Raw genomic sequence first — 144,179 nt, 5'->3', positions numbered from 1 at the left:
CTACGAAAGATCGATATATAGAATTTATTATCCATGATATAAAATTGTAAAAATAAAAAGTAAAAATTTTTTTAGGAGGTTAAATTAAATATTATGAGTTATATTTTACTATATATCAATATTACTATTTCATTTGTTTTAATATTGTTTTTATGAGTTAGTCACATTGATTTGAAATTGATAATTATTTGTCTTTAGTATGCTTCTCTTTTGTAGATTATTATTTATACATTGATAAAATCCATAATTTGGTTGATTTTAGGTTATTACGCTTTATACGTGGTATTTGAATATATAATTTTTTTTAAAAAAAATTTTTCAATTCATTTTTTTCTATATATTATGTTCATTACAATTTATTATATAACATAAAATCAACTGCTTGAATTTTAATTTGGGAAACAATTTTGAAAGTAAGCCCAGATAAATAACAAAATGATTCAAATTATTTTTTAGAAAATAATTTTTTTAAAAATTTTTATAATATAATTGATATTACATGCAAAACACACGTACATCATACTAGTTGAAATAAAAAGCTTGTAAATATCTTCTTTCCCCGGCCCCAAATTGGGTCAGATCATTATCTCAAGTCACTCTTATCTGTACAGAGGAAGTAAGAGTTATATACTTGGAAAAACAATCAACAAATGAGGATCGATTAAATAAGATATAATATATAGATATAATTTTGAAACAAAAAACATGACATAACTGAAACATATCTTTCTTTCAACTTATTTTATAAACGAATAGAAACATATACACACCGAAAATCTTCTAACATCTTCATGACTACTTATATCAGTTCTCTAGAACTAACCCTCGTAAAGATAAGGACAAAACATCAGTTCACCCACCGACTAAAAACATGAAATTCAGAAAAAAAGTTTCTCACCATATCATAACAGAACAAGGAATATTATTACACCACCGCAGCATGGTCAGAATGGAATTCGAGATTTCCTTCCGCTTGGATTTTGAATCATACTAGTGCTTCATTAACATATGTTTGTCTTAACATTTCAGATTGCATATTTTTCAAAATATTCACCCATTAGATCGATTTAACTCATATGTTTCGAATTTTAAATAGTAAGCACAGGTATCGATGAATGCTAAATATTTTTGCTACTTCTAATCTATTTGGGACGTGGACATAATCGCCTAGTATTCTGCTATCAGCTGTTTCTTGTACGCAAATTTACTGAATTTTAAGTGTCTTCCCATGAATTTCGTATGGGTATTTCTAGTTAGTGAAAATTTCAGAGTTACAGTCTAATTATTGACTCTCATAAACATTCATAATCTTCCATGATTTGGTTCTTACAAGACCATATATTAATATTCCATTATTTGATTGTTTATTAGGCTGATGGAGGTGAGCGGTTCACAATTATGACTCAAAATTATTGTTTAATACATGTTCATATCGCCCACCATAATTTTTATCTTGTGAAAATATGGTTAAACACATTTGTTGATACTCAAGTTTAAAAACAATGCATAGCTTCATCACTACTAGCATAAAAACAGGCAATATTTTGTTAGTTATTATTTCACTGTTAATGATATTTATCCAGATGAATCGGGTATGAGATACGTGGACAATCCACCGGATAGTGAGGATAATGTTGTGTTAGGAAATTTGAGCAAGGATACTGGCTTCAACTGTAACCTGCAAACAAGTAAAGGAACTCGTGAATGAGCGCCAGAGGAGTGTCCAGCGTATCCACTCCGATGCTTAAGTCAGCAGGTGAAGCAGGCCGGCAAAGTAGCTGTATACGTGAGAATATATGTGTATGCTTGAAGATACAAAATTCCAGAATCTGTAAATGAAAGTAATATCCGCTACTTATAGAAGGAAAACTCATGATTACCTTGTTTTCAGTGCCTACCTGCTAAGTATGGCAATTCGGCTGCCCATACTTTTACTTCTGATGACTTCTAAAACACGCCAAACCCATACTATTCTGACAAATTAGATGGCCCATACCGATACACTTGAGTGTGGTGTGCTTATCAAGGTAGCCCGGTAGAAGTTCCCAGGAGCTTGCATCAGAGCCCGGGCTCCTGGTAGCCCGGAGAGAAAATGTCTCGTGCACTCACCTACCTGGATGCTGAAGAAATCCTCCTGCACATATACTCTGATTTGGGTTATCCATTTAGTATCCCAGGTCATCCATGACCCGGACTCTTATGGGGGATATCACCACCTATCTCTTAAATAGTCGGGCTAGAGTCTTACTCGCTGTCCCGATCAGTCACGCTTGAGCTTTAAAAGAGAAAGGTAATACACCCAATTATGAAAGCATCGGGGGCTTCAAATATCCCAGAGGTGAGATGAAGTGCTGGGAGCTTCAATTTCCCGGGCTGTAGATAAGATGGCGGGGCCTCATGTCTCCCGGACTTTAAATAAGATGCCGATGCCTCATGTCTCCCGGACTTTAAATATTTTGTTGTTAAGTATTCTCTGGCAGTCATGATGATGTCATGATGACGCATGCTCTAGAATTCTAACGGTCTGAATCGCTTCGTATTCCGGGATAATAATGAGCTTGACGCCTCGATATCCGTGCACGTCCTTTCACATGCATGCACAATTTTCTAGATGCATCTTGACCGTCCGATCTGCCTTTAGATCAACAGTTGATATCATACCCACTTAGCCTATATAAAACCAAACACCCCCTTCATTTGTCACTTTTTGCAAATTTGAATTTCAAAATTTCTCTCCTCTCTCCTCAGCGCAGCGCTTCCCCAACTTCGGCGATCTTCAACCACCTCAACCTCTCCGCTTGCACAACCACCACCTATTCTCCTAAACTCGTAAGTTTCTTTTTTCTCTATAATGTCAGATTCAACTTCTACTTCTGGGGTGAATGCGCGAGGCTCATCTGGCCATGAGTCCACCGCGCTGCGCTCCAATTCATCTCTTTCTCCTCCCCCCGTCGTCTTCATGTCCATACTTCCAAAAAACCGAAAGCCCACCAGTCAAAACCCTCTTTCTCGAAACCTTCATCTTCTGGCCTTCTCGAGCTCTGAAAAAGAGCAAGGGTAAAGGTAAAGCCCTAGCTTCCTCCCTCTGATCCGAGACCACTGAAACTCCCTGGTTCACTTCAATGAGCAGCACCTTGCGCTCGGGAGTGGACGAAGAGCTTAGGACTCTCGGCTCCATTCCTTTTTTTCCTATCATAATCCCTGGCCCTTCTGACAGGGCAGACAACCCTCCTCTCGGCTACACTACTTTCTTATGGGACCAAGTTAGAAATGGTCTCCCGTTCCCCATCCCCCCTTTCTACATCGAGGTCGCCAAGTTCTTTGGTGTACCTATTAACCAACTCCACCCCAATTCCTTCCGCATTATGGCCTCGACCCACATTCTTTTCAAAATGAACAATCTCCTCATCAACCCCCTCGTCCTTCACTATTTCTTTGTTAGCAGACTTGGAGATAATCCCTTCTCCCTATCTGCCCGCTTAAATGCTCGGTCCCTTGATGATATCCCTTCTTCCCAGAAGGGGTGGAAAGGCCGATACTTTTTCATTCAACTCCTGGGTTCCCTTCCTTGCTTGACCGGGTTTCTCTCTTCCCTTCCCCTACAACCAACCCTTCCCAAGGCTTATAAATTTGAGGACCCTTTCCTGATAAGCCAAACTCTAGTAGAGTACCGCAAATACTCCTCCTCCACCCTTATATCAAATGAAAACTTAGTTGCCTATGGGTTGAGTGCCCTGGTTGAAGATCCAACTGATCGAGTGATAGATGAAGTTGCTGGCTCGGGCGCTCAACCCGGTATCTCTCTCCTCTTAAATTCCTCCTTTATTTCTTGTCTTATTAATTTTAATTTGCACACTAACTTTTAATAACTTTGTTTCTCCTTATGCAGATAAGATGCAGGAGGAATTCCTCAGAAAATGGGAGGCTGAGAGGGTAGCCAAAGAGAAGAAACTGGCAGCTCAGAAGGCGGCTGCTGAAAAGAAAAAATAGGCCGAGGAGGAGGAGGCCCGGCTGAAGGAATCATCCCGGGTAAATACTGAACCAGAACGGGAGGCACCTCGGGAGGATTCCTCAGACTCCGAAGACCAGGTTCCTATCCTCTAGAGGAAGCGAAAAGCTATTACAAGCCATGAGCTGAACCTGGATGAGAGTAACCGGGAAGGAGATCAGGGATCCTCCCGAGCTAGTCAATCGACCACCCCTCCCCTCCAACAGCCCAGCCAAGAGCCCTCCCAAGGGCCCCTTGCTTCTGCCCAGCCCCCCCGGGACAACATCTTTTTGGAGGGAGCCACTCCAACTGGGCTCAAAGTTTTCAAGCAAATCCTTATCACTGATGAGGAGGCGCACCTGAGGAGATCCCGGGCCACACCCAAACTCTTTGAAGGCTCCAACAAGATCCTTGCAGTAAGTTTTTTTTTTTTGTTCTTTCTCTCCTTTTTACTAAATTCTTTTGCACAATGCATTCAACTGATGATCTCGACCTTCGAGGAGGTGGCTGCGGCAGCTACCACCAAGAATAATCAAGCTCGGGCCCTGCAAGAAGTTCATGAGCAGCTTCAAGGAGAGCTGTCTCGAGTTACATCTGCCCATGATGAAGAAGTGGCCGGTCTGCACGCTGCTTTGGAATCAGCTCAAGCAGACCTGGAAAAGGCTCGAGATACTATCAATGAAGGCCTTATCCATGAAGAGGCTATGAAAGGGACAATATCTGTCTTGGAATTGAGGAGTAATTCTCTATCCGAGCAAGTAGAGCTTCAGCAAGTCCAGGCAGAAAGAGCCAAGAGTTCCCTGGCTGTGGCTGAACAAAATAAGGAGCAACTGCAGGCCTCCCTCCTCCTCTCTCCTGAATTCAAGGCAGCCGTAGAATATCCGGCTTATCCCCTTTTCAAGACCTGTTTTGACAAATGCCGGGAACAATTTGAAGAGGTCGGGCTCTTGCCTAAGGATAGGAAAAATTTCCCGGACTTCGAACGAGCCATCACATCCCTTCCCAAGGATGGAGAAGAGGAAAAGGAGGGCCCTAAAGAGGAAGAGCAGCCAGGGTCCGAGCACATAGATTTAGAGTAGGATTGTACTCTTTTCTCTTTTTTACTTCTTTTTCTTTTGTAACTCATGCCTTCGGGCTTTTTAATGAAATTTCATCCGTTCCATGTTTTTTTCTTTTAATAATTCATAAATGCCTGACATCTATAAACCTTTAGGAACTATTTGTAAAATAATGAATCATGAAAATCTCTAAGTATCGTAAATTATACGGGCACTCAATGAGTAACCGGGATGCTGAACCTTGAACTTGAATGAAAATCTTCGTACTTAACAAACACTCCCAGTGTAGACCCTTTAAGTCAGAGTACAGAACCCGGATTTTTTGAATAACCTGAGTGTGAAACCCTGGGCCGGGGATCATGTCCCGGGAGTTGAGCATGGTCGAGTTGTGGTGTCCCGAGCCAGGGTGTAGTGCCCTGGGCTTATTAAATAATCAAGGTACGGAGCATTGGGCCGGGGATCATGTCTCGGAACTTGGGAATGGTCGAGGTGTGGTACCCCGAGCCAGGGTGTAGTGCCATGGGCTTATTAAATAACGAAGGCATGGAGCCTTGGGCCAGGGATCATGTCCCGAGACTTGGGAAGGGTCGAGGTGTGGTGCCCCGAGCCAGAGTATAGTGACCTGGGCTTATTAAATAACCAAGATACGGAGCTTTGGGCCGTGGATCATGTCCCGGGACTTGGGAATGGTCGAGGTGTGGTGCCTCGAGCCAGGGTGTTGTGCTCTGGGCTTATTAAATAACCAAGGTACGGAGCCTTGGACTGGGTATCATGTCCCGGGACTTGGGATTTGTCGAGTTGTGGTGCCCCGAGCCAGTGTGTAGTGCCCTTAGCTTATTAATTATCCGGGGTTTTGTACCTCCCGAGTTTAGATATCACTTTTATGCACTTTTCTTGAGAAGAACAAAATCTTCATTATATCTTCAAATAATTACATCTTTCAAGCAAAATATTTCTTTAAATGGAATACATTCCAAAGTCTTTTGAGAAAGCGTCCTTGGGCATATTCTAAATAATAAGCTCCCGAGCTAACCTTCCGGGTTATTTTAAAAGGCCATTCTCAGCGAGCTTCCAACTTTCCCACATCTCCAGCTGGGTTAACTTCCTTCATGACCAAATCTCCTACTTGAAAGTCTCGGATTCGGACTCTCTTGTTATACGATTTCATAACCCGGCCTCGGTAAGCTTCCATTCGAATTAGAGCTTGCTCTCTCTTTTCTTCCAACAAATCCAATTCCATTGCCCGGCTTTGATCATTATCATCTGGGTAAGATTATACTCGGACAGAAGTTTGTCTGATTTCGACTGGAAGAACTGCTTCAGACTCATACACCAGATTAAAAGGGTTCTCTTGAGTAGGTGCCCGAGGAGTAGTTCTATATGCCTAGAGAACACTGAGCAATTCTTCTACCCAATCTTTTCCTTTGCCTTATAGCCTGGTTTTCAAGGCTTGCACAATAATTCTGTTGACCACCTATGTTTGACCATTGGCTTGAGGATAAGCAACAGAAGTGAAAGACTGGGTAATCTTCACTTCCCGACACCAAGCGGTGATCTCCTATCCATGAAACCGCCTCCCATTGTCTGAGATTAGTCTCCTTGGGACTCCAAACCGGCACACGATATTCTTCCTCAGGAATTTCAAAACCTCTTGCTCGGTAATTCTTGCCAGGGGCTCGACTTCCGCCCATTTAGAAAACTAATCAATAGCCACTAGCAGAAATTTCTTTTGAGCTCGGGCAATCAGAAAGGGACCCACAATATTCATGTCACACTGATCAAAGGGGCAGGATGCCCAGATAGGCTTCATGGGAGTGGCCGGGCTGTGCTGAAAATTTGAGTGATGTTGACAACCTTCACAAGCCCGAACCACTCGGGTAGAGTCCTGGCTGATAGTTGGCCACCAGAATCCAGCAAGCATTGCTTTACGAGCCAATGATACTCCTCCAAGATGTTCACCGCAACACCCTTCATGAATTTCCCGGAGGACGTAATCCATCTCCCCCGTAGATAAGCACTTGAGTAGAGGTCCCTGAAATGATCTCCTGTACAAGATATTATTTAAGAGAACAAACCTATGAGCTTGTCTCTTGATTTTTTGAGATTGATCTTTATCTTCAGGCAATTCATTGTGTGCAATGAATCTTATCAGGGGTGTCATCCATGAATCCTCTAGTTCCAATAGCGTTTCTTCTTCAATGGAGAGGATTAGCCGGGAAACATGCAATACTTCCCGGGTACTGACCTCTGATAAAGAGGCGGTCATTTTCTCCAAAGCATCTGCTTCCTCATTCTCTTCCCGGAGTATTTGATCAATACTCCAATCCACAAAAATTTATGCTTGTGTTTTTATGAGCTTGAGATATATAAGCATCCTGTCATCCTTAGCCTCATAAACACCCTTTATCTGTTGAGTAATCAATTGTGAATCAGAATACAAAATGATCCGGGAAGCTCCAACTTCCTGGGCAACTCGGATACCGGCAAGAACAGCCTCATACGCTGCATCATTGTTAGTTACCCGAGAGTCAATTCTTAGTGCTAGTTTAATCTTCTCTCCCGGGGGAGCTATGATCACCACTCCTACCCCACATCCTGAAAGGCTAGACGTCCCATCCACAAATACTCTCCAGACCTCCTCTCCATCAGGCTGAACCATCTTTGATAAGAAATCTGACAAGGCCCGTGCTTTGATGGCAACTCGGGGTCTATACTCAATAGCATACTCACCCAACTCCACTGTCTACTTGATCATCCGCCCGGATACTTCTGAATGAGTCATAATCCTCCCAAGAGGAATATTAGTGAGCACAATGATTTGATGCGACAGAAAATAAGGTCGCAGTTTCCGGGAAGTCATATCGAGAGTGAGAGCTATCTTCTCCACTTCACTGTACTGGAGCTCAGGGCCCCTAAGAGCATGGCTGACATAATAGACAGGCCTCTGATCAGAGCCTTCTTCTTTTATCAGGACGTAGCTGACTGCATACTCTGTAGTGGATAGATAAACAAATAATTTCTCCCCGGGCTCTGGCTTCACTAAGACAGGCAGCTCTGCTAGATGGTTCTTCAGATCCTGAAAGGCTTTTCCACATTTCTTATCCCATCCAAACTTCTGGGCCTTCCTTAGAACCTGAAAAAATGGATAACTCCGAGGCACTGATCGGGATATGAACCGGGAAAGAGAAGAAATTCTCCCGGTCAGTTTCTTAACTTCTCGGACAGACTGAGGAGATGGCATGTCCAATACAGACTTGAATTTTTCTTGATTCACCTCGATCCCCCAGTCTGTCACTACAAAACCCAAAATTTACCACTCTTCACGCCAAAGATACATTTAGTCGGGTTAAGCTTAATTCCATAATGCATGAGAGTGGAAAAAGTCTCCTCCAAGTCAGAGATAAAATCAGCAACTTCCTTGGACTTGCCCAAGATATCATCCACATATACCTCTACATTTCTGCCCAACTGCTTCTCGAACACTCTGTTCATGAGACGCTGATAAGTGGCCCATGCATTCTTTAACAAGAAAGGCATGACAACATAACAGAATGTGCCTCCCGAGGTGATGAAGCTGGCCTTGTCTTGATCCTTCTTGGCTAGGGGAATTTGATGACATCCCTGGTAAGCATCCATGAAACTAAGCAGTTCACACCCAGAGGTGGAATCCACCAACTGGTCAATTCTAGGTAGTGGATAATGGTCCTTGGGGCAAGCTTTATTGAGATCTCGGAAGTCCACACACATCCTCCACTTCCCGGTGGATTTTGGCACCAACACCACATTCGAGAGCCAGGTAGGAAATTGTATTTCCCGAATGTGGCCGGCCTTCAGCAAATCTTTAATTTGTATATCAATCACTTTGTTCTTTTCAGAGCCAAAGTGTCTTTTCTTTTGCTTCACAGGTCGAGATCCCGAGAGGATGTTCAAGTGATGCTCCGCTATCAGGGGTGAGATCCCTGACAACTCCTGTTGGGACCAAACAAAAATATTAAGATTAGTTTTTAAACATTTTATCAAACTAACCCAGGTGGATAAGTCGAGGTCTCGGGCCACCCAGGTTTCCTTGCCTGGTCCAATCTCTACCACCTCCTGCTATTCTTCCACCACAAATTGCACTTCACCCTCCTCTACCATCCTCCCACCTCCCTCATCAGTTCTCATCGCATTCCCCTCCCTCCTAGCCTTCTTCTGATCCACCCGGACTACTTCCACATAACACTTTCGGGAAGAAGGTTGATCACCCCGGACTACACCCACCCGGCTCCCCACGTGAAACTTAATCTTCTTGTGGTAGGTGGATGCTACGATCCTTAGCTCATTCATGGTAGGCCGCCCCAGAATGATGTTATACGATGATGGGGCATCCACCACAGTGAAAGTGGTTATCATGGTTTTCTTAAGCTCCCGGGTGCCTAGAGTCAAAGGCAGGACAATCTCCCCTTCTGGATAAAACACATGTCCCGCAAATCCAAAAATCGCAGTCTCCATAGTCTCCAATTGATATCCCTGCAAATCCATTTGTAACAGGGCGCCCTTAAAAATGACGTTGACAAAACTACCCGAATCAACAAAAACTCTTAGAATATCATAGTTGGCCACCCGGGTTTGGATCACCAGGGCGTCATTGTGAGGCAAATTCACACCTTTAAATCCTCGGGGCCAAAACTGATGATCTCTTCACCCCTCCTTACTCCCTCCACCTCCATACACTCCCTCCTGCTCTTTGACTTCCTCGCTTGATTGGAATCTCCGTCAGTAGAGCCTCCTGATATCATTTTTATTACCCCCATGACAGGGGGTGAGTCTTTTTTCTCTCGGGTTCCAGATCTCTTCTTCTAGTCGGATAACCTCTTGGGGAATTTCTTAAATCTTCCCCGGCACTGAGTCCTGGCTGCCGAGCAGTCCAAGGTGGAAATCTCGGCTTTTTATTGGATTGATTATGCCCCTGAATAGAGGATGGGACATAATATCTTTTCAGTGTCTTGCAATCTTCAGTGTTGTGATTACACACCTTGTGGAGGGTACAAAATCCCCTCTTCTCAGGCCGGATAAGCTGATGATCCGGAGGCAAATCCCTGCTGCACTCTTGGACCTTCCTGTCCCGGATAATCCTTAAGGGTACATGCTGAGAAAAATGCCCCTGGTTATTCATCCTCTGTCCTTTCTCCTCGGGCTTAGATACCCGGTCTCCTCGCTCTCTTCTTACTGCCTCTCTCTTCTGCTTTTGTGCTTCCTCTATGTTAATTTACTTCTCTGCCCGGGACAACAAATCCTCGAAGTCCCCAGGCACCTTCTTTGTGATTGAACGAAAAAACTCACCCTCCCTCAATCCCTAGTTGAACGCAGTTGTCTTGGTCTCGGTGGCACAAGTGGGGACATCCAGAGCAACTCTGTCAAACTTTCTAATATAAGCCCTTAGACTCTCTTCTGGGCTCTGTTTAACTTCAAAAAGACTAAACACAGTCATTTTGTACTTTTTGCTGCTACTGAAATGGTGTAAAAACACATTGTGGAAGTCCTCAACAGAATGGAGACTCTGAGGGGCCAGTCTCTCAAACCACCTCTGTGCCGAGTCAACCAGAGTAGTTAAAAATACTTTTCACTTGATTCTGTCAGTATAGCATTGCAACATCACCATATTCTCGAACCTGGCCAGGTGTTCCTCGGGGTCTGCTTTGCCATCATAATCTTTAACTTTGGCAGACTTCAAATTACCGGGAAGAGGTTCTCAGACTATAGCTCAGAAAACGGGCATCCCTTAATAACTACCCGGGAACGACTCCTACCCTCCATTTGTCCCTCCAACATCCTCATCTTCTGCCTCAACTCTTGCAACTCCTCTACCACAGTCAGGGACCTGGACCCAGCACTCGACTCTCTCTCTCTTCCATTCTTGCTTCTTCCTTGCCTACCTCCTGATCTCTCTCCTGCTCTCCTCCCAACTGTGTAGCATGGTGAGAAGGCTCCCTCCGGGCCATAACCTTTTCCACTGCCTCAGACACAATTCGAGCCAAATGCTCAGGAGATAATGTAATGACAGGGGGAGGTCCTAGGGGAGGGACACCACCTTGTCCTGAAGTAAGTGCACCATCTCCAGGAGCTCGGGAAATATCCTGATTAGTTCTTCTAGTAGGATCCATATCAACGTCTTAGACTCAAATTCCCACAGACGGCGCCAATGATGTTTATCCGGGTAAATCGGGTATGAGATACGTCACCAGATAGTGAGGATAATGTTGTGTTAGGAAATTTGAGCAAGGATACTGTCTTCAACTGTAACCTGCAAACAAGTAAAGGAACTCGTGAATGGGCGCCGGATGAGTGTCACTCTGATGCTTAAGTCAGCAGGTGAAGTAGGCCAGCAAAGTAGCTATATACGTGAGAATATATGTGTATGCTTGAAGATACAAAATTCCAGAATCTGTAAATGAAAGTAATACCTGCTATTTATAGGAGGAAAACTCATGATTACCTTGTTTTCAGTGCCTACCTGCTAAGTATGGCAAGTCGGCTGCCCATACTATTACTTCTGATGACTTCTAAAACACGCCAAACCCATACTATTCTGATAGATTAGATAGCCCATACCGATACACTTGATGTGGTGTACTTCTCGAGGTAGCCCGGGTAGAATTTCCCGGGAGCTTGCATCAGAGCCCGAGCTCTTGGTTGCCCAGAGAGAAAATGTCCCGTACTCTCACCTACCCGGCTGCTGAAGAAATCCTCATGCACATATACTCTGATTTGGGCTATCCATTTAGTATCTCAGGTCATCCATGACCCGGACTCTTATGGGGGTATCAGTTAAGATCTAAATTAAACAATATCTTCTTGAATTCTTCGCAACCATACATCATGACATGCTGATGAAGTAGCAGCTGCATATTCTACTTTGGAGGATGATAATATTTTTGTTACTTGTTTCTTTGAACATGATGAGATGAGAGCTGAACCAAGAATAAATACATAACCATATGTTCTCTTTCTATCTTCCGAACACCCAGACCAATCACTATCTGTAAACACAAGCTTCTTTGACACGATGAGATGACAGCTGAACCAAGACTAAAGACATAACCATATGTTCTCTTTCTATCTTCCGAACACTCAGCTCAATCACTATCTGTAAATACAAGAAATTTAATTAAAATCTGAATCGTGATCATACCATAGCCCAAAATCAAGTTTTCCTATGATATAGAGCATCACTTTTTTTGCATCTCCAAGATGATATTTTGAAGGAGAGTGCATAAACCTAGACACCCAACTGAAAATTCTATATCAGTCCTTGTATGAGTCAAACAAATCAAACCTCCAACCAAACTTCTAAAATACTTTGATTTTAATTCTCTAGTACCATAATCAAGTTGTAGCTTTTCAATCTAAATTCATGGGGTGGCTGCAAATTTACAATTAATCGTGTTGAATCTTATAAGAAGATCGGTAGCATATTTTCTTTGTGAAACAAATATCCATCCTCATTAAAGTAATGCCCCAAACCTGAAATTTCAAATTTCTTTTTCATGGAAACTCTAAATTCATTGACAAGAGCATAAGATAACCACAAAGAAATCATATCATCAACATAAATACATATGATCAAAATATCATTCTTAACTTGCTTCTTCAAGTATATCATTCGCTCACTCTTGCTTCTTTCAAAGCTAGCGTCAATAAAGTATGAATCGATTTTGTAATACTATGCACGTGGCGCCTATTTCAACCGATAAAGAACTTTTTGGATCTTGTACACCATGTCTTCTTTACCGTGAATAATAAAACCTTCAAGTTCGGTGACATAAACATCTTCTTGCAACTCCCCATTCAAAAATGCAAACTTGACATCAAATTGGTAAATAAAAAAACTTGAATAGGCAGCAAATGCAAGTAAAATTCTCATTCTTTCCATGCGTGTGACCGGAGAAAATATGTCTTCATAATCAATTCTTTGTTGTTGGGCATACCCTTTCACAACGAGACGAGCCTTATGTTTATTAATGGTACCATCTGAATGATACTTTGTTCTAAACAACCATTTGAATCCGATGGCATTTTTTCCTTCAGGTAAGTCCATCAATTCCCACGTTTCGAATTTAGCTCTTCTTCCATTACAACACGTCATTTTTATTTGCCTACAACTTCCTCAAACTTAACATGATCAACAACAAATAAAGCTTTAGTTGGGTTATAAATTTCCCTCATTAATCGAAATTTTCATCGATGCATTTCATCTGAAGATGAGCTGCTACAGTTTATAGGATTTGAAGTGGTTGAATTTGAAGGAGTTGGGCTTGAGGAATTATGCTTTTGGAGCTTCAATTAATGATGGAATATCAATGCGAACACCTCCAGATTTTTCTTGCCATTTCCAGTTCGCATTTTCATCAAATATGACATTCATGCTAATAATCAGTTTGCCATTGACAGTTTCATGTTGGGGAAAACCCATAAACCGCAGAATCCATCATGATAAATCATCAAGAATTTGACTGAAATCTTAAGCGGAAGCGTATCTGAAGCCATAATCCTGAATTGTTTAGAACTTGTCTTGATCTTCCAGATCTACGCGCTCTTTCTTTGAGAGAATCCTTTAGTTTCTCTTCAGAACTATTTTCTTAATGGGGGAGAGAATAGTGAAAGTGACAACGCGAGATCTGGGGACCATGACCCATATTTATAGATAATGTTTATCAATATCTTCTGATATTTCTGTTTTAGCCCATCATAAAAACAGAAATTACACTTATGTCTCTACACATTAAAGGCCCAAAACCCATTATATACATTAAAGCCCAATAACCCGAAACATTAATTGATCACTTTATTTTGGGCTTAACTTAATAGACAACCCACAACACATAATTATTCACATATAAGCCCATATAAATAATTGATCCAACAATCTCCCACTTGGGCTATATGTGCAACTTTATAATTATGTTTGTTAAAATAACCTTATGAGCTCAAAATTGTTGTCATTCCGAAATGTATCTATAACCAATCCGGTCCATCAATCACATCAACATAGGATCAAAGCAGTCTTCGCTACACTCAAGGTAACTAGACCCATCAATGGTCACATATGCCAACACAACTGAATGACATGGATCATGAAGTGGATGTGTAGCATGGAAATTTCATGCAATGTGACCGTAACATGCCTATTTTCAACTGGTCCTCCCTTTAACCTTATTGAGATCAAAATTTAAATAATAATCAGAGTGTGACTTAACTTGAAATTTATTTCTGCAGAAAATAAATTTACATAACTGTAACTGAAAATGTCTACAACTGAAAAGCATTTAAAACAACAAACTCCCACTAAAACTGGATTTCCTCAATTGACATAACACCCATACTAGCAGTATGCTCATGAAACTGTTTGGGTGGTAGTCCCTTAGTAAGCGGATCCGCAACCATGGAGTTTGTACCAATGTGCTCAATAGACAACTTTCCACTCTGAATTCTTTCTTTAACAACCAGAAACTTGATGTCAATGTGTTTTGACTTCGTCGAGCTCCTGTTGTTATTGGAATACATAACTGCTGATTTATTGTCACAATGTAATCTTAGTGGCCTTTCAATGCCATCAACAATGCGCAGTCCCGTGACAAAATTTTGCAGCCATATTCCATGATTGGATGCCTCATAACACGCTACAAATTCAGCTGCCATGGTGGAAGAGGCTATAAGTGACTGTTTAGCACTCTTTCAGGAAATGGCACCTCCAGCAAGGAGATAGATGTAGCCCGACGTATATTTCATACTATCTTGGCATCCAGCAAAATCGGAGTCAGTATACCCAATGAACTCAAGCTGATCCAACCTCCGATATATGAGCATGTAATCTTTTGTTCTCTGTAGGTACCGTAAAACTCTTTTGACTGCTTTCCAATGTTCCACTCCTGGACTACTTAAATATCGTCCCAACATTCCTGTCACGTACGCAATATCTGGACGTGTACAAACCTGAGCATACATCAGACTCCCCACTGCAGATGCATAGGGAACCTTCTGCATTTCTTTTTCCTCAAAATCATTCTTTGGGCATTGTTTGAGACTAAATTTGTCTCCCTTAGCCACAGGGGTATCCGTTGGTTTACAATCTTGCATCCCGTATCGCTTGAGAACTTTCTCGATATAGCCTTTCTGAGATAATCCAAGAATACCCCGAGAACAATCCCGATGTATCTGAATACCCAGTACAAAAGATGCATCACCAAGATCCTTCATCTCAAAATTCTTAGCTAGGAATCTCTTGGTTTCATGCAACAACTCTATATCGTTGCTAGCGAGCAGAATGTCATCAATATATAAAACCAGAAAAATATGCTTACTCCCACTGAACTTATGGTACACACAATCATCGACCAAATTCATCTCAAAACCATACGAGATGATCACTTGATGAAATTTGAAATACCATTGTCGAGATGCTTGCTTGAGCCCATAGATGGATTTCTATAATTTGCAAACCATATTATTTGTGTCTTTGGACACAAAATTTTCTGGCTGCACCATATAAATCGTTTCATCAATGTCACCATTTAGAAACGCAATCCTTACATCCATCTGATGAAGCTCAAGATCGAAATGCGCCACCAAAGCCATTATAATCCTTAAAGAGTCTTTCGAAGAAACCGGAGAGAAAGTCTCTTTATAATCAATGCCTTCTTTCTGTGTAAAGCCTTTAGCGACAAGATGAGCCTTATATCTTTCCACATTGCCTTTCGAATCCCTCTTGGTTTTAAATATCCATTTGCAACTAATGGGCTTCGTACCTTTAGGCAATGGGACAAGATCCCATACGTCATTGTCCTTCATGGACTTTATCTCCTCATTCATGGCATCATTCCACTTTTGAGAGTTAGAACTTTCCATGGATTGACGGAAGTTAATAGGATCATCCTCCATCAATCCAATGTCTGCCTCATGTTTTTGAAGAAATACAATGTAATCATCTGGCATTGCATTTCTCCGCTCTCTAGTGGATCTCCTTAATGGCATAGGTTCTGAAGGTGCTTGAGTTTTTTCATCTGGAATGAGAGGATCTCTAATATTGTCTTCCTGTATTGTGTCTTGGTCAAAGTGAGGAATATGATCCTGACCAATGTCCAAGACACCTGTGGGAATATTTACATATCCCTCTTCAAAGACAATATCCCTTACTTTATCTCCCCCCGCAAACTCAACATCCTCAAAGAACCTGGCATTTCCTGACTCAAAAATCGACTTATTCGTGGGATCATAAAACTTGTACCCCCTGGATCTTTCAGAGTATCCAATAAAATAACAACTAACCGTCCTTGAGTCCAGTTTCTTTTCATTAAGCTTGTAAGGCCTTGCCTCAGCTGGACATCCCCAAACGTGCAGATGCTTAAGACTGGGCTTTTTACCCATCCAAAGTTCATAAGGGATTTTGGTCGCTGTCCTTAGTTGGAACCCTGTTAAGGATATATGCTGCGGTCTTTAGTGCTTCTCCCCAGAGTGATTCTGGTAAGGTAGAATGACTGATCATACTCCTCACCATGTCCTTAAGCGTTCTGTTTCGTCTTTCAACAACACCATTCATAGTGGGCGAACCCGGCATAGTGTACTGTGGGACGATACCGCATTCCTCCAGGAATCTAGCAAAAGGTCCTGGACGTTGTTCACCTGAACCGTCATATCTACCATAGTATTCACCACCACGGTCAGATCTAACGCTTTTAATCTTTAAGCCAAGTTGATTTTCAACTTCAGCTTTATAGTTTTTGAACAGATCCAATGACTGTGTCTTTTCATGAATGAGATAAATGAAGCCATATCTTGAAAAATCGTCTGTAAACGTTATAAAATACTGTTGACCATTCCAAGAAGCCGAAGGGAATGGCCCACAAATATCAGTATGTATAAGTTCTAAGACGCCTGAACACCTGTTGGCTTCAAATCTCCTTTTGTTGGTTTGTTTTCCCTTTATACAATTAACACAATTATTAAAATCTGTGTAATCTAAAGGTTCGAGAATTTCGTTTGACACGAGTCTCCTTATTCTCTTTTCAGAGATATGACCCAATCTTTTGTGCCATAACGCAGCTGAATTCTCACTTGTTAATTTTCTTTTAGTGCCTCTACTTGTTTGCAGGGATTCATTAAATGAAGCAATATCATCCAAAGAATAGAGATTATCGTATCCTGATAAAGAACCAGAACCAACCAATTTTGAATCGAGAAACAAACTGAATATTCTATTTCCAAAAGAACAAGAATAACCAAATTTGTCCAATGCAGAAATGGAAATCAAATTCCGTCTAAAAGACGGCACAACAAATGTTTCATAAAGATCCAAATATATTCCAGTCTTTAACAATAATCTAAATTTTCCTATTGCCTCAACTTCAACTTTGTTGCCGTCACCAACATAGATGAATCTTTCAGCATCACTTGGTTTTCGGCAATCCAGGAAACCCTGCATAGACACACTGATGTGAGTTGTTGCACCAGAATCTATCCACCACGTGTGTCTAGGCACTGAAGTTAAATTAACCTCAGAACAAACCATATTCAGAAGCATACATTTCTCAGCACGCCAAGCGTGATAATTACTGCACTGCTTCTTCATATGCCAATCACTGCCACAGAAAAAACAACCAGAACTTTGAGAATCACTAGGATTCTTCTGTTGTTTCTTCGGAGGCTGTGTATCCGCAGCTTCCTTATACTTTCGTTTCTTTCCTTTATCCTTCGAGGTAGAGGCATAATGAGCACTTTCTGTCTTGTCTTGCTTCAACCTTTCATCTTCCTGGACACAGTGCGAGATGAGCTCATTCAGAGACCAAGTCTCTTTCTGACAGTTATAGCTCACCTTGAACTGGTTAAACTGAGGAGGAAGAGATATCAAAACCAGATGCACTAGCAAGTCCTCAAAGAGGTCAAGCTTTAGTGCTTTCAACCTTGAAGCAAGATGAGACATTTCCATAATGTACTCCCTGATATTGCCCTCACCTCTGTACCTCATTGAAATTAGGCTTGCCAAAAGTGTACCAATTTCAGACTTTTCACTTTTAGCAAACCTCTTTTCGAGGTCTTGAAGGAAAGCCTTAGCCGTAGCAATGTCGTTAGACATTGTGCCCCTGAATGTTTCTGGAATGGCCCTCTTCATGATCATCATACACATGCGATTCGATCTCTCCCACCTTTCAAACTCCCTCTTTTCATCAGAGGTACTCTTATCCGTAACGGCAGAAGGAGAGTCAACCCTTATCGCAAGGTCCAAATCCATGACTCCGAGAACTATCAATAAATTCTCTTGCCATGATTTAAAATTAGAGCCATTTAACATAGGAATAGAATTTATGTTGGAGTGAATATTTGTAGGAGTCAAATCTGAACAGAGAACAAAAAACCAAATATACATACTCAACCAAATATCCAAATAAAATAATCAATAAATTCAAATAATGTAAACCCCACTAACAGAATATCGAGCACTCCATTAATGTTTCATCTTTGGACAAAAGATTAACTTGTAAGTGGTATCCTGGCGCAGCAGTCAAACACTGATAGTAACTATCATGTCAAATAACAACCTTCCTCTGGGCCGATTTATTATTCACATGAAACCGAACAACTATCACATGTTTACCACCACAAGTGCATATGTAATTATATTAAATATTAACCTTCCTTTGGGCCGATCAGTATTCATATAAATCACATATACCCAAAATCCTTTTGTATTTCAAAATAAAATTAATTTCAATAAAAGAGGTCACTTTGGCGACATTTTATTTCAATTAATCAATTTTTAAAATACATATAACCTTATCATTATTTGAATTAATGAAAATTTAACCTTAACCGAATAAATCTGAACTGAAAAAAAAAAAATTTCGGAAATTCCGTACGGTTCGGGTCGACCCGGGTCCGAATGACCCGACCCGAATCCGTACTTTTTTTTTAAAAAAAAAATTAATCCGAATTTTTTCGATTTTCCTCTAAAATATTTTGTTGAACAAAAACCGGAAGGAAAATCGAAATCTTATACCAAATCTTTAAAATTTTACAACTAAATCTTTTTACCAAAACTGAAACTTTAAAAGATTTGGTTTTCAACCAAAATATTTTCCGGATCTGAAACCATATAAAAAATTTTCAGATCTAAACCAAAATAATTTTCAGATCTGAAACCGTATCAAAAATTTTTAGATCTAAACAAAAATAATTTTCAGATCTGAAAACATATCAATATATTTTCCAGATCTGAAGCCATATCAAAAAAATTTTAAACAAAATTTTATTTTTCAGATCTGGATCCAAAAAGTATCCAAAAACTTTAAACAAATCTCAATGATTCAAACATGAATGGCTCTGATACCACTTGTTGGGAAAAACCCATAAACCGCAGAATCCATCATGATAAATCATCAAGAATTTGACTGAAATCTTAAGCGGAAGCGTACCTGAAGCCATAATCCTGAATTGTTTAGAACGTGTCTTGATCTTCCAGATCTACGCGCTCTTTCTTTGAGAGAATCCTTTAGTTTCTCTTCAGAAATATTTTCTTAATGGGGGAGAGAATAGTAAAAGTGACAACGCGAGATCTGGGGACTATGACCCATATTTATAGATAATGTTTATCAATATCTTCTGATATTTCTGTTTTAGCCCATCATAAAAACAGAAATTACACTTATGTCTCTACACATTAAAGGCCCACAACCCATTAGATACATTAAAGCCCAATAAACCGAAACATTAATTGATCACTTTATTTTGGGCTTAACTTAATAGACAACCCACAACACATAATTATTCACATATAAGCCCATATAAATAATTGATCCAACATTTCATACATCCTATATGCTTTAGATTGCGTACAATAACCAACAAAAATTCATTTTTTTTTACTTATCATCAAGTTTGCTACGATTATGCGAATCAACCAAAGAAAATGAATACAAGCAAATATATTTTATAAATAACTTACAGAAGGTTTCTTACCACTCCAAGCTTCATATGATGTATGATTTAAAATAGCCTTGGTTAGTGATAAATTTAGCAAATAAATTGATATAGCAACTACTTCGGCCCAATATTTATTTGGAATTTCTTTTGTTTAAACGCTTCAAATGATTCTGACGTGAATTTCAGAAAGTAAACCCAACTCATGTGACTGTGATCATCAGCGAATAATATATATATTTCCTCCAAATGACCTAGTTTACATAGGACCACACAGATCACCATGAACAAGCTCCAAACAATTAGTTGCCCTTCTAGATTTTCCAATAAGAAATGATTTCTTGCATTACATCACATACACTCACCCTTAACAAAAACCTAAAGATTAGATTTTAGGCAGCCCGAGAACCATTTCTTTCGGACTCAACAATTTTAAACCTTTAACATTCAAATGCCCATAACGCAAGTGCCACAATCTCGACTCGCTGCTTTCATGGACATCAAAGACATGATTTTCAACACTAGAAACTTCAAGCGGAAACATTTTATTTGGCATCATTTTGACAAAAAAATAACTTGATTAGATTCTTTTTTTCCAGTCACACACGAGCCATTGTAAAAAAGGATAGAATATTCATTATCCATGACAAAGTACTAAATAAAGTAGACAAAAACCTACGTCAATGAGATTTGAACTCAATATTTCTTCTTAAAGTGAGAATCTTGGGGTCTTCCTCCTCATTTCCACGAGGCATTGGCATCCTTGGCAACAATACATCTATTACGAAACTCAGTCTAGTATTTTAAAATTTTTGAAAATTTTAGTCATTTTTGAAGTGAATAGTTTATTCCTATTTAATCTATATTCTATCTAAGTAGAAATATTAGAATTTTGTATTTCTAGACTAATTTAAATTGATGAAATGATAAAATTTATTCCTAGAATAAATTTTATTCTTGGGATTTATTCCACATATTTTAATTTAGGAACATATCTCTAAGATATAACATCTTAGTTAAAAATAGAGTTTTATTCCTAATAAACTCTTGGTTTTACTTGTTTGTAGGATTTGTGTATCTATGGAAAGATGCTGAGGAAAGAGGAAAAGATCTATCTAGAGTGAACATTGAGAGAGAAGTTGGCTGACCAAGATTTTCTAAGAAAAATTAACTACGTTGCTGTGGAGGATTTGCTGAACTTACACAAGTTCACTATTGGAGATTTCCGTGTGAAGGCTTTGTATGGTTGATTCACATACTTTCCGTGTTGTGGATTGGTGCTGCCAATACTCGAAGAACAACACTGATGCAGAGAGTTGATCGAAGAGTGGTTTCGTTTGTTTTGAGCAATACGTGTTTTGTTTCATGCAATCAGTATTTACTTTGAGTTTTTTATGCATATTTTAAATCCTTGGAGTGTCAAGGAATTTAGTTTTGTTATTATCACTAGTATTATTTTGTGTAAATGATTGACATATTTTTCTAGTGAAATTTTTGCCATGAGGTATTCATAAGTATTCGTACTTGTGCGTAAATTAAATCTATTTTTTTATTAAAGTTATATGTGTGTGTTAATAAATAATTTCCGCTGCGTGTTGTGTGCTGGTGTTGACAACACCCGAGCACAACGCTAACTACTGATACACACAATATATTTATTTCCTGTACGTCTATGATCCACACCCCTTTCAAGTGGTCTCAGAGCCAACGCTTGATACACAAAGTAACTGATTCTGGTCTTATGATTGTTTTTAAAGGAATTATACTAATAGCCTGATGGATCCATTGAATTCTAGTGCTGCCTTTAGACCACCGGTTTTGGATGGATCGAATTATGCGTTTTGTAAGGTTAAGATGATGATGTTCATAAAATCCATCGATGAAAGAGCTTGGCAACGGGTTCTAGATAGTTGGTCATCCCCCTAGAAATGTTGATGCTGATGGTGAGAGCCGAGTCAAGCCTGAGAATGCTTGGACAAATGATGAAGTTCAGACCTCGAACTTAAACTCTAAGGCACTCAATGCCATCTTTACGTCAGTTAATGTCAACATGTTGAGCCTCATCACAAACTGCATATCTGCTAAAGAAGCATGGGACATTCTCCAAAAGCACTGTGAAGGATCTGAAAGTGTGTGCAGAACCAAACTGAGAATGCTAACCTCAAAATTTGAGAGCCTGATGATGGAAGATAATGAGAAAATTGTTGAGTATGATCGAAGACTTCGAGATATTTCTAATGAAGCTTTAGCCTTTGTGACCCCATGTCTAATGAAAGGCTTGTCAGTAAGGTGCTAAGATCTCTTCCTGAGCGCTTTAACATTAAGATTTGTGCCATTGACGATTTCAAAGGCCCCTCTACTCTAAATCTAGAAGAATTGATGAGCTCTCTCAAAACCTTTGAGATGAACCTGGATATTCAGAAGCGAGATAAAGGAAAATATGTTGCATTACAAGCCACTGATGACTCTGTCAATAATCTCATTCAAGAGGCGAATGAATCTGATTCGGTTATGAGTCAATCTCTTTAATTACCAAGAAGTTCGGTGATTACTTGAAGAGAATGAGAGACAAGAAGAAAAGTGTGTCAACACCCAAACCCTCTTTTGTCCCTTTTGAGAGGAATAAGGTGTCAACCCGTACTCAAGAGAATTTTAAGCCAAGGATGAAGTGATGGCTCGTCCAGAAACTAAAAGATTGGACTCTGTACAATGTAGGGAGGGTTCTGGATATGGGCATTATGCAAATGAGTGTGTTAATCGACTTCGCAGAAATAAAAGCATGGAAGTTTCTTTGACTGATGAAGATTCTGATGAAGAACTTGAATCCAGTAAAGGAGAGATGAGTTTACCTCTCTGTCTCCCATTTTGAAGAGTACACGCCAACTGCAAGTCAATCCACTTGGTGTTGCCACCGGTGTTGCAACACCATTTCAAAACACTATGTCTGAATGCTAAGTCTTTTGAAAACCTCGAACTTGACGATCTCCAGGAATCTGAGCAAGAAGAGCTTACTGTAGAGGCTGTCCAGATGATGTATGAAGAACTTTATGATGACTGGCTCAAAAGAAATGAGACAAATTCCGTACTCTCAAAATAAAACACTGAATTGAAAAGTAGTTTGTCTCGTCTTGAAATCTTGTTGAGTAGGAAAGACCTCGAACTATGCAAAGTCAAGGATGATCTTGAAAAAGCAACAAAAACTCTTGCTAAATTCAACTCAAGTCCATCAAAACTTGACTCAATGCTAACTATGGGAAAGGATGGCAGAATTGGCCTTGGATATATTGAAAGTGTATATGAACATGGTGAATCGTCCAACTCTGAATCAAAATCTATAGTGTTCATAAAGGGAAGTGAAGACTGTACTGTCCCCTTAACAGTGAACCCTTCTATGGAAACTCTATCAATCTCAAAGCTGGCCTCTGAACAAAAGCCGAAACAAATCAGTTCTTCTTTCTCACCTTCAAAAGTTCACTCCCCAGTGAAGAAGTCACAATTCAAGAAGCCAGTGTCAACCTCAAAACCAAAGCAAAGTAAGCGACAATTTTGTCTGTCACTATTGCCATAAGCCTGGATTTGAAGATCCACATCACATGGACCATGTCTACAAGCTGAAGAAGGCTTTATATGAACTGAAAAAGGCTCCATGAGCATGGTATGGTAGGTTGGATGATTATTTGACCAACTTGGATTTTAAACGAGGTGCGGTTGATAAAACATTTTTTATTAAAAAATTGAAGTACGATATTTTGATTTGCCAAGTCTATGTAGATGACATTATCTTCGGTGCTTCATCACAAAAAGCTTGTTGATAACTTTGTTGAATGCATGTCATCACAATTTGAAATGAGCATGTTATGAGAGTTGAATTTCTTCCTTGGATTGCAAGTTAAACAATTGCATGATGGTATATTTCTGTGTCAATCCAAGTATGCTAAGAATATAGTTAAAAAGTTCTCAAATGATAGTTCCAAGCATATGAAAACTCTCATGGGGTCAAGTAAAAAATTGTCTAAAGATGATGTTGCCGACGATGCTGACAACACCATGTATCGCAGAATCATCGGTAGTATTTTGTACTTAACTGCTACATGCCCCGATATTATGTTCAATGTCTGTATGCTAGGTACTAAGCTAGTCCAAAATTATCACACTTAAAAGCTGTGAAACTGACTGGGCCAGAGACCTAGATGATAGGAATAGCACATCAGGTGGATGTTTTTACCTAAGGAATAACCTTGTGTCGTGGCACAGTAAGAAGCAGAATTGTGTGTCCTTGTCCACAACCGAGTCTGAGTATGTAGTTGCTGCTAGTTGTTGCTCACAACTTGTTTGGATGAATATAAGAATCATGTTCAACACTCTCGGACAAAACACATACACATAAGACATCACTTTATTCAAGATTTGGTTGAAAAATGTATTATTCAACTGGAATTTGTTAGGACTGAAAACCAGCTGGCTGACATATTCACGAAATCATTGGACTTTGAGAGATTTTCCAATCTTCGGAAATCTCTCAGCATGTGCGTACAATGATCACACACACATGTTGTCACTGGTGTTGCCAACACCGGTGACAACACCTTTCATGTATGACCATTTTTAGGATACTGGGCATATTGCATAATCATAATTATCCTATTTTGATTGTGCTATATGTATAATGATGGTAATTCTCTCAGTGTGCACCCTGATTGAGTGCAAACTTTCAATCAAGGTGTGTAAGTGTTTTATTCTCAATCCCAGCCATCAAAGAATTGATGATTTATCAAGAATCTCTTGAACATGTCCAATACGAAAATGGTGAACTGAGGAACTTGGGATTTTTGGAGGAAAACAGAAAAGAAGGAAAAAGTAAAAATTTTTAGATTAGAAGAAAATGGAAAAATCTACCTCGAGGAGTCCTTTGAAGACCGTTCTTCTAATGTGGGAGTTACTACTTCTAAGTCTAAATAGATATGGAAAAAGCTACCTAGAGGAGTCCCTTAAAGACCATTCTTCTAGTGTGGGAGCTACCATGTCTAAACCAAATTTTTTATGGGAGGATTAACTCATAACCAATGGTGTTTCACTATGGTTTTGCCAACACGAAGTTCCAACACAACACAATTTTTACATTGCCCGACATTTCGATATTTTATCATATCTGAGGCATATTCAGGACATGCATGTTGATTCTTGTTTTCGTGAATTCATCATGAACAGTGACATATCAGTATCTAGCCTATAACAGCTGATGAAAACTTGATTACCCAAACTCTGAATTTGAGTGACTAATTGTGTCAGTGGGTTATAATCGATGTGGGTTTTACTGTGATACTTTTTTGGAACCGTCATTACTAGAGTTTGAATCAATATTACCGTTATATGAGAATGCAAAAAGCAAAACTGCAAATCTAGCCTACAAGTTATTACCGTTACTATGCGGATTTTGTTTTAACATAAAGATTGTATCATTTTTTTTTCTTACCGTTAGAGTAAGAGTATATATACAAGTTACCGTTGAATCCTTGTTAATTACTCTTGCTAATCTTCACTGATTACTCTCAATCGTTCATTGCCCTAATTTTTTTCCTTGCGTAAATCTTGAATTATCTCTTAACATCCTCTCACTCATTACAGATGGCCGACAATCAATTCGACCCGTTGGATATTCGAAGCGAAATATCGGCCAGTTATGGTGTTCCGCCCTCTGAGGCAACACCACCAGCAACACCACCTGCAGAGTCTCCTACCGATAATCCATTTCAGATGGTGGCTGCTGCTCCAGAGGCCATCCCATTGGAAGAGATTGCTCCTAGAGAACTGGGAAATCCCGTCGATATCGATAATCCTCCGGATTACGAGGCTTATCGGAGGGCATTTCCCCCTCAACCTATGCGACGACGCTCAAAACGACAAGCCGAGTATGACCCAGACTTTGCCCCTACCAAAAATCCACGCATTGACGCCTTTATTGTCGACCCCAAATTCTTGTCTGGGGATGATTCTGATGATGGAGACTTCGGGTTGGTCAAAAGACCACGTGCCTCGGGTGATGCAAAGAAAATTGCCACTACTACCTCTGCATCATCTCCTCCTAACTTGTCTGAGTCACAGGAAGCCTCGGGTGAGCCCACTTTCTCTTCTGACGATGAACAATCATTGGCCAAATTTCTCAGTCGGCTAAAAGAGGCAGAGGCAACGAACCAAAACCCAGCCGATGATAAAGAATCTGATTCTGAGCCTAATGAAGAAATGACTCAAGAATTTGAGGATAATCGGTCTGTTTCTGTCCCAAGTCCCTCATCCACCTCGGACTTTGAGAATGAAGAAGATATTAATGACGCATCCTGTGGGGCCCTTAGCTCCTAATCGTTATTACAATGCAATCTGATTAGGGTTAACTAATTACAGCGGAAAACGAGTTTAAATTTTCTTTACAATGAGCCCAAATCATTTTATTTGAATACTAAAAATAGTATTTAATCTCACGTCATAAACATGCACACACGAAATCAAAATCAATCATATACAAACAATTCATATCCTCGGGACATGCCCCGGTATATAGATACATATACATATATACTGGGAACAAGACAAAAACATAAAACCTCAGCCCAAGATGTGGCTCTCTCCAGAAGTACCCTCTCCGGTCTCCTGATGTCCTGGAGTACCTGCCATTGTCCACACACAAAGACAACAACAGCCCCCCTTGGGGGTGAGCAAAGCTCCGTATGGAACAACCAATCATATATACCACAGATATCTAAACAATGATATATGGTATGCAATGCATGTATGTCGTGGAGGTATCAGGTCAAATGCCCATCCACTGAGCACATGTCAGAATCAATCGAATCGCTATCAAATCAATGCTCGATCTGGCACACCGGCCAATATGGGATACTCGTATGATAGCGTCGGCAAAGCGCCATCAAATCCCAAATCTCATATCCAATCATATGGGGCCACAATTGTCTATGATTTACGGGTCATATAATACCGACATAGCGATTGTGTTCACAAACCCGGGAATCCAATCCAATCATATCAGGGTATCCAAGGATCATAGCTCAACGTGCATGTCATGTATCGATGTATGCATAAAATGATGTGTGTTAACAAAACATTTATTTTATACATCGATATCTCAATCTCAATGTCATGTATGCCACGTCAATAAACAAATAAGGCATATAGACACATAATCTCATTCCAATCAATCAAATCAATCCGACATATATCATATAATACAGATACCTGTCGTATGTTACCCGGTCGCAACATACCTCAATTCTTCGTTTCCAGTTGATGTAGCTTGAAGATATTGATATTACACTTTATCTACATCAATAACATACTCATTCTAATCAATAACATACTCCAAAATCATTAATATGAGTTTCAAATATCATTTGAAACTTCAAAAATTCATATCAAATTATAATCATATCATAATTCAATTCCGGCTTCGAATATGAGTTTCTTGTCGGTTATTCTACTACATATAAGAAATTCAACTTCAAATACATGTTATTCCAGCACTTTGATATTTAGAGCTGCTGGAACTAGAAGACAATTACCTCAGTCAGAAGCCCTCGACGCGACGATCACAAATATATAATTTGTTTCGCGTTTAGACAGCGTCTCGAAGTCGATTCAGACGAAAGAAATCGAGTTTCCCTTCTTTTCTCTCGAAGCCACGGTAAGGAAATGAAGAAAGAGTAAAGCAGAAGTCTCGTTCTTATCAGCACCGTTCTCGCGCTCGGGCGGTAGAATTCTCGCGCCCTAGCGCGAGACTTTCTGCCCCCGACTTTTACTTGTACCGCGCTCGGGCGGTCACAAACTGCCGCTCGGGCGCGGAATGTTCTGTCCGAGAACATTATTTACATCGAGCTCGGGCGGTCACAAACCACCGCTCGGGCGCGAAGTGTTCTGCCCGCATACTCATTTTACATATCCTGGCGCTCGGGCGGTCATTTTCTACTGCCTGGGCACCACACGTTCTGTACAAATATTTGATGTTCGTACTTATTGGCGTCCGACCTCTCCCCTCGAGCTCTTACAACGTCAATTCATATTCAATACTCATTTCTCAATTCCATTGTCAGGATATACATCAAATACATAATCACATGACAATTTCATACATTATCGATAATCACATAAGATTTACGATAATACGATACACGGTCCTTACACATCCACTGGTGCTGACACTAGATCAGCCGATGAAGATGTTGCAGTTAAAGATGATGTTGGCATCAGTGTTGCCAACACCACAGACGATACCATTGATGAGGACTATGACCTTGATTCTGCCTTCTCAAATGCATTCTATTCTGAGGATGCTGTGGGCCGATGGGATCTTTATGGCCATCGAGAATTTGTGGAGGAGAGGAACGTGGACGTCGAGGCATATGAAAGACACAACTTAATCTCGTTCCTCCGAAATCAATGGAACAGATGGACTAGCATCAAATAAATGCGGATATGATTCTCGCATTTTGCTTTCCAATTCCCACGTCGACTCTTTAACACCATGCCGTGTCCATTGCACTTGAACTAGAGGAATCGATTTATTTCTCAGTATCTTTTCCTTTCGGTCCATAATGCGAACAGTTTGTTCAACATGGGAAAGAAGGATCAAGTTCCACCTCATCAGGTGCAAGTACATGTGATGGATCCGGTTCATATTTCCTCAGCATAGAAACATGAAACACATCGTGAATAGCAGATAGAGCTGGTGGCAATGCCAATCGATACGCAAGATCACCAACTCGATCCAGAATTTCGTATGGACCAACATAACGAGGAGATAATTTCCCTCACATGCCAAATCGAACAGTGCCTCTAAAGGGAGATATTTTCAGAAACACTCTGTCACCTTTCTGGAATTCCAAGGGTCGCCTTCGTTTGTTCGCATAACTCGTTTGACGATCCTGAGCAGCTTTCATCCGCTGCCGAATTAACTGAATCTTATCGTTCATTTCCTGTATCATTTCATGTCCAGTCAATTGTCTCTCACCAATCTCATCCCAGAATAACGGTGATCTACATCGTCTCCCATATAGAGCTTCAAACGGTGCCATACCGATACTCGTCTGAAAGCTATTATTATAAGAAAATTCGACTAATGGTAAGGCATCTTGCCATCCCATTCTGAAGTCCATCACAATTGCACGCAACATATCCTCTAAAGTTTGAATCGTACGCTCGGTCTGGCCATCAGTTTGAGGATGATAAGCAGTACTTATAGCCAAACGCGTACCCATCGCTTCCTGAAAACTACCCCAGAATTTAGAAGCAAATCTGGGATCACGATCAGATACAATCGAGACTGGCACACCATGCAGTCTCACAACATTCTCAATGTATAAACGGGCCATTTTCTTATAAGGATAAGTCCGTTCATACGGAATAAAATGCGCAGATTTGGAAAGCCGATCAATAATAACCCAAATAGCATCACAGTCTTTGGGCGAGCGAGGTAACTGAGTCACAAAATCCATAGCAATATGTTCCCAATTCCATTTCGGGATTTCAAGACTATGAAGTAATCCTCCAGGTTTCATTCTCTCGGCTTTTACTTGCTGGCAGACAAGACATTTCGAAATAAACTCAGCAATGTCCTTCTTCATACGTTTCCACCAGAATTAAGGTCTCAATGTCAAATACATCTTTCGACCTCCAGGGTGAATACTGTATTTGCTACAATGTGCTTCACGAAGAAGGGAATATTTCAAATCAGAATCATCAGGAACTACCAGCCGACCATTAAGTCGTAAAGAACTATCAGAAGAAATTTGAAATCCAGACTGATGTCCAGCAGATACAAGTTCTTTCGACTTTTGGATCTGAGCATCGCTTCGTTGGGCCTTTCTTATTTTCGATATCAAGTTCGGCTCAATTTGCAATGCTGAGACAGTGACAGAATTCCAATTCGAGTGAAAAGTCCAACTAGAAGTACATATATCTTCATGTATCTTGGCGATACAAACAGAAGCTAGAACAGAATCGTAAACTTTACGGCTCAGGGCATCCGCAGTAACATTCACCGATCCAGGGTGATATTGAATCTCACAATCAAAATCCTTCAGGAGATCCATCCACTTGCTGTTGCCTCATATTCAAATCAGATTGAGAAAAGAGATATTTCAGACTCTTATGGTCCGAATATATAACAAACTTTTCTCCGTACAAATAATGGCGCCAAATCTTCAAAGCAAACACAATGGCAGCCAATTCGAGATCATGAACATGATAACGTGTTTCATGAGATTTCAATTGACGAGACGCATAAGCAACCACTTTGCCATGTTGCATCAGAACACAGCCCAAACCTTTACCAGACGCATCTGTACACACCACAAATCCTCCGGTACCTGAGGGAATAGTAAGCACAGGTGCTGTGGTCAATCTCGTCTTCAATTCAAGAAAACTAGCTTCACATTCATCTGACCAAATGAATCGCTGATTCTTCTGTGTCAGTTGAGTAATAGGTTTAGCTATTTTCGAAAATCCCTCAATAAAACGTCGATAATATCCCGCTAAACCCATGAAGCTACGGATCTCAGGAACATTCGTAGGTCTCGGCCAATTCAATACAGTTTCGACCTTAGCAGGATCAACAGATATGCCATGTCTCGAAATGACGTGGCCCAGAAAGACCACTTTGTCCATCCAGAACTCGCATTTGGACAATTTAGCATATAATGACTAGTACGAAGAGTTTGAAGTACCAGTCTCAGATGTTCAGCATGCTCCTTTTTCGATTTCGAATACACAAGAATATCATCAATAAAGACAATAACGAATCGGTCTAGATAATCTTGGAAGACCCGATTCATTAAATCCATAAAAATAGCAGGAGCATTCGTAAGACCAAAAGGCATAACCAGAAATTCATAATGGCCATACCTCGTACGAAAAGCAGTTTTGGGCACATCTTCAGTCTCGAACTCGTACTTGATGATACCCAGAACGAAGATCAATCTTCGAGTATACAGAAGTACCCTGAAGCTGATCAAATAAATCATCAATACGAGGAAGTGGGTACTTGTTTTTCACAGTAGCCCGATTCAGTTGCCTATAATCGATACACATTCGCATAGTACCATCTTTCTTCCGAACAAATAAAACTGGACACTCGGTCGAATATATCCCTTATCGAGAAGATCCTGTAATTGTTCTTTCGATTCTTTCAATTCCAGAGGTGCCATACGATAGGGAGCTTTAGAAATAGGCGCAGTCCCCGGCACAAGATCAATACTAAACTCAACTTCTCGATGAGGAGGAAAATCAGGAATCTCATCGGGAAATACATCCGGGAATTCTTTCGCAACAGGAATCTCATATAAAGAAGACTCCTTCTTTGAAATATCAATAGCGTAGATAAGATAACCCTCATCTCCGCTAATCAACAATCGGGACATTTCCAAGGAAGATACCAATGGAATTTTGGCTTGAGAACCCTTGCCATAAAAATTCCACTTGGGTCCATCAATCGGTCGAAATCGAACCACTACATGACAACAATCAACAGTAGCTCAATTTGTCATCAAGATATCCATGCCAACAATACAATCAAAGTCGTGCATTGGGAGGACAATCAAATTCAGAAATACCACATTATCCTCATATATCAATACACAATTATGCACAACTTTCTCAGACAAAATAATCTTCCCTGCTGGCGTGGCTATCGATAAAGTATCATACAACGGGGTACAATCAATATCGTGAGATGCAACAAATGCATGAGATATGAATGAATGAGATGCTCCTATATCAAATAAAACACGTGCAGGATAATCGCAAAGCGTGCAAATAGCTGCAATCACGCCTCCAGGAGCTTCTCTCGCCTGATCCTCAGTCATGGCGTACACTCTCACTTGGGGAGGAACTTGGGCACTCTGACCACCCGGTCCTCGATATCGTGGGACACTCGACTGCTGAAAAGATGGAACAGGAACAGCAGGTCTCGTCATACCAGGGCCACCTCTAAATCCTGGATGGGGTTGAGCAGAAGTCGTACCCCTATTCGGACATACTCGAGAGAAATGGCCTTCCTGACCACATTGATAACAAGTACCAAACATACCTCGACACTGCTCGATAGTATGTTTACCCCCACAATGGCTACAATAGGGTGCAATCACAGGACTCCCTCTCTGTGATCCACTAGAGCTCGAAGAAGACGAAGAAACAGAGCCAGCCTTCTTGAACTTCTTACCCCTCGGTCGCAAAGTAGGCTGTTGAGCTGACACCGGAGGTGGAGGAGTATACTGTGGACCTCCTCTCCTAAGTCCAGCCTCGGCTGCCTTAGCTCGTTCCACTGCCTCTACGTAGCTGGTAGGCAATCCAGAAACAACATATGTATACAAAGCAGGATGTAATCCATTTACAAACCTGTTATATTTTGCCCTCGCATTCCCAGCTACGTGAGGTGCATACTTCAGTAAAGTAGAAAACTTCGAAGCATACTCTGCAACAGTCATCGTTCCCTGCTGCAGATTATTGAATTCATTCTCCTGAGCAGTATAATAGGATGGAGGGGAATACTGCTCCAAAAACTGGGCCTTGAAGACATCCCAAGTGACTTCAATCCCGGCCTCTTTCAATCCAATCTCAGCGGCTTCCCACCAAGATTTAGCTCGGTCTTTCAGCTGATACAAAGCAAGTTTCAGTCTCCGAGCCTTGGAATACTCAAAAATATTAAACAAGTACTCGATATCCTTCAGCCAGGCCTCAGCTCTTTCAGCACTCTCAGTGCCAAAGAACCTCGGTGGTTTTAGATCCTGGAATCCAGCCATCACTACATCCATGGACAATCCTTCAAATTGCCCAACAATCCTCTCAGTACTGCTACTCGCAGTCTCATTTGTGGGATCCATCTACAAATCAAAAGATGAATATCACAAATCAATATCAATCTCATAATCTCATCATCTCATATCATCAATCTCATCAGATATTTACTCGAATCAAATCAAGTAGGAGCAAGTAATACAAATAATTCAAACACGAGCGCACAATTCATTTGTGCCTATTCAAGTGTACACAAAACTCAATCGAGCATTCCCAGCTATGCTCTGATACCATATAGTGTGGGGCCCTTAGCTCCTAATCGTTATTACAATGCAATCTGATTAGGATTAACTAATTACAGCGGAAAACAAGTTTAAATTTTCTTTACAATGAGCCCAAATCATTTTATTTGAATACTAAAAATAGTATTTAATCTCACGTCATAAACATGCACACACGAAATCAAAATCAATCATATACAAACAATTCATATCCTCGGGACATGCCCCGGTATATAGATACATATACATATATACTGGGAACAAGACAAAAACATAAAACATCAGCCCAAGCTGTGGCTCCCTCCAGAAGTACCCTCTCCGGTCTCCTGATGTCCTGGAGTACCTGCCATTATCCACACACAAAGACAACAACAGCCCCCCTTGGGGGTGATCAAAGCTCCGTATGGAACAACCAATCATATATACCACAGATATCTAAACAATGATATATGGTATGCAATGCATGTATGTCGTAGAGGTATCAGGTCAAATGCCCATCCATTGAGCACATGTCAGAATCAATCGAATCTCTATCAAATCAATGCTCGATCTGGCACACCGGCCAATATGGGATACTCATATGATAGCGTCGGCAAAGCGCCATCAAATCCCAAATCTCATATCCAATCATATGGGGCCACAATTGTCTATGCTTTACGGGTCATATAATACCGACATAGCGATTGTGTTCACAAACCCGGGAATCCAATCCAATCATATCAGGGTATCCAAGGATCATAGCTCAACGTGCATATCATGTATCGATGTATGCATAAAATGATGTGTGTTAACAAAACATTTATTTTATACATCGATATCTCAATCTCAATGTCATGTATGCCACGTCAATAAACAAATAAGGCATATAGACACATAATCTCACTCCAATCAATCAAATCAATCCGACATATATCATATAATACAGATACCTGTCGTATGTTACCCGGTCGCAACATACCTCAATTCTTCGTTTCCAGTTGATGTAGCTTGAAGATATTGATATTACACTTTATCTACATCAATAACATACTCATTTCAATCAATAACATACTCCAAAATCATTAATATGAGTTTCAAATATCATTTGAAACTTCAAAAATTCATATCAAATCATAATCATATCATAATTCAATTCCGACTTCGAATATGAGTTTCTTGTCGGTTATTCTACTACATATAAGAAATTCAACTTCAAATACATGCTATTCCAGCACTTTGATATTTAGAGCTGTTGAAAATAGAAGAAAATTACCTCAGTCAGAAGCCCTCGACGCGACGATCACAAATATATAATTTGTTTCGCGTTTAGACAGCGTCTCGAAGTCGATTCAGACGAAAGAAATCGAGTTTCCCTTCTTTTCTCTCGAAGCCACGGTAAGGAAATGAAGAAAGAGTAAAGCAGAAGTCTCGTTCTTATCACCACCGTTCTCGCGCTCGGGCGGTAGAATTCTCGCGCTAGAGCGCGAGATATTCTGCCCCCGACTTTTACTTGTACCGCGCTCGGGCGGTCACAAACTACCGCTCGGGCGCGGCATGTTCTGTCCGAGAACATTATTTACATCGAGCTCGGGCGGTCACAAACTACCGCTCGGGCGCGAAGTGTTCTGCCCGCATACTCATTTTACATATCCTGGCGCTCGGGCGGTCATTTTCTACCGCCCGGGCGCCACACGTTCTGTACAAATATTTGATGTTCGTACTTATTGGCGTCCGACCTCTCCCCTCGAGCTCTTACAACGTCAATTCATATTCAATACTCATTTCTCAATTCCATTGTCAGGATATACATCAAATACATAATCACATGACAATTTCATACATTATCGATAATCACATAAGATTTACGATAATACGATACACGGTCCTTACACATCCACTGGTGCTGACACTAGATCAGCCGATGAAGATGTTGCAGTTAAAGATGATGTTGGCATCAGTGTTGCCAACACCACAGACGATACCATTGATGAGGACTATGACCTTGATTCTGCCTTCTCAAATGCATTCTATTCTGAGGATGCTTGTGGGCCGATGGGATCTTTATGGCCATCGAGAATTTGTGGAGGAGAGGAACGTGGACGTCGAGGCATATGAAAGACACAACTTAATCTCGTTCCTCCGAAATCGAAGATTGCTCGCTACTGTGACCTCGGTTCTTCCCTATCCAAAGATACCAGTGCAAGAATTTTATAGCAATCTCACTGCTGCAGTCGGTGATGCAAATTCAGTGCGCTTTGGCTGAGTATTTACCTGCTATTATCAACGAACACTACGGGACATCGAGTGTTATTGAGGACACCCCCTGACATTGATGAAGTCACCACCGTACTGACTGGGGGTGTCATCACTAAGTTCCATGTCCGCCCATATCGCTTGGCTGCTGCAAATTTGACATCTTTCTATTCGGTTCTCCAAAAGACGGCAATCCGAAATTGGACTCCTTCCTCCAATACCACGGTGGTCACTAGGCCGGCCTTTGTTTTGTTCGATATTGGTACAGGTTGGACCTTTGACTTTGGCAAACTGGCGTTTCAGACAGTCCTTCAATTTGCTGAAGGAGGGCTAGAGTCTACTTGTAATGCCCGAGATTTGCATTCTATTAATCTGAGATTATCGATTTTGAAATGATATGATTATAGACGGATCACTCTGAGACCAGATTGGGCAAAGCATAGGACTTATTCAAATTTTGGGATAAAACTATTGGCGCCCGAGCGGTGGAAAATGACCGCCTGAGCGCCAATGTTCAACAAAGATAGTTCATGGACAGAGAGTCTGGCGCCTGAGCGGTAGTTTTTAACCGCCCGAGCGCCAGTGTTCATCAAAGATAGGTTTCGGGCAGAAGGTATGGCACCCGAGCGGTAGTCTATGACCGCCCGAGCGCCAATGTGCCATAAACAAAGTGCTTGGACAGAAAATGCCACGCCCGAGCGGTAGTTTAGCACCGCCCGAGCGCCACCTAGCCTTAGCATGCACGACAGATATATATATATATAACAAGTGATTACTTCATAATTGAGTGGCAAGAAGATCGAGAATCCTTCAGAAAAATCCTTATGCCTTTGCATCTCCCAGAATTCCGAGTTTTGCAAAATTCAGCCGTTAAATTTTCAATCCGACTTCAGCACCGTGTTTCTATCGATGAGAGCTTCAACTGGACGTAAGTTTTGTTATGTTTTGAGATGATTTAAAATTATGATATTGGGGGAATTGTGATTTGACTGAGATTACGTGTTCTGAATATACTGATCATTATATAATTGAAGTCAGATCGAAGAACAGACTGTTTATGTAATTGTTATGATTTTCTGAAATGATATGACTGAGATTGTACAGATTTGAAATTATGATCTGTTATTGCTGGGATTATCTCGTGATATTATATCTGTGATATTGAAATTAACGGGATTATCGAGAGTGGATTATTATGTCGTCGAAACATCAGTAGATTGGTATTGATCAGATTCAGTATTGATTATGATTGTATCGTTCAGTCGTGACATTGATCAGAGTATGTTTTGAGTTGAGTACCGATCAAACAGGTCTTGATTTGAGTTATACATTGATACAGTGTATTGATATTGTTATTGCCAGATTGAGATTGACAGGCAGCGAGTTCGAGACATCGACATAGTCAGAGCGACAGAACGAAAGGTATAAATCAATGTTGATCCGGGATTGCACAACTCGAGTTAGATTTGACTTGAGTTTCCCAAAATCACATATTGAATGATTATTGCATTGATATTTTCAATTCTTGATATTGATATGCTTAGGCTAGTGATCTATAGCAAAGCATGAGTTAGATTTGGGCAGATCCGCCTAGTCTTTGGCAAAACCTCCACGTCACTGGACTTTTGGATATATATTGATATACTGAGGAGAAGACCGACTCCTATTACAGATCTTCGTTATAGACAGCCAAAGTCTGGGACTAAGAACGTACCACCATCTAGCTGGGGTAAAGTAGATGGGAGAATGTTGCGTTCTTATTCAGATCGGGATCCCTAGATTAAAAATGAGTTGAGTCTGAGATGATGAGTCTAGAGTTTGATTTACAGTTTTATATCGATTCATGTTTCTGATTGTGATACATGTTATGAATATATGTTTTATGCTTTTATATTGGTGTATATGAAATGCATGTATACATGATTTATACTGGGAATGGAATTCTCACCGGAGTTATCCGGCTGTTCTCTAGTTTTGTATGTGTGCATGACAACAGGTGGGACAGGATCGGGATCAGGAAGAAGATGAGAGATTTTAGTTAGCGTGGAGATCCGGGCCCAGAAGCAGTATAGGATTCAGCACTTGATGTATAGATGTTGAACCTAGTTGAGATAGAAACTTGTAGTACATGATTTGTACTTTTATACTGACATGTATATTAAATAGATTCATTACGTTTATGCATTTATATTTTAAAAGAAAAAAATTTAGTCCCATTTTTCTTAATTCTTATATTTGACATTAATAATGATTAAGACATGAATTAGCGTCAGGTCCCCACAGCAAGTGGTATCAGAGCGATAGATCCTTTAGACTGAGATAGAAGCTAGTGAGCGGGGTAGAATGAATTTTCTTTCCTTGCATGTGATTGCTAGCATGATTTATTGATTGTTGATACATATTACTTGATTTATCTGATTTGATATAGTAATATGCATTATTGAGGTTGAATCAGAACCGATTCTTGATCAGCTGTAAGATGATCAGAGGAAGACTGAAACTTGAAACAGGTTGTGGTATCTGGTTACTAACCCTTGTGATAATCAAATTAGCTCCTCGAAGAATCTCAGAACAGGGAAGTATGTTGATTGATCATATGAATGTGTCGGAAAATTCGATGGAAATACAGTTGAGGAGCTTTCAGTCATTCCAACCGCCGATTTTGAAGGGTACTGAGACGACTGATGATTGTGAGGGCTGGTTAGACGATATTGAAATGCTGTTTGATTCGTTGGATTACACGGATGAACGTAAAGTGAAACTGATTGGGCACCAGCTACAAGGGGTTGCAAAGAGTTGGTGGATCGCAACCAAAGAAGCCTTGGAACAGCATGGTACGATGATTACGTGGAAAATCTTCAAAGCTGAATTCTATCGAAGGTTTTTCCCAGTTTCATACCGAGAGGACAAGAAGGCAGAATTTGAAAATTTGAAACATGGTCAGTTAAACATTGAAGAGTATGTTACTAAATTCTCTACCCTGCTACTGTTTTGCTCCTCATGTGGCTGGAAATAATGAAATTGTAGCTGATCGGTTTACTACTGGGTTGAATCCTGAGATAGGCACATTATAAATGTGGAACGACCCCGAAATTTGGCTGAAGCTTTGAGCAAAGCTAAGGAAGCTGAAGCAAGTTTGATCCAACTATGAGGAAAGTCGTAGGTTGCTCCACTACAGAAAAAGGAATCCCCTCTTGGATTTGATAGAGGCAGTACTAGTGGTGGAAGGAAAGATCAATTGAAAGCTCGAAAGAAGCAGTTTAAGAAGTTAGGGAGCGGTTCATCTAGCTCCAGTAGTTCTAGCAAGAGTTATACCGGAGTGTATTGCAGAACTTGTGGTGGGAGACATTCCACAGAGCAATGCAGAGGTGTGTTGGGTAGTTGCAACATCTGCTGACAGTCAAGACATTTTGCTAGAGTATGTCCACAAAGAGGTTCCCGAAGATTCCAGGGAGCAGAAGCATCTGGTGGTAGTGACAGAGGAACAGATCCAGGATGCACTTGACGATAAAGTGGCAGAGCTACTACAGACCGATCCTGGAAAATAGTAAGATTCGGACCTGACATGGTCGAAGAGTGAACATTGTACGGTAAGGAATCTAGATTTAGAATTCCTTTGATATCCGTATTCTCTATGACTCGATGATTATCGAAAGGAGCGGAGGGACTCCTTATGTACTCGGTTGATTTACTGAAATCGAATTTATTCTTGGCTGATTTTCCAATGGCATGAGTGTTGCTATTGTTCCAGATGATATTCCGGGTTGGACTCCAGTCAGGGAGATTGATTTCAGCCTTGACTTGATACCAGGTACTGTTGTACTTCTAAAACACCGTACAAAATAGTATTGACTGAATTGAAAGAATTGAAAGATCAGATAGAAGATTTACTAGCCGAGAGTTACCTCTGATTGAGTTTTTCTCTTCGGGATGTATCAGCTATGTTTGTGAGTTGATAAACTCTGTGTTCAGAATATTTTGATGATTCTATGATTATGTTATCGATGATATTCTGATATATTCGAAGAATATGACTGATTTTGTTGAATATCTGAGAATTGTGTTGAATATTCTGAGAACTGGAAAGTTGTACACAGAAACTATTGGATTGTGAATCTTGACTGAGACAGATTGTGTTCAGGGCTTGTTATGTCTGAAGATGATATATCTGTTGATCTTAGCAGAATGAAGCCGTGATCAGTTGGCCGAAATTGATATCAGTGTCAGATATTTGTGGTTCTATGAGGTTAGCAGACTATTATTGATGACTGATGCTCTGAATTTGATTTGAAATATCGGTTGTTCTGAATGAATATCTGAAACAGATAATGGACAGTTGAGAATTGGTACTATACAGATTGAACCAGGGCTGATTTTGAAAGTTAAAGCAGCTCAGAAAGTCGATCAGAATGTTCAGAGTTTGATATCGATAGACAGAACAGGGTATCGATCAGAATATCAGGTATGTGATACTGAATTGTATAGGAACAACTGATTTACTGTGCAATATGTTTCGAATTTGAAATGACAGGTAGTGTCAGATGTGTAAAGTAATTGATTCAGCATTTATCCTGATGGTAGGAAAATGTATGATAATTTGAAAAGACAGTGTTGATAATAAACAGATGAGATCAGATATGACAGAGTCTATAGTGAAATGTCTGAATTGCTGACAGATAAAGACGGAAAGAAAGAAACCAGGAGATTGGTTGTTTAGCTTATCGATTCCTGAACGAAAATGAGATCACCTTTCCAGGGATATCGTGACGAAGCTACTACAATACTTCCGAGATGGAGTATCGATTTGAGTTAAGAATAACAGACTGACCAAGTCTGCGAGTTATATTTTGTACAAGATGATGTACAAATATAACCAGATGACTGAGATTTATGTCAAAGAAGTGATCAGAATACACAGAGTACCGAAAATTGATTATATCAGACCATGATTTTGGCTAGCTTTGTACGTTTGGTAGAGTGTATAACAGATTCTTCCAGATCTCACCTATAGACTTAGGGATAGTCAGAGCGGACTATCCAGAGATGAGAAGATATTCTTGGAGCTGTAGTGCTTGATTTTAGCACTAGTTGACAAGATTCATTGTCATGGTGAGTGTTAGTACAACAATAGCTATCAGACGAGTTTTGAAATGACTCTTTGGAGGCGTGGTACAACAAGAAGTGCAGATCCCCTCTTTATTGAGATGATATCTCTGAGGTACCTGAGTTTGGACCTGATATAATCAAAAATATAACAGAGAAAATGAAGCTGAGTCAGCAGAGAATGAAGACAGCTCAGAATCAACAGACTAAATATGCCAACAGCAGACGACGACCGTTGGTATTTGAGGCAAGAAACTGAATATTGAATTGATTGTGATTAAACAGATTTGGTAGCGGATGATGATGTTGATTTATTATGAGTTGTGGATTGGTATATACGGATGTTATATAGCCAGTATTTTGAGATTGATTTTATCAGAGTTACTTCGAGTTATATTATGATATTATATTTCTTGAAGTGTTATTCTAGATTGAAATCAGAATCAGTAAAAGAAAGATAATTCAGAATGAAGACTATTCTGCTCTTGAAAATTCAATAGAGTGGTTAGAATATCGAAGAAGCTATTTGGAAGACAGAATCCGAGATGAGATAAAGATTCTAGAATTGTTTTATTGAGGTGAGTTTTCTTTTAGCTTTTGTATGTATCTCCTTCTTGTATCTGACTTGGTATCTGATATGATTACCTGTGATATACGAATGATGGCTTGTGATTTCGAGGACGAAATCATATCTTAGGAGGGGAGAAATGTAATGCCCGAGATTTGCATTCTATTAATCTGAGATTATCGATTTTGAACTGATATGATTATAGACGGATCACTTTGAGACCAGATTTGGCAAAGCATAGGACTTATTCAAATTTTGGGTTAGAACTATTGGCGCCCGAGCGGTGAAAAATGACCGCCCGAATGCCAATGTTCAACAAGGATAGTTCATGGACAGAGAGTCTAGCGCCCGAGCGGTAGTTTTTAACCGTCCGAGCGCCAGTGTTCATCAAAGATAGGTTTCGGGCAGAAGGTATGGCGCCCGAGCGCCAATGTGCCATAAACAAAGTGCTTGGACAGAAAATGCCGCGCCCGAGCGGTAGTTTAGAACCGCCCGAGCGCCACCTAAAATGTGTGAAAATGTGCCACCTAGCCTTAGCATGCACGACATATATATATAACAAGCGATTACTTCAGAATTGAGCGGCAAGAAGATCGAGAATCCTTCAGAAAAATCCTTACGCCTTTGCATCTCCTAGAATTCTGAGTTTTGCAAAATCCAGCCGTTAGATTTTCAATCCAACTTAAGCACCGTGTTTCTATCGACGAGAGCTTCAACTGGACGTAAGTTTTGTTACGTTTTGAGATGATTTGAAATTATGATATTGTGGGAATTGTGATTTGACTGATATAATTGAAGTCAGATCGAAGAACAGACTGTTTATGTAATTTTTATGATTTTCTGAAATGATATGACTGAGATTGTACAGATCTGAAATTATGATCTGTTATTGCTGGGATTATGAGTTTTATCGATATCGATTATGTCTCGTGATATTATATCTGTGATATTGAAATTGACGGGATTATCGAGACTGGATTATTATGCCGTCGAAACATCAGTAGATTGGTATTGATCAGATTCAATATTGATTATGATTGTATCGTTCGGTCGTGACATTGATCAGAGCATGTTTTAAGTTGAGTACCGATCAGAACAGGTCTTGATTTGAGTTATACATTGATACAATGTATGGATATTGTTATTGCCAGATTGAGATTGACAGGCAGCGAGTTCGAGACGTCGACAGAGTCAGAGCGACAGAACGAAAGGTCTAAATCAATGTTGATCCGGGATTGCACAACTCGAGTTAGATTTGACTTGAATTTCCCAAAATCACATACTAATGATTATTGCATTGATATTTGCAATTCTTGATATTGATATGCTTAGGCTAGTGATCTATAGCAAAGCATGAGTTAGATTTGGGCAGATCCGCCTAGTCTTTGGCAGAATCGCCATGGCAGAACCGCCACGTCACTGGACTTTTGGATATATATCGATATACTGAGGAGAAGACCGACTCCTATTACAGATCTTCGATATAGACAGCCAAAGTCTGGGACTAAGAACATACCACCATCTAGCTGGGGTAAAGTAGATGGGAGAACGTTGCGTTCTTATTCAGATCGGGATCCCTAGATTAGAAATGAGTCGAGTCTGAGATGATGAGTCTAGAGTTTGATTTACAGTTTTATATCGATTCATGTTTCTGATTGTGATACATGTTATGAATATCTGTTTCATGCTTTTATATTGGTGTATATGAAATGCATGTATACATGATTTATACTGGGAATGGAATTCTCACCGGAGTTATCCGGCTGTTCTCTTATTTGTATGTGTGCATGACAACAGGTGGGACAGGATCAGGATCAGGAAGAAGATGAGAGATTTTAGTTAGCGTGGAGATCCGGGCCCATAAGCATAATAGGATTCAGCACTTGATGTATAGATGTTGAACCTAGTTGAGATAGAAACTTGTAGTACATGATTTGTACTTTTATACTGACATGTATATTAAATAGATTCATTACGTTTCCGCATTTATATTTTAAAAGAAAAAAATTTAGTCCCACTTTTCTTAATTGTTATATTTGACATTAATAATGATTAAGACATGAATTAGCGTCCGGGTCCCCACAGCTGGGTTGATATTGTTATTTCCAGATTGAGATTGACATGCAGCGAGTTCGAGACGTCGACAGAGTCAGAGCGACAGAACGAAAGGTATAAGTCAATGTTGATCCGGGATTGCACAACTCGAGTCCGATTCGACTTGAGTTTCCCAAAATCACATACTGAATGATTATTGCATTGATATTTGCAATTATTGATATTGATATGCTTAGGCTAGTGATCTATAGCAAAGCATGAGTTAGATTTGGGCAGATTCGCCTAGTCTTTGGCAGAACCGCCATGGCAGAACCGCCACGTCACTGGACTTTTGGATATATATCGATATATTGAGGAGAAGACCGACTCCTATTACAGATCTTTGATATAGACAGCCAAAGTCTGGGACTAAGAACGTACCACCATCTAGCCGGGGTAAAGTAGATGGGAGAATGTTGCGTTCTTATTCAGATCGGGATCCCTAGATTAGAAATGAGTCGAGTCTGAGATGATGAGTCTAGAGTTTGATTTACAGTTTTATATCGATTCATGTTTCTGACATTGATCAGAGTATGTTTTGAGTTGAGTACCGATCAGAACAGGTCTTGATTTGAGTTATACATTGATACAGTGTATTGATATTGTTATTGCCAGATTGAGATTGACAGACAGCGAGTACGAGACATCGACAGAGTCAGAGCGACAGAACGAAAGGTATAAATTGATGTTGATGCGGGATTGCACAACTCGAGTCCGATTCGACTTGAGTTTCCCTAAATCACATACTTCATCTTATTGCATTGATATTTGCAATTGATGTGATTGATATCTTTGGTCTATTCATTTATGTATTGAGTCATAGGCTGATATGCCTAGTCGTAGACGACTGATCTCATGACAGAGGTGCCAGATAGTGATGGAATCGTCACTGGCCCATTGCACATTGTCACAGAGGTTTGACGGGATATGCCAGGGCTGATTCGCCCAGTTGTTGGCTGATTCGCCAGGGCGGTGGTGCCCAGTCTGTGGCTGATTCGCCAAGACACCGGATGTTTGGCTATATCGAAGTGGATAGAATTGGAGTTTCTTCTATTACTGATGTTCGATATGGAAAGAGCCAAAGTCCGTGAATAAGAACGTGCCACCACCACGATCGGGAGTGTAGGTGGGTGTATGTTCTTATTCAGATCGGGATCCCTAGATTAGGACGAGTCGAGTCAGAGTCCAAGAGTCACTGAGTGTGATTCAGAGTCTGTGTTGATTCATGTGTCGGATTTGATACATGTTATATTCAGAGTTTGTGTTGATTTACATTTCTGATTTGATACATGTCATGAATATCTGATCCATGCTTTTATATCTGTTTATATGAAGTGCATGTATACATGATTTATACTGGGAATGAAATTCTCACCGGAGTTATCCGGCTGTTGTCTTGTTTGTATGTGTGCATGACAACAGGTGGGACAGGATCAGGATCGGGAAGAAGATGAGAGATTTTAGTTAGCATGGTGATCCGGGCCCAGAAGCAGAATAGGATTCAGCACTTGATGTATAGATAGAAACTTGTAGTACATGATTTGTACTTTTATACTGACATGTATATTAAATAGATTACATTACGTTTCCGCATTTATATTTTAAAAAGAAAAAAATTTAGTCCCACTTTTCTTAATTGTTATATTTGACATTAATAATGATTAAGACATGAATTAGCGTCCGGGTCCCCACACTACTCGACTCCCATTCCCTTCTCTGATATATGGCCTCCTCGAGTCTCAAGGCTTTGCCAAGGAGGACGATGAACACCTTATCAGCATCGGGGAATCACTAAAAATTGCCCCTGCTTACTTCAAAGGGAATAGGATATTGGATCTTCCCTGGTCTGCCACTGGTGTTGCCCCAGATGCTAGCAACACTACCCCCTCATCATCATCAATTCCTGAAGGGTTTATCTTACTGACCACTTCGAGATCCACGCACAAATTGATTTTGGGCTCCAGCAAATCAAACAAGCCAAGGAAGTCATTGCTTAATACGAAAATCAAATCACTGACTATCGGCTACTTCTAGAAGTTGGCGTGCATTCCGGTCCAAAATGGGGAGGTGAGACAAAAGCTGCTGATGTTGTTGCTAGTACCTCAGCTGGACCTAAAGGAAAAGATATCAATGACCCAGCTGCGGACCAAGTCCTTGTGTTTTTCTTGTGCTTCTCTTCTTTTACTGTTTTTTAGTACTTTATGTATGCGCTCTTGTATTGTTCAAATGATGAGTGATGAACTCCTATTTCCTTTCTCTTTGTTGGATCTCGGTTTTCTACGTGCCCAAACGCAGCGGAAGTTTAAAAATTTTATTTATTTTGACAATCAAAACATACTTTGTTTTGGGCGCTCGTATGATTTTAACATAAACATTCATAGGGTGTTAGAATCGTTATACCTTTGGTGAATGAATCATGTGGCTCCAACTATTCCGGGGTTAGCGGAGATAGCTCTTCGTGAATCCCTACGAACGTTCTTCAGATCTGCTTTCTTTAATCCTCCTATCAAGTCCACGACTAGATTGTTGATCATCTTCCAAATTGCACTAGAAAATTGTAGAAGATCCTTTCGTAGAGAGAGAACACAATTTTTTGTTCAAGACCTTTGAGAGCACAAAAGTTGGAAGAGCCGAAAGTTTTCTTGCAGAATTTCAAGAAGGTTTCGAATGATTGATGTGCAATTGAGAATAAAGAAATCTTAATATTTCTTTTATGATCATTTACTTAATTAATCTAATTAATTAAGTAAACTATATATTTGAAGGGGTTGGGTTTGTGATTCTCGAAAATCACTATATAGAATTGGTGGAGGCTATCTTTTTCTTTTTTCCTTTTTTTTATTATTATCTTTAAAAAAAAACAAGTGCCTTGACCTAAATTCCATAATTATGGATTTAGGTTCCTTAATTAAATTTAATGGGCTTTGTTAATTAAATGGACTAGTCAAACTAGTTTAATTAATTGTATTAAAGTCCATTAAGAACTGTAATCATTTAATATGTTGGACTTGTACTCCTACAAACCCATTAAACATATCTCCCATCATATTTAATTTAATATTTAATAAACTCAACTCTTGAGTTTAATAAATTAAATCCATTGTAAATTCAACATTTGAATTTATTATTATAAATTCAAATCCTTGAATTGTATCACCTCCAAAATTTAATATTTAATAAACTCATAAATTAAATTCTCAAATTTTATAAATTCAACTCCTTGAATTTATTCTCTCAAAATTTAATTATCATAAATTTAACTCCTTGAATTTACTATATAATATAAATTCAACTTCTTGAATTTATTCTCTCAAAATTCAATTATCATAAATTCAACTCCTTGAATTTACTATATAATATAAATTCAACTTCTTGAATTTATTCTCTCAACGGGAACAAACGATCCAGTGCTTGTGTGACCCTCAATGGTTCAGGGATACAGATAGCCGTGGGTTCACAACTATTTGTGATTCAGGACATAATCCTTTATTCGGGCTTATCCTAGTTAGCCCCATTCTTTTCATCAACACCTTGATCAAGAATGTCAGAACTCATTTCTGATTGCACCCATCGGATCATGGTAAAAGCGTCTAGTAGCATCGCCCCATGATCCCCTAGGTATCACTGATAGTGCCTGCAAGAACCAGTCGATTATGATTAACGTACAGTACGGTCCCTTCATCTCATATATCCCGATCGAATCTGTAACCATTGGTTAATCGAGGGTTGCATATTAATTCGATAACTATGTGATAACTATAAATAGTGGCACCGCATGTACTGTTGGAGAACTCCTTCTCTAACGTACATTTCATACTCTGGCCAGAGATTTCATGCACTATTATTACATTAGATCACATAGGATATCCACACCCGTAGGTGAGCGGTGAATCCCCGACTACAATGCACTGGCTCCTATATGTGTCGCGACTGTACCCAACCTCGCCACCAGATGACTCTCCTGGAGCCGGTGAACGAGTCAAAGCACAGCCCTAGCATATAGAGCCTCAGTGTTGTCCCGGGTCATAAGGACTAATGATGTACAATCATAACCACGGACTTATCCTCTCGATGAATGATAACCACTTGGAAAGTCCGAGGGAGGGTTGTTCGGTATAATCATCATATGACTACCCATCTGCATGTTTGGACATCTCCATGTTCTTACCAAGAAATGCAGTACACAACATCACAGATGCTAGTCTCGAGCTCAAGCGACCTTTATCCATGTTTTAGGCGGCTGAATCGACTAGGAACGAATTTAGATAATACAGTGTTTACAAATGAGTTTCAACATCGAATTACGATTCATTTGTATTAAAGTATAATCAAGGTCTTTATCTATGTTGTTCACATGGGTATACAGATAAAGAAATAACAAACCATGAAACATTAAATTATATTAAAATAAAGATTGTTTATTACAACTGAGTCAATAAATTCCCTAGCCAACAGTTGGCTTACAGGGCATCTACTCTAACAATCTCACACTTGCCCTAGAGCCAACTACCCATAAACTTTAATCCCATTGCTTCGCGATGCTTCTCAAACAATGGTCCTGGCAGGGGCTTTGTAAGTGGATCAGCAACATTATCTGCAGAGAGAACTCTTTTCGACTGATATGTCTCCTCTTCCCACAATCTCCCTGATGATGTGGAACTTCCTCAGTATATGTTTGGATTATTGATGAGACATTGGTTCCCTTGCTTGCGCAATGGCACCAGTGTTGTCGCAGTACACCGGGACTGGATCAACTCCATTAGGAATGACGCCCAACTCTTGGACAAAATTTCTCATCCAAACTGCCTCTTTGGCTGCAGCCGATGCAGCAATGTATTCAGCTTCAGTGGTGGAATCCGCAACGGTGTCTTGCTTGGAACTTTTCCAAGAGACAGCCGCACCATTAAGCATGAATACGAAACCAGAGGTAGATTTCGAATCATCTACGTCACATTGGAAGCTAGAATCAGTGTAGCCTTCCAATTTCAATTCTCCACCCCCATAGACCATGAACTAAGTTCTTAGTCCTTCTTAAGTACTTAAGAATATCTTTCACGGCCTTCCAATGCATTGGACCAGGATTCGCCTGATATCTGCTTGTAACACTCAAAGCGTAAGCAACATCAGGACGAGTCGATATAATACCATACATGATACTACCAATGGCTGAAGCATATGGAACACGTGTCATCATTTCTATCTCTTCATCAGCTTTGGGACACATTGCTTTAGATAGAGTAACACCGTGACACATTGATAAGTATCCTCTCCTGGACTCTTCCATAGAGAATCGCTTAAGTATGGTATCGATATAAGTGGCTTGGGTGAGTCCTAGCATCCTCTTCGATCTATCTCTATAGATCTGTATTCCCAATACATAAGATGCTTCACCCATGTCCTTCATGGAGAATTTACTAGCCAACCATACATTAGTTGATTGCAGTAATCCTACATCATTCCCAATGAGTAGCATGTCATCAACGTAAAGTACTAGGAATGTCACTGCACTCCCACTAACTTTCTTATATACGCAAGGTTCCTCAGGATTTTTGGCAAAACCAAACTCTTTGATAGTGCTGTCAAATCTGAGGTTCCAACTCCTTGACGCCTGCTTGAGACCATATATTGATCTCTGAAGTTTGCATACCTTATGCTCACTTCCTACTGATGTGTATCCCTCAGGTTGAGACATATAAATTTCTTCTTTGATGTCTCCATTGAGGAATGCAGTCTTTACATCCATTTGCCATATCTCATAGTCATACCATGCTGCTATGGCTAGTAATATTCTAATGGACTTAAACATAGCAACTGGTGAAAAAGTTTCCTCATAGTCAATTCCTTGCCTTTGAGTATAACCTTTTGCAACTAGCCTTGCTTTGAAGCTCAATACCTTCCCATCCGCCCCAAGCTTTCTTTTGTAGATCCATTTGCATCCTATGGGAACGATTCCCTCAGGTGGATCCACTAATGTCCAGTCATGGTTCGAATACATAGAGTCCATTTCAGATTGCATGGCTTCAAGCCATTTGGTGGAATCAGTATCAGATATTGCTTCCTTAAAGTTCTTTGGATCACATCCAACACAACACTCATCATGGTCTTGTTCATGAAGAAGTGTATATCTTGCAGGTGGTCTAATAATTCTATCAGAACTTCTAGGAGCTTGTACTTCAACTACTGGTTCTAGGGGATTAGGTTCAACTTCTAAAGTTGAGGGAGTATCTTGAATTTCTTCAAGTTCAATCATCTTGCCTTTTCTATCTAATAGAAACTCCCTTTCCAAAAAGGTTGCATTTCTTGAAACAAACACTTTTGCTTCATTGGGATGATAGAAATAATATCCAACAGAATTCTTTGCATATCCTACAAAGTAGCACAAAGTGGATCTACTATCCAATTTGTCTCCCACTGTCCGCTTCACGTAAGCAGGACAACCCCATATTCTCATGTAAGAATATTTGGGAATTTTTCCCATCCATATCTCATATGGTGTTTTATCCACTGCTTTAGTATGGACATTATTCAACAACATTGCCGCAGTTTCAAGCGCAAAACCCCAAAACGATGTAGGCAATTCAGTGAATCCCATCATAGATCGAACCATGTCCATCAAGGTTCGATTACGACGTTCAGAAACACCATTCAATTGTGGTGTTGCTGGCGGAGTCCACTGTGAGAGAATCCCATTCTCTTTTAGATAATCCAAAAATTCAGCACTCAAGTATTCTCCACCTCGATCAGATCGAAGTGTCTTAATACTCCTTCTAGCTGTTTTTCTACTTCAGATCTGAATTCTTTGAACTTTTCAAATGCTTCAGATTTGTGTCTCATTAAATAGACATACCCATACCTCGAATAGTCATCAGTAAAAGTATTGAAGTAGGATTGCCCATATTTTGTGCTAACGCTTAGCGGGCCACAAACGTCTGTGTGGATCAAATCTAGTAGACCATGTGCACGTTCCACGTTTCCCTTAACTGGAGCCTTGGTCATTTTTCCTTTTAGACATAACTCACAAGTAGGTAGAGAATTTATGTCTGACAAGTCAAACATGCCTTCTCCCACTAGTTTGTGCATCCTTCTTGGGAAATGTGACCTAGTCTAGCGTGCCATATCTGTGCGGGGTTTGGATCATCTAACTTTCTTTTGTTTGTTGTTGTTTTCTTTTGTGCTTGGATATTGTTCAACGGAATATCTTTCAATTTTAAGTTATAGAGATCGTTCATTAATTCGCCGGTTCCTATCAAACATTCATTCTTGTAAATATTGCAAACACTTTTAGCAAAAACACAAGAATAGTCATCTCTATCAAGCATAGAAATAGAAATAATGTTTTTAACCAATTCAGGAACATATAAAACGTCTCTCAAAAGTAACTTAAATTATTGTTCGAAATCAAAGTAATGTCTCCAATAGCAGTTGCAGCAACCCTTGCTCCATTCCCCAATCTTAGAAATGTCTCGCCATCTCTAAGTCTCCTGCTTCTTGCCATCACTTGCAAATCATTGCAAAGATGAGAACCACATCCGATATCCAATGCCCAAGAAGAGGAATTAATTGAGACATTTACTTCTATGTAAAACATACCACGGCCAGAACGCTTATGGGCTAGATACTCCTTGCAATTACGCCTCCAATGTCCAGGTTTATTGCAGTGGAAACAGACATGCTCTGACTTGTCGGGCTTTGAGGGCCCTGGAGTAGGTTTCTTGTATGGCCTTTTGTTGGGCTTGTTCTTCTTTAGAGGGGCAGAACGCTTCTTGCCTTTATTTAGGGCTCCCTTTTTCGTACCAGACGAAGAACCCACTAGAAGAACAGGCTTCTCCTTCTTTATTGTGGCCTCATAAGTAGTAAGCATATTGACCAACTCTTCAAAGGTGGCCTCAAGCTTGTTTATATTAAAATTAACCACAAATCCATCGAACGAGGGGGGTAATGACAGCAGGAGAATATCAGTCGCAAGCTCACTAGGAATAACCACGTCGAGCCCCACCAATTTCTCAATGAGTCCAATCATCCTAACACCATGCTCATGGACAGAAGTCCCATCTCGCAGACGTGTAGTCATGAGTTCTTTCACAGTAGCATGTCTCTCTGAGCGAGTCTGTACTCCATACAACTCTTTCAGATGAAAGTGAATGTCAGCAGCATTCACAGCCTCCTCGAACCGCCTCTGTAGTTCATTCGACATAGAAGCCAACATATAGCTTTTAGCTTGGAGATCATGGTCCCACCATTTCTCAAGCTTAGCTAGTTCAGTCTCACTGATGTCCGAAGCTGCCTCCTTCGGTGGCTTCTTATCAAGCACATACAGAATCTTTTCCGATCTCAGAACAATTTTTAAATTTCGAAACCAGTCATTATAGTTAGGGCCAGTCAACTTGTTTTGATCGAGGATGATAGAAAGTGGATTGTGTGACGTCATTGCAAATATACTGAAAGAAAAAACAGATAATTGTTACTGATTATTTTAAAATAATTTTAAGATATAAAATATGATTTTATTTTATAAATCTCCCTCCCATTATTTTGACATTTCCACCACCCTCTGATGAAAAAGGGAAATCGTATTTCCTTAGTGGGCACGTAGAGTCCAATTAGCCAATTATAATCCCGAATAATATCAGCCAATTATAATTTCTAAAAGGTAGAGTCCAATTGCATCCCTATGCAACCTCCACGTGTTTTGCCTCACGTTTAATAAGGACCCAATAATATGACGTCGTTTATTTTCACGTGTCAAACCAACCCATCAATATTGAATTGTAGTGGATGGTCGCCATGAGTTCTCCCAATAATATGAGCCGAAGTCATGGGAGTTCCACTCAATTCACATCATATGTCCGGTGGAAGTCACAGCTTTCCGACGTACAGGCCTCCCCAATAATATGAGCCAGACACTGTCCGCGGGTAGCGATCAACATGCAACCACGGTTGATCGAAGGCAAGAAAAAATTAAACTCTTTTAATTTTTACTTTTTCGGTTTGATATAAATTTTGAATCATATTCAAAATGAGGGATTTTAATTTTTAAAATTGTCTCATCATTTCAATTTAAAATCGCGTGTCATGAGTTTGTATGTTTGTCGGATCCATGCAACTATATTATCTAATAATATACATACATGCATACTACTATATATCACATATATCATAATATGACATTCAACAATAAATAAGGATGATCGATCGCCGACACTATTAGATCCATGTGAGCCATACATGGATCCAGGTCCAAAACCTAGGTGAATGCAGGGATGCAAATGCAACTATTACAAGAGCTTCCAATATTTTACATGTCTTCATCTCGTTCATCGGGCCCACCATCTTCCATTCTTGATCTCCCACTATTTCTAATAATTACATTTAAATAGCCATGGCACATAAGGGATACATCTCATGGGGTGAGAACGGGCCATAAACTAGGCCCACTTTAATAATATCAAATATTAAAAACGAATAAAATAGTAAAATATCCTAACATACACCTAACACATTGGTCAAGGCTCTCGATCATCCTTCATGCATTTAATATCAAATATTAACAACAATTTAATTAAACAATTTAATTAATTGATAAATCATATATCTAATAATTTTATCACTAACCACCACAATTATTAAAGAATTAATAAATTAAATAAACTCATTTATTTAATTTCCAATTAAATCAATAATAATTGATTTCTTGTAAAAACTCATTTTTACCATAAATAATTAAAATCATATTCTAATTATTTATTTTACAAGAAAATTATTAATTTTCAAAAATTAAATTTTCAAAAATAAAAATTGAATCAATTTAAAAAATATCAATTTTACCCAAAATTTTGAAAAATCAGAAAATTGCACCATTGGCCCAAACAATTCAAGCCCACCAATCAGCACGCTTCCCGAGATGGTCTCGGGCAGTCGTCCCCGCTGCCCGCCCGCTGCGGGCAGTGGCAGCTTCCTGTGCGCGCAGCGCCGCGCAGGGCGGGGCACAGCGTGCAGACGTTCCGCACGCTGCGCGCTTCTGCGCGCAGAGCGCTGCGCACTGTGCCCGGTCTGCCCGGAACAGCTCCGGGCAGATCACGAAAAAAAATATTTTTTTTTGTTTTTACGAAAAATAATTTTATGGTGCATGAATTTTTTTAAAATTTTCTTGTGTGGTTAGAAACAAATTATTCAATATAATTTAAATCATACGATTCAGAAAACCTGGCTCTGATACCACTAATGGATCTCGGTTTTCTACGTGCCCAAACGCAGCGGAAGTTTAAAAATTTTATTTATTTTGACAATCAAAACATACTTTGTTTTGGGCGCTCGTATGATTTTAACATAAACATCCATAGGGTGTTAGAATCGTTATACCTTTGGTGAATGAATCATGTGGTTCCAACTATTCCGGGGTTAGCGGAGATAGCTCTTCGTGAATCCCTACGAACGTTCTTCAGATCTGCTTTCTTTAATCATCCTATCAAGTCCACGACTAGATCGTTTGATCCTCTTCCAAATTGCACTAGAAATTGTAGAAGATCCTTTCGTAGAGAGAGAACACAATTTTTTGTTCAAGACCTTTGAGAGCACAAAAGTTGGAAGAGCCGAAAGTTTTCTTGCAGAATTTCAAGAAGGTTTCAAATGATTGCTGTGCAATTGAGAATAAAGAAATCTTAATATTTCTTTTATGATCATTTACTTAACTAATCTAATTAATTAAGTAAACTATATATTTGAAGGGGTTGGGTTTGTGATTCTCGAAAATCACTATATAGAATTGGTGGAGGCTATCTTTTTCTTTTTTCCTTTTTTTTATTATTATCTTTAAAAAAAACAAGAGCCAAGACCTAAATTCCATAATTATGGATTTAGGTTCCTTAATTAAATTTAATGGACTTTGTTAATTAAATGGACTAGTCAAACTAGTTTAATTAATTGTATTAAAGTCCATTAAGAACTTTAATCATTTAATATGTTGGACTTGTACTCCTACAAACCCATTAAACATATCTCCCATCATATTTAATTTAATATTTAATAAACTCAACTCTTGAGTTTAATAAATTAAATCCATTGTAAATTCAACATTTGAATTTATTATTATAAATTCAAATCCTTGAATTGTATCACCTCCAAAATTTAATATTTAATAAACTCATAAATTAAATTCTCAAATTTTATAAATTCAACTCCTTGAATTTATTCTCTCAAAATTTAATTATCATAAATTTAACTCCTTGAATTTACTATATAATATAAATTCAACTTCTTGAATTTATTCTCTCAAAATTCAATTATCATAAATTCAACTCCTTGAATTTACTATATAATATAAATTCAACTTCTTGAATTTATTCTCTCAACGGGAACAAACGATCCAGTGCTGGTGTGACCCTCAATGGTTCAGGGATACAGCTAGCCGTGAGTTCACAACTATTTGTGATTCAGGACATAATCCTTTATTCGGGCTTACCCTAGTTAGCCCCATTCTTTTCATCAACACCTTGATCAAGAATGTCAGAACTCATTTCTGATTGCACCCATCGGATCATGGTAAGAGCGTCTAGTAGCATCGCCCCATGATCCCCTAGGTATCACTGATAGTGCCTGCAAGAACCAGTCGATTATGATTAACGTACAGTACGGTCCCTTCATCTCATATATTCCGATCGAATCTGTAACCATTGGTTAATCGAGGGTTGCATATTAATTCGATAACTATGTGATAACTATAAATAGTGGCACCGCATGTACTGTTGGAGAACTCCTTCTCTAACGTACATTTCATACTCTGGCCAGAAATTTCATGCACTATTATTACATTAGATCACATAGGATATCCACACCCGTAGGTGAGCGGTGAATCCCCGACTACAATGCACTGGCTCCTATATGTGTCGCGACCGTACCCAACCTCGCCACCAGATGACTCTCCTGGAGCTGGTAAACGAGTCAAAGCACAGCCCTAGCATATAGAGCCTCAGTGTTGTCCCGGGTCATAAGGACTAATGATGTACAATCATAACCACAGACTTATCCTCTCGATGAATGATAACCACTTGGAAAGTCCGAGGGAGGGTTGTTCGGTATAATCATCATATGACTACCCATCTGCATGTTCTTACCAAAAAACGCAGTACACAACATCACAGATGCTAGTCTCGAGCTCAAGCGACCTTTATCCATGTTTTAGGCGGTTGAATCGACTAGGAACGAATTTAGATAATACAGTGTTTACAAATGAGTTTCAACATCGAATTACGATTCATTTGTATTAAAGTATAATCAAGGTCTTTATCTATGTTGTTCACATGGGTATACAGATAAAAAAATAACAAACCATGAAACATTAAATTATATTAAAATAAAGATTGTTTATTACAACTGAGTCAATAAATTTCCTAGCCAACAGTTGGCTTAAAGGGCATCTACTCTAACACTCTTCACTTGAATTATCTTGGTGTCTGGTGTTTCGAGTTAGTGTTGACAACACTGACCACAACACCACTGAACTAACATGTCAAATTCAGGGGGAGAAGCACTTTAAAACTCAGGGGGGGGCTAAACTGACTACAAGCTTGTCTGTCAGCACTTTTGGAAGTTTTGTCCAGAAATGCAAAAAGGAGGAGATTGAAAGGAATAGTTTATATATATTTAATCTATATTCTATCTAAATAGAAATATTAGAATTTTGTATTTCTAGACTAATTTAAATTGATGAGATGATAAGATTTATTCCTAGAATAAATTTTATTCTTGGGATTTATTCCACATATTTTAATTTAGGAACGTATCTCTAAGATATAACATCTTAGTTAAAAATAGAGTTCTATTCCTAATAAACTCTTGGTTTTCCTTGTTTGTAGGATTTGTGTATCTATAGAAAGATACTGAGGAAAGAGGAAAAGATCTATATAGAGAGAACATTGAGAGAGAAGTTGGCTGACCGAGATTTTCTAAGAAAAATTAACTACGTTGCTGCGGAGGATTTTCTGAACTTGCACAAGTTCAGTATTGGAGATTTCTGCGTGAAGGCTTTATGTGGTTGATTCACATACTTTCCGTGTTGCGGATTGGTGCTACCAATACTCGAAGAACAACACTGATGCAGAGAGTTGATCGAAGAGTGGTTTCGTTTGTTTTGAGCAATACATGCTTTGTTTCATACCGTCGGTATTTATTTTGATTTTTTGATGCATATTTTAAATCCTTGAAGTGTTAATGAATTTAGTTTTGTTATTATCACTAGTATTATTTTGTGTAAACGATTGACATATTTTTCTAGTGAAATTTTTGTCATTAGGCATTGCATAAGTATTCGTACTTGTAATTAAATTAAATATATTTTTTATTAAAGTTATATGTGTGTGTTAATAAATAATCTTCGCTGCGTGTTGTGTGCTGGTGTTGACAACACCTGAGCACAACACTAATTACTAATACACACAATATATTTATTTCTTGTACGTTTATGATCCACACCCCTTTCAATTTTTTATCGATATTTTTGATATGTCACTTCAGCAAACAAATATATAAAATCTATAAGACCAAATTTGTAATTTTCTCCCAAGAAATTTCTAATTTTAAAAAGAAATTAGTTGGTCCAACTCCATTGCCTTTTAATTTGGGCTCTCTCAACAATTGTCTAATTTTTTCTCTTGATATTTTTTTAGAAAAGGGATATGCTAAATTTTTTGAATAATTTTGAATTCCCAATTTGATTTTAAAATTGTTATAGTTTAAAAATTTTTTTTACTAGGGGTAACCCGAAATCTTCCAATTAAATTTTATTTTATTGTTTTCCACGGGAATAGTCAAGAATCAATGCCGCCCTTCAAGCAAGAATCCGTGGGATTATAATTATATTAACGTCTTAGAGCGTATTGACTTGTGGATCCACAACATTTATTCAAAAATTAAATTGAGTAAGTACACGATATCACACACACACATATATATATGTGTGTGTGATGGATCGATCTAATCCATACATAGAGTGAAAACTAATATTTTTTGCATCAATAGTAATAATTTTTCATGAGTCGTATTGGACCATTTAAGTTTTAGTGAATTAACAAAACTAACGATTTAAAGGAAATTTTTTATAGAGTCTAGCCGAACTGAATTCATAAAGAAAACTGAACAATCTCGAGAAAACTAATCTTCATAGTCTAACCGATCTAAAAGAACAACTGATAGAAAACAATCGTCAAGGGTCACTGGTTAAAGGGCTACTAATTATTCTACCAAATCAGTCAGTTGAGTTATAGGACATTCTCTTAAAATATCCAGATAATTCCTTTTAACGATCAAAGCTCAGCTGACATATCAAATAAAATCTTCCATTTTTTAACAGCTTTATTGAACCATTAGAAAATCAGAGTCCATTCGGACTACCAAATCGTACTATCTGTCAAAAAAGATGATGATGTGACACAACAATCTCTCAATTTGGAAATGGATATCTGATTCAAAAAGACGATCGTTGAAATCAAAGACCATAAATAGACCAGTTGGATGATTCTTCAACGACTCTAAACTCTCGCATATTATTCCGAATATCAAATTATTGAAAGCCTAACTAATCAAAGTATTTTACCGCCCACACTTAAGAGATTTTATTTGATCATTGAGATCAATTCATGCTAGTATATTCTTTTGAGAAATACTTGTAGTTGAAAGTAGAAATCTTATTGATCATTTTTTTTAAGTTGTGAGATTTCTAGAAGTTTCAGTAGGTGAGAGATAAGTCTTGTTGAACGGAGTTGTTGCAAATTGCTTGTAATTATCAAAACCTTCTAGTGATAGATATCATTTCTGAGTGGAATTGGGGTGTCATAAGAGTTATTTTAATCTTCGAACATCCAGAAACAATCACGTGCATTTTACTTTATGTTATTTCATTTTATTAGCGTAACTATTATTTTACTTAGCCATTTTAATGTTCAAATCTTTTTGGTAAGCTTTTTTCCACGCATTACAAAACTGCTCGTTTATTGATATCTAATCGAATATAATTATAATCCAGTCTTGTAATCCAAAAATGGTTCAAGGCCTACTAATTATTCTAATGAATCAGCCAGGCACATTAGCGGACGATCTCTGAAAAATATCCAGATAATTCCTTTCAAGGATCAAAGCTCAGCTGACATATCGGATAAAATCTTCCATACCTTAACAGCTTTATTGAACCATTAAAAAGTCAGAGTCCATGCGCACTACCAAACCGTACTATCTGTCAGAAAAGATGATGGTGTGGCAAAACAATCTCTCAATTTGGAAATGGATATCTGTTTCAAAAAGACGATAGTTGAACTCAAAGCCCATATATAGACCAGTTGGATGATTCTTCCATGACTCTGAACTCTAGCATATTACTCTAAATATCAAATTATTGAAAGCCTAACTACTTAAAGTATTTTACAGTCCACACTTAAGAGATTTTATTTGATCATTGAGATCAATTCATGCTAGTATATTCTTTTGAGAAATACTTGTAGTTGAAAGTAGAAATCTTATTGATCATTTTGTTTAAGTTGTGAGATTTCTAGAAGTTTCAGTAGGCGAGAGATAAATCTTGTTGAACGTGTCGGCAAACATTTAAATGAGGGGGGACCAGTCAAAGAAACGTGTAGTGGTTGGCTGCAGGAAATTTCACGGGAATTACGTGAGAAGACGGAAGACACGTTTTATACGCGTCTTCACACGGTCAAGGGGCTCTATAAATAGAGCTCCCCCTTCATTCTGAAATTATCCCTTCGTCGAGTTTTCTCTCATCTTATAAGCATTTGAGTGCTTAGTTCTATAATATTTGTGAGGTGTTTTGTTATCTTGTATTAAGAGAGTGCGTGTTCTCTTTGGAAACACAGTGAGTGAGTTGTACACCACAAAATATTATAGTGGAAATCTTTTCATCTTGTCTGTGGTTTTTACCCTAATAATTTTTAGGGGTTTTTCACGTAAATCTCGGTGTCCAATTTATTCTTTATTTTTGGGTTTTATTATCTCAAATTCTGCACGTGGGACCAACAAGTGGTATCAGAGCCTTGGTTTAAAATTTTTTAAAATTCTGATTATGCTCTGTGGTTGCAGCCTAGACTGATCTTCCACATCAGAAAAGATTTTTTGAGATTTTTTATTTAAGGCGGGATTATTTTTTCCAGTCTACTATAATTGTTGTAGACATAATGGCGGGAAGGTACGAGATAGCAAAGTTTAACGGAAGCAATTTTATGCTGTGGAAAATAAAGATACAATCAGTTTTAAGAAAAGAGAATTGCTTGGCGGCTATTGGAGATAGACCGGTGGAGATTACGGATGATGGAAAGTGGAATGAGATGAATGATAATGTTGTTGCCAATTTACACTTGGCTATAGCAGACGAAGTATTGTCAAGTATCTCTGAGATAAAAACAGCAAAAGTTATCTGGGATACTCTGACAAAGATGTACGAGGTCAAGTCGTTACACAACATGATTTTCCTAAAGAGAAGGCTTTATACTCTTCTGATGGCAGAATCCTCATCGATGACCGACCATATCAACACACTAAATACTCTATTTTCCCAACTCACTTCCATGGGGCATAAAATAGGTGAAAATGAACGTGCGGAGCTTCTACTTCAAAGTCTACCAGATTCATATGATCAACTTATCATCAACATTGCCAACAATATTCTTATGGGCTTTCTAAGATTCGATGATGTCTTAACTGCGGTTCTCGAAGAAGAAAGCCGGCGCAAGAATAAGGAAGATAGGTTGGTAACTTCGAAACAGGCAGATGCTTTACCAATGATAAGAGGAAGCTTTATGGATCGTGACTCCAGTGGGAGCCAAAGACGAGGTAGATCAAAGTTGAGAAGTAAGAAGAAAAATATTTACTGCTTTAAATGTGACGGTAAATGGCACTTCAAGAAAGAGTGTACGAGTATCGAGAAAAGTTCTCAATGAAATGTGGCCAGTACTTCAGGCGGTGGTGAAATATTATTCAGCGAAGCAACAACAGTTGCAGAAGGCAGACACAAATTTTGTGACACGTGGATTATGGATTCAGGAGCGACGTGGCACATGACGTCTCGGAGAGAATGGTTTGATCATTATGAACCAGTCTCAGGAGGATCTGTATTCATGGGAAATGATCATGCCTTGGAAATTGCTGGGGTCGGTACTGTCAAAATTAAAATGTTTGATGGCACCGTTCGCACCATACAGGAGGTACGACATATGAAGGGACTGACGAAAAATCTTTTTTCCTTGGGGCAATTGGATGACATCGGGTGCAAAATTTGTATCGAGAATGTGATCATGAAAATTGTGAAGGGTGCGCTTGTGGTTATGAAGGCGGAAAAAGTTGCTGCATATCTGTATGTAGTTTTGGGGGAAACACACAAAGAGGCAGAACTAGTTGTTGCATCAATTGGTCCAGGAGAAGAATTAACAGTGTTATGGCATAGAAAGCTCGGGCATATGTCAGAACGGGGATTGAAAATTCTCTCAGAACGAAAGCTGAGGCCGGGACTTACAAAAGTGTAATTACCCTTTTGTGAGCATTGTGTTACCAGTAAACAACACAGATTAAAGTTTGGCACTTCTACTGCCAGGAGTAAAAGCATATTGGAGCTGATTCATTCGGATGTTTGGCAAGCACCGGTTGTATCCCTAGGAGGAGCGAGATACTTTGTCTCGTTCATTGATGATTTCTCTAGGAGATGTTGGGTGTATCCAATCAAGAAGAAATCAGATGTTTTCCAAGTCTTAAAAGATTTCAAAGCGCAGGTTGAACTTGATTCAGAAAAGAAAATCAAGTGTATGAGGACTGACAATGGAGGAGAATATATCAGTGACGAATTTGATGCATATTGTCAAAATGAAGGCATCAAAAGACAATTCACGATAACTTACACACCTCAACAGAATGGAGTGACAGAGCGGATGAACAGAATCTTGTTGGACAGAACAAGAGCTATGTTGAGGACTGCAGGTCTAGAAAAGTCATTTTGGGCAGAAACAGTCAAAACCGCTTGTTATATTATCAATCGTTCTCCTTCAGTGGCGATTGAGCTGAAGACTCCGATGGAGATGTGGACCGGGAAGCCGACAGATTATTCTCATTTGCATACATTTGGAAGTCCTGTGTACGTTCTGTACAATGAGCAAGAAAGATCGAAGCTGGATTCTAAATCCAGAAAATGTATCTTCTCGGGTTATGCTGATGGAGTAAAGGGGTTTTGCTTGTGGGATCCTACTGTTCACAAGCTTGTCATCAGCAGAGATGTTATCTTCGAGGAAGATAAAGTAAAGGGAGACAAAGGCACACTGAATTCAGAAACTACTATATTTCAGGTGGAGAATAAGACAGACGAAGGTCAAGTTTCTTGTGAAGCAGTACCAGAGCACGAAGAACAAGAACATGTTGAGTCTGAGGTTTCCAATGTGAGGCAGTCAACTCGAGACAGAAGACCACCAGGTTGGCTTTCAGATTATGTTATTGAAAGCAACATTGCATATTGTCTATTATCAGAAGATGGTGAGCCATCGAGTTTCCACGAGGCTATTCAAAGCTCGGATGTATCCTTGTGGATGATAACAATGCAAGAAGAGTTGGAGGCATTAGACAGAAATAAAACTTGGAATCTTGTTACACTACCACGAGGGAGGAAAGCCATTGGAAACAGATGGGTCTATAAGATCAAGCGTGATGGCAATAACCAAGTGGAACGGTATCGTGCTAGGTTGGTGGTAAAAAGATATGCTCAGAAAGAAGGCATCGACTTCAATGAGATATTTTCTCCTGTGGTTCGACTTACAACAGTCAGAGTAGTGTTGGCATTGTGTGCAGTGTTTGACCTACATCTAGAACAACTAGATGTGAAAACGGCATTTCTTCATGGAGATCTTGAAGAAGAAATCTATATGCTCCAGCCAGAAGGTTTTGCGGAAATAGGCGAAGAAAACTTGGTTTGCAGGTTGAAGAAATCTCTGTACGGTCTCAAACAGGCGCCAAGGTGTTGGTACAAGAGATTTGATTCCTATATCATGAGCCTTGGATACAACAGACTAAGTGCAGACCCTTGTACATATTTCAAGAGGTCCGGTGATGATTATATCATTTTGCTGTTGTATGTGGACGACATGTTTGAAGCAGGCCCCAACAAAGATCAAGTCCAAGGATTGAAGGCACAGTTGGCTAGGGAATTTGATATGAAGGACTTGGGACCAGAAAACAAGATTTTAGGGATGCAAGTTCATCGAAACAGAAGTAACAAAAAGATTTGGCTTTCCCAGAAAAATTATTCGAAGAAAATCTTGCAACGCTTCAACATGCAAGATAGAAAGCCAATTTCGACCCTCTTCCTGTTAACTTCAAGTTATCCTCCGAGATGTGTCCTAGCAGTGAAGCAGAGAGGATGGAGATGTCTCGAGTACCATATGCATCAGCAGTGGGAAGTTTAATGTTCGCCATGATCTGCACAAGACCAGACATTTCTCAAGCAGTGGGAGCAGTTAGTCGGTATATGGCGAATCCTGGACGAGAGCATTGGAGCACTGTTAAGAGGATCCTTCGATACATTAAGGGTACCTCGAATGCTGCATTATGTTATGGAGGATCGGATTTTACACTCAGGGGCTATGTCGATTCAGATTATACAGGTGATCCTGATAAGAGGAAATCTACTATTGGTTATGTGTTTACACTTGCAGGGAGAGCAGTAAGTTGGGTTTCAAAACTGCAGACAGTTGTGGCGTTATCTACAACAGAGGCAGAATATATGGCAGCTACTCAAGCTTGCAAGGAGGCAATATGGATTAAAAGGTTATTGGAGGAGATCAGACACAGACAAGAGAATGTTCCTTTGTTTTGTGATAGTCAGAGTGCCGTGCACATCGCAAGGAATCCAGCCTTTCATTCCAGGACAAAACACATAGGAGTACGATTTCACTTTGTGCAGGAAGTAGTAGAAGAATGAAGCGTGGATATGCAGAAGATCCATACGAAGGACAACAAAGCTGATTTTCTGACCAAGCCAGTGAACACTGATAAGTTTGAGTGGTGTAGATCCTCAAGAGGCCTATCATAAACGTAAGCAACAGGTAATGGCAAGATTGAAAAAAATGTGTGGAGATGTGTTTGATTCTCAATCAAATCTTCAAGTAGGAGAAATGTCGGCAAACATTTAAATGAGGGGGGACCAGTCAAAGAAACGTGTATTGGTTGGCTGCAGGAAATTTCACGGGAATTACATGAGAAGACGGAAGACGCGTTTTATACGCGTCTTCACACAGTCAAGGGGCTTTATAAATAGAGCTCCCCCCTTCATTCTGAAATTATCCCTTCTTCGAGTTTTCTCTCATCTTATAAGCATTTGAGTGCTTAGTTCTATAATATTTTTGAGATGTTTTGTTCTCCTGTATTAAGAGAGTGCGTGTTCTCTTTGGAAACACAGTGAGTGAATTGTACATCACAAAATATTATAGTGGAAATCTTTTCATCTTGCCCGTGGTTTTTACCCTAATAATTTTTAGGGGTTTTTCACGTAAATCTTGGTGTCCAATTTATTCTTTATTTTCGGGTTTTATTATCTCAAATTCCGCACGTGGGACCAACAGAACGGAGTTGTTGCAAATTGCTTGTAATTTTCAAAATCTTCTAGTGACAGATATCATTTCTGAGTGGAAGAGGGGTGTCATAAGAGTTATTTAAATATTCGAACATCCAGAAACAATCACGTGCATTTTACTTTATGCTATTTCATTTTATTAGCGTAACTATTATTTTACTTAGCCATTTTTATGTTCAAATCTTTTCGGTAAGCCTTTTTCCGCGCACTATTAAACTGTTGGTTTATTGATATCTAATCGAATAGAATTATAATCCAACCAAATTAATTTGAAAATCTGTTTAGATTGTTTTATCCACCTCCTCCAAACCAATCGGTTAGGAGGTAGATGTTACAAAATTGACCTGTGTGATATTCTCATATGAGTTTTTGTGAAATTATATATAGTTAGATTAACGGGGAAAAAATTTATTACGTTGAATTTAATTAAGTAGTTAACTAATTTTATATATTTTAATTCTCTAATTTCTATAATCACATAAAAAAAAAAATCAGACTTGCTCGAAGTTTAGTCAAATCCTTTACATTGGTTGATTTCACGGTGCAACCACTTCACGGTAGATCAAATAACTGATATTGGTTAAAAACATATATATATATATATATATATATATATATATATAAGCATCCACAACATTTGTTTAAAAATTATAAATGGATTTAATTCAATGACAAAAATGTTATCAACATGGATTTAAATAAGTTGTTAAATATTTTTTTATATATATTTTTGTTCTCTAATTTCTATAATCTATACATATATATAAAAGAGTTTTTGTCATTCCTACCAATGTCATTTCTAAAAAAGAAAAAATATATCATGAATATTGAAATATGTGTACTACAATAAATGATAAATTCAATTATTGTTTGCATTGGTTATATCAATTCTTTTAGTTCAAATTTGAATTTAATTTATTTTTATATTAATTCAAATATAATTTATATATTATATTTTTTTTATTTTTTATTTAAATTGAAACTAATCTCTATTGAAAACATAAACTACATTAAATTTTTTGCATTGATAATACCAATTAATTTAATTTGTGATATGATTTTGTGTTACTATGATATATTTAATTTTTATTACAAACTGTATAAATAAATTTTAAATACAAATTATTGCAATATTCAGCATCACTCATATATATATATGTGTGTGTGTATATATATATATATATGTATGTATGTATATATGTATGTATGCAGAGTTTTTGCAAAAATAATAATTTTCAATCAAAATATCATTTTTTTAAAAAATAAAGATATGTCATGAATATTGAAATATGTGTACTGCAACAAATGATCACTTCAATTATTGTCTGCATTGATTATATCAATTCAATTAATTCAATTATGAATTTAATTAATTTTTATATTAATTCAAATGTAATTTATGTATTATATGTTATTTTATTTTTTGATTCAAACTGAAACTAAACTCTATTTAAAACACAAACTATATTTAAAAAAATTCATTGATTATATCAATCAATTTAATTAAAAACTGTATAAATAAATTTAAAATACAAATGATTGCAATGTTCAGTATCACTCATGAGGTAAATCATTAAAAAATATATTTTGTTATTTTAAGTAATTTCATGTCCAAATTACTTATTAAAAAATATAATATTTAATTAGTTAATTTAATTTTTCTAAAAATAAAATTTGTTGAATATTAAAAGTTATTAGTACAACAAGGTTTTCCAATGGACATTAAATTACTATTTAATAATCATAATTTTTTTTATCTCAAATGCATATTATTTCGATATTACCTTAATTTTAAAAAATTAATGTATTGTAGTTTTCTTCCAAAATCATATGTATATTGTATATCTTGAATTGTCTTCTTAAACATTCAAATAAGAGAGCCCAAAAAAATTAAAAGAGATAGATTCAAAAGAGTTTCAAATGGACATTAAATTACCATCAATAAACATGTATATTACCCTCAATAATCAGAAATGTTGACACACAATGCATACAATTCGAGATTTCCATAATTTCAAAGAGTTAATGTATGATATAATTTTGCCAAAAGCATCCAATGTATAATTTTTGTCCCTTGAGATGTATTATTTGAATTTTAAATTATAAATAATGCGATATTGCATATTATATTAAAAACCAATTTTATTCTATTTATCTTACTAAATTTATCTACTCCAAAAGTGAATTATGAAATGACTCATCTTTTCAGCACCGTATCTGAGTTGAATCTTTCCAAGATGTAATGTTCGTTTAAATTTTGATTTGTTCGTTGTTATGAACTACCTACATATGGAAACAATGAGACATTAAGTTTGAAATTTGACTTTCATGATCGAGAAGTAAAAAAATATATTATTTTTCTATTTGTGCAAAATTTTAATTATTACGTATTTACTAATGTGATAATTTTCTTCTATACTACAAAGTTCACGAATACATGATAGTATAAATGACCCGTAATGGAAACGATTAAACCAATTCTAAAGAAAGTATGCATCTTATTAGAAGACATATTATAAAATTTATTGGCATTGTTTTGGAATACACATAGTAAATGTTAATAAAATAACTTTTCTGGTTTGTACATAATTTATTTATAGTCGCATATTTCATTTTTCTTTAGAAATAATAGGATGTTGTTTTTATTATGAAGAGATTTTATAGATTAAATCACAACTCATTTGGATAAAGATATTGATGAAACAATTATTGTTATCATTCAAATGTGTCAAACACGTGCCATGTCACAAAATTGTCTGTGAATGTGGATTGAGATGAAATTATTGAATTTTAAAAAAAAAAAATTTCTCATTAATTTTATTGAATTTGATTTAAAAATATTTTTTATCACATGTTAAAAAATAATAATATATAACTTCTCAAAAATTAAAGAATTAAATATGTATTAAGGTTGGTAGTCGACATCAATACACTAAACACGATAAGCATCATGTAATTGACATAGGCTAACACAATCTAAAATTTTGATATATGATAGTGATTATTAACCAAAAAAATTAATCGACATGAGTTATATTTAAGCAAATTTTTTAAAATTAGCGAAAAACAGTTTTTATAATTATATTATTTTTTCAATTTAAATATCTATTCATTTTTCACTAATTTTTAATAATATCTCGTACATCGCACGAGTTAAATATTAGTAACATCAAAATCAGACTTACTCGATGTGTGGTCAACTCCAACCACTTCAAGGTAGATCGCAACCGTATGTTATTTTCTTTCCTATCATTTCGATTTTTAAATTTAATAAATCTCATTTTAAAATAATTCTTTATTTTTTTTACGAAACACATATTTTGTGTGTGCCACAATCGGCTAGTAATATAAATTATAATTAAACCCTTAGTGGCACGTTGATGAAACCTACCAATTTTATTCTCCTTAATTTTCTCCATTCCATATGCTCTCTAATCTTTCAGTCAATCAACCAAAGCAAAGATGCAGTGTATTTAGAGTCCAAAAAATAGTTGATTATCGAGAATGAAGAAAAGAGAGTTGATGACATATTTCGGAAAATACAGATTTTTGTTCATCGTTGTACAAGTTTTTTGAGTACTCTGTTTTGTTAGATGTCAGATGGTTTAGCTGTTGGTTCAAGGAATTAATGCTCTTGTAAACCTTAGAGGTCATAAGCGGTCTATACCGTAAAATCGATTTTCGACGGAATGGACATGGCCAGTTTACTGTTTCATGTAAAAAAATAAAAAACGTTATAAACACTTCAACTCTAATATATATTATAAATAGAAAACAGTTGGTAAGTGAAACATTAGTGTAATAAAACTTTAGAAATCAACTTGCCAATATTCTAAGTCCCAATAACTCCTTCAAACAGTAGACAATACAAGTTCCTAAATTACTATAATTACACGTACAAACAACAATGTACACATGAACGAATTACGGCAAAAAAAGAAGAGAGAGATCTTAGCCACTTCGAGTGTACATACCTTCGAAAGCATTCATTCTTTGTTGCTGGAGGAGCGATCCTTCTTCGGTCCACCAAGAATACGAGATATCTGCAGGCCTCTGCTGAAAGCTTGGTTGAACAACATTCGTGTTTGGAACTCAGAAACGAAAGGGAACCACGCCAAGAATGCGACTGGTGTGAACACCAGCAATCCGATTATAATTTCATAACCACGTGCAAGTGTTCTAACCGATCCCCAGAATCCAGCACGGACAACTAGAGGCTTTAATGCCTGTGCGATCTGATTTTAAAGAATGATTCGGAATGAGACTCAAACTCGACCATAAAATTTGTTAGAATAATGGATAGACAATATCAGTGTTCTATCTTACTATAGGTTTACTCCATGTTACACACTTGCACAGGCACGCATCTGACATTTGAACCATTAGAGACTACAAATTATGACAACATTTAAGTGTGAGAGAAATCTTGGTTTAACCAACTTAACAGTTCCTTCTAGTTAAGGTAAAACGGTTGTTATTTTTTTTTAAATATTGCTTGATTCGACTAAGTTTCGGTTATTCTCAAAAAACAAAAAGGACCAAACAACATGAACTTAAGTAGAGAAATATTTTCTCATATAAATATTTCGATTTGGTTAGTCATGTCAGTACACTTATTTAGCCTAATTCGTTCAGTTAGCTAGTTGTTTAGACTATTTTAGTTATATATCGATTCGGTTAGATTGCTTATGATGAAAATTTTGGTTGATTAAATGATTTGTAAATAAATATGATTTATTCAGTTCTGAATGCTCGCCCTGACCGACATTCTATAGATCGCAATACTTGCATTACACTTGAGCACAAGTAGAGTATAACTTGGGATAAAACAAGCGGAAGATGAAGGTTGAGTCAGACCCAAACCATAAATAAATTATAAAACAATAAACATGGAATAGGGCTAGGAGATAAAAAGATTGTCAAAAAACTGATGAACAGAAGATAGGACGGACAAGTAGCACTCACCAATAGTAATCCCCATCCGGTTGGCATGAATGCGAGGATGCAAACAATAACGTCTCGGAATGTCATGTGTGCACGAGCTATTAAGGTAATAAGAACTGCCACAAGTAAGAGGAAAATCAAGCCCTTGATCATTCGAAACACGAGCTGAAAATCAGCACTGAGTTGCTTCCTTCCAACTGAGACAACCTGCAAAAGTTTGGCACATTTAAGGTCCAGGAAAGAGTTCGAAGCTCGACATGAACAGTTCTATTCTTTTGAGCAGAGATATGCTCGGTATTATGATTAGTATAAAAGAGAGAAAATGTTCACCTTCAACATTAGTAAGACCAGAAGAATCACAAGCCACGATAAACCATACACCTGGATATGAAGCAAAAGGGATGATTATCATGTCCACATTCCAAAGTAGCAAATAAAAACTGAAGGAACGAAGGAAAAATAAAAAACAAGGAATGAAGATAACATGAGTGTAAACATCATACCAGAAAACTTCTGCTTCCCTTGATGAAGCTCAGGTGATAAACGAGTCCGTACTGATAAATGAAAAACCGAAGAGACAGCAATATTTCAAAAATTATACCACGCGTCCCCGAATGAGACAAATGCTCTTGTTGTTTCTCCCACCAAGATTGCCAACTCTTGTCCGAAGGGACACCTATGCCTCCATGATTATTTATCCATTTGTTCCAATCTGTCCAATCATCCACGATTTTCTGCCATTCGAATCCAGAAGGATTGAACAGAAAAGGGGCAAAAAGCCAAGTGCCCACCAGCACCCATATAGACACAGTAATCAATACATACGCAACAACTCCTCTGTATGCTCCACCAAATATTTGGTACACAAGAAGCAAAATCATTAGTTCAATTCCTTTGACGAAATGGCTTCGGGAATATAACTGATAGTTGTCCGCAAACTTTGCGTGAAACACGACAAATCCTCGACCAGTACCTCTATATTGTGCACCCCCATGAAGCAACGTTCGTCCAAAATAATGTATTCTAGTTCCAAGCGAAAATGTGAAAAATACAGGAGCAAGTTGAAGTTGCATTAGAACAAAATCAGTTAACGCACTACCAAAACCCCTTTCAAGACCTATCTCCATCATCATAGGTAAAGCCATTAGGAGTCCAATTTGCACAAATGACTGAGAAGCAAGGGCAACTTGTAGAGGCTTATTGTCCCGTATTGCTGGATGGCTACTCAAATTCTCTTCAAGGCCACTTAGAACGAGATAAAGCCGACCATATAGAAATACATATACAGTTAGAACCGTAAGCTGTCAGGAAAAAATAGAAACGTTTAGATACAACCTTGAGAAGATTTACATTGTTAAGAAACTTTTTCATGGTGTGGATGCTACCAAAGTGCTAAAATAGAAGCCCACTGTAGTAAAATAACATGACAGCATTCGGAAAAAGTCGAAGCGATGGCCAAGCCTATAAACATCACGACTCAAAGTCTGCTCTCCGTTACCACATGCTATCTTTGCCTCAAAATTTGAGATTTGGTTGAGGCCGACATCCCTTCCTTTACCAACTTGTACGTACTCATGATGAGTGACATTGCCTCCACGAAGAGTGGAATTGAAACCTTCATAGAAATGAGCTGTATAAAATAGCTGAAATGCTAGATTTATCAGAAATTACACATAGATTGTTTTAAGGCTATGAAAATGCCTGCAAAAATATCCTCGCTCAAGTTGATGATTTTAGAAGCTTTGCTAACACCACCTCTAGTCAGGTGAAACAACCTATCAAATACATCTGGATGTCCATAATGAAAACGAACCCTGAAATACAACAAGAGAATTTGAAATCAGATGAATAAATTTAGCTGATCCAAGAGGAGCCACGAACATTAGCATCATATTATAAAGAATTCATAAAATGTCAAGGCCTTGTGGGATTTTTACTTAAGTGATGAAGCAGAACTGATGATGAAGACGAAGATAGAGAGAAGGTGGTTATTAATTTGCCACATTGTCTAAACACAAAGTACCCTCATATGTGCAGCTATTCTTCTTGGCAGCAAGACTTGACCCAAGCCCTGTTTGGACTACCACTGGTACACATTCAATGACCCCCTCATTTAAACTCTAAAAGTATTATAAATGAGACATTTAGACATTTTATCTTTACAAATAGTCTTGTTCTTCAATTTTCAATCTTATTAAACGGTGGTTAAAAGGAATACAAAATGCAACAAGCTAACCAAATATCATAACTATTTCTAGGCTACAATCTGACTATATATATATATATATATTTATATATATATATATGACAAGCAATTAATAAAGGAAAACAAACTTTATTAGGGAAACTAGTGGCAGAAGATATATGAAGGTGCAGATACTGAAACTTAGATCTGTAACAAATCCTATAAAAATCAACATAAACTTACTTCAATGGATTGGCGAGCAATCTTTGACCTATTGTCACAAAACAATTCTCCTGATTTGACATGAACCAGGCAAGTGAAGATACACTAAAGAAGTAGAGAACTACAGGTTAACCAACAATAAAATTACAGAAATGGGATTTGAAATGAGTAAAAGTTTATTTCCCGAGTTCAATACCTTCCTGTGAATATGTGCTCCCTAAGTCCAAGAATTGTTGGTTTCCTCACACCATGCTTCTTAAGGAACTCTTGCAACACGTTCCTCATTTTGAAGGCTTCCTCCATGTAGTTGTCCTGTTGCCAAACATTTGATCATAATCCATTAGGTCAATATTGGAATTCCAATAGCTTAACAAGCAGAAGTCAAATACCTGGTTCATATCAATCGTTTGTAAGCCTTCCCCACGTGTAAAGATTATGGCATGATTTTGATTCTCTGGTTTGCCCTCACCCAATATTGCTGGTCCGGGAAGTTTTATGCGATAAATAACCTGGTAGGAATTTGAGTTGTTATTACTATCATCACATTACCATGCTTATACAAATGTAGATTCAAGATTTTTAAAAATACCATGCTTATACAAGACTCGCATCACCAGAAACTTTAAGGTACATACAAAGCTTCACGTTGAATTTTAAAAAAAGAGGATATGCTATTATATTAAAAAACAGTCATAATAAATCAAAAGAGCCGATATCTGAAGGAATTGCCTGTAAAACAGTCAGATATGAGATGAATGTAAAATTATCAGATATGTACTCCATTATTTTCCATGACAGTGTCAAGTATTTATGTTGAATGTTTAAACTCGGACTGATAGCTCATAACATTTTAATTTTTTTGGTTGTTAAATGTGAAACTTATAGAACTTCAATCTCTTCAGCATAAGGTAACTCCGATTATAAAACATGAAAAGTTGAAATAGAAATTTTTATCATATATCGTGGATATATTTGATAATATTTAGGCATTCATATCAAGTTAAGAACTTGTACCTGGTCTAACTTCTGATCTGGATCAGATGAGTCAACTGATTTTGGCACAGCTTTGACAAGAGTTGAATAGTAGATTTTCTCGTCCATTTTACTAGATTTAATTCTACCTGTATCTTCAACCTCATCAATGTAAGCCACACGAACAGATGGATACCTGCTCAATAAATTAACAAACTCAAGACACATAGAAGACAATCAATGAACACATGAAAGAAATAAATCACAAGATCATACTTAATCATAAGTCTCAAAATATCCGCTGCACGAGAATCACCCGATCTTTTTTGAAGTCCATATCTTTGGCATGAGACCACATATGTAAACTTCATGTCTGCCACTGCTTGACATTGTGTTAATAATGAACTTTCATTTCTAACTTGTTCCTCAGTATTCAGTTCAGCAGCCTTATAGCCTTTCATTAAATCTGTAGCAAGCATTGACTGAAATAATAACTACTTTTCAAGTTAATGGACGGTAAAGAAAAAATAAGTAAAGAATTCATTGAGCACCTTCCTTTCCTGCCATATCAAGAAAAGCCTGTAGTTCTAAAGCTTGTCGGTAGTACATCATTCCTCGTACTGGTTTTCAAGTGGAGAACATATCAATATAACATACCATCATTTAATTTAGCAACCACTCAGCTCAGAAGAAAATATTAAAAATAGAATACCAGTTTTGGTCAATGTTTGGCCCCTGTATGAAGCCCATAGACGTAGTTCTTCCTCGAGTTTTGGGTCTAGCTTGATATCTTCCTCGCTGCTGCAACCAATTCGTTCCAGAAAATTCTCCCATTCATCTGTCATTTAAAATAGTAGTTCATGTTAGTGCTCTTCATTCTAAGTCAAGTGTGTATACATAGTAATAACAGTATCAAGAGTCGAAAACCAAAATAAATCAAACCTGGGAAAATCTTTTGCAAATAAAAAAGAATTGAAACACCATCCTCATTTGGCTTTTCCAGTGAATTAATGGAGAAGAGAACTTCTTCATCCAAGTAAGGAGTTAAAATGCTGCAGAAAACATAAAAGCAAATATGAAACATAAGACGCATGCTTTATAAAAACAGCATATTCATCAAAAACAATGATAGGACTTTGTTTAGTAGATATTCTAGCAACAAATTCATCTAGAAAATAGCCAAATACCTCACATTAAAATCCAGTTAATTTAAACAACTCCCAATCCCAAGAATATATCGTGTGGGAAAATCTCCTCCCAGTTAAAGAAGATTGTGCATATAATTTAGTCAATGTATTTCCAGATTGTGTGGGATTTAGATTAGAGTAAATATTCTCTAGGATTTAATGTTCCTAATTATATCTTGATTATTGTGTATATAAACCTTTGTAATCATCATTATTAAGATACAAGAGTAATATTTCTCTCTCTAAAATTTTGTCATGAATATTAGAGCTGTCGGAAAATATCCTCCCAATCAAAGAAGATTGTGTGTATAATTTAGTCAATGTATTTCAAGATTGTGTGGTATTCAGATTAGAGCAAATATTCTAGGACTTAATATTCCTAAATTAGATCTTGATTATTGTGAATATAAATCGCTGTAATCATCATTATTAAGAGACAATAGTCATATTTTTCTCTCTAAACTTTTGTCATGGTATTAGAGCCTTGGGTCAAAAATCCGTGAAATTTTTTCGTCACCATTATATCACCTATCTCTCTATTCCCCTCGATCACATAACCAGTTTTCAAGCAAATATGTCAGAAGTGTCTGATAACAACAGCGCTAAGGCCACCAAAGAGATCCCATCGAATGAGGGCAGCAATCTGATGCCAACCGGGGAGCGGGAGCTACAAAACATTCACTCAGCATATAGGCTGAATGGGAAGAAGTACCTCAAATGGCCTCAATTGGTTCGCCAATTCTTCAAAGGAAAAGGCAATTGAGTCATCTACTTGGTTCTGGCCCAAAAGAGGGAGATCATCGATTTCAAGCATGGGATGAACAAGATTCGATGGTGATGTCCTGGTTAGGGAACTCCATGCTGCCTGAAATCAGCGACACATGCATGTTCCTCACCACTGCGGCAAACATATGGGAGATTGTGAAGCAAACATACTCCAAAGTCCGAGATGATGCACAAAACTATGAAATCAATACAGATTTCATCAACTAAACAAGGAAGTTGGTCAATCACAGAATATTCCAATCTTCTACAAAGTTTGAGGCAAGAGATGGATCGTTATCAATGCGTAGAAATGAAATGCAGTGATGGCGCAGTACTTCTTGAAAGGTTGGTTGAAAAAGATAGAATTAATGACTTCCTGTCTGGATTAAATTGAATTTAATGATGTGAGATAACAAATTCTTGGAAAAGCAGATCTACCAACACTAAATGAGACAGATGCATTGTTCGAGCTGAAGAAGGAAGAAGAGGTTTTATGATAGAATACAATTCAGTGACTAATTCAGCCCTTGCAACCACAAAAGGGAGGAACTTTAGCACCGAGCAGCCGGCAGGGAAGGATAATAAATAGCCTGATTTTTCATTGAAATCATGCGGTAAAAATTTCATGTGGTGCCCTCACCGTGAGGGATAATCACACTGAGGACAAATACTTGAAAATCCACGGCCGGCCACAAAGATCAAATAAATATTGGACAAACAAAGGTAAACATTCAAAGAGACAAGGAAAGGCATATACACCTGCCAGTGATCAACAAGTTGAAGAAAACAACATTCAAGGATCACCCATTGAATTCAATAGAGAAGAAAATGAGAAACTATATTCTTCTTCTCACGCCTTCCATGTGTTGGATATGATCAACAACTAGCTCTTGGGTCATTGATTCAGGTACTACAGATCACATGACCCACTATCCACAAAAATTTGTCACACATAAGCCTTGCCGGACAAAAAAAGATAACAATGGCTTATGGTTCAGCAACAACAGTAGCAGGACAAGGAGACTGTAGAATATTGGATTATCCTCATCTTATCAAGATTGATAGGATTATCATCGGCTTATCATATTTGAATTTTTAGGATTAGAATTATCGGTATCTAGTTAACCATTAGATTTAGGAATTTAGTTAACTTAGGAGTCTATAAATTCATTGTATCTAACCATTATTTTTTGAAGCAATTATATAAGTGAAGCATTTTCTTTCTCTGCTATTCTCTCAAACTACATGGTATTAGAGCCAGCGAGAAGAGCAAAATACGACATGGCTTCACCATCCGTTTCTTCCATTTCCGAGGCCACACCGATTACATCAACAGTGGCTGATACCTCTTCCCTTCCCATAACGAACCACAAATTACACGGAGAAAACTTCCTGCAATGGTCGCAATCCGTTCTTATGTTCATTCGAGGAAAAAGGAAAGAGGAGTTCATCTCTAACGCAGCGATATGCCCTACTACAACAGATCTGAAATTCAAGGTGTGGAATTCAGAGAATAATATTGTTAGAATTACTATTATTTTTTCCTAGTCAGATTTGTATTTAGGATTTTATTTATTCATTCTATATTAGGATTTTATGTATTCTATAATAGGAAAAGGTGCTAAATCCGAAATCCGGATTCTAAGCCTAATAGAAATAGGATTAGTAGAATCTTTTATTTTAATTAGAGATTTGGTAGTGATCTCTACCATCTTTCTAATAACCGATTATTCTTGTATAAATACCATGTTTGAGGAATAAAATATTCATTCAGCCAAATTCACAAAATTCACAAATATGATTATGTCGTGGCTAATCAACTCGATGACGACAGAAATCGGTGCAAACTTTCTCTTTTACCAAACTGCGAGGGAAATATGGGATGAAGCTCATGACACCTATTCTTCCAAAGACAACACGTCTCAACTATTCGGCATTGAAAGCACCCTTCATGACCTCCGACAGGGAGACTCCTCAGTCACGACTTATTTCACTGCCCTTACTCGACATTGGCAGCAACTCGACCTCTTTGAAGTCTACGAGTGGAAATGCCCAGACGATGAAAAATGTTATCGGGCAATAGTTGAACAAAAACGAGTCTTCAAATTCTTACTGGGCCTTCATAGCACACTCGATGATGTGCGTGGTTGTACATTGGGGACCAAACCACTACCTTCTCTCCGTGCAGGATTCTCGGAAGTACGCCATGAAGAAAGTCGCAGAAAAGTCATGCTTGGATCTCAACAACCTATTTCTACCACAGACGCTTCAGCACTTACTGCGCATAGGCCTTCATTTCCACATAATGATCACTCAGGTGCTTCACAGTCTTCACAGCTCTTTAAAAACAGCGGGAAATTCAAACAGGGACGCCCATGGTGTTAAAAATGCCGAAAACCAACCACACAGTGGATACTTGTTGGAAAATCCATGGGAAACCCGCTGACTGGAAACCGGCAAGAGAAAGACGAGCAAATGCGGCTGTAACAGAGAATCAGCCCCATGAACCCCAACCTTTCATAAAAGAGCAACTCGACATTCTCCAGCAAATGCTCAGCCAAACTAATTCAACACAAACCTCATCACTTGTTAGCACTGGTAATGTGGTACATCGAGGTATATCTTCAATTGCTTTACTTACACAACATGAGTTATCAGATTGTTGGATTGTTGATTCTGGAGCCTCGGACCATATGGTGGGAAGTTTGAAATCCTTTACACATTTTAGTTCTAATAAGGATTCTCATTTAGTACGCATTGCAAATGGCTCATGCTCCCAACTGACTGGTTACGGTTCAGTTCAGCTAACTCCAGATATTTTCTTGAAATCTGTGTTATTTGTACCCGATCTAAAATGCAATCTCTTATCCATGAGTAAGCTCAACAACGATTTGAAATGCACAACTAAATTCCTTGCTGATTCTTGTGTTTTTCAAGATTTGGCATCGGGGAAAATGATTGGCAGTGCTGACCTTTGTGGTGGATTGTATCTCCTCAAGATGAATGTTTCCAAGAGAAGCTTGAACAATACGACCACGAATCCGCCACCGCCTATTCCTTCATGTTCTGTTTCGACTTTCAATTTAAATAAAGATAGTGAGATCTTGTTATGGCACTATAGTCTAGGACACCCGAATCTTTTGTACCTAGGCAAATTATTTCCATCCTTGTTCAATAATAAGAATTCTAATTCTTTCCAATGTGATATTTGTCAATTGTCCAAACATACACGGTCCACATTCACACCACAAAGTTACAAACCATCAAAACCGTTTTCACTCATTCACAGTGATATTTGGGGTCACTCCAGTGTGACAAACATTAGGGGTGCACGCTGGTTCTTATTGTTTGTCGATGATCACACACGTTTGTCTTGGGTTTTTCTAATGAAAGACAAATCTGAAACCTCCAACCTATTCAAAAAATTCCACACCATGATTCAGACTCAATTCTCTACCAAAATTCAGATTTTACGTACAGATAGAGCTCGTGATTATTTCAACACAGTTTTGGGAGAATACCTGCTCTCTCATGGGATTATTCACCAAAGCTCATGTGTTGGACACTCACCAACAGAATGGTGTGTCCGAAAGGAAAACCGTCATCTCTTGGAAGCTACACGATCCTTGTTGTTCACGAAAAATGTGCCTAAATGCTATTGGGGGGACGCCATTCCCACAGCCGTATCTCATCAATCGAATGCCCTCACAGATCCTAAAATTCCATACACCTGTCCAAACGTTCCTTAAATGTTTCCCCAACTCACACCTAGTTCATGATATTCCTCTCAAAGTGTTTGGATGGTTTGCATTTGTTCACATTCATTCCCACAACCGCAACAAATTCGAAGCTGTCAAATGCATCTTCCTTGGGTATTCCCCAAACCAAAAAGGTTACAAATGTTATTGTCCTACCTTAAAGAAGCTATACACATCCATGGACGTCACATTCTTCGAAAATGATCCCTTCTATCCTAGTTCTACACTTTAGGGGGAGAAGTCAAATATAGAAGCGCAGAATTGGGATCCCATCAAAGAATATCTCGAACCAAACACACTCCATACTGAAACAAAAACACTGCCTCCCGTGACTAGCAACCCCTTTATCTATAATGCCCAAAATCTCATCCAACCGATTCAGGTGTACTCTCGACGGAAACAATACCATCAAAAAAGTCCAGATCCCCACAAACTCAGCCTGCTCATGATTTTTCCACGACACCAGATTCAGGTAACCTTGAGAACGATATTCATACATTGGAAAATGATTTGGATGATAGACCTATTACTTTAAGAAAAGGAGCGAGAACATGCACACAACACCCCATTGGGAAGTTTGTCTCACTTGAACGATTTTCTCAGAATTATCGTGCATTTCTATCACACCTAGATCAGGTTCAGATTCCATCAACTATTGATGAAGCCCTCAAAGACCCTAAATAGAAAGCTGCGGTTTTTGATGAGATCAAGGTACTTGAAAAGAACAAAACATGGCAGATTGCTGATCTTCCACTAGGAAAGAAAACAGTTGGTTGTAAATGGATATTCACTGTCAAACACTTGTCTGATGGAAGCATAGATCGGTTCAAAGCACGACTTGTAGCCAAAAGGTATACACAGTCGTATGGTATTGACTATCGAGTATCAAGAAACATTCGCTCCTATAGCCAGACTCAATACCGTCAAGAGTCCTGTTATCACTTGTTATCAACATGGATTGGCCATTATACCAACTTGATGTGAAAAATGCATTCCTTAATGGCGATCTTGAAGAAGAAGTGTACATGGACTTTCCTCCTGGTTTTGCATCAACGACTACAAAGAATAAGGTATGCAAATTACAGAAGTCGTTGTATGGCCTCAAAAAATCACCCAAGGCATGGTTTTTCCAGTTTACCAATGTTGTAAAGAGGGATGGCTACACCCAATGTCGAGCTGACCACACGCTATTTATTAAACATTTGGAGGGAGTCAAGATTACAATACTCATTGTCTATGTAGACAACATTGTCCTCACAGGGAATCACGAAGAAGAAATGACCCGTGTGAAACTACACCTTTCGAAAGAATAAAAAAAAGATCTCGGGCAACTTAGATACTTTCTGGGAATAGAAGTAGCAAGATCATCTATAGGTATCTCAATCTCTCAACGAAAATATGTTCTTGACCTTCTGAAAAAAACTGGCATGCTAGGTTGCAAATCGGTTGATACACCCATGGATCCAAACATGAAAATAAGAACTGAAAAGATAGTTCCTCAGTGGACAAGGGAAGATATCAAAGGTTAGTTGGGAAACTAATACACCTATCACATACACGACCAGATATCGGCTTTTCTGTGAGTGTCATTAGCCAGTTCATGATAACCCGAGGGAAGAACAAATGAATGCAACCTACCGAGTACTAAGATACCTAAAGGGGACTTCTGGACAAGGACTAATGTTTAGAAAGACTTCCAACAGAACAATCAAAGTCTATAGCGATGCTGATTGGGCAGGATCACTCATAGATAGACGGTCCACGTCTGGATATTGTTCATATGTATGGGGAAATTTGGTGACATGGCGAAGTAAGAAACAAACAGTAGTTGCTCGGAGTAGTGCAGAAGCTGAATTCCGATCGCTAGCACATGGGATTTGTGAAGGAATCTGGCTCAAGAGACTACTGTATGAACTAAAGATAGAAGAAAATCACCCCGTGGAGCTTATGAGTGATAATAAAGCAGTCATCAGCATATCCAAGAATCCAGTCCATCATGATCGAACCAAGCACATAGACGTAGATCGACATTTTATCAGTGAAAAGATTGAAAACAAGATAGTTGTTGAATTATATCCCTACTCAATTACAAGTGGCAGATATTCTAACAAAAGCACTTCATAGACCAAGTTTGCAAGATTTGTGTTTCAAGCTAGGAATGATGAACCTATATGACCCAGTTTGAGGAAGAGTGTAGAATATTGGATTATCCTCATGTTATCAAGATTGATAGGATTATCATCACTAGATTGATAGGATCTTGTTTGCATTATCTTTTATATTTGAATTTTTAGTATTAGAATTATCAATATCTAGTTATCCCTTAGATTTAGGAATTTAGTTAACTTAGGAGTCTATAAATTTGTTGTATCTAACCATTATTTTTTGAAGCAATAATACAAGTGAAGCATTTTCTTTCTCTGCTATTCTCTCAAACTACAGAGACATTGTTATAACTAAAACCCTCGCTCTTAAAAATGTCATGCATGTCCCTAAACTTTTTACAAACATGCGGTCAATCCAAAAACTCGCAAAGGATTCTAATTGCAGTATTGTTTTCGATGGTTCTCATTGTGTTTTTCAGGAACAGGGTACAAGGAGGATAATTGGACAAGCGAGAGAAAATAATGGTCTCCACTATCATGAAGAATCGAGTGGTTAGGATAGAGTTACGAACCCCTCTCCATTCTCATTACTTCAGAGCCTTCTAAATTAAATAAATACCATATTTGGCTCAAACACCTTCGTCTTGGTCACCCATCGTTTAAAGTCCTTAAGATTATGTTTCCTTTAATGTTCAAAGATTTGGATATTGATAATTTAAAGTATGATGTTTGTGAATTAGCAAAGCACGACAATTCCTCATTCCCAATAAGCAATAAAAGAACCATAGTTCCATTTATTCTCATTCATAGTGATGTTTGGGGACCTTCAACTATTCCTAACATATTTGGGGCTCGATGGTTTATTTTCTTCACTGATGATTGTACATGCGTAACTTGGATTTTCCTTATGAAACAAAATCTGAGATCAGCACCATTTTTCCCATCTTCTGTCACATGATTAAGACAATTTGATAGGGAAGTCAAAAGATTGTGGTCTGACAATGCTAGGGACTATTTTAATCAAGTTCTTGCACCATATTTCCAAGAAAAGGATAATACATTATCTCTTGCGTTAATACACCTCAACAGAATGGGGTGGCTGAGCGCAAGAATGACATATTCTAGCCGTCACCGAAGTATTTTTGTTTTAAAAAAATATTCCTAAATAATTTTGGGGAGCGGCAGTCATAACAGCATCAGTTCATATCATTAACAGATTACCTACCAAAGTTCGTGATTTTCAAAGTCCCAAGCATACGTTACCATCCTCCCACAAGGAAAGTCTATCTCTGCCAATGTCACTTTCAATGAAGATGATAAATATTTTTGTAGTCCTTAACATCAGGGGGAGATCTTATTGAAAAAAGGATAAGGACAATGAAATTTCCCCCCTTGATCATGCTCTTCTACCTCATCTACAGCTCTTACACCTACCCAGCTACACACTGAATCTTTAACAACTAAATCACCTCCGCCTATTGCCCCTCCCAATATAGAACTCATCATGAACCTCCTACAGCTCAAGTTCAAGACTTCACTCGACCACTGAGGTTATTCAAGAAGGCACACACCAATTATCAAATTAGTCCAGGTCCAATCACCCAAACCAGTCCATGTTCATGAACTTAATGAGGTATCCCCTAATCCTTACACTGATAATACTTTGAATGTCCTTGATCAAAATAATTATGATGTTCCAATTGCTATTAAAAAACGAATCCGATCACGCACCAAACACCCCTTAACCATATTCATGTCTTACAAGAATCTGTCTCCCAATCACCGAGTCTTTCTCACCAGCCTAAACTCAATTCAAATTCCCAAAACAGTATCCGAGGAATTGAATGATGTTAATTGGAAGAATGCCATGAAGGATGAAACGGAAGCACTTGAAAAAAATAAGACTTGGGACTTGGTGAAACTGCCAAAAGGAAAACAAACAGTGGGGTGCAGATGGATATTAACAGTCAAATACAATTCAGATGTTTCATTGGAAAGATACAAGGCAAGACTTGTAGTCAAATGGTACACTCAAACGTATGTGATTGATTACAGTTAGGAATGTAAACGAACCAAACCGTTCGCGAGCTATTCGGAGCTCAGTTCGATAAAAAACTCGTTTGAGTTCGTTTATTAATCATATCAAATCAAGCTCGAGCTCGATTTGACAATTTAATCAAACTAAGCTCAATGCTAAGGATATTCAGCTCGTGAGCTCGCAAACATGTTCGTTAATAGGCTCGCGAACTCGAGCTCGGGGTGCTTGTTTAGGTCGCTCGTAAGCTCGAGCTCGGCTCGTTTTTGTTTTTTAGTTGTTATTTGTAATTTTGGTTATTTATGAATGAATTTGTACTTTTATGTTTGATTTAAAATTAGTTCATAGATATATTTAATTTTTAACAAGATCGAATTAAACTCAAACTCGAGCTCAACTGTAAGCTTTACGAGCTCGAAAACGAGCCGAGCTCAAGTCAAGCTTGTTAAACATGATAACCAAGCTCGAGCCCTGCTTGATTAACATGATAAACGAGCTTTTAACGAGCCGTGCTCGAGCTTTTCGCGAGCTTAATAATTTCAAGACAAGTCGAGCTCGAGTCTCTATCAATCTTAAACGAGCCAAACTCAAGCCGGACTCTCATTTTCTGAACAAAAGTCCCTTTATCGGACAATCTTAAACGAGGTAATCTTGTGACATGGAGAAGGAAAAAGTAGGAAGTCGTGGCAAGATACAATGCAGGAGCTAAATATAGAGCTATGGATTAGAAGACTTGAAAGTTCAATGGAAAGGCCCAATGAAACTTTATTGTGACGACAAATCAACTATTAATATTGCTCATAATCCAGTACAACTTGACTGTATAAAGCACGTTGAAGTGGAACGACACTTTATAAAAGAAAAGCTCCTTTCTATTTCACAAAGCAGCAGCTTGCAGACATACTCACCAAAGGATTGATTGGGACTTTTTTCCAGAGACTAGTAAGCAAGATTGGTATGAACGACATCCGTTCCCTAGCTTGAGGGGGAGTGTGGAAAAATCTTCTCCCAATCAACGAAAATTGTGTGCATAATTTAGTCAATGTATTTCCAGATTGTGTGGGATTTAGAATAGAGTAATTATTTTCTAGGATTTAATATTCTTAAATTAGATCTTGATTATTGTGTATAGAAACAGTTGTAATCATCATTATTAAGATACACGAGTTAAAATTCTCTCTAAACTTTGGTCATACCACACTTCTCAAAATGACTTATCTGTAACACAATTTAACTTACGAGTACTCTCAGTTGAAAAGATGTTATTAATATCTTTGGGGAACCATGTCAAGAACATGAAATATTTAGAGTGTGAAGCGATTGTTGCATATAAATTATTTATCAATTTGCATAGAACAAAACAGCGTAGGAAAAATAACTGCGCATTGTTATGGCATCATGTAAACCAAGAAATCAATGTTATGACTTTTGGACACAGATATTTCATCCCTGAACCATGCAGGCAATGAGCTCCTATTCTTAGTGCATCATCTCTCTATGAATCATAATTGTCCGATAAAATACGAGAAAACACATTATACAAGGGAACCCTAATATCAAAGCATGACAAAGTAAACCTAAACCTTACTATCTGAAGTGACTTACGAAAAGGAGAGCATATTGCGAACTTTGGGAGCTGGAGGCATATCCATGAACAATGAATTTGAGAAAAATGAAATACGTCTCCTGGCTTCTAAATTGGATGGCACATCCATAGCCGATTCCTTCACAGTTAGCAGCAGATGAAGCCGCTTAATCTGAATACACAAATAGCTATTGATTTTGATAGAGTGAACAATAAATGTCAGAATTACAAGTATCAATAAAAATAGTTAATATAATTTTAATATCTTTTAACTGTTGTTCAAGTCCAAGTTTATCAGAACCCTAACGAGGAAAGGAGGATTTTACAAAGCATTCCATAGAACTTACTTTCTCTTTCCATGCCTCAAGGTCTTCTGTAACTGGAAAACGGAGTGTCTTAAAGTATTGCTGCTGTTGATCAAGAGGCATCATCCCTTGATACATTCCATAGGACCCACCATGGCTGGATTCTAGCAAACTACAAGAGAAATTAATGATTGAAGTGCATACACATTAACCTGAAATCGTATGTGATTATTAATAGCATGTGTATTATTACCTAGGAACAAAGTCATCCAATATGTCCCTAGTCACAACTTCTAGCATGTCGAGCAAGACAATAACTATTTCATCCTTATCCTTGTCATCCCTTCTATTTTCTCTCTGCAGAGTATAAAATAATTACTCTTAGGCAGTTTCAGACATTGTCATGTCCTGTATTGACATTAGAAATATAGGATTCAAAATATTTACCAGATACTCAATAAGCAGCACAAATTTGTCATAGAGGATTGGCAGAGCACTCATATTACATTTCACAATAAGATCACCCTGTTGCACGTGTTCATCGACTTTAGAGAAGATCTCACTTATTACTCTGAAATTTACAAACCAAAATAACATGATTGGAATTTTCAATATGTGATAAATAATATAAAATTTAATGTTCTTTGATGAAAACTTACTGCTTCTCACGTTCTCCCACAACCAAATAATTGATAATATTTTTACAAGACGCATAGCACTCACTAATAGCACATCGCATGTATATATCAACACCCAATCTCTTATTGAGCTCTCGATCTCTTGCATTGACGTCTTTTGCCATATCCAGGGCAATAGGAAGCTATATCGAAAACCATGACAGATGATGCGATAACTTAAAAAGCTTACAAATTAAAGTATTTCTAGCACCCCTACCTTGCTGGCTAGTAAAAACGGAGGCCACTGGATAAGGTCCAACTCTTTGTCAGCATGATATGGCACAAGCAATAGGTTCATTTCCCTGTTACCATTGTTCCCCAACCGTGAACCCAGAAAAAAATATAACCAACTTCAGAGAATCAGAAGAGATAGGGTTACAAGCAGTTCAAAAATTTAAGCCAAAAACTAAATACATGTCCCCTGATTGCATTCTGTGGAAAAAATCCGAGTGGAAAAAACTAATAATACCTAACTATATTAGGGGTTTTGTGTTTGGATATTGCACTTCTCTATTTGCTCTGTGTGATTGCTTGAAAACTGAAAGTTTCTTAAATTGTCTTTCCAGTTTAACTTTAATGTCTTCTGGTATATAACCTCTTGATTACATAACAAAAAATACAGTTTTTTCACCTTAACTTTCTACATGGCATCAGAGCCATAGGTTTCAACGTCGGGAAGAGCTACTTAAACTGGTCACAACTGGTCAAAACTATTCCAACTGGAAACGTGCTCATTTCAATGAAACAAGACCAAAGGAAGGAGACCTGATTTTGTATCATTGGATAAGAATGCCTTGAACTATTAATTCAATGGAGACAAGCATCAGCGCTGTGTACCTATCTTTAATTGAGAGAAAATTCTGATTTGGAAATCTCTCATGTTTTTGCTCAATGAAATTGAATAACAATAAAGGAATCTGAATGTTTATGTGACCAAATACTAAAACGTTTAAAATTCAATGGCAAAAGTTGGACGCATTCATGAAGTAGATTAGAGGGGTTTGGATATCCATGTTAAATTTTAAACATCACGGATAAAGAAAGATTGTATGATATCCTTGCAAGTTTCCATTGGGAGTTAGATGAAGTGTGTGGTAGAATTCAAGGAAGGAAACCGCTCCTTTCGACTGTAGAGGCCTTTTCCAGCGTTCTACGAGAAAATAATAGGAGAGTCATGTTAATCGATAAAATGGACTCCCTTTCCATGGCTGTGTTGGGGAACTGATTGGAAAAGTGCTATATTTTTAAGAATCAATCCACCTATTCATCTAATAATCACACTGATGTAAAACATCAGGAACTGGAATAAACCTTGATGTGATTTTTTTTTTTTTTTTGAGAATGATGATAATTGATATCCCAATTGTTAAGGACCACTAGATTCATAGCATATTTCTGTTATTTCCTAGTTTGTGTGAGAGAGAGAGGATTCTATCACTAGATATTCTAAATTTCTAATCCCGAAGGTTTATGACAGAATCTTGACTTCTTCAATGATGACTATGGAATGGAAGCACGCAGATTATTGCAATTACTTTAAGGAGATCGCGATTATTGCAATTACTTTAAGGAGATGGCTGAGTCAATGTTGATTTTGATGAAGTAAGAGGAGTTTATTATGATTTTTGCAATAAACCACGACATAAGTGTGAGTGTTACCATATACCTGTAATTTATCAGATCTTCCTCTCTAAAACTTTCGATTATCTTGTTCCACATCTGTGAAAATTTTGCTGCCTCCTCCTGTTTATTAGATTTGATCTGCGAATAACAGTCAATTCCAAATGCCATTATAGATCTTTGGAAACAAATAAAAGAAAACAAGGTGTAATATATTGAAGTTATTCATGATCAACCTGAGCAAATTTACGGGAGATCGTGGCCTTTATTCCCTTAGGCTTCTCAGCCTTTTCTGCTGGAATCAAACGGGCATTAAAAGCACCTGGCAATGATTGAAACCGAGACCTAAGCATTGCCAATGTTCGAATCTGTGGGCACAACATATATTTATCAGCTCAAAAAACCAATAGAAAAAAGCAGAACTTTCTGATAAGTGTAAGAAAACCACATTTTCTGTATGAGATAAATCATATGTCATGAATTCATATATAAAACATATTTCTTATTTATCAATGTAAGATCGAGGGTCTGCTATTTTGTCTGAATTTAGTCTCATTGGTTGAATTACAGAACTGCAATTAATACTTAAACTAGAAGATTAACAAGCTTAGGCTTATAACTTGCTTGGGAATAATAAAAATGTTCAAGTAAAATTAGTTTTCACAGAAATGCTTGAATGCAACAGTAAGGAAGCTGTTTATGAATCTGAAATCTTCAATCTAGCAACATATTGAAGGATTCGTCAAATCTCAATGGGCAAATGAATAATGTTTTATAATGAAGTGTGGATCTCTGGTGCATGATCTCATAAATTGAAATGATAAATTAGAATGTAGAATTGGGTCTGAACAATATATTGTCATAATACATAGACATACATTACTTAAAACTAAATTTTCACAGGGCTGTTAGACACCACAGAATAACTGAATATATAAAGCAAGTCAAAACAATAAACAATTGGCAGCAATTGAGAGTACTTGCTTTAGAAATGTGAGAAGGCATTATTTATTGATAGTCATATTCTCAGAAGGAATGACAAGTGTGTCCAAAAACAACAAAAACTTAAAAGCAGAGAGCACATATTCACGACTGAGACACGAAGAAACAGCAAACATTTTGAAGAGGGTGAAGCAACATAAATGGTTCACGAAGTAAAGAACGCATGAAATCAGTTGATCCATGCCCATTCAGGTATCTCTAAAATACATGAACTCTTGCAAACATCAAAGCTACACCAATCTCCCCTCACAAGAAGGGAATTTGGGTGTAATAATGATTTTTGGAGGGAAGTCTGTAATTTGGAAATTGGGCAGGCGATGTAGAACTTTCTCTCCTTTTCAAATGGACAATCAATTAAAAGAAATCGAAAATCATTTTTGTGCTAATGGATTAGTTGTAAATGATTCAAGTGCAAGTATAATAGCACAATTAAACAGGGAAGTGTCTCTACAATATAATATAGGTTTCAAAACAATAATAATATAGGAAACTATTTACAGGATCTTCATGCATACATTCATGTGTATTTACTAGAGTAGCAAACGAGTCAAGCTGAGTAGCTCGTCAGCGGCTCGATCAACACTCGAGTCGAGCAATCAAGTACCTCGGCTTGAATTTTAATTGTTTCTACTCAAGTAGCTTGTGAGCTACTCGAGTAACTATATATTAATTAGAGAATACATAATTTACAGATATTTTTGTCCATATAAATACAAAATTTAAACCCTAAAATTATACGACAAAGCTTTTCGAACACCAGCTCAAGTAACTCCATATTTTCACGAATGGAGTTCAAACTGAAATTGAATACTCGATCGAGCTCGAGCCTACAAAATTTAAATCGAGTCGAGCTCGAGTATCGACTCGACTCGGGTGCACCCCTAGTATCTACTAGCATACATGTGTGCATTTCTTAAAGGATGAGTGTGTAAATGATTAAATTTATAAATTATGAGACATAAAATTGGAAAGAATGATCCATAAGGTATATATTCATAGCATTACAAAGAGGGTATTCATTACGCAGCATACAGCCATACAAATGCCTAGAAACACCAAATATTGAGAACTGATCTCAAGAAAATAAAAGCCAAACAACCTCTCCAAGGCGTCGAAATGCTCCATATATCCCTCCAAATATTGTGGAAAAAATGGCATACCAAATCTGGGTATCCATGAAATATACCTGGAAGAGACCATAAATAAGAGATATTTAAACACAGGTAGAACAAAGGATAACAAACATCGACAAATCAACCTCAAGTATAAAGATAAACTTACAATAATAACAGGAGCCCAGAGTGCAATCACTACCCCAATGTTATTTTTTGCTGAAATGAAAAAAATGGTATCTCCCAGTGATGAGTAAAAATTTCATACATAAACATGGTCAAAATTAAATATACAAAACAGCCAATTGTGACCAGTGTAACGACCTCGAGGAAAGAACTCATGCCACTCATATTTATTTATATGAACCACCATGATTTCTTTTGTAGGACCCACAAGAGGATGTATCTGCGACAATATAACCCATCAAATCACCGGTCCATGAAAGTTGACAACCAATATCTAAACTAGGGACAGCCTTTTACAAAAATATTCCTTTCAAATACTATTGATTTGGCCAGGAGAGAAATTTGGGAACATAAATTTCACCTGATGCAGATGTAGGAAGATTACTTACAAAGGGGATGGTTTATCAGGTCATGGAATATCTGATTTGAAATAAATATTGAAAGTTTGATTTAATATACTAGCATATAATTCCAGATTGTATTCCTCATGTTCATGAATTTTCAAGATTCAAAGGCGTACAGAGAGACTGTCTTCCAAAGAGTACAAAGTTAAACATACACAAACCTCAAAATGTTATCAGTGTAATTTTTCAGTTCTTCTCAGTTCTCAAAATAAATAAAAATGGTATCATCAAGTTTAAACACTTTAAAAGTGCGCGTAAATTTCTACCATAAGAATATCAGGACTGAGAATTACATAAATAAAATTAAATTTGTGTAGATAATACTACAAATGGAAACATTAACAAAATTGAATACACGTCGAAATGGAAATAAAAGCAATCAAATTTTGGAAAGAAAGAAAGAACAAGAGAGAACTGTCAGTCACCTCAGCATAAAAACTAAAAGCCAACTTCGCCGCCAAAAGTAGAACCCAAAACACCGTATAACTGGAAAAAAAATTATGGCAGACCAATGGTTTATAATAACAGTAGGAATCTATTACGAGTAAATTCACTTTGATAATCAAAGAAATGCTTTACTTGACAACAGAAAATGTGCTTTCCTGCATTCCCCTTCCAACATAGAGCCGAGGCTGCAGGGTAAGAGATATTCAAGTGTTAGAGTCCAATCTTAGCCTACATATGATGAAAGTTAGGAGTGACATTGACATAAATAATCACAAACAAACTAGTTAAACGTTCAGGATAAAACTGCTGCTTGCATACCTGAGACCACCACATCATTAGCCTCACAATTTTGTAGTCTGATCTTTCAAGATACCGCCGTATAAATGGAAACAGAAACAATGATCCGGAGAGCATATTTGGAGATAAATATATTAAAACCGCAATGATATACAAAGAAGGAGAACCATGCCCCTTTCCAAACCAGTTCTTAATCGTTTGCGCAAATTCAGGACCATTATTCCAACTATATGCATAAGTCACTGGCAACACAATCACCCACACTGCTGCAGAAACAACCTTTAATATATATCTCAGCTTTACATGCGCTGACATACTCATCCTAGCTTTCCAGCTCATAATCACATCGAGAACAGCTGCGCACAACAACGTAGGAAAATGAGGACATTCTCCCAGTACAAACTTTCAATTCATAGTCATGTTGAAAAATCAAGACTCTATAAGAATATGATGGGAGTTTAAACAAATTAAATTAGGGTCAATGACAAAAAACGATTTATAAAACAAGTGGTCAAGTTTGCAAGAAAGACATGAAACTGGAAAATTCTGTTGGGCACCACCTCCCAAACAGTGCTGACCGTAACCTGATCTTCAATCTGAAAGCTCAAACCCATGGTGTCACATGACAGTGCAGGACAAAAAACCAAACACTGTTAACCATTCATGGTTTAGTTCATTCATTGAGAAGATTAGGAACTACAAGGTCTAAAAAATAACATTCAGGCTAGAAGATGCACAAAAATATAACAAGATCGATATCATTTTTTAATCCTTGAGCAAGTTTTTTTTCTTTTGGAAATTACCTTGAGCAAGTTTTAGTATTGCAGCTGTAATAAATATACTCAAAACTTTCTTGATCACATCTCCATCAAATATACCGCCAATACTTCCGGATCCATTCCATGATATTATTATCATTGCCTTCACAGTCGAGAAAATTAATTTCAAGAAGATAACAAAAGTAACATCTATTAGAAAGTAGAACATGATGATGATGAAGCAGATACAGATACAATTAAAAAGGAAACCTGTAAACACAAAATAAAAAAGCTCCACATTCTATCATAACTCCTAAATATGTGCCAGAACGAACGAGTCTCGACAAAGTTGATTTTTCCCATCCATCTCTCTCTCCCAACAGATGCATTTTCCTGAAAGTTGGAGAATAATTTTTATAAGAAGAAAAAGAATAGCAAGAGAAAGTTATGGAACTTTAGTTCTTCTTTTCCCTTTACTTTCTGAATGAATAATTAGTACAAGTTTGTCTACATTTATACAATATACAACTTAATAGATATAGAAACTTCAATTTTAAATCCTTAGTTACAGGGAAAAAATAACCTGCTTTTAAAAACTAAAATAACCCTATTTTCCTATATTCTCCCACAAGTTGGTGCATGAATATCTAATGTAACTCAGCAATGATGAATGGCATAGTGAGTTCTAATCTCCAACTTTTATTTAATAAAATGTATATCAACCTCAATATGTTCAGTTGCGATCATCATGGAATAGGTTATTTGCAATACCAATCGCAGACTTATCATCACAAAATTATTTCATTGAGATTTCTGTCTCTAATTTCAACTCTTCATGTATCAGTTTATCCACAACTCTCACACCCTCCACTAACCATAACTTATTTCAAACAACTACATTTTGTGAAGTTAGAATAAATTGAGAATTGGTGAAACACCGTATATTTCTTATTCTGAAATGTAGAGTCTACAAAGATTAAACAAACAACTAAGAAGATAAGATAACATAATACTAGGAATTTAAAATACAAAGATACAAATAATTATAGATAATCGATAGATAAGTTCTTATCAAACTAAGAAAATAAGATCAGGTATACAACATTTTGGTTTTCAATTCTCAACGTGATATGATTATCCTTGAGAAAAGTACAATAACCAACAATGGATCTTCTATTTGAGTTAGAACCTACACAGTCAGCATCAGTAAAAACTTCAATACTTCTTTGATTGCTTTTCATTAGCAGTAATCCTTTTCTTTGTGATCTTTTAAAGTAGCTCACCACATTACAGTGAAGGTAATATAATGCCTCAGGTGTGACAGGTAGATAAGCTTGCTCACATGATACAAATATCTCCAATTATCAAATGGAGTTCCTTTCGATATTCCTCAACTGTTCAATCAGCTTCTTCAACTCCTGATTCTTGTCGATCGTTCCTCCCCTCAGTCACCGGCGTCGGCCGTCGGCGGCATCTACTTTCACTCTTTTTCGCGCCGACCTTGCTGGAAAAACTTCGCTCCTTGCTTGTTATCTTTGCTGGCAACAATCTCTTCTTCTTTTATTGGCCGACTACCTAGTCTCATCACAGAATATCACTAAACCTATTTGGAACCTTACCACCATTTCAAAAAAAAAAAAAAATTCATATCCACAGCTATACTTCAGTCATGAACAGAGGGACGATTCGGGCTAATTCCAGGACAGCTTGCGAGTTTAAAATAGAGCAAAAATTGTTTCTAATGAGCAGTGGTAGGAGGGGTCTTACTGTGTGTATGACGGAGAGAACTAGAAATGCGAGCTATGAGTTGGAAGTGGATTTGGAAAGCTTAGATTGGATATTGTCGAAATTGTGGGAATACATTAACAAACCTCAATCATGTCCTAAGTTTAATAGATTCAGAGGAAGAGAAGCAGTATTATCTATGCAGAAAATTGTGAATGGCCGAGGAAGCTATCTCGAAGTCTCTAAAATTGTCTGGAAAGGAAAGCGGCAGCGCATCATCATACCAAGTGGGCGATTTGATTGGGGTTGGACATGGGTGGCACACAATCTGTCCAGATTTATGAAGAAAAGAAGGGATACTGGAATGCGCTTTACTGAAGGAAGGAAACATATGGAACAAACTCAAAAGATCGAAAATTTTGGCCGAAACATAGTAAACAGGGGGTTATCGAAGCTGATAAATATGAGCAATTACCAGCATGTATGGTGAAGGATTGGAGTAAAGCTCTCATCATCACAAGAGAATGTGTTAATACACCGTGGGATTTGGTGCGTCTCACTCTTGGGAAAGCGGTCCAGAGGAGTGTTGAATTATTTCCATTTCAAGCCAACAAAGCAATATGATGGCCACACAACGAGGAGGATGCCTCCTTTTATCTGCGAATGAAGAAATGCTTTCTGGAGAAAAAAATTACCTTGTCATTTGAGAGATGGAGGCAGCAAATCAACTGTGAAGATGAAGTGTTTGAATGCTGCAATAGTTGGGTGCGATTATTGGGGTTACCTTGGGACTTATGGTCCACTGATCTTTTCAAAATAATAGGAGAGCAATGTGGAGGTCTATTGGGCATCAGTCAAGACACTATTCAACTAAAAGATTTGTCGGCGGCAAAAATTAAAGTGGTGGGGCTTGAAGGTGGGTTCATCAACAGAAATATGAAGATCTCAACTCAAAGAGGACCTATGGTTATTCGCATTGAAGAGGATTCGGTCAACATAGCAGCGTATGAAACTTATGAAAAAAGATCCTATGCACAAGTGGTCGTTAACGGTGCTAGAGTGTTGGCGGGATGGGGTACAACGAAGAAATTCAATGGGTCAGTAGCAATGTGGTACCTACAAGTGACACTGGCAAAATGGATTCGGATAAACACACACATCAGCAAATAAGAAATGAAGAAGGATCCTGCGAGCTTCAGCGGAAAGGGCAGAAATTGAGATCGGAATTCACGGATCATTCCAAAGGACAAGAGATAGAGGGCACATTACAAAAATCAGATGGAAGAGGTTGCGTTTCTGAACCATGGTGTCGAGGGCGGCAAATCAAGATTCTAAAGAAGATAAGGCCGAAAGAAGAGGGTGAATTTCTGAAAGGGATGATTAACCACACAAAGGAGGAGAATAGTCCAAAAGAAAGGAAGTTTGAGTTCGTTTATCGAAGGAAACTTTTTAAGTCAAAAAATGAATCACTCGACTCCAGGGAGGAGCTCCAAAGATTACACCCATTGAGGATGGGTTACAAACACTGGATGGAGAAGAACTAACAACAGATGTAATGGATGATATCTCAAACGAAGGATGCGAATTCAGTGAAGTTGACAGTCATATTTCAGTAACTTCAGATGAGTCGACTCCGCACTCCATGGAACTCGAAGATTTAGGGGACTTTTTAGAATTATCTCCGAGTAAGGTTTGCAATGTACCCAATTCTTCTTATCTTGATCAAAATTCTTTCTATTCTAAATCTTGTCGGTATCAAATGTGGGGTTGGTGGGAGGGGTAGAGAATATAGGAGGGGTGGGGAATTCGAATTTGGTTGAAGAGTCGGGTATGTCGGGATACAATTCCTTAGGGCAACAACACGGGATCGAAGCTGGAAGGAGATGTGAGGGCCTGGAGATGCTGGAAAATGTGTGGGTGGTTGAAAATGAGTGTCTATCGAAGATGAGTGTAGAAAAAGTGGAATTTTCGGATTATCAAAAAGACAGGAAGGATGGTGGAGAGACAAATATGTAGTTTCAGCTACAGTGACAAGGTTATTGTAGTGAATCGATGAAAGTTCTTTCATGGAATATTAGGGGTGGGGGTTCATCTAGACGTAGGGGATTGATACATGCCGTCCTTGCTAAAGAAAAACCAGATTTAGTTGTGCTGCAGGAAACTAAAAGAGAGGTGGTGGATAGGAGATTTAATGCAAGTATATGGAAATCAAGGTTTGTGGAATGGGTTACTTTGTCGGCAGCTGGTCAGTCAGGCGGGATTCTGATTATGTGGGATCCAAGGTTCATTTCAGTTAAGGATAACTTGATAGGGGAATTTTCGGTTTCAATACATATTCAAAAGGATGAGTACACTGATTGGTGGTTTACGGCTGTATATGGGCCATGTAAACCAAGGTTGAGAAATAATTTCTGGGATGAATTGGCTGGGCTGAGGGTTTTATGTGGAGATAGATGGTGCTTAGGGGGAGATTTTAATGTGGTTAGAACAAGTGAGAAAATGAATAGTCGATTAGAGACTTCGAGCATGCTCTGTTTTGATACATTGATACAAGAATTGGAGTTGTGTGATCCACTTTACTAAATGGAAAGTTCACGTGGTCAAATTTCAGGGATTCACCAATTTGTTGCAGATTGGATAGATTCTTGTTCACGGCAGGATGGACTAAAACTTATCCATTTTATAGACAAACAATCTTGACAAGAATCACTTCAGATCATTTCCCAGTCGTTTTGGATTTGGAAAAAGTAAGTGGGGTATGACACCTTTTAGCTTTGAGAATGTGTGGTTGAGGGATAAAAGTTTTAAAAATTTGGCAATATCGTGGTGGAACAATACGAAGATTCAAGGATGGGATGGATACAGATTTATGATGAAACTCAAGGCAATGAAGGTTGAAATTAGACGTTGGAATGATGAGGTTTTTGGGATGGTGGAAATGAAAGTTGTGGAGTTAAGACGAAAAATCAGCATGTTTGATGATTTAGAGAGTGAGGATCAGGGATCGGAAGAAGTATAGAATGAAAGAAAAGAGACAAAATGGTTGTTAGAAGAGTCGATATGTCGAAATAATCCAATCAATTATCAAAAAAGCAAGATCAAATGGATTAAAGAGGGGGATCAGAATTCAAAATTTTTTCATTCGCTTTTTAATCAGCGGAGGAGTAAGGCTACCATTAACAGATTGGAAAGGGATGATGGATCGATTACGAGTGATGAGGATGAAATTGTCACCATTATTTTGAAATTTTTTAAGGAGTTGTATGGTGTGACATAGAGAAGTTGAGGGATTGAAGGAGTGGAGTGGTGCCCCATTGATGCAGTTTTGAGTCGAGAGTTAGAACAGCAATTCTCAGAAAAGAGGAGATCAAGAAAGCAGTTTTTCAGTGTGATGGTGGTAAGAGTCCGGGGGCTGATGGGTTTACCTTGGCTTTTTTTCAAGAATGTTGGGATATAGTCAAAAAAGATTTAATGAAGGTTTTCGATGGGTTTTTTTGCACCGGAATCATAAATGGGCAACCAACGAAACGTATATTTGTTTGATCCGGAAAAAAACAGAATCCATCAAAGTGAAGGACTTTAGATCGATTAGCCTCACAACAAGCTTGTATAAGATAACAAGCTTGATATGAATTTTCAAAGTTTCAAAAGATATTTGAAACTTATATTGTTGATTTTGAATGATGTTATTGATTGAAATGAATCTGTTATTGATGTAGATAGATTTTTATACTGATATCTTCAAGCTACATCGACTGAAAACGAAGAATTGAGGTATGTTACGACCGAGTAACATACGACAGGTAACTGTACCATATGATATATGTTTGATTGATTTGATTGAAATTATATGTCTATATGTCTTATTTGTTAAGTTGATGTGACATACATGACATACACGTTGAGCTATGATACTTGGATACCGATTATAAATGGATTTGATTCTGGGGTTTGTGAAAACGATGCTATGTTTGGCATTATGTGGCCCTTAAAGCATAGTCATTAGTGGCCCCGATGATTGATTGAGATTTTGGATTTGATAACGCTTTGTCGACGTTATCATACGAGTATCCATGATCGAGGCCGGTGTGCCAGCTCGAGCATTGATTTGATAGCGATTCATTTGATTCTGACATGTGCTCAGTGGATGGGCACTTGACCTGATACCTCCACGACATACATGCATTGCATATTATATATCTTTGTTTAGATACTTGTAGTATATATTGTGGTTGTTTCAGTCTGAGCTTTGCTCACGCGAGAGAAGGCTGTTGTTGTCTTTGTATGTGGGCAATGACAGGTACTCCAGGATATCAGGAGACCGGAAAAGGTACTTCTGGAGGGAGTCACGTCTGAGTTGAGGTTTTATGTTTTTCCCAGTGTATATATGTATCTATATACCGAGGCATGTCCCGAGGATATGAGTTGTTTGTCTGTAGTTGGTAGTTGATTATGTGTTGGCATATTTTATGTTGTGATGTGATTAGACCAGACTATATTATATACTATTTTTAGTATTATAATTATAGTTGACACATTTTGGGATCATTGTAAAGAAAATTTAAACTCGTTTTCCGCTGTAATTAATTAACTCTAATCAAATTGCGTTGTAATAACGATTAGCAGTTAAGGGCCCCACAACTTCTAAGCCTTCTCTTCAACCAACGAAAATTATCTCATCCAAAGGTTCAAAATCTTTGGCCAAACATTTTAATTCATGTAGTGACCAGCCCACCACATCTGAATCCAATTATCAACATAAAATGGACGCTCTAAGTCAAACCTTAACAGAGGACACATGCTCAATTAAACCTAAGAACTGTAAGGATACATCTGGAATGTTTTTTCAAGAGACCCAGAATAAAAATCTTATATGCCATGTAAATTCACCAGAATTCTTGGAGCAAAAGTGAAAACAGAGGGCACCAGTGGCAAAATTATCTACTGAAATTAGGAACAACTCATGCACCTACAATTTGATTACTGCCAATGCAGAATTTGAAAGGAAATAAAAGATTAGAACAATCCATGTCGAAATACATCATCTTAGAAAAGTAATTCTTACTTCACTTTTATCTGAACGTTTTTCAAAGGGAACATGGAAGAAATCAGCATCAGCACGCATCGGCCAACCTAGTCTGAAGCAATTAAGTGACCTGCAACTTACCACTAGATAAGTAACATCGTTTGACATAAAGGCCATAAGATGGGATCATATTACCAGAAGTATTCATTCAAATCGTCATATGTTCTCCACTGAGAATGCTTGGATTTCCCACCCCGGCTCCTTTTAGCTTCCTAAAAGGCAGAGATGAAAGTCATGGACTTAAAATAAAAAAAGTATGGCAAAAAGAAAGATCTCTGAAGGCTTGAGAACCAAACATAGGATTGTCACCTCAGCTATTGTATTATAAATTGGAGTTACAACTTTACTCAAGAAAGCCTCTTCATCGCCGCCATAGGCAGGCTTGATATTCTCACCAGTCACAGAACTAACATGTCCAGCAAGAAGACCATAAAGCTCAAATGCCATCTGAACAAAGAGCCAAGAGAGAAAATTATATAAAACAATCAAGAATCAAAGCAGGGTTAAACCCCCACAAACAACCACTTCAAGACTCATTTCTTAGATATTCATCGTAAAAGAAACAAGAATCAGATACCAACCAGCATCCTGTACTTTACTTGCTTTGCAATGACCCAAAAACTCAAGGAGAAATAGATTTTTAACATGGAAATAACTTGTCAGATTTTTTATGTCAATATTCTCAACCATAGACAATGCCAAATCTTACTTGAGCTTTAATGCCCAATATTTTGGTAGTTCAGATAAAAGAAACTCTACCATATAGTTAAAACAGTGGCCATTGTCTATAGATATAAAAGTAACCATACCATTGAAAAAGTGGCCAGAGCATTCAAATATTCACTGAGCATAAATTCAAACTGAGCCCGGAGGCAGCTTCTCTGGAAGAATATTACATTGCTCTTACGTCCACTCAAAAATTAAAGAACCAACTATTTTTGTTCGCTATTATGATTAATTGGAAACTGAGGGGTCAGACATTACAATTTTTTCTACATAGAGTAGTTCAATGTTACACATTTTCGGAATGACAAAGAAGTATTTAAATAGATGGAGTCAACAACATAGATTTTTATGGGAAACTTGTACCAAAACAGGTCTTCACAGCGTGCTTATATTCTCAGTCACGCACACCCTCGTAAACTTCTCAGGAGGTCACTCATTCAAGAATTGCTTTGAAGCTCTTATGTGATAAGCACCCGAAAAAAAGATGCATCTTATTGATATGAGTAATACCTATCAATTCTTTTAAACTCTCCTCATTTTTACAGTTTCATACCTGCACAATCTTGGAATCCATCTCATTCCAATGTGTGATCAGTTCATTCACGTTCATCTTCGCCTAGAAGCTTACCAGGAGCCGCTCCGTGTCCGTGCAACCTCATGGAACCGCGATCACTCCCCACTCCGTCGTCCCCTGGAGTCACATATCCACCAGTTTCCGCTTGGTTCGTCCTCGAACCACACCGTACTAGGAGAAGTCGTCTTTGATACCAACTGTGATGCCCCAAATTCAAAGATTGACCTCACTTTACCAACACGGATCTTTCCAACGTCCTTATGTCATCATTCACACGCACCTTTGGAGATCACCCGTCTCAGAGTTGTCTTAAGTCAAACATGCTTAACTTTGGAGTTTTTACGTGATGAGCTGCCGAAAAGAAAATGCATCTTATTGATATAAATAGTACATATTGTGATAACCGAGTCAAAGTGATCATTTCCATTCTCACAATGGTTGTAAAAAGAATTGTAACTCCCAAGTTAATGGGTGTTGATGGCTATAATGGGGAGTTAATTCTAGTAACCGGCGAGATAATGAGGATTTAATGGAAGAAATTTGGTAGTTTATGGAGATAATTGGGGGTGATCATGGGAATTAAGCACCATCTTACACCTCTATAAATACCCCAACGCTACCAATGATAAATTTACACCAAAAATTTAAGTAAATTCGTATCGAACCTTTATTGTTGAAGTGCTATCGTGTTCCTGACATCTCCAAACACCTCCATAACTATTTACCAACAATTGTAAGTGGGTTTACATTTTAAAATACGTAGTTTCTATCAAATAGAAGCATGTATGCTCTTCTGAAAATCATGATTAATACTGATTAGTATTTTTGCACTGAATGAGTATGAACTGAAAGGTAGGAATGCGTATTCTAAACACTACTGATTACCGACCTCATCCCTAAGAGGAGTAACATATAGGAGACTGATATCAATTTATCCACGAGGAACATTGTTATTTCAGTGCTCTTTAAAAATATGATTATTTCTCTTAATTACTGCCACATGAAAAATTATTTCCTTTAACAGCCAAAATTTACTATTATATATATGGCTTTTTTAAAAATTGAGAGTATGCCCGCCCCCATTTACTCACACCTTCCAGTTGAACAACAAAAATAAGAACAAGGAAGATAATTAAAACAAGGTCAAGGAAAGAGAGAAGACCGAGCTTTGGAAACAGTGATTGTGGTCACGATAGATTTGGGTGCTGATTTAGAGAATTTTCTGCTGTTATACTTTGGTTTAAGTTATCTTCCGCTGTTTAAGTTCCTGTCCCACAAAAGGTTCAAATGTTCTCGTGGACTGTGGCGTTGGGTAAATTACCTACAGCGGATTCGGTGCAAAGAAGATGGCCAACGTGTGCTTTATGCCCTCATTGGTGCACGTTATGCCAAGGCAATGAAGAGACTCAGGATCATTTACTATTACACTGTTCGTACTCACGCCGTTTGTGGACAATGGTTATCCAAGAGCTCAGATTTCAATGGGTGTTTCCACAGAGGGCTAGAGACATGTTCATCATCGATCCAGGTCTCTCTACGGGGAGCAGGGCTAGCATTCTATGGTATGTTATGATTCATTTCTTATTTTGGAGCATATGGCTAGAGAGGAACAACAGAATCTTTAACGACACACAAGCAGACGCCAGCGTAGTATGGGAGCTCATTAAGTTCAGAGTGGCGACTACAATCACAAGGGTTATAGAATTTCATCATCTTTCGATTTCAAATGTTGTTAGGGATTGGAAGTTTGTAATGCTTTGAAGATTGTCTTATCTTTGTTGTTTTTGCGTTTCGCGGATCACTCATCCGCTTCTATTGTATTTCGAACATTCTTAAATTATATATATTTATGTTTCTGATCAAAAAAAAAAATCTTCCGCTGTTTTGGTTAAGACAGTTGTATATTTCCATTATTGGGTTGTAAAGATGATTTTATTTTGTTTATATGGAACAAAAAGACTGGTGTTTCGAGTTATTGTGTACTAGTGAGGCGTCATGTTCTTCAAAATCATGTTAATATATTGAAGAGCCTCGTTGATGTCACATCTCGGTTTCGGGACGTGATAGAAATGGCATCAGAGGGAAACCAAGTTCATAGTCTTGATGGGAAAATTGGATTTAATAAGAGAAAATCATTTGGCGATTAGTGTTTATAAGCAAAACAGGGTGCTTAGTACTGAAAGAAGAGTAAGATGTAATATGAAAGGGCGAAATCAAAATCAACTGGGCATTAGTGTTTATGTTTCACAATCAATTAGAAGTTTAAATTTGGTGACTAGGTTTTTTATTTTTATTTTTTGGGAGGGGAGATTAAAGATTGGGTAAGTATTACTACTTGATAAGATAACTTGATATTTTCTTTGGATTTGAGATGATATATTGGACGAATATTTATGGCGGGAGGTAATAATGTTTTTGGGCATTAAAGATTAGTATAGTGTTTGTGAGAATATAGGAAACTGAAGGTATACATCATTTCCTAGTAAGTTATGACTTCTTATTGTTAAATTATGAATTTAGGACTCAATCAAGGATAATGATAGTGAAGTGTTGAGGTAAAATAATGACTAGTATGAGCATGTTGGTTGTAATAAAACATGACACTCAATAGACGAAACCACATTTAGGAATAACAATGAGTTTGGTTATGGTTTGCAGAAACAGGCATTTGTAACTTTATGGATTCATATTTGGTAGAATAAAAAATGGTTCATGGCCATGATGGCATAACAGAGTTTATAATTATGTTATGAGATTTAGAGAAAACAATTTGTGGCGGGGATAAAGGTCGAGAATTACTTATGTTGGGGGAATTTCCACATGAAATTCAGCACAATTTTGCAAAGAAAAAGCCCACTTGTTTCTCAAGTAGAGATGGGAAACATGCTCATTTCATTGAATAGTTGACCCAGCCCTTTGTTTATTGAAGAAACGTTTCACTTCGATTGGTATTTTTCACGAAAAGTAGACATTAGATAAGAAATCTCGTGCTTCACTAAGATTTCGAATAACAGTCCCGAATTCAAGTTGATTCTATTTCGCCTCTGCCCCAGAGAAAGGAGATCAAACAATTCCAATCAAGGTCCTTGCAGGTGGGATCATCCATATAATATACAAAAATGAAGATATTTTATAGCAATTTTCCGTAGCAACAAAACTTTGGCTATAACTATTTTGGGATTTAAGCTACTCAATTAAGGATAATTTATGTGATTACATCACTTAATGACGATGATTTTTGGGATATTGATGTGGAGAAGGTTATCAAATACATATTAGATAACTGATTTTTTTATTAAAAAATTATAAATGCGAAGATGGTACTAAATAAAAAAATTTGACTTCAAAATTTTTCGAAAATTGAGTTAGGATTTCTTAGAGAAAGGTGTATTACATTGATTATTATATTTGAATAAATTTTATTATGTTGATTTTAGTTTATAGTATAAATGACAACTTTGAGTATCAAGTATTATTTGAGATTCGGGGATCTAAGTTATGATTTTTTTAAAATAATAATAATAATTCAATACTTAGGAAATATATTATAAGTGATAGGTAACACTAATATATCGAACTTTGATTTGAAGAATAGGAATGGGGTTTTAGTAAGTTGTCTAGTGATTCAACTATTTTTTTATAATTATTGGTGTAATAAAATATATCATGACATTGGGTGAACACTAGACGTGACAATAAGATATTTTTAATTGCAAGTTATAAATTAAGGTAACAATAACTTAGCAACGGTGTTATTTTTAACCAATAAATTAAAAATATGTCATAATCACTCGAGTGAATCATGTAAGAGTTAATTCAGTAGCTCAAGTAACCCTAGAGAGAGAATTTTTAAAAAATGCTCTCTCCCTTCTGTTACCTTCGTTTCTGCGGCCAACCCTTTCCCTTTCACAGTGCCTCGTGATTCCCCTTCATCGTCGACCACTCTCTCACCACCGAGCCCGGCGCCGACCGTCGGTTGCCGCAAAATCGTTCCTCAGTTCTACAGCCTCGTCCTATTATAGTCGGGGCGTGTTCCGCTTTTTGTTCGTGTCTTTACTACAGATTCATTCTTGCACACATCTGGCATATCCTTTCTCGCGTGGGGGCGCTCGCAGGTCAAGCGGAGTTCTATGACATACTCGCTAGCAATGCATGCTACGATGACATGGAGAAAATCCTCTGTATCTAGGCTAACAGCACGAGATGAAGTGATACACATTGAACACAAACTTTTGACGTTGCGGCTGGGAAATGGGGGCTGTTCGATTTGGTGGGAAGAAAGAACCAGGAAGTCGAGTTACATGATGGACTTTGATCGTGACGAGGCACGTTGGATAAGCCTAAGATTCCATGACTTCATCAATAACCCCCTCTCAGACCCAGATTTCCATCGATACAGGGGCAGGAATGCGGTCTTCACTCTGCAGAAAATTAATAATAAACGTGGAAGATTCATCGAGGTGTCCAAATTCTGTACAAGGGGCAAAAAACAAAATACAATCGTGCCCAGCGGCTATAATTCAGGGGATGGAAGAATATTTCGATTACCTTGGGGAAGCTACTGTCAGGGAGTTATCAGAAAAAGATTCAACAATCTATTCTACATTGTGGCTTATACCCGCTGAGAATCAAATAAGTTAAACAGGATGATAGAACAATAGAGAGGGAGCTTAAACAAGGGTAGTTGACAGCTATGGAGGTTAGTGGTAAGCAAAGAAAGGAGATGAAGTGTCATGAAGCAATTGATGTTACCAAAGGTAGGGTGAACATCTCCTGGGAGCTTATTCAAATCGTTCTTGGGAAATCTACAAATAAACCGGTTGAGTTATTTCTGTTTCAAGCCAACAAAGCAGTATGGTGGCCATCGAATTCTGATGAGTTAGCATACTATATTAAGCTGAATAGAGGATTCTTCGATAATGGGGTGTCTTTGGATTTCGAGGAGTGGAGACCGGATATTAATACGTCAGATATGGTAGACAAATGTTGCAACAGCTGGATTCGAATTTATGGGATACCTTGGAATCTATAGTCGCAGGATACATTCAAAATCATCGGGGAACACTGCGGGGGCTTGCTGGACATCAGCGATGATTCAATATTTTTTCGTAATCTGGAAGCAGCTAAGATCAAGGTTAAAGGCATCGAAGGAAGGTTTATTCAGAGTAGGATGCAGATTCCGTTGGAAAGGGGGAATATAGAGATAAAAATTCGGGTAGAATCCTTCGATCCAGTAGCATATGAGCAGTATCAACGGCAAACTTATGCACAAGTTGTGGTGAATGGCAAGAGGACTTTGGCAGGATGGGGCAACATAAATATTCATAGGAAACAGATAAGAGTTGCGGAGTCCATAAGATGTCCTATCAAAGGAAAGAAAGAATCGGGTATACTCGATCAATCAATGAGCACGGAAGCCAGAAGGATACGAGATACATATGGGGACAGCGGGGAGAGGATGGAAGACGCGCAGGGTTCCAGGCATTCGAAGGAACAACAGAATCGTTCAGCAGGTAATAATGAGACATCGACACAACCAAAGGGGGGAAAAGTATACAAGATATTGAGGAAAGTAGTCCCAAAAGAAGAAACAAAATTCAGATGATCCCAATCCATTCACTGACTAATAGAGACGATGAGGAGAAGCATAACATGGGGGTAATGCAACCAGCAATCAACTAGTGCCTATTTATGGGAATGTCTATTGCAGAAGACATAAAAGAGGAAGTGTTTGGATAGAAGCGGGTTATGGCGATGATGTGAAGACAGACTCAGTTCACGTCAACAGCGACGACATCGAGAAGTTGGGGATTCATGATTCAGAGGACAAAATAAAAGGGGAGTTTGACGACTCACAAGATGATTTCCTGGAAAATGATTTTGATTCATCAGATACTGATAGCCAGGGTTCCTTGCGATCAGAGGAGTCAATGAAATGTGTAGAAGAGGCAGCAGTAATGAAGGAGATGTTCTCATCACCGAAATGGAATATGTCTCACACCGAGCCAAGTCAACCTGAAAATGCGAAATCTAATGTGGGATAGGCACTAACCAGTATTCATTCTTCACTTCTAAGCTCCATTCAATTTTACCGGCGTCATTCTCTGTACTGGGGTTGTCTAGTGGTCTGATAGGAGGAAGGGCTGAGAGGGTAGATGTCTTGCCAGGTTACGAGAGAGAAATTTCCAAAGGGCTAGATGTGGAGAAGAATCGGCGTGTTGCAAAGGAAATTAAGGGAGATTGTGCAGATGGAAAATGTGGGGTTGAGGCGAAGATATCGACGAGTCTTTTGAAGAGAGAACTTCATAGGTTAAAGTATGGAATTAACTACGAGAGAGGTTCGTCCTCGAAGAATCGAGACTCTTTGTTATGAAATTTTCTCTTGGAATATCAGGGGAGGAGGGCGACAAAAAGAAGAGAGCTAGTTCGAACTGTCATACGTAAGGAAAATCCGGATTTAGTGGTGCTTTTGGAAACAAAGAAAGAACAGGTTGATAAGCGTTTTGTGACTAGTCTATGGAAGTCTAGATTAATGGATTAGGTCTGTCTACCTTCGGTTGGGAGATCAAGGGGTATACTAGTGATGCGGGATCCGAGAGTAGTGGTGGTCAGTAATAATCTGAATGGGGAGTTCTCGGCGTCAATTAAAATTAGATTGAATGACAACATCAAGTGGTGGCTCTCTGCTATTTACGGACCGGTCAAGCCTAGAGACAGAGAGTTATTCTGGGGTGAATTAGCGGGCTTGAACTCTATTTGTGGTGACAAATGGTCTCCGGGAGGTGATTTTAACGTGGTCAGGAATACAGGAGAAAATATGAACAGTTTCTAAAACACTACGAGTATGTTATGTTTGATAGTTTGATAGGAGAATTGGGACTTAATGACGGTCCTCTATTGAATGCAAAGTACACGTGGTCAAATTTTAGGACTGAGCCGATTTGTTGCCGACTAGACAGATATCTCATCTCCAATGGCTGGAGGGACATTTTTCCAAATTTCAGACAAATGGTGCTACCCAAGATTACATCAGATCATTGTCCTGTGATGTTTGATACCACTAACTCGAAATGGGGACCTGCTCCGTTTAGATTTGAGAACACTTGGTTGTCACATAATAATTTTAAAAATTTGGTCAGACATGGCGGAACAATGGGGTCACTCAAGGATGGTAAGGGTATAAATTTATGAAAAACTAAAAAGGATGAAAGTCGAGATCTCCAGTTGGAATAGAGAGGTTTTCGGAGATGTGGGTGTCAGATACGCGGAGTTGACTTGCATGATAAATCACCTGGATGAGTTAGAAGCTGAGGGAGGCTGGTCTGACAATTTACATACCGAAAGAAGGGCTGCAAAATGTGAACTAGAAAATTTGTTGTTTAAAAGATTCCAAATGGAGAGTCAGAAAAAAGCGAAAGTGAGATGGTTGAGGGAAGGATATCAAAATTCAAAATTCTTCCACTCGTTGAACAACAGAAGGAGTAGATCAACTATAGATAAAGTGGAGTTGGAGGATGGGTCGGTGGTTACGAAAGAGAGAGAGATTGAAGAAAACATTATCAAATACTATACGAAACAATATAGAAAATCGGAGGGGGATGGGGGAGGATTTGATGGGTTGGAATGGTGCCCTTTGGATACGCTCGAAGCAGAGGAGTTGGAGATTCCTTTTTCGGAGGAAGAGATAAAAAACGGTGTTTGGGACTGATGGATCCAAAGCTCCAGGGCCGGACGGGTTCACATTGGCTTTCTTTCAAAAGAGTTGGGATACGGTCAAAGGGGATTTAATGAAGGTGTTCGCTGAATTTTTTGAAGGAGGAGTGGTTAATGGCATTACAAACGAAACATATATTTGCCTAATTCCTAAGAAACAAGAAGCGATTAAGGTTAACGACTTTAGGCCAATTAGCTTGGCAACGAGCTTGTATAAGATATTAGCCAAAGTATTCACAAACAGAATGAAGAAAGTTTTGAGCGGTACAATTGCGGAGAACCAGTGTGCTTTTATCAAAGGAAGACAGATTCTGGACTGTTGCCTAGTTGCCAATGAAGTGGTTGAGGAATACCGAAGGAAGAAGAAGAAGGGTTGGGTGCTTAAAGTTGATTTGGAAAAGGCGTACGATAACGTCGACTGGAGATTTCTTGAATTTGTGTTACAAAAAGAAAGGGTTTGGAGATAGATGGAGGACGTGGATCATGGGGTGTGTGTCTAGTGTTTCCTTCTCAATTTTTATCAACAGAAAGCCGAGGGGAAAATTTAAATTGGAAAGAGGCCTTAGACAAGGGGATCCGTTATCCCCTTTTCTTTTTAATCTAGTCGTTGATGTTTTGGGGAGGTTGGTTGACAAGGCAAAGGAATTGAACGAAGTAAGAGGAGTTGTAGTGGGAAGGGGAAATTTAGAAATTTCACATATCCAATTTGCGGATGATACATTGTTTTTGGTACAATCAGAGAGGCATGTGATGGCATTAGTGGAAATACTCAATTCTTTCGGGCTTAAATCGGGCTTGAAAATTAATTTTGAAAAAAGTGTTGTGTTGGGGATTAATGTTTCGGAAGAGGAAGTCGTTGGTTTGGCGCAAGCAATTGGGTGCAAAAAAGATGATTGGCCAATTAAGTATCTCGGGGTCCCGTTGGGAGGTAAGCCTACGACCTTGGAGTTTTGGGAACCGGTCGTATCCAAAATGGCAAAAAAATTTCAAGTTGGAAGAAGGCATTCCTATCAAGGGGGGTCGACTAACTTTGATAAAATCAGTGTTAAGCGCAATGCCATCTTACTTCATGTCTTTGTTTAGAGTGCCAAGTCGGGTGGCCAAAAAGATGGAAAAAATGGTGAGGGATTTTTTGTGGGACGGAGCGGACGAGGATACGCATTGTCATGTTGTTAGATGGGAGCAGGTTTGTAAACCAAAGGACAGAGGAGGACTGGGATTGGGGAATATTTGTTTGAGGAATAAAGCATTACTAGGGAAATGGTGGTGGAGATGTACAAAGGAAAAGAAAACGTTTTGGAAAAAAGTTATAAAGAGCATTTATGGTCTTCAAGATAATGGGTGTGACTTGGGGTTGGCCAGGAATGCGACTTTTAGAAGCCCTTGGAAATTTATTTCTCGTTCTTACCCGGCATTTCATCAATTGAGTAGGACAGTGTTAAAAGAGGCAATATCATTCGGTTATGGAAGGATGATTGGGGGGGAGGGGGTCCTTCGTTCAAAGAGCGATTTCCATCTTTGTTTCGGATATGTACCGAAACTAATAAACCTATTTGTAGCTTTTTAGAGGTTGTCGATATAGGAGTCAATCAAACCTTTCGATGGAATGTGCGTTTTAGAAAAGATTTAAATGAGATCGAGCTGGGAGAGTTCGCTAATCTATTAGGAGTCTTAGATGCAATCAGGTTAGAGTTGGGATTAGAGGATTTTAGAGTTTGGTTGGGTGACTCTTCCGGTTCGTTTTCCGTCCGATCTTTCTATGATTTTTTCTTTCCCATAATTAAATTTCCCTATATTCTCTTGTTATGACAATATCTGGAAAGTACCTATCCCGCATGAGGTTCAAATTTTCTCGTGGAAATGGTGATTTTGGTCACGATAGATTTGGGTACTGATTTAGAGAAGTTTCGACGTCATACTTTAGTTTAAGTTATATTCTGCTGCTTTTGGTTAAGATAGTTATATATTTCCATTATTGGGTTGTAATGACGATTATATTTGTTTTTATGGAATAATTTTATGGAATAAAAAGACTGGTGTTTCGAGTTATTTATGTACTACTAAGGCTTGATGTTCTTCAAAATTTTTTGAAGAGCATCGTCGATGTCGTTTCTCGATTTCAAGGTGTGAAACCTGTTAAACCTTTTAAGACCTCCTCAATTGTACAGTCTCATACATGCACAGACTTGGAATCCCTCTCATTCTAGTGTAATATCGGTTTATTAATATTCCCCTTCGCCTAGAAGCCTGCTACAGTCTCATACCTGCACAGACTTAGAATCCCTTTCATTCTGATGTAATAACGGTTCATTCATGTTCCCGTTCACCTAGAAGCCTGCCAGGAATCGCTCATTTTCCGTGCAACCTCTTGTCACCATCAATCACTCCCTGTCCGAGACCAACAAGGGCGGCACATGGCATTTGGTTTCTTCCTAAACAACCTTCCTCCACTCAAAAGTTCGATAACTAATTGGTTTTATCCACTTTCGAAATTAAGTTTCATCCTAGTATAAAATCAATATATCACACACATTATAATCCAAAAAACCACATACTACTAACTAATTTTCAGATTTTTAAATATCTCTGTCACATTAAAAAATTAGATCCGACACAATTTCAAGTCCCAAAACATCAAATCAACTTTCACAAGCTTCATACCAAACATGCTTTCAAAAGAACTCAAAAACTGACTTCAAAATTTGAGTTGGAAATAGTTGAAAGTCCGACAAAGTGCCACTAAATATTGACATATGGACTAGGATACTGGGCAATGGATTAAGAAGCAAACAAACAAGTGCCCAGAATGGAAAAAAAAAACTACAATTATACACATATGGCCGTAGATCCTTTTTCTCAAAAAAACACGGAAATGCAGCTGCCAGCTTGTTAAGTAATTGTAAATCAATTAAGTCACGCAGATAGGATTAAGGAAATGTTGCAATGAAAATGGCCCACGAAAACTAACAGAATCTACTGATAAACAATTTTCTCATAATCATTTCCTTCCCTTCCTGTCAAGCTTAGAGGACATATTACACTACAAGTAGAAAAGGGAAAACTCTTCCTAATGTAATAAAAACCATCCTTGCAGAGCTGGGGACTAGGAGTCCTAGGATTGATATACGTGTGGATTAATTACATATATTACCTAAGTGAAATCTTGAGGTTGCTAAAAACCTCTCGTGACTGTTAACTCCCCGTGTTTTCAATCTTGAGCACATGTACCTTAAAAACACGTACTGACAAGGATGTGCACGCTCAAGATTTGAAAACATGAGGATGTGTACGCTCAAGAAAACAAGAGGAGTTAATAGATCTTTTTCATGGAGGATTTTTAACAATCTCATTATTTCACTGGGATAATGTATGTAATTAATTCTATATGTGCAAGCATGCATGGAATTATTTATATTATTTTGTAAACGGTTTCTACACGATGGAAGATATCAAAAAGTATCTGCACAAACATTAAAACAAAAGGACAGTTGCCTGTAAATTATTAGACGATTATGGAGCCAGATCTGAAAAACAAGATGATAGTCAGAGGACCAAATGACATAAACATCTTTGGAGGAAGAAAGTATAAAACGCATAAATACATACATGATGATATATATAGCAGAGGCATTCAGGCATAAATCTCAAATTTGCCGCTTCTCCCCAAATAAGAAGATATAGACCCATATATAATAATTTCCGTTGTTGAACTTCTTGTTGGATGGTTGGCAGCCTATTGAAAGAAATTGGTATAAGTTAAAAAGTAGCTAATGTAACTAGAGACAGATGCGAGAGAAATGTTAGAACAACCTTTTAAACCCTTTCCTCCCCAGAATATGTACAGTATTTACAACACGACAAAGATTCTGGTCATAAATTGAACATAAACACAATATTTCACTCACCATAAGCTACTCTTGCGACCAAGATACTTGCACCACTTCTTGTAGTTCTTGAAAAGTTTTTTCATAACTTCAGTGAGTGCACGATCATCCAGCTAAAAGACATCATACAAGAGAACTCTGTTACAAAGTAGATCTCATATGCATTAAAATGAGAGTACAATGAAAAGGAAAGCACGATACTTTCGGCTGCTGATCAGGATTTGGTTGTCTAATGTGCACATTTGCTAGCAATAAAATCAAGTGTTCCCTCTGGTTTGCCACATTATCTTTCTGCACTCAAGACAACATGCAGAATATAACCGTATGAAAACAGTTTATGAGGATTTGCCAAATATGTGGCTTCATCAGAACAAGTAAAGCAAAACTTTGAGATCCCAATTCTCCATCAAAACTATTCAATGACACATAGGAAGATGCTTCATAAAAGTGAAACTTAAATAGTATGTGTCAACACATCCTAGCCACTTCCATGTTGCAATTTACTGCTAAGAACTATTAAAAAAACACTTATAACAAGTTAATATTTATAAAGCTCCAAATACATATTATAGGATTTGACAAGACTGCAAATTCTTGTTACAGAAACGAAAATTTTTGCAAGAAAATTTTAAATTTTTTCAGTGGATGCATAATTTCAATTAATGCATTCATTAGTTTCTATTTCAGATACGTATCCTTGACAAATTGTGAGTGGAATTCTTGAGAATTGAAGTTTTCCATGTGTGTGCCTCATTGTATCCCATATCTAGGTCATAAGTATTGAATAAACATGATACAGCACATTTCAGTACCTGAAAACCAAACATCGCCTGAAGCCAGTCTAAAATATCTTCGTCCACTTTCTTATTCAGTCCCTTTGGCCTTGGAAGACCTCTTGTATTACGAAGTGCAGCAACAGATGCTTGTATCTGTCAAAGAGAGAAGCAACTAAATTCCGGAAAAAAAAATGATGTTAGAAAATCTGAACTCCCGAGAAAATGAAGTCCCACCTCAGGGTATCTCATGATCGCTTGATGTGAACTTTCAGGATCAAGAGGAAGTATATTGTATGGAACATATATCTGAGTCTTCTCAGTGACCTTGGTGTGTTTTTCTAAAATCTATACGTAGAATGGAAATAAATCGGAAGGTTAACGTGTGGTTCTGGCAATTTAACATATACGATCGGCGATGACATGTCCATAGAAGGAACAAGAACGGAAAAGATTATCATCAACAACAGAAGCAGAAAATCTATGGCTCGATACAAAAAAGTAGAAGAATCATAAGTTGTTTGACAGAATAGCGAAACATTACCTCATCATCTACTTCAACAGATTCTGTTAAATTAACTGCCTTCAAGACATCAAACAGCACTGCAGCTGTTTGATAAGCTTTTGTGAGCCGAGCACTGAATCAAGAGTAAAGATTATTTAAAATATGTGGGATAAATAATTGAAATTAAATATTTTTAAATATTTTGGAGCACTTTACCGATCCGCTTTATCTGCAGCATTCTGCAAAGCCTCAATGTACTTCCTGTAGTAATGCTGATAAAAACTCTTCATTTCACGTGCATCACTTCCTTTCCTTGCCTTCAATGTTGTATCATTTTCCTACAGAAAAATTACCAAATATCAGAATTTTCTTATAGCAAACTACCCAGCATCAAAACCTAGACATATAAAGACTCCAGCCTTGCCTTATGTTACCTTTCCCATGTTAAAAAAAGGAGCCCAAAGAACAAAATAACCTGTCAAGCAGGATACTGGGCATTCTCAGCTAATTATCAGCATTCTTAAATATGCATTTTAAGCCATTCAAATAAAGGAATTTCCGCCAACTGTGATTCTTCTCCCAGATTATCACCTAAAATATGGTCATAATTTTTGGGGAAAAAAATAGCATTCAATCTGTAGCTGATTGCATCAACACCCAAATTTGCCTCCCTAACACTGGGATATGTCATTCTGAGTCTTTACATGGTACAGATACCAGACAGATCAATCTATCTTTTAAACAGTCATGGATGGTGTTCTCCTTGCAAAGTATTTAGACTACAATAAGCTTTAAGATAAACTACTCCGAAATGAGTCAAGGAACTTAAAAGTATGAAAACTGATCCTTACCTACTTGGCCTACACACGAAACTCAAAACTAGCCCGTTTTTAGCAAGATCAACTGTCTGCAGTGTATTTGAATTTCATAGCTTCATCTTTTTTATTAATTACCCCAACCATCATTTTCTCGTACCAATTTCAGCAGAAACCAACAGTTCTTAGATTTGCACCAACTTTCTGAAGTAGTTTTTCAAAAGTAAATTAAAGGCAGGGATCATCCAAGAAAAAAACAGTCCATAATAAAATTTCTTGACCGGTCATTATTTTTTTATCTGTTCATAATTTAACAGCCATTTATGACTTATTTTGTGTGACAAGATTTTAGTTCATCCACGTCAGACAAACAGCCGTCGAACTATAAGGAACCTCTTGCTCTAGATGGGAAAACAATCTTCTAAGAAGTAATGGTACAAGATTTGGAATCAAAATAAAGGAAATTAAGTGGTCCAATATTATTGAAATAATATCAACCTTCTTTTTTTGACACGCAAAAGGTAAGAAACCAAATTGCATTCAAATATGAAATACCCTTTCGAGGCGTTGAAGGAGTGCAGTTTTAAATTGGCGTACTCCACGTCCACTAGAAGTTGGATCTAGGCGGTGAGCTTTCTCAAAGGCATAGAACCGACCTGATTCAAAAGCACACATCAATACACATTGGATTTAAAAGAAAACAGTAAACAATCAAAAGAATGCTTCACAAATCAGTTGGGCAAATACATAATAAAATTGTGCAGCTCAGAAAAAACTCAAACAACAAATACTATGAAAGATCAATGTGGGAAGGAATCATTTGTTTTCTTGATTTGAGGCTGGTTGTGTCTAGCTGCAAAATTAGGATACTTAGAAAAAGTTTCCTTATTTCCATCGGATTCAATGCTTCCACAAGCCCTTTTACCTCATTGACACAGTCCGAAAAGTTTCCTTTTCCATCGATTCAATGCTTCCACGAGCCCTTTTGCCAACTCTTGGATCTTAGGCTCTTGAACCACCGATCACATGACACACTCGTCACAAATTTTCTGTTCATATACCCCTTGTCCTAGCACTAGAAAAATTACTACTGCTGATGGTTCTTTAATCACAGTAGCAAGGTTAGGTGATGTCGAATTAAGTCCATCCATTACCTTAAAACAAGTGCTTCATGCCCCCCAAACTGTCCACTAACCTTAAAATTAACACAAGCATGTATTTTTTCCTCAAAGCAATAAAAGAATGTTCAAGCCCTATTTATTTAATCCATGGCAACGATTGGGTCCATCTCCTATTCCAAATGTTTCTGAATATCGCTGGTTCATTTCTTTTATTGATGATTATAGTTGCATGTGTTGGATATTCTTGCTCAAACATAAATCTGATGTGTGTTCTATCATTCCAAAGTTTCCTGCCATGATTCAAAACCAATTTGGGGTAAAAATAAAAAGGTTAAGGTCTGATAATGCCAAAGATTATTTCAATCAAGTTCTTCACTCCTATTTTCAAAAAGAAGGCAATATCCATGAGAGTCAAGCAAAGTGGACTTGCTGCAAGAAAATATGGTAACTTGCTCAGTATCACTCGTGCATTTTTTTTCCAGAACCATATGCCTAGGTATCATTGGAGAGATGTTGTCTTAACAGCTGTACATTGTTAAAGGCAATATTTGCACTTATATTATCGTCTCAATTGGTGTTTATGTTGTTTCAAAGCAGTTTTAAGCGTTTTGGGTAATGTTTTGCATTGTTTGCAGGGACCAATGTTAAATATGCATTTATGGCAAAGAAGAGGTGAAATGGGAAGGGAAATGATGACGTGAAGGAGATAAAGAGAGGTGCATGGCAGAACAATAAGCACCCCCACACCTAAAAGCCAGTGCGCCAAGAAAAATCGAAGAGCAGAGCAGAAGTTCAAGCACCCCCGCTACATTTGAAGTGCGGCCATGCTGCCAAGAACATTCAGGACATCCCGAGAACAGATAGGAGTGTGCACCCGCGCACGTTTCCTGTGCGGCCGCACGAGCTGACGTACAGAACATGGACACGGCAGATTTTTTAGATTATAAAAGGGTTATAACCCTAGCCGCCGTGAGGGGATCGAGCTAAAAATGAGAGATAAGACGAAAATACAGAAAAAGTGAGAAACGACCGAGAGGAAGAACTGGGAAGCAAAAGAACTTGGGTACGAAGACAAAGAATGCTGCATATGGGTTCTCCGTCTTCATTTCTTTTCTTCTTTTTTTTCTACAATTCTTAGATTAATCTCTGGATTGAAAAACATGATTTGTTTTCCTTTCTTTTTCATTTTGAACTAATTTCAATTATAGAGGAACAACATAGCTTGGTTGGAAACTATGTGTGTGACTTTTTTGTTTATATGATTGAATTCCTCTTCGTTTGTTTGTGTCTTTCCGTTTTATAATGTCTTCAATTGACTGACCATAGATTGATTGATAAAAGAATTGTAATCTATCACTCGAGAAACGGATCTAGAAGATCGTAGGAAACACGTCATGGGAATTTATATAGTTCGAAAGGCATATAACCCCATCGAAGTCCAGGTAAGAACAATCGTTTACATATATCGTTTGATGTCAGATTTTAGATAGCAATATCAAAATCAAAATTAGATGGTAATTTCTATTTATCACTTGAGAAAGGAAATAGAAATAATTTAAGTGCTTTTGCCTAATAAACGGGTTGAATTCATGAATATAAATGTCATCGAGAATTAAACATAGCGAAAAATAAAGTTAAATCGAACCTCTAAATTCTCTCTCTCATCGAATTCTCATTATTTAGGTGTGCTTGATTTTAGTTGCTTGTTAAATAAATAATCCAAACTTTTCATGAATTTCTAAATAAAGTCCTCTCGGGATGCTCACGGCCTCCTTTTGTGATCTACACACTAATCAATTGCCATCAAAAGTGTGTGGGCATGTGTGTTTGGTTCATGGTCATAATCGTAGGAAGTTGGATCCTAGAAATCTCAAGTGTGTGTTTGTTGGTACAGGTGTCAATTCGGGTGGTTCAAGTTGAAGAAAGGGTATAAATTAAATTTCTCAACCGAACAAACCCTAAAACCAAAACCGAACCAACCCGGTCAGATTTTTTAACTATGCAACATTATTATTTTATTCTTTCAAAACACATAATAAAAATAATAAAATTTATTTTAAATACATAATAACACAACATCGCCTAAAATAATTATGTGTCATGGGTTTAAATATTTAAATTTAAGAATCTAATTTTGTAAACTAATAATTACTCCACAAAAGAAACAATTGTTTAGAAAATTCAAATATACAAAATAAATATTACACGATGAAAAATTATAATATCAATACATATACAATAAAAAAATTCTGTAGGCACCACAAAGTAACTTTCAAGTTCCAAGCTCCACTTCATTGTTTTACACCTTTTTGGTACTAGTCAAACCTTGAAAAAATATATATAAATGGGTCGGGTGGGTTCGGGTTGATGAGTGACCTCATTCTTGATTTGGGTCAACCCGAACCCAACCCAACCTAATTTTTTCTCTATTACACCCAACCCTAACCAGATATTTTCGTGTCGAGTTGGCAGGTCGTGTTAATTTTTGAAACCCCTATTTTTTGGGTATTCATCAACAAAAAAAGGCTACAAATGTTATCATCCTCCCAAGAAGTTGTTTGTTTCGTCTGATGTCACATTCCATGAAAATAAACCTTATTTCTCCACCCATCATCTTCAGTGGAGCATCCAAGTTTGGAAGATAAAGAGGTTCCAACCTTACCTAACTTCTCTACTCAGTTGCCAAGCCCACAATTTGTCCCAGAAAATGTTCAAACCCTTGATCATACACCAAGTTCTCAACCAGTCCCAAGTTATGAAATGATCCCTACTCAAATAATACGAGATTGTTTGGTCAGACATATGCAAGGAGGAAAGCTCCCTCGGTCCCTGAACTTGTGCAAGCCCAAGAGTTCACACTGAGCTCTAAACCTGAAGTAACAATCGAAAATCTCATTGCACACAATGAACACGCACCTCACTTAGTAGATGAGACCATAGCATGCACATTCCTATTGCCCTTCACAAAGGAACCAGAGATTGAACAAAACACCGACACTACTCAATGTCCCGTGTCGTAAAATTTGACAATTTTCACCATCATATAAAAGCTTCTTAGTAAGTTTGAACATCATAAATATCCATTCCACACTACATGAAGCAGTCTAATGAAAAATGGAAACAAGCCATGAATGTGAAAATGGAAGTTTGGAGAAAAATAACACTTGGGAGATTATTGATTTACCTTCGGGAAAGACGTTAATACGGTGTAAATCGATATATACAGTGAAATATAAATCAAATGGCACATTGGAAAGCTACAAGGCGAGGGCTAGTAGCTAAGGGTTATACACAGACATATGGGTGGGACTATCAAGAAACATTTGCTCAGGTTGCTAAAATGAACACATTTAGAGTACTAGTATCTTTGGTAGCAAATTATGGATGGTTATTGCAGCTGTTTGATGTAAAAAATGCATTCTTACATGGAAATATTGAGGAATAGATTTATATGAACATTCCACTGGGATATGGAAAATGTAAGAAAGATATAGGAATATAGACTGAAAAAGGCCCTATATGACCTCAAGCAATCTCGCCGGTCGTGGTTTGGAAGTTTTACAAGAGTAATGCAATCCACGGGATACAAACAAAGTCAGAGAGACCATACTATGTTCATTAAAGATTTGAATGCTGGGTTTGTCACTATTTTGCTTATTCATATTGATGACATTTAATTTTTTTTAATAAGAAACAATAATTTTATATAATAATATTGATCATGTTACATAAAAAGCGGATGAGCAATCCGCGAATTCAAAGAAACCAATACACTACCGTCAAGACAATACAAACTTCCAATCCCTAACAACATCTGAAATAGAAAGATGATTGAACTTTGTGATCTTCGTTGTCGACGTTGCAACCCTGAATTTGATCATCTCCCATACCTCATCGACGGAGGCCGACGAGTCGTTGAATATTCTGTTATTTCTCTCGAGCCAGATTGTCCAAAAAGTGAAGTGAACGATCAGATACCAGAATCTCTTTACTCTTGTCCCTACTGGAATTCCGGGCTCAATAATGAACATGTCTCCTGCCCTTCTCGGAAAGATCCAATAAAATCTCAGCTCTTGCATCACCTTTGTCTATATTCTTCTTGAAAAAGAACAATGTACTAGTAAATGATCCTGATTCTCCTCGTGGTTTTGACATAACGTGCACCATTGCGGACTTAAAGCACAGGTTGGCCATCTTCTTTGCACCGAGTCTGAGGTAGGGAGTTTCCCCAAAGCCACAATCCACGAGAAAATTTGAACATTTTGCGGGATAGGTACTTTCCAGATATGATCGTAACATGAGAATAGTGGGAAATCATTAAATGGAAAGAAAGAATCGTAGAAAGATCGGACCGAGAACAAACCCGTAGAATCCCCCAACCAAACCCTGAAATCCTCTGAACCCAACTCTAACCTGACTGTATCTAAGACTCCCAGTAGAGTAGCAAACTCGCTCAGCTCGATATCATTAAGATGTCTTCTAAAACGCACGTCCCATCGATAAGTTTGACTGACACCTACATCGACAACCTCTAAAAAGCTACGAATAAGTTTATTAATCTCGGTACAAATCCTAAACAAAGAAGGAAAACGTTCTTTGAACGAAGGACCCCCTCCCCCAAACATCCTCCCAAAACTGAATGAAATTTCCCTCTCTGAAAACCGTCCCACACAAAAGATGAAATGCCGGATAAGAACGAGAAATGTATTTCCAAGGGCTTCTGAACGTCGCATTCCTAGCCAATCCCAAGTCCCACCCATTATCTTGAAGACCATAGATGCTTTTTACAACATTTTTCCACGTCTCCCTTTCTCTTGTACCTCTCCACCACCATTTCTCTAGTAAAGCTTTTTTTCTCAAACAAATATTCCCCAAACCCAGACCTCCCCTGTCCTTGGGTTTACAAACCTGCTCCCATCCAACGACATGACAATGCTTGTCCCCGTCCGCTCCATCCCAGAAGAAATCCCGCATCAATTTTTCAATCTTTTTGGCCACCTGAGTTGGCACTCTAAACAAAGACATGTAGTAAGAAGACATTGCGCTTAACACCGATTTTATCAAAGTCAGTCGCCCCCCTCTTGATAAGAACGTCTTCTTCCAACTCGAAAGTTTTTTTTGCCATTTTGGATAGGACCGGTTCCCAAAACTCGAAAGTCGTAGGCTTACCTCCCAACGGTACCTCGAGATACTTAATTGGCCAATCATCTTTTTCACACCCAATTGCTTGTGCCAAACCAACCACTGCCTCATCCTCGAAATTAATCCCCAACACAACACTTTTTTCAAAATTAATCTTCAAACCCGATTTAAGCCCGAATAATTTGATTATTTCCACTAGTGCCATCACATGCCTTTCTGTTTGTACCAAAAACAACATATCATCCGCAAACTGGATATGCGAAATTTCTAAGTCTCCCCTTCCCACCACTAATCCTCTTACTTCGTTCAAATCCTTGGCTTGTAAACCAATGAGCACACCTATAGAACTCGATCATAAGCTTGGAGAAGCCGGGGAGGACAGAATGGAGAATAAAAAGATATATCAATGCCTGTGGGAAGACTCATTTATCTCTCACACAAGATCAGACATAGCATATGTTGTAAATGTGATAAGCCAATCCATGCATGACCCAAAGGAAACGCACTTACGTATAGTTTACAGGTACTTCAATACCTAAAAGAGAAACCAGGAAATGTATTTTGTATAAAAAAATGTGACAATATGGTACTTGATACTTACACATACACGGATTGTGTTGGATCAATTAATGACAGAAGGTCGACCGCAAGGGTTTTGCACAATCCTGGGAGGAAATCTTGTCATGTGGAGAAGTAAAAAACAAAATGTTGTATCAATGTCAAGTGTCGAGTCAGATTTCAAAGCAATGGCTCAAGTGTGAGTTGCTTTGAAGATTATCTTGGAAGAACTAAAGGTAAAGAAGAGTGAACCTATGAGACTCTACTGTGACAACAAGTCACCTATTAGCATTGTTCACAATCCGTTGCAGCATAATCAGACAAAGCACATTGAAATTGATAGGCACTTCAATAAGGATAAGCTAGATAGTGGCTTAATCTGTACATCGTATGTCTCTTCAGGTCATCAGCTAGCCAATATAATGGAAACGATAGATATTTATTCACCAGCTTGAAAGGAGTGTTGATGTGAAAATATAATCAAAAATAATATATAAAATCAGAATCTTTAAGATGTAAGAAATTATGTGGCATTTGCAAATTATGATAATTAGGAGATCTCTTCATTAAAGGGATTGCAATTTTATCTCTATTTTTCTATTATCTTCGTGTGCCTATAAATTTGTGTTAGTGATGGCAAATAATTATAGTGACATAATAAGTACTTTTTATTTTCAGCAATTACGTTCTTCCTGTTCGTTTAACAAAATCCCACGATTAAGGATTCTAGATAGAAAACCCTTTGATTAAGGGATCTTATTTTTAATTCGTTCCATCTTTTATAACTACTACCTGGGGTTGTCTGTAAATTCAGTTCTGTTGCACAGAAAATCTCTTCTTATTTTGCTTTCTTCTTCCACGTAAAAAGATTTCAAACTAATAAAAGTTATTCTTCTCCAGATGGTATCAAAATGGGAAATTTAACACCTTCTCACCTTTATTTCTATTTTTTTTCCTTGGCCCACATCGCCACAGTTTCTCCAACCTTTCATCTTTATTTTTTTCTGATATATAAGTTTCAATAGCCTTTTTACAATTTTCTACTATATTTCCACAATGAATAAACCGCTTCCTCCATCCCTTCAAGATCATGGAAAACCACCCTTCAAGGATAACAGCAAGGCAGCAACTCCATAACATCTAGCCAGGAAATCAACTTACTGGGAATTAGACCAAAACAATGAGATGCTGGTTACGAGGCCAGGGACGAGGAGACTCCATGATTGTGTCATGGTCATAGTCATGGTTGTGAGGTAGACTATCATGAAACTTTTGTGCTGATAGCAAAGATTAACACTGCAAGAACTTGATTGTCCCCAACTACCAGCCATAATTGGGAATCACAATAGTGAAATATGAAAATTGTCTCTCCAACCCACATAAGATTTAGTGTAGTTGATAGAAACGTGTGCCGATTCAAAAAGGTTTTGTATGGCTCAAAACAGTCTCCACATGCCTGGTTTGGAAGGTTTACCAAAGTAATGTACTAATGTCAGCAACCTATTATAAACAAAGTCAGAGAGACCACACTTTGCTTCATCGAGCACTCAACATGAGCTTTGATAGCTATGTGGAACCAGAGATGTTGAGGAAAAAAAAAACAAGTATTAAATCGGTACTTAATCAAGGAGTTCGAATTACCCAGTGATTCCCAGAATTACATCGGATCATTACCCAGTGATGTTTGATACCATGAAGTTGAGATGGGGTCCTGCTCCATTCAGATTTGAAAATGCTTTGTTGTCTCACCATAAGAAGGGGTTTGGAGATAGATGGAGGAGGTGGATTATGGGGTGCATGTCTAATGTGTCTTACTCGATTTTCATAAACGGAAGGCCAATGGGAAAATTTAAAGGGGAGCGAGGCCTTAGACAAGGGGATCCATTATCCCCTTTCCTTTTTAATAGAGTCGTTGATGGTCTGGGGAGGTTGGTAGACAAGGCCAAGGCATTGAATGAAGTTAGAGGACTCGAAATAGGAAGAGGGAATTTGGAAATTTCGCATATCCAATTTGCGGATGATACTTTGTTTTTGGTTCAATCAGAGAGGCATGTGATGGCATTAATGGAAATTCTCAATTGTTTCGGGCTTAAATCGGGCTTGAAAATAAATTTGGAAAAAAGTGTGGTGTTGGGGATTAATTTCTCGGAAGAAGAAGTCAATGGTTTGGCGCAGGCAATTGGATGCAAAAAAGATTCTTAGCCAATTAAGTATCTCGGGGTTCCGTTGGGAGGTAATCCTACGACTTATAACTTTTTTTTTGATAGGAAACATATATTTTATTTAATTATAAAAGACCATTACATTGTAAGCGGAAAAGTTTTCCGCAAAATAAAAGAGTAAAACAATCAAATTAAAACGTTACAAACTTCCAATCCCTAACCACATCTGAAATAGCTAGATGACCTAGTTCTTTGATATTTCTTGTTGCCTGTGCCACCCTGAATTTCAGCAATTCCCAAACTTTGTCCTCCGAGTTAGACGAGTCATTGAAAATTCTGTTGTTTCTCTCGAGCCATATTGTCCAAGTAATATCCAAAATGGCAAAAAAACTATCAAGCGGGAAAAAGGCTTTCCTTTCAAGGGGGGGTCGACTTACTTTGATACAATCGGTGTTAAGCACTATGTCATCTTACTTCATGTCTCTGTTTAAAGTGCCAAGACAGGTGGCAAAAAAGATGGAAAAAATGATGAGGGACTTCTTGTGGGATGAAGCTGACGGGGACACGCATTGCCATGTTGTTGGGTGGAATCAGGTTAGTAAACCGAAGGACAGGGGAGGACTGGGATTGGGTAATATTTGTTTGAGGAACAGAGCGCTACTGGGGAAATGGTGGTGGAGAGGTTCAGTGGAAAGGGAGACTTGTGGAAAAAAGTTAGAACAAGCATTTATGACATCCAAGAGAATGGGTGGGACGTGGGATTAGCCAGGAACTCGACATTCAGAAGCCCTTGGAAATTTATCTCTCGTTCTTACCCGATTTTTCATCAATTGGTTGGGGCGGTGCTAAAAGAAGATAATATCATTCGTTTTTGGGAAGAAATTTTTTTTTTTTTGGGAGAGGGGGGTTCAATCATTTCAAGAATGATTTCTATCTCTGTTTCGGGTATGTACCTCAATTAATAAATCGATCCGTAACTTTACAGATGTGGTCGTTAGTGGAGTCAATCCTATCTTTCAATGGGGCGTGCGTTTTAGAAGAGATTTAAATGAGGTTGAATTAGGTGAGTTCGCTGAACTTTTAGGGGTCTTCGACAGTGCTCGAGGAAAGAGTGGAATAAAGCATTGATTGTTACGAAAGAATGCGTTAATATCTCTTGGGAAATGGTAACAGAAGCAATTGGTAAGGCCGTGATGAAGAAGATTGAGATTTTCCCCTTCAAGGCGAACAAAGCAATGTGGTGGCCAAATAGCAGGGAGGATTATGATTTCTACCTGAAAATTAATAGATGCTTTTTCGAAAAGAGGATATCCTTGACTTTTGAAAGATGGAGGAGTGACATCAACACGGAAGAGGAAGTTTGGGAATGCTGCAACAGCTGGATTAGGATCATTGGTTTACCATGGGATATGTGGACAACACAAGTGCTCAAAAACATAGGGGATACAATTTTCTTCAAGGACTTGGCAGCAGCTAAAATCAAAGTGGTGGGATTAGAAGGGGGCTTCATTAATAGTTCTTTGGAAATACAGACACCACGCAGTCCCCTGATTGTTCGCATTTATGTAGATTCGATCAACATTTCAGCGTATGATATTTACGAAAAAAGATCCTATGCACAAGTAGTGGTGGATGGTGCAAGGATGATAGCTGGATGGGGAAGAGTGAAAAAACCTGTTGCTAATGATACAGGTATTCTGGAAAATGTTTGTGTAGTGAATAATCAGGAAGATTCAACAAATTGCAGTCAGAAAATTAATGAAGAAGATGCTGGACAACAGATAATACATGGCACAGATATGGTATCGGGGGGAGAAATTCCTTCGATACACCAGGAACGGAAATACAGCAATACTCGACTCATTCAAGGAATGGAAGTGTTTGTTGGAAATCAGCAGGAGAAAGGGATTAGGGGAGCTAAATCAAGGGGATCAGAACCAATGTGCGGGGGAAAACATATTAACATTCTCAAAAGGATTAGTCAGAAAGGGGTGGAGCATTTCAACAAGGGATTGGTGAAATCAATGAACGGAGTACACAATGAAAAGGCACAGCAAGATGGTTGTTCACATGATACATGCAAACAAGAAAGGACATTCGATGTGGTTTACACAAGGAAGAAATCAAGGCAGAATTATGGTGGTTTTACTACAAAGGATGATGATGTGAAGAAGACAAATACCCAGTGGATGGATGATGGACCATTGCATACAAGACAGAGTGGTACATGGGAGGACAGGGATTTAACAATGGATCGAGGAAGTGCTTTGGAAGAGGATAGCGAATACAGTGATGTCGAAACTCATATTTCAGAAAGCTCAGACGCGATGACACACACCAGTTTGGGATTGGAGGACATACGAGATATCTTCGCAACAAACTCTGATAAGGTACATAACAAGAATATTCAATCTCATAACCAGGTACTCAATATTTCACTTGATCCTTCTTCGTCTTTTTCATTCAGTCGAGTCTCGGGGCAGGGTAGGAATTTAGAGGGTAGGGAGGATTCCATGGTTTGTGATAAGTCGGGTAAGGCGGAGATCAAAATCCACGACGGTAATAACAAGAGTGAGGGGAAGATGATATTGTCTGATCATGAAAAAGATGTTGGATGTTTGGAAATGATGGGAGTACACAGGGTGGAAATGCGGGGCGGGTAGAAGATGGTTGGCAAAAGTTTGAGGGGAGAAAAAGTTTTCCGATGAAGATTCTTTCTTGGAATATAAGAGGGGGAGGTTCGGCAACGAGGAGGGGATTCATTCGAGATATGTTACGAAAGGAAAAGCCTGACTTAGTGATTTTACAAGAAACAAAAAAAGAAGTTGTAGGAAGAAGTTTCATATCCAGTGTTTGGAAATCAAGGTTCATTGAATGGGTTCATCTACCCTCAATTGGTAGATCAGGTGGGATTTTGGTCATGTGGGACCCTAGAGTGGTGTCCATCTAAGATAATATGATTGGGGAATTTACGGTTTCAATTTGTATTGAAAAGGAGAAAGACATAGGAAGCTGGTGGTTTACTGCAGTTTATGGCCCATGTAAAGCAAGATTAAGGAATTTTTTTTGGGATGAATTGTCGGGTTTGCGAGTTTTGTGTGGGAATAGATGGTGTTTGGGAGGGGACTTTAATGTTGTGCGATCTTTAACCGAGAAAATAAACAGTTACACTCAGACAACAAGTATGGATTGCTTTGATACGTTGGTGCAGGAATTAGAATTGATTGATCCCCCACTTTGAGGGCTACACCGATTTGCAGCAGACTAGACAGATTCTTGTTCTTGGGAGGGTGGATGGAATTATTTCCATTCCATCGGCAGTATGTATTGCCTCGAGTAACATCGGATCATTTTCCAATTGTCTTGGATACACAAAAAATGAAATGGGGGCCGAGTCCATTTAGATTCGAAAACATGTGGCTGAAACACAAGACTTTTAAAGAAAATTTTTCGACATGGTGGAATAGCACACAATTTCAAGGTTGGGAGGGATATAAATTTATGAAAAAGCTCAAGTCCGTTAAGGAACATATCAAGCTATGGAATGGCGAGGTGTTTGGGAAGACTGAGATGAGGGAGGCCGAATTGAAAAACAGAATCATTGCTTTGGATGAGATAGAGGGTAAAGGGAGGGGGAATGAAGAAGGGCGGAATGAAAGAAAATTGATAAAATGTGAGTTGGAAGAATTGATGTGTCGACGAAATCAAATGTTATATCAAAAAGCAAAGATAAATTGGTTAAAAGATGGAGATCACAACACCAAATTCTTCCATTCTCTTCTTAATCACCGAAGAAGCAAAGGAATAATTAATAGACTGGAAAAAGAGGACGGGGTGGTTGTAAAGGATGAGGATCAAATTATCAAAACCATTCTAGAATACTTCCAGTTACTGTACAGCAAGAGAAATGCAAGAAGATTTGGGATTGAAGGTGTAGAATGGAGACCTGTCGATGTCGATATGAGGGCTGAAATTGAAAATCCATTTCTCGAGGAGGAAGTTAAGAAGGCTATTTTCGAGTGTGACAGATGCAAAGCATTGGGCCCTGATGGTTATACATTTGCATTTTATCAGGATTGCTGGAAGTGGTCAAGGGGGAGTTAATGAAGGTTTTCGAGGATTTTTACGAAGGGGGGACCAAAAACGGGATAACAAATGAAATGTATATATGTTTGATACCAAAGAAACATGACTCACTAAGGGTCAAAGATTTCAGGCCCATTAGCCTCACAACGAGCTTATACAAGATAATCGCTAAAGTTTTGGCTACAAGGATGAAAAAAGCCTTGTCACATACATTATCCGAATCTCATAATGCATTTACTGAAGGAAAACAGATTTTGGATTGTTGTTTGATTGCTAATGAGTCGGTGGAGGAAGGGAAGAAGAAGAAAAAGAAAGGTTGGGTCTTGAAAATTGACTTTGAAAAAGCATATGACAATGTGGAGTGGGATTTCTTGGACTTCGTGCTAGAGAAAAAGGGATTTGGAGAGAGATGGAGAAGATGGATAAGAGGATGCGTATCTAATGTTTCGTTTTCCATCATGATCAATGGGAGACCGAGGGGGAAGTTTAAAGCAAGTAGAGGGCTTCGACAGGGAGATCCATTGTCACCTTTTTTGTTCAACATGGTGGTCGATGTCTTGGGAAGTTTGGTTGATAAAGCAAAAGAGGCGAACTTAATCAAAGGGTTCGAAGTGGGCCGAGAGAAGGTGGAAGTATCACATATACAGTTTGCGGACGACACATTGTTTTTCGTACAAAAGGAGGTACACCTAAAATTTTTTGTGCAAATCTTGGAGTTGTTTTGTGATATGTCAGGACTTAGGATCAATTGGGATAAGAGTGCATTATTGGGCTTATGTCAGGATGAAGTTGAAGAGGAGGAAATAGCCCGGACGTTTGGTTGTCGAAGGGAGAAATGGCCAATCACATACTTGGGAGTCCCTTTAGGGGGGAATCCATTGAAAGTGTCTTTTTGGGAACCAATCTTGATCAGGATTACCAGAAAATTGGCTATGTGGAAAAAAGCTTTTTTGTCCAAAGGGGAAAGAGTAACATTGATCGCTGCGGTATTGAATGCATTGCCTATATACTTTGTCACTTTCAGGGTACCGAAAGGAGTAGCGGCGAAGATGGAAAACATAATGAGAAATTTTTTGTGGGATGGAAACGAGGGTGAATCACACTGTCATATGGTAAGGTGGGAACAAGTTTGTAGACCGAAAGAGAAAGGAGGATTGGGGATCGGAAACATTTGTTTGAGGAACAAAGCACTTTTGGGAAAATGGTGGTGGAGGTTTGGCGTTGAAAACGAACCGCTGTGGAAAAGAATAATAAGGAGCAAATATGGGTTACAAGAAAATGGTTGGGATGCGGGGTTGGCGATGAATGTGACGTTTAGCGCTCCGTGGAAATTTATCTCAAGCACTTACCCGACTTATCACCGACTATTGAGATTAGTGGTTAGAGGGGGGACTAAAATCAGGTTTTGGGAGGATATTTGGTGGGGGGACGTAGCTTTCCGGGATTTGTTCCCTTCTTTGTTTCGTATTAGCTCGGCTCGTAACTTGCCAATATCTTATTTCTTTGCTTTCGACAATGTGTCAAATGATTACTCCTGGGATTTGCATTTTCGTCGGCTTCTCCGAGAGGAGGAGGTTGTTCACTTGTCTTCGTTGTTAGGTATCTTAGAAATGGTTAGGCTTGTCGAAGGGGTAGATGATTTTAGAGTGTGGGAGGGGGATCCGTCGGGGAAATTCACAGTCAAGTCTTTTTTCCATTCATTCTTCTCCGCAAATAATGGTGTCCAAAACTTCGAATTTGACAAATTCATTTGGAAGACACCGATTCCTTCAAAGATCAAAATTTTTTCTTGGACGGCAATTCTTGGTAAGTTACCTACATCAGAGTTGATGCAAAAGCGATGGCCTAACGTGCTCTTTCTCCCAATTGGTGTGTGTTGTGTCGTAATGAGATGGAAACTCAGGATCATTTGCTGATTCACTGTAAGCTTGCAATTGAATTGTGGTCAAGGGCGTTGAATGAGATGAAATTCGTTTGGGTCGTACCGAAGACAACCGCTGATTTGTTCAATACGGATCTCGGACAATGGGTTGGTAAAAGAGGAAGAATTTTTTGGAGGGTGGTGATCCATGGCATATGCTGGGCATCTGGCTAGAAAGAAATAGAATAATCTTTGAAGATGTGGAAGACAGTGCAGAAGAGTGTTGGGAGAAGATCAAATTCAAGATAGTCAGCTGGATTGGAATTAATAAAGATTTTCAGAGTTTATCAACACTAGATCTTTTAAGGGATTGGACTTATGTGTATTGCTAATTTTGAGTTTTATAATTTCCTATTAGTGGACCACTAGTCCACTTCATGTAACTGAAAAACTATTTCAAATTAATATAAGTAAGTTTCTAATCAAAAAAAGTTTATGAAGAAACTCAAAAGAATCAAAGTTGAGGTGTCCAAATGGAATAGAGAGGTCTTTGGAGATGTGGATGTCAGATACACGGAGTTGGTTAACAAAATCAAACAGTTGGATGAAATAGAGGCTGGGGGAAATTGGTCGGATATTCTTCGTGAGGAAAGAAGGGAAGAAGGGAGGCAAGGTGCGAACTGGAAGTTCTGTCGATTAGAAGTTTCCAGATGGAAAGCCACAAAGCAAAAATGACATGGTTGAGGGATGGGGATCAAAATTCCAAATTCTTCCAGGCCTTACTGAATAATCAAAGGAATAGATCAATGATAGACAAGGTGGAAATGGAGGACGAGTATGTGGTTACAAAGGAGAAAAAGATTAAAGAGATCATTATCAGTTTCTACAGAAATCTTTATAGGAAATCGGATGGGAATTGGTGTGGGGGATGGGGTTTGACAGTTTGGAGTGGAGTCCATTAGACATGCTTGAAGCTGAGGAGTTGGAGATCCCGTTTTCGGAGGAAGAGATTAAAAAAGTGGTATTCGAAAGTGATGGATCCAAAGTTCCAGGGCTGGACGGATTTACATTTGCTTTCTATCAAAAATGTTGGGATACGGTCAAATCGGACTTAATGAACGTGTTTGCTGAATTTTTCGACAGGGGCATTGTTAATGGCATCACAAATGAAACTTACATTTGCCTTATCCCAAAGAAACAGGAAGCGATCAAGGTTAAAGACTTCAGCCGATTAATCTGATAACGAGCTTGTACAAGATTTTGGCAAAAGTTTTGATAAACAGGTTGAAGAAAGTCTTGGTTAATACAATAGCGGAAAATTAGTGTGCATTTATTAAAGGAAGAGATTGTAAATTGTTGTCTTATCGCAAATGAATTAGTAAAGGAATATAGATGGAAAAAGAAAAAAAGATGGGTGCTTAAAGTTGACTTGGAAAAAGCGTATGATAATGTCGAATGAGATTTCTGGATTTCGTGCAATAAAAAAAAGGGTTTGGGATCAGATGGAGGAAGTGGATTAAGGGTGTATATCCAACATCTCATTTTCGATCTTTATCAATGGAAGGCCACGGGGAAAATTTAGAAGGGAGAGAGGCCTTAGACAAGGGGACCCTTTATCCTCTTTCCTGTTTAATCTAGTGATTGATGGCTTGGGCCGATTGGTAGATAGGGCTAAAATAGAGAACGTAGTGAGAGGCTGGAAGTTGGGAGAGATAAAATAGAAATTTCACATATCCAATTCACGGATGATACGCTGTTTTTCGCCCAGTCCGGGAGGCATATGATGGCTTTGGTGGAAATACTAAATTCTTTCAGCATCAAATCAGGTTTGAAAATCAATTTGGAAAAAAGCGTTGTGTTGGGATTAAATTTTTTGGATGAAGAGGTCGAAGGATTGGCATTAGCGATTGGGTGTAAAAAAGAGCAGTGGCCGATTAAGTATCTCCGGGCACCGTTGGGAGGCAATCCGAATTATCTTGAGTTTTGGGAACCCGTGGTATCAAAAATGTCCAAAAAACTTGCAAGCTGGAAAAAGGCGTTTCTCTCGAGAGGAGGTCGACTTACACAGATAAATTCAGTGTTAAGCGCAATGCCAACATATTTTATGTCTATATTTAAAGTGCCTATTCGGGTGGCAAAACAAATGAAAAAATTAATGAGGGACTTTTTGTGGAACGGAGCCGATGGGGAGGCGCATTGCCATGTCGTTGCTTGGGAACAAGTTTGTAAACCTAAAGACAAGGGAGGTCTGGGCTTGGGGAATATTCATTTGAGGAATAAGGCGCTTTTAGGAAAATGGTGGGTGGAGATGCTCAGTGGAAAGGGATTCTTCGTGGAAAAAAGTTATCGAGAGCATTTATGGTCTTCAAGACAATGGGTGGGACGTGGGGCTGGCCAGGAACTCGACATTTAGAAGTCCTTGGAAATTTAATTCTCGTTCTTACCCAGCTCGTCATCAGTTGGTTAAGGCGGTGCTCAAAGGGAGAATAGCGTTAAATGAGGTCGAATTGGGTGAGTTCAGCACTCTTTTAGGGGTTTTAGATTCAGTTAGGTTGAGTTTGGTCACGGAGGATGTTCGGGTTTGGTTTGGGGATTCTTCCGATATTTTTTATGTTAGTTCTTTCTACGCCTCTTTCTTTCTAGTTTCCAATTTTCCTTCATTCACGTACTACTCTAGAATAAGGAAAGTACCTATCCAGCATAAGGTTCAAGTTTTCTCGTGGATCGTGGATTTGGGAAAATTGCCGACTTATGATGTGATGCAAAACCGGTGGCCTGGCTATGCCTTATGCCCACAGTGGTGAAGCTTATGTCGGAAACAAGAGGAGAATCAAGACCATTTATTGTTGCATTGTTCTTTCACGAGTAGAATTTGGATCAAAGTTCTGCAAGATTTGGGTTTTGAATGGACTTTGAAAGGCACAGGACTTGTTTCTCATGGAGCCAGGATTCTTTACCGGGAAAAGAATTAGGAGTTTTTGTACTCCGTAGTTCATTGCATTTTTTGGTCAATTTGGTTAGAGCACAACAATAGAATATTCACAGACACATCGAAGTCTACGGACGACGTTTGGGAAAAGATCAAATTCAGAGTTGTGACTTGGATGACAAAGATGTCAGAGTTTAATCACATGATTATCTCAGATCTAGTTAGGGATTGGAAATTTATTTGCTCCCCACGATAGTGTAGTTGTCGTGTTTTTTCCATAAATTGTGAAGTGTTTTGCGGATTGCCCATCCGCTTTTCTTGTAACCTTCTCTATTATTATAATAAAATCATAATTTTCGATCAAAAAAAAACTTTATGGGAACTGAAGTAGCTCACTCCAAACCACTTTATCATTGGAAATTCATCATTGATCGCCAAAAAGATATCAGCATGACAACAAGCAAACCAGTCACAACTCCAACTGAATTGAAGCAATGACTTGGAGAGTTAATTGAAGACCAAGCAGCAAACGAAGAAATGTACCAAAGACTAGTTGAAAAGTTCCCGCAAACGGCAGGCTATAGCATACTCAGTTAGTGTCATCAGTATATTCATGAATGATCCCAAGGAGATTCATCTATAGGCAGTCCACAAATTATTTAGTTGCTTGAAGTCTCACACAGGAAAGGGTATAATGCATAAGAGCTATTCTGAACTAAATTTTGAAACCTACATTAATGCAGACTATACCGGATATCCTGTAGAACAAAGATAAACCTTGAGCTATTGTATCTTCCTCATGATAACCTAATAATGTGGTGGAACAAGAAATAAAATGTAGCAGCCCATTCAAGTGCGAAGCAGTGTATAGGGCTAGTGCACAAGGAGTATGCTAGTTTTAATTGGTGAAGACGGCCCTAGAAGATCTAAGGTTAAATGGAGTAACCCTGTGAGACTGACTGTAACAATAAATCAGCCAGCAACATCTCAAATAACCTAATGCAACACGATCTGCGAAAACACATTGAGATAGATAGAGACTTCATCCAAGAAAAGCTGGATAGTGGACTGATTTTTTTTATGCCTCGTGTTCCCACAAGAGGCCAATTAGCAGATGTTCATGCAAAGGGGCTGAACAAAATACAATCTTTTAGGAGACTATTGGCAAGTTGAGAACGGAAGATGCATATTAATCAGCTTGACAAGGAGTGTGGAAAGATGTGATTATTTCTTGATTTGTGGGCTGATTTAGTGTACAACTATAAATTAGGCTACAAAGGAAAATCCCTTGGTTGAAGGAAACTGAATACTTCTCTTGATTAAAGGGATCTGATTTTTTAATTGTTTCCATCTCTTGTAAGTTAAAACTAGGGTCGTCTGCGAGTTTAGTTAGTGCACAGATCAACAAAGAATTTCATTCTCTTTCACTTCCACAGCATAGAATTTCACATAGCTACCCCAGCTTAAAATTTGAAACTCATTCCATCATAAATTCATAATAAGCAAAATGATTCAAGTCTGGGAGATGATATATGTAAAAGCAAAAAAAGGAGTGATGCTGTAAATAACATTGGAAGCAAGATGATAATTATAACAATGATGAAAGAAAGAAAAAACACTACAAGAATATATCCATATGAAGAGATGTAATTTATTTTGAGACTTACAAAGATAAGCAACCCTGGGATTTATGGGCTCAACCTCATTGGCAACACGAAGAATTGGTGCAATCTCAACAAGAGATGATGGCACCACCTCACTATCCATCATTGTCTCCCCCAAATTACCAACGGTCTGAGTCCGCAGAATCCGCCTCGGTGGCTGCGAATCGGACCCCCTTCTCTGGTAAGCCATTTTAGCTTTAAGCTTTCCAAACACAACTTGATTTACTTTAGTTTACCTGTCAAAAATTATTACAAAAAGTTGTAAGAACTCAGATTTCCTTTAAAGGAACCTCTTTTGAATTAATTAAGTTATTACTTACAGCATATTTACAATAAGATATTTATTTTCAAGGCAAAATATAAAATGTTTCCAAATTCAGATTTCAGGTTCGGGTGAATGGTCTGGGACTGTTTTAAATTTAACCTGGTTACTAAACCCTAAATCTAGACTTTTTCACCAATATTTCCTTCTATCCTGCTGTCCTTTTTCCTTCCCCTATCATGCAATCAATATAACACAAACCCAAGATCCAATCAAGTTGTCATCAAAAAGAACTGCCACATAACTTGACTAATTAGTTTATAATTTATAAGCGTTTAGAGTAACAAGTGATCATGGACACCAAATTATCTCAAAAAAATACATTTAAAAACCAGTGATGAAGTCTAGATCATGAATTAGGAGGGCCGACAACATGTTAAAGCATATAATGCCCATGATTTTTTTGAAAAAAAGTAAAGCAAACAAGAAACAAAATTCAAATTTCTGAATAAATTACAAATACCCCATAGCCGTGACGGATTCAAATAATTTTCACAGTTTTCTTGCACATTTCATACCAAAAAATGGGTTTTGGGGGAAAAACAAACAGAGTCAAAAGTTTAGTGCGAGTAAACATCAAATATCATCAAAGCCACCAGGATCCAATTCAGTAAAATAAACAGCGAACTGATACAAATGGAATATGGGTTACACGTCAATGTGATTAACAAAAAGGAGCAACTTTAATTCATGATATTGGGTCCTCGCAGTATACAAAAATTTAATATAGTTAAAAACAATATCCTCTGTCTGATTTGCACGAAATATGGATTTTGCAGCTAACCAAATCATCTCTTCAGGCAATCAAAACCCAGAAAGAATTAGTTCTCATAATTTAGGGAAAAGAAGACCATACTCCGGGTTTCGTTATTTAATTAAAACTAGTAATCTAACGCGACATGCAGAACCCCTTTTTGGTTTCTTCTTCCCGGTGCTCTTACAAAAAAAAATAACTTAATTGAACAAATCTTTGAACTTTAACCCACTGCACAATTCTTGAAGGCAAAAGAACAAGAAAAAAGAAACAAAACAAAAAATTGCAACTTTATTTTTCTCCCGACTCAACCAAGCAAATAAAACCGCAACAATTCAACCTATCAAAACATTTCCATCATCAAAATTTCCAATTATTGATGAAACATAACCTCCATGCTGAGCATAATCAAGAACCCTCATATCTCTCTCATTTTTCTAACCAACAACAACCCAATTCTGAATAATCTTTAACCGAAAATTTTGATCTGCCAAATTGAAGTGAGAAGAAAATTACAAAGCAATTACAATGGAAATCAATCCCACCAAAACTTGACAGCAGAACTTAAGTTTCTTGGGAAAAAGAACCCATTTCCTGGCCCTAGCGTTGAAGAGACAAGAAAGCTCAGTAAATGATATGCTAAGAAACTTCGACAAGAATAATTAATAAATTATCTTCAGAATTTCATACAGAAAGTAGGAAAAGAAAATTTTTTTTAATAATGAGTGTGTGTGATAATTCAGAAAGGTAGTGCCACCAAACCGATTGAAGGTAGGAAAGCAACGTGCGTAGCAACAAAAGTCGCATCATAATGGATCAAAAAACCAAAAAAGTTGTATAATAATAAAGAAAAACTCATGTTGTAAAAACATTAAAAACAAAAAAAGTTTTTTTTATTTACATTCGAACCCATGCTTGCTTGTCTCTTATTCACTCCAGTATATACGTTGCATTTTGTTACCCTGTTGTTGTTGGACCAACCCAATGGAGTAAACAAGAAGTCATCCTTGCACGGAAGAATGAACATTTTCTTGTGTGTGATATAAATATAGTATACTCTTGGAATAGTAAACTTATAATTATATATAGTTGATTTTTATAAGAACTTGAGTTAATCATTTTCATAAAATAAGGACGGATACAAACTAGTCCATGTAAGAACTCATTATGAAGTCGTGCTTGTGTGGGCCTAGTTTTGAGCTTGACTAAAACTATAAATGAATCAAATCGAGTCCAATAATATTAAAAATTAAAGTTCAAATTTGAACTTTAATTTACATTTGACTTTAATTTTATGAATATTATTCGACTCGACGAACTCGAAATTTTTTAAATCTTTTAGCTCAAGTTCAGCTCGAAAAAAATTTTGATTTCGACTCGAAATCTTCAAACCTATTCGCGAACTATTCGAACTATTGCTTTGATAGTAAATTTTGATAATAAAGGTTCAAAAGGTTGAAACATTCGAAAAACTCGAAATTTATGTATATTTAATACATAGTTATATTATATTAATAAATTGCTAAATCTCGCGAGCGGTTCGCACACTATCTAACAAAATAATATAAGATTGAGTTCGCAACGAAAAAAAGTTCGAACAAGTTCGAGTTCGGCTCGAGTTTGATAAATTCGAATGCGAATCAAATATTTATCGATCCGGGTCGAAAAGCTAGCGAACAAGCTCGATTCATTTATATCCCTTGGCATGACACATATATAGCATATATGTATATTTTATGCATATAAAAGTTATCGATAAATAGACTTAAGTTAAATATGTTGTTTGTTTTAAAATAAATGTGATGGTATACTTGTAATTTTCATTATGTTTCACCAAATTAATTTATGCAGAGTCTCTATTTTAACAATATCTATACTTCTATACTATTTTATTAAGTTTAAAACCTTAGAGAAACTAACTTTGGTGTCATGGTCTGTTTTAATAATTATTTATATTAATAAAATGTTAAAGTTTTAATGTAAATTATAAGTAGTTCAGCGGATAAAATCATTGGTTCTTGGAGTTTAGGTCTTAGGTTCAATTTTTATTGAGGTCATTTTTTTATTCTTTTATTTTTCGATTTATTTTTTAATTTATATATCAAAATTATAGTGTAGTCACTCGCTATTTCTTATAATTATATTTTGATCCTCATTTTTTTATTCTTTTATTTTTCAATTTATTTTTTAATTTATATATCAAAATTACATTGTAGTCCCTCGCTATTTCTTATAATTATATTTTGATCCTCATTTAAATATAAATAAAATGATTACGTCGATGCACTAGTAGACAGAAAGATAACTCACTATTGTAAGTTTTACTTGTATGTAATTATCATATTTTAAGAAATTTATTATAAAATTTGAATTTTAATTATGAATAATATTATCAGTCTAAAAGAAACAGATGGGAAAAATAGTAAAATGGAATTGAACTTCAGTTTAGTTGAAGAAGGTGACACGGGTCTTTTAGCATAAACGATGGAAGTTTTGGCTTGGCACATCGATATTTGTAATGTGGCGTAATTTACATTACATTGCTTCAAATAGAAAGCGGTACTTGTACTTTATTTTATGACGATTTTTGCGTAATTGTGCTAAAAAGTCTCTAGTTGATTAATTAATTTCTTAGTACACAAGTAATTTACGTGCTTGGAAATTTTTTATATTCATTAATTAATTAAAAAGAGATCGATAAAAGTAAATTTTGTTCACAATTTTTGAATGGCTAAATGGGAAATTACCTTTAAATAAATAGAAGTTGGCGAGGTTGGATAAAATTAATGCCTAACATATTTTTCCACCGCGTCTCATCAAAATAAGGTAATTGATAAGATCGATCGGCAGATAATTATTGAGATACAATAGTTTCGTTCTTAAAATATTTAAAATCGATGAATTGAATCGAGTTTGGTTATGAAACTAATGACTAACATATTTTTCCACCGTGTGTCATCAAATTAAGGTAATTGATAGGATCAATCGGCGGATAATTATTGAGGTACAATAGTTTTGTTATTAAAATATTTAAAATCGATGAATTAAATCGAATTTGGTTTTCAAATAAAACGGAAGACAATCAAAATAATTTTTCGTAGAAGCTAATTAAACATTTTGTTAATGCATTTAAAAGATATGCAATCAATTTGTTCTTGCAATCATCAATTTGCCTAGATAAGATTCGATTTAGTCCAACTGACGTTAAATACAAACTTGTCCCAATTTTATTTTTCTGTTCAGTCATTTTGGAGGTTGGTCATTTGCATTATCGAGCTATGAGATATCATCAAAACATTGTACCTTGCCAGATTTTCAGTTTGGCTAAATTCGAGTTTCAGCTTACATATTGTGTTAACACTTTTACACTTGAGTAAATATGTTAGAAAGATAAAGAAAATCTTAATTATCAAAATCAATATTGCTAGACTTTCTAAACCCAGCAATCTCCAATTTTTTTATAATCACAAAACTTGGATAAACAATGATTTCAACTAACATATTTCTCATTATTTTTGTGTGAATCAAAAAGTCATATTTTCAAACTAATTTAATCAAAAAAAATTCCTCAATATTTAAAATATATCCCCTTCTTAAAATCATAGTTAACTCTCCTCATATAATTTTGAAAGTTTGAAATTAATTAATGTATTAGGGATAACTAGCAAATTTTCTTCATAGTTCATTTTCTGTCATGACACGCTTGATCCTATTTTGATGATTAAACTGATTTTCCTCGTGCATGACCAGACTGCAAATTTATACTGATATGATCCTATACAAGTTAGTTTACAATGAAAAAAGAGGTTTGTCATTTTGACAATCGAGAAAAGAGTTATGTCATTTTTCTAAGGTTGCTGCTGCAAGTTGTCCTAAAATTCAACTATGCATATATGTGTTATAAAAAATATGAAATTTCATATTTTAAACATCAAAATCAGTTTCAAATGCTCTTTCAAGAACAATCGGCTTTGATACCAATTGATAAGATTGATTGTGAGATAATCATTGAGTTACAATAGCTTGGTTCTTGAAATATTGAACATCGTTTAATTAAATCGAGTTTAGTTTTCAAACAAAGTGGAAGACATTCAAAATAATTCTTCTTAAAAATTGATTAAACATTTTGTAAAGTATTTAAAAGATATACAAGTTGAATGTGTAAAAACGTTATTGAAGCATTTTATCAAACACATTATATGCAATATTTTCGGTATTTGAAATACACATAAAATGTTTCAACAATGCATCTTTAAAAACGTGATTGAAGCATTTTATCAAACACATTATATGCAATATTTTCGGTATTTGAGACACACATAAAATGCTTCAACAATGCATCTTTAAAATAGTATCAATATTTTCGGTATTTGAAATACACATAAAATGCTTAACAATGCATCTTTAAAATAGTATCAATAATAAAAAAAAATGCAATAAATAAATAGACACAAAATTTTTTGTGGATGTTCAGAGATTAACAACTACTATATTACTCCTTCTCCTTGGAAAAGATCCACTAGAAGACTTTAACTTGTACAATTTCTTGTGCTAACCCATTTAAACTTAGGAATTATCTCTTGTCCTAACTGAAACTCATAGCACACTCTAGATTATAAACCGCAACCTCACAATCCGTATAATATTTAACGTTTCTTATACCAAAACTACAAACACTATCTTTAATGTCTTTGTGTGATGACTCACTCATATAAATTTTGAAGTTCAACTCTCATGTATATGTGTGAGTGATTGTGTGTGAGGATTTTTACTGTGTATCTTTAATGTCTTTGTGTAAAGACTCACTCATATAAATTTTGAAGTTCAACTCTCATGTATATGTGTGAATGATTGTGTGTGTGGATATTTACATTGTATGTATATACAAATGTATACTCACACTTGTGTTTCCTCTCATTCTTGCTAATTTCTTCATATAAGCTGCTCATGTTTTGAATCTCATTTCAAATCTTGTATTTGATCTTCAAGATTTTGTATTTATAGTTTTGAACAATAATATGAACATGAGACATAAGAATATGACTATTTGGAAAGTTTCTGTTATTTTCCCCTTTCTGACCACTTCTCCCGAGCCTAGCTGATTTTGAGTTTTTGAGGTCCGTTGCCAGTTGGGCTCGTCAGCTAAGCTAGTCATTCAGTTGGCCTCGTCATCTAGACTTAACCAAACGAATAAGGTTTGCTGAAATCAACCTTGCTGATTTCAGTTTGTGTCGAACTGATAATTCATCGTCATTTATCAGCATCTTAAACTCTGATTCTATGAGGGCCCGTGTCCTGATTAATTTTTAATTATCAAACAACCAAGATTTATTAGCGTAAACACCTAAAACGAGTAAAAAAATTCCATTTTGGGCTTATATGGAGGTATTCTGTACTCATTTTATTCAATAATACTCATCTCCATCTTATTATTCTACTAAGGAAGCTGAGTTCAATCAATTGGTTCAAGGAAATATGTCAGTTGGAGAGTATACCTCTCAATTTTTTGCTCTTCTAGCTTACGTACCTCGTGTTTCTAATAGCGATCGATCCAAGATGTCGCGTTTTATGCAAGGACTGAACCGGACGATACATACGTTGGTTATGACTGAGGCACCAACTACTTATGCTGAAGTAGTAGAGAAAGCAAAGAATATTGAGGCTAGTCTGATTTGGGGAGGATCGCAACAAGTTTCATCTTTTACTTCCCAAGGATCTGTGAGAAACATTCAGATGCCAGTGGGCATACCGTCTCCGCAACCATATCAGCCACCTAAGAAGCAGACATTTAAGGCTAAGGGAAAGCAGTTTAAGAAGAAGTTTTACAACAGTTCACCTAGTTCAGACAGTTCTCGTGGAGGAAGATCTAGTGGTTATGTTCGAGATTCTTGTGGGAGATGTGTAGGTAGACATCTTACTGCCCAGTGCACAGGAGTTCAGGGAGAATGCCATAGATGTGGATTATCGAACACTCACAGATTTAGACATTGACTTGTTAATAAGATTTGTAGATCATCATATCAGCTTTGTAATACATACTGAATCGTTTAATTTGGATAATCGAGCCGACCAAAATACTGCAACTGCTCATGCCAAACTGATTGTTGTTTACGTTGCAATCATTTTGGTTTCTCAATCATTAGTTTTCCTAGATAGAATTTGATTTAGTCCAATAGACTTGAAATATTACTTGTCCCAAATTGAATTTTATGTCCAGTTGTTTTAGAGTCTGGTCATCTGCATAATCGAGTCATTAGATATCACCAAAACACTGTAACTTGCCAGATTTTCAATTTGGCTAAATTCGAGTTTCAGCTTACATCTTAAGTTAGCAATTTCATACTTGAGTAAATATGTTACAAACACAATAAAAATTTTGTTATCGTCAAAATCAATATTTCTAGAGTTTCTAAACCCAACAATAATGTTTGACTTGATTTATAATTTAAAGTTACAAATTTAGAGGTTTTATGTTCCATTTTGATGTTTATCAAATATAAAAAATAGTATTTTGAAACTCTATTTACATTTCGGTTTAAGAAGGATTTTGTGTTCAAATTGAAAGAAATGTGATTAGAATTCTACAATTTAAAGTTGTCAAATATATATTGTCTTATAGAAGGATTTCAAGGTAGTTCTTTGCTAATCAAGTCATTCCCAAACTATAATCGAAGTTTTATTATAATGGAGCTTAATTAAGACAACGTTGAACTAATTTCGCTTTTTTATGTAGATATCATAGCCATCATAAATAATGTGTGATATAGATTTTATGACAGCTAAAAATTTCTGAAATATCTAAAAGGAACTTGTAGTGTGCGTGGCTTTTGTGGTTGTCTAAGGAACTTTCGTTTTGAACGTAGTTGTTATATAGATGCAGATTATGCAGATTGTGAAAATGATCAAAAGAACACGAATGAGATACATGTTAATTGTTGGACGATAAAATTTTCTCATGCAGACAAAAATTGTTGCTATCATTTTTGTGGATTCAACAAGAATCATTATAAAAACATGTTTTTATCCATCAATTTTCTTGTATATATAACCCAAACAAGTATGATTTCTAGCATAATTTTCTATAAAACTTTGTTCTTCTTTTATAATTCCTTCGATGTTATCTACAATTTTCTCTAATATCTAGGAATAGAAATATTTAGTGTGAAATCTATGAACGAAATGGAATTATTTGCTCTATTTTATGTAGATTTGTGCTACAAAAATTATATATAGTTATAATGTTGGGAAAACCACGAGTTGATCACGACTTTCAAGTTTACACGATTATGCAATCAAGAAGTATAGTTCATCACAAGACACAACACAAGAGATTACGTGGTTTGGTCAATCGACCTACGTCCACGGGAGGAACAAACCAAGACTTTATTCACAACACTTGAATGTACAAGATATGAGAGTTCTTTCTCTAGGAGCAATAATATTCTATCTATCACTCAAGAACATACACTCTCACTTTTATCCTTGCCTACACTCGTGTGTTCCTTGTTGATTTTAGAAAGCTAGAAATGATTCCTTCTCCTGTGGAATTTTTCCTTCCTTCGTATATGTAGAGCCCAAAATCAGTACACGTAAAACCCATGCATTTATTTAATTGTTAAATCATTTATTTAAATTTAAAATGATTTTTAGTGATGCATGACCTATTTAAATTGTATTATTTTAAATTATTTATGTTTATGTGATGCACATTAAAATATTTCACGAGTTTCATGTTTCAGGCGATTATTCGATGCGGGATCGAGAAAAAGAGACCGGTGACGATTTTGGCACTTTTAAAATGGGGTATCTTATTTTAAGTTAAGAATGAGATATTTTAAATAATTTATTTAGTTGTAGCATTTTAAAAGCCTAATTTGGTTATTAGGTGATTCTAAAATTTCATAATTTTAAAAAAGTGTACATATTGTGTATTTTATTTCAATTTTTAAGATGCTAGTATTTTGTGAGGAGTTAGTATTTTAGTTAGTATTTAATTAACTTTTAATTAGGGTTGATTTTTAATTAAGCAATATTTTAATCCCCTAATTTGACTACACACACCGAGACACACACACACATACACATTTTTAACATACACAACACGCATACACACACATATCAATTCAGATTTTTCATATTTTTGAGAGAAGAAAACTAGGGTTCCTTGAAGCAAGAACAGCCGCCCCTCTCTTTTTAATCTCCAGCAAATTTTCGTGAGTTTTATTTCAAGAAAATCGTTGCACGATCGTCCTGGATCAACCCTCGCTTCTTTCCCGCGTCGAAGTCGTCGTTTCGGTAACGTTAAATATTCAAAAGCACGTATATTCTGTTTTTCCTGCGTCGATCTTGTCATAGTATTTATGTTGATGTTTATTATGTGTAAAATTCATGTATGATGTTCATAGTTTGAGCAGAAAATTGGTTGGATCAGTTTTGAAATAATTTTTAGATCTAAATTTTCGTTTTTCACTGTATTTTGAAAATTGCGATTTTTTGGTCGCGATTTTTGAAAAACTTTCAAAATATGAAACGTAGAACTTTTTGATACCTTCGATTTGATATAAAATTCGAAATATTTGGATAAAAATTGAGTGAGTTATGGTGTTTTTCGTAGGACTGCTCAAACTGCGTTTTCTGAAAATTATTCTATTGATGTGCTTGAAGTTTATTTGTTGCAGGCTTCGTTGGGAACCGTCGGGTGATCGCTGCTGTGTTTAGGTATATGGAGTATGAGTTTGGGATGAGTTTTGATGCTTCGTTTCGTGTCGCTAGTCGTTGGTTGCATTAGAAATCGTAGGAAACAATTGGTGTCAAGATTTGAGTTTATGGGTTTTATTGCGTTGCGTGTGGTGCGTCGTTTCTTTGGGATCGTTTGGGGCGCTTTTATGGATTGCGTCCTAGGATGAGTCTCGATGAATTGGTTCACGATTCGTATGATTTAGTTGGGAGTATTAAGCTTCAAGTCGCGGAGTCCAGTTGCTCGGCGCCTGAGCGGTAACTTTTTACCGCCCGAGCGCCACTCTTTCTGTCAGAGGTAAGGCGTCCAGTAGACCTGGCGCTCGACCGGTAAAATAGTACCGCTCGAGCGCGGCCCCATCTGTAAAAATGTTTTGTTTCTTTCTTATTGTCAAGTTCCAATAGTGAGTTCATGTCTTTTATTTTTGGGAAATGTTCACATCATCACTTTAGGGATTTTTCTGGGTTCGATGTCATGGGTTAATACGATGATTTAACGAGATCAAGTTCCGAGTGATCTAGAATGTCATAAGCTATTTAATTACTTCGGTGGTGAGCACGAGTACCTACGTCTAAGCTATGAAAGTTAAGTGCATATAATCATGTTATTATGTGCAGCAGTGACCCCAAGCGAGATCCAACGAATCCCTCAACGCCAAGTAAGTAAGTATGTTCGACGTGCAAAGAAAATACTTTTAAGTTTTTGAGGTATGCTAAATGTCTTGTGACCAATTTATGTATGGGATTGGAAAGCGGTAAAGTATGACCAAAGACCAATCCACCCCGTTAAATTATGAACGGGTTTATATCAGGATTGGAAAGCGGTAAAGTATGACCAGGGACCAATCCACCCGTTAAATTATGAACGGAGATCTCATGTATGTGGCAGTGGATCTTCCCTGTCAGTCCAGTACTATGGTTTAGTCTGATCATGCGTTTTATGTATGGGTCACTTACTTTGAAACATGCCTCTACGCAAAATGATGAAGTTATGTATGTTAAAGTATGTACAAGTATACAAGCATGTTTAAGAAAAGTTTCATGTTATGGCACGTCTATGTAATGAATGTAAGATCAAGATTTTACACGCATGTTAAAGTTCAAGTATGTATATTCTATTTTAAAGTTGCATGTGATTTTATTACGTATTACTTGCTACTTCCAGCTTATACGTGTTGAGTCTTTAGACTCACTAGACTTGATCGATGCAGGTGAGGATGAGTTTGAAGAGACGAGAGGTGAGGACCAGTGAACTGGCTTGGACTGAGCGAGAGGCTAAACCCGAGGACCGCCAAAGTTTTAAGAATTTATGAAATGTTCAAATACTCTGGTTTTTATGTTATTGTCATCATATTGAGGCAAATGATTTAACAAAATTTTAAATTTCGAACGTTTAATTGCAAATATTTTTGGGAACGGATTATGGATGATTACAGTCGAAAAGCTCATTTGGTATTTAAGAAAATTTTTATTTTTCCGCAAAATTTCAAGTAGTTCAAAATACGGTACGTTACAGTATATGTGTAGCTGCTGCCTTTTAGCCTCCCGATCAGTCCTTGAGCTGGCCAACCGCTCCTTAACTGTCTTCTAACTTCCAGTAGCTGCACATACTCACCTACAAACCACCTCTCTAGAGTTTTGGTGACACACGCATCCATCAATCTTCACCTTGTCTCCAAAACAAAAGCTTTCCTAGTTGCTCCTCCTCAATCTCCCAAAGGGTAGATTATCTTCTTTCTGTCAAGTTTACCAAGTCAAGGCATTGCCTAAACTTGGTTTGAGGTAAAGCTTTGGTTAGCATATCTGCAGGATTATCATATGTAGATATCTTCTGAACTTCAACATACCCTTTTGAAATTATATCTCTCACAAAATGTAACTTGACATCGATGTGCTTACACCTTTCATGAAACACTTGATGTTTTGTGATATGTATGGCACTTTGACTATCACAATTCACCACTACTTGCTCTTGCTTTATACCGAATTCTGCCACTATTCCTTTGAGAAAAATTTCTTCCTTAATAGCTTCTGTAAGAGCTATATGTTCCTCTTTTGTAGTTGACAAAGCAACCATTGAATGTAGTGAGGATTTCCAATTGATGGCAGTTCCAAATAGAGTGAAGACATATCATGTTAATGACTTCCTTGTATCCAGGTTCCCAGCATAATCTATATCCACAAAACCTTCCAGTGGCTGGTCTAATTTTTCTTGTTTTCGAAACATCAGACCCAGCTTGATGGTTCTCTTTAAGTATCTCAGGATCCACTTCAGTCCTTCCCAATGCATCTTCCCTGGATTAGCCATAAACCTTGATATCAGACTTATAGCATGTGAAAGATCTGGACGTGTGCACACCATTCCATACATTATACAACCCACACAATTTGCATAAGGTATACTTCTCATCATGCCCTGCTCTTCTTTATTTTTCGGAGAATGGTTCCCGGATAACTTGAAGTGTTGCCCTATTGGTGTAGAAACTTGTTTGGACTCGTGCATTCTGAACCTTTCCAGGACCTTTCTGATGTATCTAGCTTGACTGAGAAACAAGGTTTTTCTCTCCTGTTCCTGATTATCTCGATACCCAGAATTCTTTTGGCTTCCCCCAATTCCTTCATGTCAAACTCAGAGTTCAAGAGCTTCTTGAGGACTTGGAGCTCCTTGTTGTTTGTGCTTGCAATTAGCATGTCATAACGTGTATAGAAATAGGAAGGTAGTTACTGTATCACTTAACCTTTTCATGTAAACGCAGCTGTCAAAAGAGCTCCTAATGAAGTTTATCCTTATCATAAATTCA

At 37.6% G+C, this 144,179-nt stretch overlaps 2 protein-coding genes across 2 annotated transcripts; both read right to left on the bottom strand.

The window, feature by feature from the left end:
* Positions 1-7,381: 7,381 nt before the first annotated feature.
* LOC142519785 (uncharacterized) lies at positions 7,382-7,705 on the bottom strand. The gene has a single exon (XM_075622813.1). It carries the CDS (start codon positions 7,703-7,705, stop codon positions 7,382-7,384), a length of 324 nt encoding a protein of 107 aa, XP_075478928.1.
* Positions 7,706-67,458: 59,753 nt separating this feature from the next.
* LOC142517908 (callose synthase 1-like) lies at positions 67,459-131,756 on the bottom strand. Its single transcript, XM_075620411.1, has 42 exons — positions 131,570-131,756; positions 112,599-112,699; positions 111,445-111,566; positions 111,268-111,361; positions 110,961-111,071; positions 110,763-110,879; positions 110,152-110,241; positions 109,972-110,063; positions 109,673-109,799; positions 97,363-97,500; positions 97,189-97,265; positions 97,033-97,123; positions 90,513-90,635; positions 90,288-90,405; positions 89,506-89,840; positions 89,320-89,372; positions 89,166-89,226; positions 88,475-88,556; positions 88,320-88,369; positions 88,138-88,224; positions 86,273-86,404; positions 86,083-86,177; positions 84,634-84,718; positions 84,399-84,559; positions 84,187-84,310; positions 83,993-84,096; positions 83,782-83,911; positions 83,455-83,606; positions 72,942-73,051; positions 72,712-72,837; positions 72,551-72,619; positions 72,276-72,465; positions 72,042-72,195; positions 71,417-71,536; positions 71,224-71,339; positions 71,049-71,132; positions 70,322-70,434; positions 70,006-70,235; positions 69,124-69,921; positions 68,951-69,001; positions 68,642-68,827; positions 67,459-67,911 (listed from the first exon to the last, which is right to left on the bottom strand). Exons 1-42 carry the CDS (start codon positions 131,754-131,756, stop codon positions 67,663-67,665), a joined length of 5,835 nt encoding a protein of 1,944 aa, XP_075476526.1. The 3' UTR covers positions 67,459-67,662.
* Positions 131,757-144,179: the final 12,423 nt, after the last annotated feature.

The sequence above is a fragment of the Primulina tabacum genome, chromosome 11, assembly GCF_025594145.1.
Source record: "Primulina tabacum isolate GXHZ01 chromosome 11, ASM2559414v2, whole genome shotgun sequence".
Classification (NCBI taxonomy): domain Eukaryota; kingdom Viridiplantae; phylum Streptophyta; class Magnoliopsida; order Lamiales; family Gesneriaceae; genus Primulina; species Primulina tabacum.
This window is presented reverse-complemented; position numbering and strand designations above follow the sequence as displayed.

Excerpts from the sequence above, each read along its gene's own strand:
- LOC142517908 (XM_075620411.1), bottom strand. The coding sequence starts at position 131,756 with ATGGCTTACCAGAGAAGGGGGTCCGATTCGCAGCCACCGAGGCGGATT. Across the intron at positions 84,097-84,186 it reads TGCTGCTTATTGAGTATCTG|AGAGAAAATAGAAGGGATGA; the intron begins GTAAATATTTTG and ends TATACTCTGCAG. Across the intron at positions 72,838-72,941 it reads TTTGCAAAAGATTTTCCCAG|ATGAATGGGAGAATTTTCTG; the intron begins GTTTGATTTATT and ends TTTAAATGACAG.
- LOC142519785 (XM_075622813.1), bottom strand. The coding sequence starts at position 7,705 with ATGGTTCAGCCTGATGGAGAGGAGGTCTGGAGAGTATTTGTGGATGGG.